The sequence below is a fragment of the Pelmatolapia mariae genome, linkage group LG20 (genome assembly GCF_036321145.2).
Source record: "Pelmatolapia mariae isolate MD_Pm_ZW linkage group LG20, Pm_UMD_F_2, whole genome shotgun sequence".
NCBI lineage: Eukaryota > Metazoa > Chordata > Actinopteri > Cichliformes > Cichlidae > Pelmatolapia > Pelmatolapia mariae.
Window position 1 is genome coordinate 2,464,031 of NC_086244.1, and position 122,456 is coordinate 2,586,486.

The following is a 122,456-nucleotide window of genomic DNA, read 5'->3' on the forward strand; positions in this document are numbered from 1 at the left end:
GCCACATCCTTCGGATGCTGCATTTGAAGGCCGATTACATCACAGCGACACAACAAAAGCTGTCCCAATTTGAAGACTCCGGCAAATGTGGCCTTCATGTCCCCGGATTTGAAGGATGGGTCGGGTGTATCCTTCGTGTCCCAACCTATAACAGAATTCATCGCGCGACCCAGCCAATTCCAGTTTCCAACGATGGCGGCAGCTACTTAGCTTTAATATTACTCCTATTACTCTTTCTGGGTCACAAAATAAACTTTTAACATATTTTCAGGCGAGAATGTAGCTGTGTAAGCTTCAAATGTCTGCTCGGTTTATCAAGACATCACATATTGGCAAAAGTGCCCCGACGTTTTCGGAGACATCTGTTACCCACCAGCTCGATAGCTAGCCGGGAGGTCAAGACTCACCAGAGCCGACGAGAACAGCGAACTCCCGCTACATCGTTTTCAAACCCCCCGCCGTCTTTCGCTACTCAGGTTAAACATGATTCAGTGATGATAAGTCACTTAGATAACTTAAAAATGTTATTGTTTGGCTTTTTTCAGTGTTTTATTTGTTCCTGAGTAAATCGGTTTGGCTGAGATTAAAGTTATAGTTTTTACACAGCTGAATAAATGTCAAACAGAAAACTGATTAAACAGAAGTGTGAGATGCTCGAGAATTTTCGCCAGTGTCCTGTTATATTTTAGCAAGAAAGGAGCAGATGGCTGCATTTATTAAACTCTACCGAGACAGCTGGTGATGCAAATCTGAAGGCTAGACTGTCCCATTTCACAGCCTCGCACTTCTGGCCTTCTCGATCTTCGGAGGACCTGGCCCAAGTAGACCACGAAGGCCGGGTCTTCTGAAGGATGCTGCCCAGGAATTGCGACATGCCTTTTGTCTGTTAGCTCTGTTGGCTCTCTCTGGTGTAGAGTATCACTTCCTGTTCCTGTTCCAACATACAGTGGTGTTTCTGTGTAGCTTACTTGTGTAGCCAATTTAACGGAAAACTTATAGATAGCATCTTATTTCATGATGTAATCTTCATGTCCTTTATCCAAAGACCACTCTGTGTTGATTCACCCGCTAATTATATTCACAGTATTCACTCACTGTGTCTTTAGGGATTCACTAGCGTAGCTTAGCTCGTAGCCAACTCGCTAGCAGCGTGGCCTCCTTACCTGTCCCTCCTGAACTTTCCCGCTCATGGTGTCAGATGCTCTAGTTATTCCTCGGCCTCCTTTATCCTTTGATACTTTTAAAAGTGTAGTCTGTTTGCAGCTCTGGAGGCCAGGATCACTGAATTGGAGACCCAGCTTCGACACTTTGAAAACCCCGTAACTAGCTGGGCCCCAATAGCCGGTGAAGCCGAAGATAGCGTAGGCCCTGCTAACTCTCCCCTTGGTCTTGTTAGGAGAGACGGCATCCATCCCACTTTGGATGGAGCAGCTCGCATTTCTAGAAATATGGACAAATTTATTAAACCTCCCAAAATATCAGAATCAGAATCAGAAATACTTTATTAATCCTGAAGGAAATTATAGGTTACAGCAGGCAGCATTTGAATGGCACATACGCACTTACAAAGGAACCCTCTGACCAAACTTTACACAAACATCACATTGGGGAGATATGTCAGAGAGGTAGGCTGATAGGAAAAAAACCAACGAAAATACATAACATGAGGTGAGAGGAGGAGAAAAAAAAACTCCACTCAGACTGAGCTCCTAATGGGAGAACAGTTTGAGAACAGAAAAAAACACCCCAGCACAAAAAGCACATGACTGTCATAGAAACACAAGACAAGCAACAGGGGTGGGTAAAGGTGAGAGCGAGCCGGTGTAGACAGCGCATCCGGCATGCAGCATGTCTGCGCTGGTCCAGTCGACCCGCCATCTGACCCGGGAGGGGACAAGCATCGAAGGCGTTTGGAGAGGGAGGGGGGATGAGTGTGTATCAGTGTATATGTATGTGTATGCGTGTGTGCGTCCTGAGTTTAGCTGAGACAGTGTCCTTCGCCCTGCCAGGCTAAGTAAACAGTCTTCCAGCTGACCTGGGTGGCCTTACGTAGGATAGGGAGGAACAGTCTAAACACTGTCTGTTATCAGGGTGATGTTCAGCTCCAGCCTTGAGACCACAGCTGGTGCCGATATGGTAGCCGCATGAAGTGATGGTGGTATTCCTTTAGTGCGAACAACTGCATGTCAATTTCACAGCCGATCTAGCAGTCCGACACTGGTCTCTCAATCTCCTGTTGGAGAGCCGTGAGCTTCTCCGAGATGTTATCCAATTTTCGCTCAGAGATCTTAGTCTGAGTGCTCACGGCAGCCTCAAGCTTCTCCAAGATCTTGTCTGTGCTGCGTTCAACCCTGACTATCCAGAGTTGGGACCAGGAAGCAGAGTTACAGTCTTACACGCCTCTCTGCAGCTTCTCTCCTCCTGTTACCCCCCCAAAACCCCATCTCCATAGAGACTGTGTCAGCTCCCAAACAGACAAAAAACAAACTAAAAACCAGCAATAAACTGCTTAAACATAAAAAATCACAAAGAAAGAACAATACAGTATCCACATCTGAACCAAAGAGTAAAACAGTGAAAAGTGGATTATTAAATATTAGGTCTCTCTCCTCCAAGTCTCTGTTAGTACATGACTTAATAATTGATCAACAAATCGATTTACTCTGCCTTACAGAAACCTGGTTGCAGCAGGATGAGTATGTTAGTTTAAATGAATCAACACCCCCGAGTCATTCTAACTACCAGAAACCTCGAAGCACAGGCCGAGGGGGCGGTGTGGCAGCAATTTTTCACACCAGCCTATTAATCAACCAAAGACCCAGACAGACTTTTAATTCATTTGAAAGCCTGATGCTTAGCCTTGTCCACCCCAGCTGTAAAACTCAGAAACCAGTCTTACTTGTTATTATCTATCGTCCACCTGGGCCTTACACAGAGTTTCTCTCTGATTTCTCAGACTTTTTATCTGATTTAGTGCTCAGCTCAGATAAAATAATTGTTGTGGGTGATTTTAACATTCATGTAGATGCTAAAAATGACAGCCTCAACATGGCATTTAATCTGTTATTAGACTCAATTGGATTCTCATCACAGCACAGAAACAGCTTTAGTGAAGGTTACAAATGATCTTCTTATGGCCTCTGACAGTGGACTCATCTCTGTGCTTGTCCTGCTAGACCTCAGTGCAGCGTTCGATACTGTCGACCATAATATCCTATTAGAGCGATTAGAGCACGCTGTAGGTATTACAGGTACTGCACTGCAGTGGTTTGTTTCATATCTATCTAATAGACTCCAGTTTGTTCATGTAAATGGAGAGTCCTCTTCACACACTGAGGTCAATTATGGAGTTCCACAGGGTTCAGTGCTAGGACCAATTCTGTTTACATTATACATGCTTCCCTTAGGCAGCATCATTAGAAGACATAGCATACATTTACACTGCTATGCAGATGACACCCAGCTCTATCTGTCCATGAAGCCAGATAACACACACCAATTAGTTAAACTGCAGGAATGTCTTAAAGACATAAAGACCTGGATGGCCGCTAACTTTCTGCTTCTTAATTCAGATCAAACTGAGGTTATTGTACTCGGCCCTGAAAATCTTAGAAATATGGTATCTAACCAGATTCTTCCTCTGGATGGCATTACTTTGGCCTCCAGTAACACTGTGAGGAACCTTGGAGTCATTTTTGACCAGGACATGTCCTTCAATGCACATATTAAACAAATATGTAAGACTGCTTTCTTCCATTTGCGCAACATCTCTAAAATTAGAAATATCCTGTCTCAGAGTGATGCTGAAAAACTAGTTCATGCATTTATTACTTCCAGGCTGGACTACTGTAATTCATTATTATCAGGAAGTCCTAAAAACTCCCTGAAAAGCCTTCAGTTAATCCAAAATGCTGCAGCAAGAGTCCTGACAGGGACTAGAAAGAGAGAGCAGATTTCTCCTGTATTGGCTTCCCTTCATTGGCTTCCTGTTAAATCCAGAATTCAAAATCCTGCTCCTCACATACAAGGTCTTAAATAATCAGGCCCCATCTTATCTTAATGACCTTGTAGTACCATATCACCCTATTAGAGCACTTCGCTCTCACACTGCAGGCTTACTTGTTGTTCCTAGAGTATTTAAAAGCCCTTAGTTATGCTGCAATAGGCGTAGGCTGCCGGGGGATTCCCATGATGCATTAAGTATTTGTACTTTAGTCACCTTCTTCACTCACTATGTGCTAATAGACCTCTCTGCATTTTTTATTGTTATTATTAATCTCTGGCTCTCTTCCACAGCATGTCTTTGTCATGTCTTCACCCACTGACCCTCATCCCAAGCTGATGGCCCCGCCCCTCTCTGAGCCTGGTTCTGCTGGAGGTTTCTTCCTGTTAAAAGGGAGTTTTTCCTTCCCACTGTCGCCAAAGTGCTTGCTCATAGGGGGTCATATGATTGTTGGGGGTTTTGTCTGTATTATGGTTGGGTCTTTACCTTACAATATAGCCTTGAGACTGTTGTGATTTGGCGCAATATAAATGAAAATGAATTGAATAGCTCTCAGCTTGTTGAGCTCTCCTGACTAAGTTGTTTGCTTTTCATGCTTCAGCTGTTATTAGTTACAGCTGATCTGGTCCAAAGTACAAATAATAAAGGTGATAATTGTGAGACTGCTGTATGTGGCAGCCTGTTAAAACTGATAAAGATGATTTTAACCATATTCTTCTCAAAACTTAACCAAGAAGCAGCGATGCCTAAACTTGAGTAATTTTACATAGTAAATAATTACAAAACCTGTTATTAATTTTTTTTATAAAACCAATGCAATAATTTTAGAGCCTTTATTATGAATCTGTATTTTTGTCGTTGTTGAACAACACAGCAGGTTTAACATTAATGTGGCGTGCATGCGCAGTAGGCTTCGGTATCTCGCTTTGCCGTGTCGTTGTTTAAATGCAGCTCTACAGGCTAACAGAAGCTGTCCATGAGTTTGTTAAAAACTGCGTTTAGTTTGAATTTGTCAAGTTTCAGTAGCTCAAAGCTGAGGCTCAGTTGAAATGGCCATTAGCTACAAGCAACCCCTTTTCTGCTTGGACTTTTTTTCATGCAGGTTGTTTGCAAAATATTGCTTCATACACTTTTTTAAAATCTGCTTGAGCCCTACAGGTTGATATTAACTTCTTTAGGAGCTGTAATTCTTTGTAGATTCATCCCAGCTCTCCAGTGATTCGTTGTTTTCTATTCATTTACACACCGGTGCGAAAACACACACACCAGCGTCCTACACTAATAAGCACGGCCCATGCAGGGATCTGTTTATATTGAACAAAGCCGGACATTAGCAATTAAACTGCTACGAAAAAATCTTTTAACCACTAATAACAGCTCAGCCAGGAGATCATCATACAGCCCAGTCTGACTGATTGACTGGCTGGGATCAATATCTCAGTATCACATATCTTTATTAAAATGTTAATGTCTCCAAATCTAACATGCACCAGTACCTTTCCACTGCTCTCCATTACACTCGTCCCATCACTTTACACAGCCATGTGTACCATATCAGAGACTTAGTGGATGCTGAGTAACATTTTTTTGTTTTAAATATCTCTAAGTGTATCTGCATACCATCATTCATATCTTAATCTTTTGCGTGGTGCTGATGTCGTGATCGGTCCTCGCTCGTTGCTCGTTTCATTTCTGCTGAGTTGTCTGGACGCGACCTCGTCAGCGGCTCTCGTCTGTTTCCACTGCAGCTCGTTACCACACGTCACCTTGCATCTGCAGACAGACAGCCTGGCTCTGCTGGTCTCCGTGGTGATTATATAAGTACTTTCCTGCATACAGGACGGCAGATGAGTCATGTTGTAAAGTCAGAGGTGTATGCATAGGGAAGCGGAGCCGCAGTCATCAACATTGCGTGGTAATCTAGTTTGGCATGGAGTCATTTAATCGTTAAATTTCTGTTTGTCACTGCTGCTGTCGCCCACTTTCAGTTTGTTTAATCTTACATAAACAGGTTAAACGCAGAGAGAAGAGAAATAACCGAAAGGGAACGCACACTGTGGCCTACTTACATACTCAACAAAACTTAGATGCAATACGCAAACATGTTGAACTGCCTTGCATCAGATTTGGCAGTGACTCATGTTAATGCTTCTATTAATGCTCTAATATACAGTTTTAATCAATCTGGATACGAAATTATAGAAATTATTCTAGAAATATTTCCAACACATACATATAGGGCCTTGAGGGTGGGCACGTTGGATGGCCTGTGTATTCAAACCCACCTCTGGCGCTGGTGCCCTACCCTCAATTTTAAATGCATATAGACACTGAGGGTTTTCGGGAGGAGCCGTGCTGCTCTCTGGCAGGAAGCTCCATGCCCTCCTGTGTTTTAAATCCACTTTAGAACAGCACGCAGCAACACGACATATGAGTGGGCGGAGGGAGGTTTGGGGTCTTCACTCACCCCCGTTCTGTTAACGGGGTCTGCTTTCCTCCACCCCAGAGAGAAGGGTTACATCTCCTGGGTCCGGGTACGGTTTGCCCCTCTGGGGGCGGGGGTACCTGGACCTGGGATATAGAGTATGTTTGGGGAGTGTGAATGTGTGTACAGTGTCTATTTGTGTCTGTCTCCATGTCGGGTGAGTGCTGAGTATTTGTTTGTGTATATGGGGGTGGGAATGCACGTTTGTGTCTGCGTGCGCCTGTTCGTCTGTGTCTATATGTCAGGTCGGGTCTTAGGCTCCACCTCTCTGGGAACATCTCAGGCTCTCCAAAGTACGGAGGCCTATCTCCCCTCACCACACTCCCTGCCGGTGGCTGATGCCCTCAGACGTTGGTGTGTTGGTGGTTCTTGGTGTCTGGGGCTGGGTGCTCATGTATGTACCGACTCACTCCTGGTTGCCGATTGGCGGGGCCTGGCGCCTGTGGCCTGGCTGGGCCCCTTCTGGGGGCTAGGGTGCCTCTGGCCTCTGGGCCTGAGGCTCGGTCCTCTCTGGCACAGCTGGCTGTCGGCAGAGCCTGCGGGCACGTCGCCGCAACCCCCTCTGGCCTCTGCTCCGTGGCTGCTGGGTGACCTCTCATTTGGGGCTCTTCCCAGGAGGGTGGCACGGTTGCCCGTTGGTGGTCCTCCTTGGGTCCTCGTACTCTGGGGCCTCTGGATGTCTGGGGCCTGGATCTCCTCCATACCTGCTTCATGCCCTGGGGGACGGAGCTATGGCTCCCCACACTCCCTAGCAGATCGTCACATGGAGAAACCTTTTGAATTCAAGCGAGCTGATCCACACGGGTGTACACACAGGTGTACACACAGGTGTACACACGGGTGTTCACAGACACAAACTACACCTTTCTTGGCTGCTACCTCAAAGCACATTGTGCGCTGTCGATCTTGCGTGCTGCACAATAACATGTAATATTTAGTATCTACTGTTATCTACTGTTAGCTAGTTTATTGTGATGGTGCTGTATTTATTATGTTGCTCTTTTTTTGTTTGTTTTCTTTTCTGTTTTTTTTTTTTATCTCCATACAGGTGATCCAGGTGTTTTGTTTGTTTTTCTTTTTTTTCTTCCCCTCTTTCTCACCATCTCTTCTCCCCTCTATTTTTCTTTCTCTCCCTCTCTTTCTTTCATTCTTTCTCCCTGTCCTATCCCCCAGTCATGTCCAAATCCACTTGGCACCTTTCTTGGCCTTCAGACAACAATTCTGACAGCTATAGATCCAAACGGGACAGGCAAAAAAAAAAAAAAGAAATATTTCCATCCATAAAGCCCATGATCTTTCAGTTTAGTGTTTTAGCTGTGGATCCCGGCTTTCTCACCAAGAATAAGCATAAAAAGTAGGATCACCGTGCAGCCCGCGCTAACTCGCTAACAGAGATTTGCCGCGTTAATGCTGTTATGGTGTTAACGTCATTTTAACGAGATTAACGCTGACAGCACTAATAAAAAGTAAAACAAACTCTGATGTCCTGACAAACTGACAACTTACTGTAATTCACAAATTCAGCTTCTAACAGCGACTTTATCGCCCTTTAAACAAGTCTAACACTGAAGCAGCCATTATGTCGAGGTACGTGCACCCACGATACCAAAGATGTTTCTTTGACATCACAGGACTCGTCAGCAGCACCTGTTGGTGAGTCCTGGAAACGACAAAACCCGTCCAGACCTGTTGTACCGGCCCTCATCTGTAAGAACATTAATTCATTAAAAAGAGAGAACATCAATGTGAAATCATAAAGTCTTAAATGGGACAAAGTTAAAATCTGTTATTTTAAAACAAAATCAAATATGAAACATTATATATCTTAATACAAGATAATACACAGTGTATCAAAAAGAGTCATCCAATTTCAAAAAGCTGTATTTGTCTAAGTATTGGACATAGAAGCTTGAGGGAAATTTTAAAACATGTGACTGAATATAAAGTTTTACATAGAAAACGTGCTCAGTGTTCCCCTCTGATGAACGGCATATGTTCAAACAATAGTCACACTCGTTCCGTACTTTATCTGGAGTCGCCGCTGTTGTTGTTACGCTGCCGACCGGCAACCGCGTGAAACTCACGAATCCCGTTTACGTAACAGCCTGTGTTAGAAGGAGGAGACCTCTGCGACCCGCGGACGGCTGTGGAATTTAGACACAGTGGCAAAGAATGAATCTTTGTGGTACAGAGTAGTTTTGTGATACCTGACATAAATGTTCACATAATAATTAATGTGAAAACCTTACTGAACCCTGAGTAAGCAGCCTGCGGTATGAAGACGGGGCCGACCGTCAGCAGCTGCTCCTCGCCTCTGCTTCTTTACTTATCTTTACTCAGTGAAGTGTTGGCTCTAAATTCATCTGCATGATGAAGCATCATTGGAAATGAAACTGGGGTCATTTATTCTTTTTTCTTTTATCATGTAGTTTGTGACAGTTTGCTGGCAGCTTTAGTGTCCTTCATATTTGTTTCTCTTTATGTTTATCTTAAATCTGTAGATATGATCCGTTTTAGCAGGTAGGAGTCACTCAGTGTAACCCTCCGACATCAGCTGTGCAGTTAGCCTTAGATCTACATTTACCAGACACTTTATTAGGTACACTGATTAACTGATGTTACTGCAGATATCAAATCAACCAATCAGACGACTTGCTGAAGTTTAAACTGAGTAAATGTAAATAGACGAATTCTTATCTGCTTTTAAACAACTCGCCTCGTTCACACACTTTTTAATGCTTTTCCTACGCAACATTTACACACGGTTTGCTGCGTTGGGTTTAGTTTCTTGCCTGCAGACTGGAGCAGACAGGGATCGAACCACGAACCCTGCTCTACTTCCTGAGCCGCAGACACCAAACCCAAACAGAATGAGGAAGAAGAAAAGTGACTGGAGTGACTCTGAATGTATTTTAGAAACTGATGATCTGCTGGGAGTCTTTACAGAAACATCTACGTGGTCCGAAAGATCGAAATAAAAAATGAAAGTGAAAGATTAAGACAGCTTTGGTTGAATCTATCTGGTGATTGTAGTCTTTACATATAGAAAGATTTGTAGTATTGTTACCATCAGAATTTCATGTTTTGCATAAAGCAACAAGTTTGTCCCAGAAATCGGTCAGTCGCTGTGACACCAGCTTTGTTTTGACCTTTTCTTGTTACTTCAGCATTCACTGGCTTGTGAACCATCTCATTTATACACATCCTATAAAATCAGTCTGCTAATCAGTCCTCTAGCAGGGTTTTTGTTTGTTTGTTCTGTCTGATTTAATTAGTGCACTTCTTAATTAGGCTGAATAAGGCGGGTTTACAAGGCCCAGAGAAGAGTTCAGATCAGAAATCACCTTAAATGTGTTCCCCTGCACCTGCTGAGTGCTGCACATAATTACAGTAGAGCTACAGTGCAATGATACACGACATGAACACAAATGGACTTTTTTTATTATTACAACAACAACAGATGTGAGAGAGAAATAAAATCAGCAATAAAAATCAATAGCCTAAATATTTAGTGAGTCCACAGACAGACTGTAACGTTAGCTGTGAGTGTTGCTCTGCAGGTAGAGTGGGAAATGTAGAGGAGGAGGACGGAAAAGCCTACACACAGACTTCCTCACACATTTACATGGGGGATGCTGCTGGCACCGTCTGTTTCAGTTCATTCTGCAAACTAAATTTTTTAAAACGTCTCAATTGAAGGCTCCTTTTTGGATTGGAGCATCAGTATGATTGTGGAGGGAGAACAGTCTCTGGGACTCAAATAGCGAGGATGGAAGGAAGTGTAATTTAGCAGAATGTAAAGCTGGAAAGCTTCCCATCTCTCCCACGTCTCCTAATGTTTTGGTTTGATTTCCTCACCAGTGTTTTCCTCCGTAACGTTGTCTCAGACTCGAGCTACTCAGCTTCTCCGCTGCTAACATTACTTTGCTTCACTGCTCAGGTCGTCGCTCCTCGTCCCTCTGTTGGTTGAGAACCTTTCATCAGTGGTCGTCGGCGCTTATAGAAATAATCTTGCTTTAATGCAAAACTTTACTCACAGCTTCTAATCAACATCAGAATTTCTGAAGCTATGGTAGTCACAGTTCCTTCATAGTTGTCCTGTAGGAATGATCACCTGGAGTGAGATTTGGAGTAAAACTAATGAATGAAGCGATTTGTGGTGACGTGACATTTTCATGTAAAATTGGTTGTAACTTGTTGTCTAATTTAATACAGTTGAAAAAACACATTACTTGTTCTTTTTCAGAATTCCACTCCTGAGTAATCAACTCGAGGAGGTCAAATCAAAACTTTCCAAAACTCTGAAGAAGTTTGTTTAGATTAAAAGTTTTTTCCTTTAAAAAAAAAATCCAGCCCATTTTTGCTTTGTAGTAAGAATTTCTCATCCTTCACATCCCAAACAAGCTGCTGTGTTAATGTCAGCTCATTCTCTCAGAGGAGATTCTTTATCTCTCAGGTTTGACTTTCTGGTTAAGTAAAGGCTAAAACGCATATAACAGTTTCAGTCCTTCAGATACACATTTTATAGCATCAAAGAGCAATCAGACCAATAATCAGCAGAGGAAACATCGAGACAAAACCCATATTAGAGAAAATTGTATTTATTTTGTTGAACATTAATTTTAATCACAAGCCAGCTTTGCTACAACCAGGTGGTATAAACGATGGATGAAGCTACTCTGAAGTCCTGTTTTGATGCTTTGAGTCATGAGTCGATCAAACGCAGGACGTGACTGTGAAAGCACGACTCACTGGCCAACATTTGTAGATTGGACTCAGTGTTTTATTCATCATGAACCAGTAACTGAGACCATAAACTCAGCAAGTGAGACAGAAGTCAAGTCTGGGGCTGTTTCCCTGTAGCCGTCGTTCCACAGGTTTCGCCCCCTGGTGGCTATTAACAGTATCACTAGTTTAGGAGCTTTTCAGCTCCAGCAGCTGCGTCCGTCTTTTATACTCTCCGTGGTCGTCTTCACATCAGCTCGGATTTGTTTGCTGCTGTTAATTCAGTTAATGTTGAAGTTCCACAAGCGGCTGGTCTCGTGATGCTAATCAGTTTATCTGTCGATTGTTTTAGCACTTAAAAGGATGAAAAGGTGATTAAAGTTGTTGTTTTTCAGACGAAAAAACTAAAGATAGTTATGGATCATAAATCCCTCGTTTTTTTTCTTCCTACACTTAGATTTGCTTTCAGAAACTCGCACATCAGCTTTATGGCAGGTAATGAGTGCTACAGGCTACCATACAAGAGTCAGTGTAACCTGCTGCCATGGAGACGAACCAGACGTTTGGCTGGCAGGTCCTCATCGTGAGACGACGTCATTAGCTTCATTCAGGGTCGTTCTGGTGCTCGACAAGCGGTTACACGAACAGACACACACAGGGGCTTCCCTGTCGATCGCCCTCACTCCCCGCCTCTCTCTCCTTGTGCTGCTGCTTCTTGCCCTTCCTCCTCCTCCTCCTCCTCCTCCTATTTCTCACTGTTTTGTTTGGTTTCCAGTCATTTTCTTCTCGATGATCTCTCTTTCTGCGTGTCTCATGATGTAAATATACAGATAGTCATCCTTCAGTCTGTTGACTTTATTCTTATGTAAATTATTTAAAAAAGAGATCGACCTTGGATGATAAACAATATATTAAAAAAGTATGAAATAAAAAAGAACTGAAAACTGGAAACGATGAGAATGTAAGTGATGATGATGATGATGTCGAAGGTGGTGATGATTGTTTCTGTGCAGTTATTAACAACTGTGATGATGTCTCGACAACGACTATTGCAATGGTCGGTGATGATGAGGATGACGGTGATGAATGATGAAGATTAAGATTAAAAACCCTTATGATTCTAAAGACATGCTCCATGAATCTGTCTTATTCTTGTGGGGTTTTTGTGTGATGTTCAAACAGGAGGTGCACGCGACACATTAATCACGTTAATCGACACCTTGGTCATCTTATCACGTGCAGATCTACACAAACACAGTCAAATCAAAGTGCTTTGTTATTTATTTATTTATTAATCACAGTGTCTTATTAACCATTTTCCAGGTAATTTCTTGGACATTTATGATTTTCTTTAAAGCAATGCTTTTATATGTTTAATTTTTAGTTGTCAGTTTTAGACGTAAATGAATCCAAAAAGAACGTAAAATTTGCAGAAGGTGCACAAAGTGGCGCCCATCTCATATCAACACAACCCTGATATAATCTGAGTTTACTAAACTGTCTGTTGGCATCTTTCTTCTTCTCTACTATGAACTTATTAAATTGCTGCTTTACTTAATTCTATCGAATCACAAACTAAATGAACACAGATTATTTAGTTGGTTATTTTAGGATATCTGGGCTCTGCCTGATGGGGTCATTTAGCTCCTTCAGGGGGCGCCTAAGAGCCACTACACCTCCACATCAAAAGGAGCCCACTCAGGTGGTGCAGGTATGACCGGGATGTCTTCTATGTGAGTTGTTTTGGGAATGTCTGACCAGGAGGATGCCCCAGTGATGATCCATGACATGCTGCAGAGATCTGTGAACTGGGCTGGGAACAGCTCAGAGTGTGACTAAACATCTTTAGACTGTTTCCATTTGCAGTGATCTATATTTGGGGGGTAACACTCTGTTCTCGGATCTCGTGGCTCCTCTACAGTCATGCTGTGAAAGCATCAGGCAGCAGAAAAACCACAGAACAGAACACACTAGTCATCAATGACAACAGATATGATATCGATTCAGCCATGAAAAGAGCAGCGGTGCAGGGTTGCAGAGTGGCTTGCAGAGGCACCATAACTGTCAGTGGCGTGTCCAGCGGGGTGGCCTGGGGGGGCACAAGCCACCCCCCCCCGACCAGACTGGCCACCCCAGGTGCCACCCCGAAGCTAAAACAATAAAATTCAATCAAATATCAAATGTACAATTACGTTTTCACAGTGAAGCTGAGATATCCGAGTGTAAGTGAATGCAGCATCGGCTTCTGCAATATGAGCATCACGTTAGCAAAGGAAGGAGAGCCAAGCACGAAAGAGGTACCGCAGAAAACAATTTTTGGGCGAAAAAAAATGAGGAGAGAATAAATGTCCCGGTAAGTAATATTAAGTTTGTTGAGTTTAGTAAACTGCGGTGAAATTAGAATACCAAGGAAAAAATAACACTTAAAGAATTATTGCAACCGTCAAATATTTCAGACAGTAGGCTACTGGGGGGAGCTAGCATAAGAGTTATGAGTTATAAGATATAATCTAAGTTGTAACATTGCTGTATAGAGCTGCAGATCGGGCATACCGGACATTTGCCCAGTGGGCTGATGACTTTTTTATTTATTTATTTTTTTTGTAACGGCATGAACAATGAGAAGAGACGCAGTTTGTCCCGTACTTTCGCTATAATGAAAAAAAGACACAAAGCTGGATTTATTCTGTCTTTACGCTGCAGCTGCCTCTTCTTCTCTCATTCTCTCCCCTCCCTCTCCTGTTCCTACTTCAATCATGAAACTGATCAATGATCAGCTGATCGTCTCTCTTGTTTGTTTATCGCCCACTTTGCGCCAGAAAGAGGAAACCAGCGGATGTCGCGCTAAACAACAGCAGCACGTTTAAGCTTGATCAGCTGTTGTTAGAATTGATTTAATATTAATTTCTAGTATCAGCTGATGTTTGCTGGAGCCACAGCTGTAAAGCTGCTGGTCATGATGTCGGTTTGGATATGTGGTGAGAGGGAAACATGAAGATGAAACCAGGAGATGTCCTTACTGAATCATCAGAGCTGAACAGGTGATGGAGAAACAGGTTTACCTTTTAGGTGACATGAATGAGTTGAAGTTATGAACTGTTTCTGAGAGACAAATAACACCAGGATCCTTTTCTAAGTAGCTGACAGCTGGTAACTGTGCAGGGGCGGGTCTAGCAAAGTGTTGCCAGGGGGGCCAGGTAGGGCAGTAACAGGGAAAGGGGGGCACAAAGAAATACTCTTCTTTGTTATTGTCATTTAAAATATCTAGCTTTTATTAAATAATTATCTGAATCTCGCGAACAAAGTTTTTATCTGATGTAAAATGTATAGAAATCATACATATACCAAAAAGACTGTACATCACTGTCACAACAGCGTTTGTTTTCATTCAAAGGCTTTATGGCTTTAATACCTATTGGGTCGGTCTCTGGTCAAAATGCCCAATCTTTTGTCCCAGTCCAGCCCTGCAGGTTAATACTGGCAGTGTCACCATACCAGCTGACTGTATTTCATCATCAGCCAGTGTTGTTCTTTATACATCAATATTACCAAAGTTTACCATAAGGCAGCATAGAAAGTATTTACATGCTTTCAGGTTTCATTCAAATGTTAGTCTTTTCATTTGTTTCCCCACTTTTTTCCTGTTTCAAAATCAAACACCAGTTTGTAAGAAGATTATCTTCTTTTTTTAATAGGCAGATAAAGTTTTGCATTGGCATTGGCTAATTTGCCAATTGTATGTTAAAAATGTTCGTATTTTAATATTCAAAAATGTTTTTGCCCAAAACATATGTGCACTATATGTCAGTAAAAATACAAATATTGTCCTTGAATGCTGAATAAACACTGACAAAGCACTGATTGTATCTCTTGTACTTTATCAACGCAGTATCTAAAAACTTTGCACCGTAGTGGTTAAAATCTCATTCTAATAAGAGTTAAAAGCGCATTCGGTTATTAGGTTTATAGGGTTATTGAATTATGGTTAACGGTTGGTAGAATTTTTTTTAACATTATCTGCCAGTTACATCTGCCACCCTTCTCCAAATCTGTGCCCCTACCTGGCCCCCCCAACAAAAATTTTCTAGACACGCCACTGATAACTGCGGGCATGTTACTGCACTCCTCTTATATAAAGTAAGTTATCCTGATTAGTTTCTGTTGTAGAGCGACTTTATGGCTATCTTTGGCAGAGGAGACATGGATGCATCACAATGACTTCTTGGTAGGATAAATTCAGTCTGTAAAGTTCTTAATCGATTTTGCAAAAAACAATATCAACACTACTGGAATGTCTATAATAGAAAAAAGTGATAATAGCATTGAAGCGTTAAATCATGATCATTATCTCGTATGAGAAAAGAGCTCCGAGTGCCAGTCATGGCTCTGAGGGTCAAGGGGAGGTGAACTGAGCCTGCAAGTGAGAGCTAATTCAATTAAAGTCTTAGTGAGTGAGAAAAGGAGGAGGTAGCAGGAGGTGAATCAGGAGGGTGAGCAGACAGAAGCAGATCGAACTCGTTCACACTTTAGGAGGAGCACATCAGCACTTTTTTCTCTCAATCTCTGGATCAAATTGGATTTTCAACAACCTCACTGGAGTTTGTTCCTGTCGAGTCGTTAAAACCTGCTGAGGGGAGAAGCAGCAAGTCCTGAATTCAGAAAGTACGACGAAGGGAAGGCGGTCACCTTCAGACCGCAGCTGGCCCTGCACTTACTGCTCGAGCTCTTTATGTGACTAAAATTGACATCTTTTGTGACCGTTTCTACTTCCCGACTGATCCTGCTGACTCACCCCGCCAACGCACACTCATTCCTAATGAGCTGATCAGTGACTCAGAAGTGTGACAGTGCAGACAGAGGACTGAACGTGAATTTAAAGGAGATGAACGAGTGATATTGGTACGTTTTTGGACACACTCCTTGTGGCCTCACGTATCTTTCAGTCACTTTAAACTGAACAAGTTTTAATAGATGGTTCCACCCGCTAACGATGCAGCTAATCTGTAGCCCACAGCTAATCATGATGGACAGACGAGTGGGAGATGGGTAATAAATAGTCTGATTTGGTGCTTTGTGTACTCGGGTTTTTGCCTTTCGGGGACTTTGACTCAATTTCAACAGCCAAACAAGGTTCGTGTGAAATATCTGCTAGCAAAGAAGCTAATCTGTAGCCACAAGCTGCAGCTTCCCACAAGGATTAAATCTTCCTGCCTGTTAGCTTACAGCGACTTGCCAGGCCTCTGCAGTGAGAGCTGTCTGCAGAGACTGTGGCTGATTCTTCTTGTTTTCTTGTCCCAGAATCAGTGAACTACATGCCAGCTGGGGCAGTTAGCAATGCAGGTCAATAGTTCCTGCCTGCCTTCGTGTTAAGCGACATGCTTTTGTCAGCTGAAGCCTCTCTGAACCCTTATTGACTGAGCAGATACACAGCACATGTGCAAATGTTTGAAATTAGACAGCACTGAGTTTGAAGCCTGATGACAACCTACTGGATCCCCGTCAATGCTGAGTTTGCAGGCCAGCTTTAGCCACAGAAGTTAATATTACTGACTGGGCAGCTAATGTAACTCGCTGTATATTATTTCCATTTCACAATAATTCTGCAAGTTTCTTTATTAATCGTGAAGCTGGTTCTTTTATCTCACCAGCAGCTAAAATCCCACAAGTGTTAATGACACCATCATATATGACAGCAAAAAGCTCTACCCAGCTCTGCTTTAAAGGAGTCCAATGATTAACCGATTATCAGGTGTTTCTCTAGATACAAGTTCAAGTTCAGCTCTTTGATACTGATCTAAATAAATAGGTCACACTACAAACATAGAGACTCACTGGTGGAGTCCTGAGTGATGAAGTCAAGCAACAGAAAAAATAAAATTTGAGAAACCCAGGCTGATTGTAATTCTGATTAAAAATGAAGCATGTAGAAATGTATGTAAAAGGTAATTCTACATGTTAAATATAACTCTAATTATAGTTTGTTTGTTCCAGCGGGGAGGAAGTCCTTCCTTCTGTAAATATTTCAGCCTTTTTTTAAGATTATAGGAATTTGACTTAAGAATAATTAAAATTCAAAGCTCGACTAGTGTTCATCATGATGGTGTGCTTTAATCAGATTCAGTATATGTGTCCTAAAATTCTGTGTTTTCCACACAGACAATCATTCTAGCAGTGCTGCAGGAGAACTAACTTAACTTCACAGCCTTTTTTTCCAATGGAAACTTTGTCACATTTGTTCGGAACACTCAAAAAATACACCTCAGCTTCACTTTCTGAGTCACCGCCTTCATTAGAGTCTCGCTGACTTACTGTCTGCCGATCTGACTGACAAACTGACTCTCACAGCGTGCTTTTGGCAGATAAGACGGCATTCATCAACAGAAAGACGTGACACCGGCTGACTTCCTAACAGAGAAACAGATTCGCTGGAAAAACACCCGGCACCCTTGCCTGCGCCTCCCTCTCCAAGGGCACGCAGCAGGGAAACAGATCCGTGTGCACCGCCAATCAGCACCTCCAGGGAAACCATGGAAACCGCTGGATGTAAACTCATTTCCTCTGTGCACAGCCTCCAGGAAAACCATTCCTTATAGGAGCGTTGTCCCCTGACCTGCAGCTTTTTTAGGAAGTGGAACTTATGTTTTGAAAGGAAATAATCCACAATCACTGTTTTAGAGAAAATCAGTTTAACAGGTAAATATCTGCCTTTTTCTCCAAAGGTGTGTTGATTCAGAAACAGCTGGTTGATTCCTCAGATGATTGTTGATGAGTGACAGATGCGATGAGACTGCAGCCGCCATGCTGGAGTGAAACAGGAGGATTTGAGAGGAAGCTCACAGTGGGAAAGATGAAAGTTCTCCAACATGGAGAGAGAGTTGACAGGCAGGTGTGTGTGTGCGTGTGTGGCACTAACACCTGACATGGAGATGACAGGTTAGTGATGTCATCACAAGGATTTTGGGGAAACAGAAGGCAGGTGAATCAACAGCTCACTGGGATGTTCAGCGTGCCGGCCGTCTGCGACCTTTGCCCTCTGTTCTGCCTGCGCTCCTCCGGGACTTGGACACCTCTCCGCAGGTAGGAGGACCATCTGGCTGACCTTTGAACCCTGAGTTCATTATTTATAACCTGAGACCCTCCTGTGACCTTGCATCTTTTCCCTGCCCCCACCTTCTCTGCCTCTTCCTCCTTGCTGCTGTTTTCTTCAGTTCCCACCTCAGATCCAGACGGACGCTGCGGCCTTCGCTGATTTTTGGGGGGTGAATTAAATTTCTGTGAAAAGTTGACCTCTCTTTAACTTTTCTGGTGAAAAAGATTTAAAACACATTGAAGTTAAAAAGTAATCTATTACATAGAAACATGATCTGGGTATTTGTAGTCTTCATATGACATCATATCATAGTCAAAGTGGCAAAACGAGCTTCCTTCCTCTGCCCTGGTTCACTAAAATATCCCAGGATGTGTTTTAATAAATAAACTGTGCAGGTGTTTGGATCAAACAACAAAAGTCTGTAAAATCCGACTAACACAGAATATCTTGTTTCTCTTTGAACACATCTTCTAATTTCATTACTTGATGCGTCTTCTGCTGCTGTTTCCTCCTCACGTCTGCAGTGCGAGACACTGAGCTAGAAGCATAATGCATGAATAAAGGAATTGCTTGTGCAGCTTAGGGATGGGGATTGGGTTGTAGCGTAAAGAAGTATGAGGCGGAGAAAGTAGAAATGAGAGACAAGGGCATGAGCAGACAGAAAATGAACAAAGGCAAAGGTGTGTAACAGATGGAAAGGAAAAAATTGAAGAGACGATCAGATATGAAGGAGCAGGAGGACTTCAGAAGGTAAAGGTGGAAAGACAGGACAAAGAGGAGGGAAGTACGGAGCTGCATACGGCTGGAGGAGAGACACACCCCCGTGACCCCCGAATTGATAAACAATCAAGAAACTGAACTGATGGATGCTTCAACTGATCATTTGAGGTGGTTTTAAAAGGTCAGGAAAAAATTGTATTTTAATTAACCAGACTTTGTATTTTATTCTAAGCTTACATTAGTGAGTAAGGTGTTAATCATATATTGTGCAGACGCTGCCTGTGGCGGATGCTGCACAAGACTGGCTGGAAAGAAAAGAGGAGGTGCAGAAAATACAGGACAGAAGGGAAAAAGAGTGAGGACACGGGAAAGAAAGGGAAGGTGACACAGATTTAGCAAGGACAGGAGGAGCAAACAGGATGAAGGTCTACAGCGGAGGAGGGGAGGAGATGTGTGAGAAACAGGTGAAAATAAAGCAAAGGAGCAGGTAGAAGAAGACAAGCGATTTGTTTTTTAGGGTTTTTTTCTCAGCTGTCTGCGCTGCAGATGGAGCCGAGCAGTTTCCTGGTGAACAGGCCGCAGCATTTCCAGTCTGCAGTCACATCACTGAGGCTTACAGCCCCAAACTCAGCCACACCTGTCACCCAGGCGCTCTGCACGAGTCTGTTCAGAAGCATGCATGCTAATTCTGCCTGCCGCACACATCTTCAGTGATCACGTGACCATGATGCACGCATCAATTTGGAGCCCTTACCCACTCGCATCCCTGAGTGTGTGTGTGTGTGTGTGTGTGTGTGTGTGTGTGTGTGTGTGTGTGGAGCAGGGAGCAATCAGACGAGTGCACACACGCTGCTGGGACCGGAGGAATATTGCTTTGTGTGTCTGCGAGAATGGCTGAGTACACATGAATGTGACTGACAGGCTGAGTGTGTGCAGCAGAGAGTGAAAACACACACACATTCACATGCAAGCAGACACGTGGAGGAGAGGCTGTCAAGAAAGCAACCATGCATCTCCATGGAGGATACACCCAGAGCGAGGGGCGAGAGAGGCAGGCAGAGAGCGGGCAGAGAAGGAGAGCGAGATGGAAAGGAAAGGAGGACAGAGGTTAAATTGAAAGAAAAGGCGGAGAGAGAGAAGGGAGGAAAGGAGGGAGGGCTAGGCAGGCACAGGAGGAGGAGGAGTTGGGGGAGTGGCTGGGCGAGAGAGGTAGACAAAGCAAAGAGGGGAGGTGAGAGAGGAGAGAGAGGGAAAAGGGGTGAGGGAAGAAAGGAGTAAAGGCAGGGCAGGCTCAGGAAATAAAGCAGAAGAAGAAGGAGGAGGAGGAGACAGTGCACGCAAGTGATAGAGAGAGGTGTATGTCTGGAGGTGTGTGTGTGTCTGTGTGTATGTGTGTGTTATTCTCTCCAGTGTAAATGAATGGAAGGCGTCTCCATTGTCTTCACAACGGTAAGAAGCTCTGCTGCTGCTGCTGCATCTGGCTGCTAATAATAGGAGTGTGTGTGTGTGTGTGTGTGTGTGTGTGTGTGTGTGTGTGTGTGTGTGTGTGTGTGTGTGTGTGTGTGTGTGTGTGTGTGTGTGTGTTCATTAGTGGTTTTATTGTTTGGGATAAAAAAAGCAAGTCATCATAGAAATCATTCACATGACCGATTTATTGGTTTGAGGCTGGTTTAAGATCAGGATCAGGTGAGTTTGGTGTGTGTGAGGATCACTAAATTTTGGGAATGAGGACGTTTTGTGGAACGTGAGGACAGTCGTCACTTTGGAAAGACCTTCAGATGTGCTGTTTGGGGGTAACTTGTACTGTGCTCGCACTGGTTTGCTTTTTGATTAATTTCAGGTTTAATCGGGAAAACCACACTGACTGTAGTGAGAGAAGCAAAGATGAGTACAGGCACACAAGATGGAAAAAAAATCTGATTTCTCACGAAAAACTGAAACTTCACTAACTTGATGAAGGACGTAGGAGAAGGTGAAGGATGTCTGTGTGAAGCAAAGAGGAAACCTTATGTTTGAGGCAAACAGCTTCAGCTTTGACTGAAGCTTCGTCTCACTGAGCTCTGCGCTTGCTTGATGGCAGCCAACCACAGCGAACCATCCTCTGATATTTGTGGGTGGAAAACAGGCATTAATTAGCATTTTCTTTGAACCCGTTTTCTATCTGCACCATAATTACCGAGCTGACGATAACACACAAATATAAGCCTCAAGGCTGCAGAGCTGTATGCAATACTAACATCCTGAGAAAGACCAGTCTCAGAAATTAAGCTGGCTAACTTTTAATCCTCCATCCAGACTAAAGCCACATGTTGTCCTTGAAATCAGCACTTTAAGGCTGCTTGAAGCTGGAAGTGCTGCTTTGTGTCAGTGACCAGTCAGGCAGTAGATGGTGGCAGTGTTATTTTCACGATTTTCTCCATCGGGGACAAGTTGGTTGCTACTACATTAAAATGCTTAATATAGAGCTAGCAGGTTAGCCATTTAAGAGCTTTGACAAAGTGATGAGCGACCAGTAAGGAACCACATTAGTCCAGATCATCATGTGTCACAGCGGGCACGAACCCCTCGCAGTGTCCAGTTCAATGAGACGACGTGGCGATGTTCACTCATGTAAGCGTTATCATAATATGAGCTTACAGAGTGAAGTAAGGGAAAGATTTGGGTGAGAAGGATCGTTTTTGATGGAGGTTAAGATTACGATAAGATTTCAACTGAATCTAAGGTTAAAAACTTGTTTGGGGTCAGACAAATTTTACTTTATTGTTAGGCTGTGTAACAGTCATGTTAGAAAAAGGTGGAGGTTGAACTTAGGTTTAGGTTTGGTTGAGCTTAGGTTTACGTTTGGTTGTGAAAAGCTGAAGGAAACTCTAAGTTTCACGTGAGATAGTTGTTTAGAGAGTGTGACTTAGTTCTTTTGCTGTGAAAGTTAGATGGGCAGTCCTAGGAGGTCCACTGGATCTTCCTGATTCTCCTCTGGTCCTCACTGGTCCCTTTGTGACTCCTCTGCTCCTCCTCTCTCTCGTTTCTTGTGGTTGCTTTATCTCTCCATTAAAAGTGATACCCACCCGACTAACTCAGCTGTGTTGCAACTGGCTGTGCACCCCTTTAACTTAAACTCAAGGAAACAAAGAGGACAAATATTAGGGTTAGAGTAACCTTAGATGAGTTAAGGTAACCCTAACACTTATATGAGACATTCTATAAAACAGTTAAATTTCAGTCTCCAACAAAGGAAAACGTGCTTTTTTGATTTAACATTTTTGAAGTTTCAGAACTTTTTAGATGAGATTTTTTTGTTCTCTGATTGCTGAGAGCTGAGACAACAATTCAAAGAAATGTTCTGATTACCTGGGGTTAGAGGTACTGTTGGGGTTATGATTACGGGTGGTGCTGGTGTTGTCACAGAGGACAGCTTAGACTCATTCTCGTGTCCATTCTGAACATTTGCCAATGATTAAAGGTTACATGTGCGTCAGACTTCTCGTGTTTTGTTTTCATCTCATTTCTAAATCATATACAGTGGCTTGCAAAAGTATTCGGCCCCCTTGAACTTTTCCACATTTTGTCACATTACAGCCACAAACATGAATCAATTTTATTGGAATTCCACGTGAAAGACCAATACAAAGTGGTGTACACGTGAGAAGTGGAACGAAAATCATACATGATTCCAAACATTTTTTACAAATAAATAACTGAAAAGTGGGGTGTGCGTAATTATTCAGCCCCCTGAGTCAATACTTTGTAGAACCACCTTTTGCTGCAATTCCAGCTGCCAGTCTTTTAGGGTATGTCTCTACCAGCTTTGCACATCTAGAGACTGAAATTCTTGCCCATTCTTCTTTGTAAAACAGCTCCGGCTCAGTCAGATTAGATGGACAGCGTTTGTGAACAGCAGTTTTCAGATCTTGCCACAGATTCTCGATTGGATTTAGATCTGGACTTTGACTGGGCCATTCTAACACATGGATATGTTTTGTTTTAAACCATTCCATTGTTGGCCTGGCTTTATGTTTAGGGTCGTCCTGCTGGAAGGTGAACATCCGCCCCAGTCTCAAGTCTTTTGGAGACTCCAAGAGGTTTTCTTCCAAGATTGCCCTGTATTTGGCTCCATCCATCTTCCCATCAACTCTGACCAGCTTCCCTGTCCCTGCTGAAGAGAAGCACCCCCAGAGCATGATGCTGCCACCACCATATTTGACAGTGGGGATGGTGTGTTCAGAGTGATGTGCAGTGTTAGTTTTCCGCCACACATAGCATTTTGCATTTTGGCCAAAAAGTTCCATTTTGGTCTCATCTGACCAGAGCACCTTCTTCCACATGTTTGCTGTGTCCCCCACATGGCTTGTGGCAAACTGCAAACGGGACTTCTTATGGTTTTCTGTTAACAATGGCTTTCTTCTTGCCACTCTTCCATAAAGGCCAACTTTGTGCAGTGCACGACTAATAGTTGTCCTATGGACAGATTCCCCCACCTGAGCTGTAGATCTCTGCAGCTCGTCTAGAGTCACCATGGGCCTCTTGGCTGCATTTCTGATCACTGCTCTCCTTGTTCGGCCTGTGAGTTTAGGTGGACGGCCTTGTCTTGGTAGGTTTACAGTTGTGCCATACTCCTTCCATTTCTGAATGATCACTTGAACAGTGCTCCGTGGGATGTTCAAGGCTTGGGAAATCTTTTTGTAGCCCAAGCCTGCTTTAAATTTCTCAATAACTTTATCCCTGACCTGTCTGGTGTGTTCTTTGGACTTCATGGTGTTGTTGCTCCCAATATTCTCTTAGACAACCTCTGAGGCCGTCACAGGGCAGCTGTGGAGCTGTTTTGCAAAGAAGACTGGGCAAGGATTTCAGTCTCTAGATGTGCAACGCTTGTAGAGACATACCCTAAAAGACTGGCAGCTGTAATTGCAGCAAAAGGTGGTTCTACAAAGTATTGACTCAGGGGGCTGAATAATTACGCACACCCCACTTTTCAGTTATTTATTTGTAAAAAATGTTTGGAATCATGTATGATTTTCGTTCCACTTCTCACGTGTACACCACTTTGTATTGGTCTTTCACGTGGAATTCCAATAAAATTGATTCATGTTTGTGGCTGTAATGTGACAAAATGTGGAAAAGTTCAAGGGGGCCGAATACTTTTGCAAGCCACTGTAAGCCTTATATGATTCACTATATGAAGCAAGCCACATCTGATGCAAGTCTTTTATAAGTTTTTTCTATTTATTTTCCATATTGGTATTGGAAGTAAAAATAACTTGAACTCCAATTTTGAAAACAAAAATTTTTTTCTTTTCTTTTTTTTTCTTTTATAAAGCTCTGACTTGTATTCTGACTCTGAGTCTGTGGTCTGGGAGAGAGTCTGTAACTCTCTGTCTGCAAAATACAGTATATAATGACCAATGTTGGGCAATGAATTATATAGTTACTTCTTCAAAAAAGTAACTGAGTTATGCAAACAACAAAGTTTTTTGCAGCTGTTTACCTAAAAATGCAGCCAAGGTGTTTTTTTTAAATAAACATTTCAAACTATTTACAGAACAATCAGCTGTTCTGCATCAAATCTGATGCCACACAAATTATTTGTGCCACTCCAAAAAGTAATTTGTGTCCACTATGAGATAAAGGAGAACAACAGCCTGATACCTGCAGGCCTGACAACAGGAGATGTATCACTGCTGTAACACCTGTAACATTCAGCAGTCGCCTCATTGTTCTGACACACACAACAAAACTATTGACTACACTACACACTAACTACACACTAACTACACAAGATTTGTGCTAAACGTTGCAAATCTCTCACATCTCAAAACACGCCGTCACTCCTAAAACTTCCCCCTTTCCTAAACAACTAAATGCCATGTTGCCATATCAGTTTTTGATTGGTCGACATGGTACATTTTTCCACCAATAGGAAAGGGTGGAGTTTTTTTGGTTTTGTTTTTGCTCACAGGCGGAGAGTGCTTTCCTTATAAAACGCCGTTTTTACCGTTTCTTCCCGCAGTAAATATAAACAACGATAGTATTCAGGAAGAAAACCAAACATTGCATATTTTTATCATAACTCTGGTTTTACGTGGCCTATCAACACAATTTAAAAACTGGTATAAAGTCCACACTTTTTCCATCAGTTGTTCCGTCTGTCCTGCTCACATCTCCAATGGTTGTACACGTTGTCGTTAACGTGGCTTCACTCCACATCAGCCACGCCGCTTTGCTAGCTAAAACACCGGTGTCGGCACATAAGGACGCTGTCATAGCCTGTCAACCACGTTGATTAGCTGCGTATATACGAATGTGAATCGCATCATTGGCTGGACTATGGGATAAGGTGGCATCGTTCTAATCCCATACGGGAGCAGCCAGTCACTCACTGACTAACACTGCAAAACAGAATTGTTAAAGTTTTAATTTTAATTTCAATTCAGGTTAGATTTTTTTTTTGTGCGCAGAGACCGTGCCAGCAGTGCGCAATTGCGCACGCGCGCAGCTTAGAGGGAACATTGCCGACTGGGTGGAACGATTGTGGTTTTGATCCAGATTCTTACAATTTCACGGAGTATTCTGAGCAGTTTCTATGAAATGGCCCATATCTCTCATTAAGATGATTACTGTCATTGATCTGTGGGATAGAAATCACACTGTGTTGCTGTTCTGGAGATTATAAGTGTAGACGTGATCAGAAGAGTGTTTAGACTGAGGTTGGAGTGTCGCTATGACAGGCGGCTGCTGAGGAGTGCATTTTTATCTATCGCGGTCCTTAGAAGTAGAGTGACCCCCCCCCCCCCCCCCCCCCCCCTCAAGCAGACTCGTGTGAAGCAGCTGAATAAATTTGCAACTCGTTTTGAATCAAACATGAATTCGTGTTAAATACTGCAAACGCAGGAGCGCAGCAGCTCTGCTCCCTCGTCCTCTTCAGCTGAGGAAGATTGTACTGAGCTGCAGCTGCTGGGAGGTGACCAGTAACACCAGCACACTGAAGCAACTGGGGCATAAAAGAGCCATTTGCCTGTTCCAGCATCCTGCATCTTTTATGCTTTCTCAAGATGTTTTCAATGGCGCTCAGACAAAGAGGGACAAATGACGAGGCTGGAGTTAGCTTGGGCTGAGGCTGGATTGCTAACCAGACAGAGCAGTGACTGCCCAGAGGCCCAGGACCCCGAGGAGCCGCTAAAGACTCACAGCAGTTATTTGAAATTGGAACCACCGAGGAACAATTTAACAGTGACAGGTCCCGTTTCCATTTTGTCTCCTTTGTGTCAAATAACAAACACAGAGAAAACATCACGATAGCTGTGAATCCATCTGGAAATATTTTCAAAGCAAGACATGAAAAAGTCGTCCTCGGTTAAAGAATGAGTGACGTGATTTCCCAAATTAGTCTGTGACTTCATGAAAAGATTCCTTTTAAGCAGCGTAGGCAGGACGCTCCAACAGTTCGTCTGACCTACTTCAGGTGTGTTGGAGTCGAATCATCGCACGGCTCAAATAACTGAAGCAAAGCAGGCAGCGGGCCTGGTGTCCCCACATGGCTGATGTGAGTCTGCATCATCCAGGGGTTGGAATCACATTTCATTCTCGTCAGAGAATCGTCATGCTGTCAGAAAAAGCATCAAGATGAAAATAGACAGATGAGTTAAGGCAGACTCCACACTGGGTTTTCTTAATTCACTAAAAATAGTCCACAGACATATTCCACCCAACAGCAGCTTCAGGAGATTCGCGTGAGGTCAGCGAACGCATCATGATCTTGTTATTCTCATTGTTTTCACATCTTCTGAAAGCCCACAGATGTATCGTGCTAGCTGTTCTGGGATAAGTGTTTTTGTTTTTATAACCCTCCCTACAGCGCCCCCCAGTGTGAACGCTGGTATCATTATTCTTTTCATATATTATGAAACCACATTTATGGCATCATAAACAAAATGCTCTGAAAAACAGGGGCGACTCCCAGCCCGAATCACTGTGAGTCAAATTAAGTGTGTCTGCATGATCGGTCTGTTAGCATCCACAGACTAAAGGCCAGGATCCCTAAATGTGGCAAACAGAGCTCACATGTCTGGTTCCTGTTACAGGTAAACACAGGGACACTCGTTTCATTTCAGTGTCAGTTGCAAAAAATAATACATGCATTTGTGCGTCATTAGACAGGCACAATTAGCAGAAAATTGTGTGTCACAAATGTTACTACGTTTGTGCATTTGATTGAAATAAGAACTCCAAGAAACAGAGTCGCAAAAGTCAGAGTGCCCACCTCTCACGCCTCTCATCTTCCAACCGCGCTCTTTTTCTAATGACTGACTGTAACTTTATTGTAACATCAGAAGGTTGTGAATAACTCGGGTCAAACCCTTTTACAGCTGTTTGACAAGTTCGACGAAGTTTTCTCGACTTCCTGGATTCCGTTGTTGGGTACGCTGGTTTTCGTTAGCTTGGAAGTGCTCCCGCTGTTTTTCTGTTTAGCTTTCATTGCAGGAGGGCCTTTGCAGTAAACCACTGGAAAGTCAATCAGTTTGCCTTTTGCAGCTATGGAAGTCATTATTAGCATTCAGTAGATTAATCAGTCATCACTGTAACCAATAGTTTTTGCAGCAGTGGAAAGCACAGGTAGTTTGAGTTGATTTCAGGCAAGTTTCACAAGTGCTTATTATTCAGAATTCCATCAACAGCATCATTATAGCAAGAGATACTTCATTATCTCAGAAGTGACTAAAACTATCACAGTTTGGCCGCTTCAGGAACTGCAGTGGGTTAGAGTCTGAAACAGCCACAGCTTCAGATAACAGGATGAGGAAAATATGTGATTTTCATACAAGGCCTAAAACCATTTTGAGTGATATGTGAACTGATTTAGCTAAACAAGCGCCTTCAAATAAAGTTTCATCCACGCGTTTTGTTCCTGCAGTTCTTCTCTGTAGGTTTTCCATTTGAGTTTTGAAGGAGAAAGTTCAATGAAAAATAATTGCATGGAAACAACTTGAAGAAATAACTGTACAGAAATGAAAGCAATCGTTGTTTTCAGCCCTGCATTTGTTATACAGGCAGGGAAAAAAGCTTATGCAGTATATTTTCATGCTTTGGTTCTTGAAAAAATGTCGTGTTTTTTGAGAAAGTCAAATATAGCTGCCACAGATGGACAGCAGATAACTGTGATTTCATTTTAAGCTCCAGTGTGGCTTCCAGAGATTTGTATTTTTAACTTATTGACAAATGTTACGCCAGCATCTGAGTACAGATCCAGTCAAAGATCTGTGTCTGTGCTGATTTGCAGTGTAACATTCATTGCTGAGCAGACGTGGCTCACATGGGAGATGTAGTTCGGTACAGGTTTGAATTCATGGAAAACTGCACTGAAAACCAGCAGAAGTCAATATAGAAAGTCAATTTCATCAGTGTTTGCTCCCCATTTATTTTTCTGCTGCACAGTATACCCTCAGCACATCTGAAGAAAAATTGTAAATAGAATGAAAAATTCATAACTTGACCTATTTACCCAGCAGCTCACCTAAAAAACAATAAAAACACAACCGTGTCTCAGCTCAGATGTCCACATATCACAACTTAAACTACAGGGGAGAGTTCACAGCACAAACACCAAACTGTCGTCTCCATTTCCACCACATGCTTTGTTTTATTTCCTTATTCCTTTCTTCTCGAGGCTGAATTGATGGGCTGGTGTTGGTGTTGTTTCCTGCCTCGCAGCCCAAAGTATAGTTGATATTGGCCGTTTAGCATTTCATTTCTTTTAATTTAGAAGTGGAGGCTGCAGAACAAACATAAGTTGTTCCCATCAGGGCTATGGTGAAGTGAATTCAAGTGTTATGGCACTCGAGTGCACAGCCGCTCAATTATTTAGTGAGCAGGCTGAGATCTTTGCTAGCCTCTTTAGCAGCTAGCAGTGCAGCCAGGAGGGGGTTTGGTGGCGAAAGCAGAGACAGAGAGGAGCTTTAATTAAAAAAAAACGGTATGTGGCGTTGACGACGTTTCTTTTCAGTGTTCAGTGCAATTCTTGATTATGTGTTTTGTTTTAAAAGTTTCTCTCTAAAGCTGCACTAGCAGTAAATAATGTCCTTAACCATGTGTCCTGTGTTCAGCGTTTCATAGTTTATGCTGGGGGAGAATTGTCAACATGCTAACGTCTGCCACTTCTGCTGTTAAACTGCAGCACATATTGTTTGTCACTGCTGGGTTCTGCCTTTGGCTGGATAGCCGTGCTGCTAACCTTTGCTGCTGCCAAGGCCAAATGAGGAGGACTGCAGGAACTTCATGTTGCTGGTTGTGCTCAGCTGATTGGGCAAATAAGACAAAGCTCTGATCTCTTTGTTGTGTTCCTCAAACTGTTCCCAAGCAGTTTCTATGATGCGTGAGGGGAACTGGGAGCGACGTTGGCATTGGTGGGGTGTATTCCTGTTCTGTTTTGGTTTGTGGTGCATGACTGGCGGGACTCAAGGTTCCCCAGTGGACTGTTAAATTATAAAAAGATGAGGGTTTTTTTTTTGTTGTGCCCGTTTAATAGCATTGAGTTCTGTTCACTGATCACAAAACGCGCATTAAGAGGCTCTAATGCCTGTGTCTCAATCTCGCATCTCATAATGACGTGAAGAAGTATTTAAAAAAATTATTATTCAAAAAATTATTTAACATGAAGGCAATAGGCAGAGTGTTACAGGCATCGCCCTAAAGAATGTAGCATCATGGGCAGTGTAGTCCGTGCTGCAGGGAGAATGGACTGCCATACACGTTATGTGTCTGTGAGCGAGGGAGGGAGAGAAAGGAAAAGTACGAGTTATCATGGAGCAGAAACGGGAGCTGGAAGCATGTAAATATAATAATAACCACTGCAGCCAAGAAGAGTGCCTGACGAGCCCATTTGTAAGTAAGCTATTAAGACTCAACTGTACACTGTGTTCGTGTTTTCCTCTGAAACAATAAGTTCTGTTGGAGCAGCCTTTCAACGCCTCTCTCTGTCTCTCGCTAGCAAAGTTGACCCAGACAACAAAGTAAAGCTAGTTTTCAGCTACGAGCCCGACACGAACCCGACGTATTAGCCAGAGGTCCCTTTACTACGGTTCGGAGCCGCGGACCTGTTTTATATACGCGCGGAATAGTTTTCTATACGAGATCGCTGCTAAAAGTGCAGCCTTACCTAATGTCCACCTACTGTTACTCATTTATATTAAGATTTAAAAATCTAGTAACCTTCAGTAATAGTAATAAATCACACAGCAGTAGTAGATTCATGTAGTTGTAAAAAGCTTGATAATATATTAAGTATTCAGAATACGTTAGTCTGAGTAACATAACGGAATACGTTACAAAATACATTTTGGGGCATGTAATCTGTAATCTGTAGTGGAATACGTTTGAAAAGTAACCTTCCCAACACTGATTACATAGGACCGCTGCTTTGAGTGGAGCCATTATGTCAGTTTTTATTTCCGAAGGAATGACGTGAATGTTTCTTAACGAACCATAACCAAGCCTCTCCTCAGCGAGGAGGAAGGCGGGACTGTTAACAGGGTTAGTGAAAACTGCTGAGCTTCATAGGCCTGGATCTACAACCACACACACCCCGCATGCACACAGCATCAAACCTAAACTATAAATGTAAAGCCTGACGCTGCACAACTGTCTGCTGTCAGAGAAATGATGGGCCGAAGAGAGACTGGATCTCAGAAAGGAAGTGAGAGAATGACTGCAGCAGGAGGGAACAGACAGACTGATGAACTGAAGAATCTGCTTCATCACGTGGAAGCATTATTTTCCATTTTAAACGCCGGGATCTCATTCCCAAATAAAATTACCCTATTTGCATAATGTCAGGCTTTTAAATAGCTGCCATCAGTTATTATGAATCTCATACATACGGCCTGTAGACTCACTTCTCCAGCACCCTCAAGAGGCTGTTATCGTCCATTGTAATCAGTAGTAAACAGAGATTATGTAGTCATCGTTCATCCTGTGAACGAGTGCACCTCAAAGCTCTTTTGCCAAAACTTAAACGAGTAACTGTGGACTCTAAACGTAAAGTCTCAAAGTCTCATCTCCCATTATTGTGTCCATTCAGCGGATCAAACAAGGGGTCCCAATCTCCAGTTTAACATTTGATATATTCTCTTTATATTCTCTTCTGAAATATGCAGTACCGTGCAGCAGTCTTGAGTCATTTCTTCATATTTTGCTTAGAATAATTAGAAATAAATCCAGTGATTTATTGAAACATGCAAACAGATGTGGAAATACAGTATGTAAAACAGAGACAGTTTGTACGACTGCATTGGCGTCATAGTGTGTTTGGGATCATTGTTATACTGAAAAATGAATCATTTCCTGCCAAACAGATGCTTTACAGACTCTGTTGCATGGTGGATCAAATCTGATGGTCCTTTTCAGCATTCATAATTTCATTAGTTTTAATGATGGATCAAAGATCTCAAACACCACTGGCTGTCATGTAGAACCAAACCATGACAGAGCCTCCCCCAGGTGTTACAGACACTCACTGCTGTACCTTTGACCATGATTGGGAACAAACATTTCAAATTTGCTTCCTCACTCAATAAAAACTGCTGACGCTCATTTTCAGTCGAGTTCTTACGTAATTTTTAAACCTCAGCCTTGCCTTCCTGACAGCCGTCCTTCCGCTCAGACCGTTTCTGATGAGGCTTCAGTGAACAGTAGATCGATCAGCTGAAGGTCCAGATGCATCTGTCAGGTCCTCTGTCAGGTCATTTCCTGTTTCTTAAGGACACGACTTTAAGATACGGATCATCTTAAAGAGGTTTTTTAGGCCTCACACTTTGTCTTTTGTCCCCCACTTGTCCAGTTTCCTCAAATTTTTTCAAGACAACACTGCACTCCATACTGAGATAAGTTTTTGACTAATAGATCTTTGGGAATCACCTTGTGGCACAAAAATAAAAAATGTATTAATTTTTCAGTGCTTCAGCTATGTAGCACCAAATCATGACACCAACCTTGAGATGATTTATATTGTAAAATACAGAGAAAACCCCAGCAATCATATGACCTCCTATGAGCAAGCACTTTGGCGACAGTGGGAAGGAAAAACTCCCTTTTAACAGGAAGAAACCTCCAGCAGAACCAGGCTCAGGGAGGGGCGGGGCCATCTGCTTGGGGTGAGGGTCAGTGGGTGAAGACAGGACAAAGAGATTAATAATAACTAATTTACATACAAAGTGCTGTATTAACACATATTCAGGGTCACCTGATCCATCTCTGACTAAAAAGGAAAGTTTGAAGCTTAATCTTAAAAGTAGAGATAGTGTCTGTCTCCTGAATCCAAACTGGAAGCTGGTTCCACAGAAGAGGGGTCTGAAAACTGAAGGCTCTGCCTCCCATTCTACTTTTAAATTCTCTAGGAACAACAAGTAAGCCACCAAACCAGCGTACAGAGAAATGAGTGGAGCTCAGGACTTTTGCACAGTTCTTTGGCTTTCATGGTGTTTTTTATTTATATTTCACACGGCATTCCAAATTTTGGAAGCAGCATTATGGATAAGTAAAAACAATTATAGCACAGGCTCGTTTGGACGTTACAGCACATATAACAGAACTCAGTGGCTTTAAAAGAAGACCCTACGTGACCTGATTAGAGTAAGTGGAATTTTGGACCTGGTCACTAAAGTTCTTGGACCCTCAGGTCTGAACTTGGCATAAAATCCTTTGCACACTGCCAGATTCACAGCAGGATATACTGCTGCTTGGAATAGTGACGTCTAAGATCTCGTGTAAGTGGGCATTAGCAGGAGAACTCTGAATGCTGACAGAAACTAAACCTTTCCTTTGAGGATTATTGCAAAGATAAAGCCGGCAGCATTACATTCCCGTGCATAAGGATGAATCAGCCAGTGTGCTGGTTCCAGCATAAAAAGTCTACATGATAGCTGTGAAATATCTGGTAAAATGCTGCTTCTTGTTTAAGAGACTGAACTGTTTTTACAGTGAAGCACATTCTTACAAAACCTTCAGCAAACCTTTAAATTCTCTCAGATTCTGTTTGTGTCTCGTCTTCTCCTCAGAAAAGATTCTGAGATAAGACCGAGAGAGGCGCAAACAAGAGCAGAAGCAACCGCAGACATGAGTCAGGAATAAACAAGGTTACATGTGAATAAAGTTGTAAGTGAGGCAGAGTGTGTTTGGGGAGGAACGGGGAAACAAGAAGAAGGGGATGGAAAGAAAAGGAGCTGAAAAATAGGAAGATAAAAGAGCAGCAAAGGGGGGCGAGACGAGTTTCCCGTCGCTTCAGATCCTCTCAGGTTTACACGAAGGAGGTAATTACAGAAGATGATGGAGAAAGAAAGGGAGAAAGACAGAGGGATACAGCTGGAGAGGAGGGAAGCAGTGGATGTAAACTGGTTGGTGTGGGGAGAGAAGGTAGGAAGGACGAGGGGAAGAAGAAACAGGAAAGAGGTATGTAGGAAAAAAGAGGTCGGCGGTCACAAACGATGCTAAATCTAAAATATCCTGCAGCAGGACAGAAGAATGGGAGCTGTGAGCAAAGCTGGATCCAAAGCAACAACTGCGACTCAATCAGTAATCAGCAAACGCCAAATAAAAAGAGCGGACGCTGCAACTTAGCAGAGGGGAGACAGAAGATCGAGCGGCGGATAAAAAGTGTGAATCAGGTGTAACAGCATGTCTTCTCCCACGCTGATGGACGGCTCAGCCACACACAGCTACAGAGAGACAGACGCTGTGGAGCTGCTCCATGTTTGTGCCGCCATCCTACAGAAGGTGGCGCTGTTTCTCATCAATGTTTGAGGCACCTGCTGCACGTCAGGAGGGAGTTTGGGTTTTTGCTTTTATGTGTTTATTTTTACTCAACATTTCTTCATATTCTTCATCTTAAACATTTTACATAAACGGCTGTCCTCTGACGTTTTACATGTTTGTATTTTATATTCTTTTATCAGATGCATTCACACAGATCTCAGCTTCAACATTTACCATTTAAAGAAGCAGCAGGAGGTTTAGTGCGCGTGCTGTCGGAAGACTCTGCAGTGCAAATAGCTTTGCAAAAAAGAATTGTTGAAAGTACAAGTGTTTACTTTTTTTCACATGTAGATGAAAATTCTCGTGTAAAATGTGAAGCAATTGAAGAAATCTCCCGTTTTTAACAGATGACGTCCTCAGCTCTGAGTTAGAGATATTTTATTTTGAAAGTTGTAGGAAGCTGAAGGCTTCATTGGCTCTGGGAGGGAATGATGCTGGTGGGGTTTGTCCAGTGGTTCCACCTTCACCTGATGATGGTGGTTCTTTGACTTGGAGTTGTACAAATACACCATATTTACAGATTTCTTTTATTATTATTACTTTTGTTTTCAGCCTGGTGTGATGGACGACCAGCAAGCCCTGATCACATGATAGAGAGAAGGGAAGAATGATTAAAACCTGTTAAAAATAACGGAATGTGACAAAATAAACGATGAGTAAATTTGGCATAATGTGAGAAATAAAAGAGAAAATTAAGACAAATTCATAAAAACGTGTATGAATCTATTTTCTCCTGTTTCTAAATACACAAATCAATTTTTTAGTCAGAGTCAGAATCTGTAAATACTGGACAAACTCGTTTTTAGGACGTATCAGCAGCAGCTTGAACGTCTCTTTTTGAAATATATATCATATTTGATATAGGCTGATACAGGCAGCACGGTGGCACAGTGGTACTCCGGGTACTCCGGCTTCCTCCCACCGTCCAAAGACATGCAGTTTGTGGGGATAGGGTTAAGTGATTAATCCAAATTGCCCGTAGGTGTGAATGTGAGCGCGAATGGTTGTCTGTCTCTGTGTGTTGGCCCTGCGACAGACTTGCGACCTGTCCAGGGTGTACCCCGCCTCTCGCCCTATGACAGCTGGGATAGGCTCCAGCGCCCCCTGTGACACCCTGAAAAGGAGAAGCGGGAATGGATGGATATCATATTTAAGTATTTTGCAATCATTAATGAATTACCTCATTGTGTGTTATGTGTATCCTGCAGGCTGATCGAAGGTAGATAAATATTTCGGTGCTGTCGCAGAGACTCGAGGTCTTTATGCAAACATGATGTGATGAGAAGAGGCAGACCTGCTGTCCTCAGACCACGCACGCACTCACATGCACACACACACACGCGCGCATGCACATGCATGCACACACACGCGCGCGCACACATGCACACACACACTCACACACGCCTACACACGCACACACACTGACACACACACACACACAGCTCTGACCTTGAAGGAAAGACCAAAGCTTTTAGTCTTCCTGTGTCTTTGTCTCCCTCCTGCTGTGTTTAAGGCTGTTGGATCGCTGAGTGTTTCTAAAGACAAACAGCTCCTCGGCCTGCAGCAGGACGTCACTGAGCCCTCAGATCAGGGTGTTAGACTCTTAGCCTCCGTTCTTTAAATGAGCTGAAAGTGATAGCTGCCGTGTTTCCACTGGGACGCTGCAGGATGCAAGCTGCCCTACAGGAGAGGCTTGAGGACACAGATACAGGCCTCATGCTGCTGTTTCAGCACATGGATGTTTTTCATGAAGTGGACTTGTGAGTGGTTCTGTCCCTTGACTAGCAGGATAAATGTGCTTTTCAGCGCCTCTCATTCCTTTTAATTTGGTGGGCTACACAACAACGTGTTCACAGTGCATGTAAATGTTTTACTGGCTAATAAAATGAAATGTATATCCAGGCCAGGCACCACGCAAACATCTGCAGATCCCACTCTGCCAAAAATCTTGATTCTTTGATTGATGATTAGTTTGACACAACCAACAGCTTCAGTGCTTTTATATAGAGTTTGTCTAACAGCTGCTCTCTGAACACATACTCCAGATGTTAGGCTCTACTTTCAGAGGATTCCTCCACATTGGCCACTCTGCACTCTGTTTCTAACAGCAGGATGGTTCATGTGGAACGGAGTGGAAATAAACTCCTTGTTATTGTTAAAAAGATGCGTTTAGTGTTGTTTCAAGTGGTTTTTGATGACTTTGTTTTAAGGAGGGAATATTTCATGGGCCTTTCAAATATCACAGGCAGCGGTTTTAAAGAAACTGAAGCAAAGCATTAATTTGAATGTGTTACATATATGGAGGTAACCTGCAGGCTGTGCTGATGTTCTTCTCTGCAGTCTTTGTTCCAGACCGCCACTTCCTTCCCTGCTTTGTTTTTATTTTCATTCCTAAAATGCACATTTCCTCTTTAATATTCATTCTGTTTAATAACAATTTCCACACTTGAATTAAACACTTTTTTTTGCCATCTGCTTGTGCTGCTCCCCCAGCTCCTTCTATTTTTAAAGTCCACATCATTTCCTGTAGTTAGAACTAAAACAACAGAGGCTCGCACTTTGCCGAAGGCGTGGAGGTGCAGGAAACGGACGGGATCCCCACAGATAACAGAGATGATGGATCGCTGCAGAAATGTCAGAGGTTTACCTCCTTCTCGGAGCTTAAGTGCCCTTGAGCAACATGCCGAGCCTCCGTCAGGGAGCAGTTAGCTGAAATGATTTGGTGCAGAAATGAGCTCCATCCTCAGAGTCAGCTGGGACGCTTTAAATGGTTTTTAATGGGTTTTGGCTTCAGGATAGCAGCGACTTACTGGCAAATGGGACCAAGTTAAAGGAAGAAATCCACCATAAAATACAGTTTCCATGCGTGTTGTTTCATTCATCAAAGGCCTCAGTTTGAGTCCTGAACCTGAGCTTCGGTGTAACTGAACACCGCACGGTCATATTAAACATGTTCAGGCATCAGCGTGAGGCACAGAGGTGCATGCTGGGTGTTTTTGATATCCATGCACTGCTCACAATGTAAAAACTGCAACCAGCAGTAGCTTCATTGGAATAAAGAGCAATTACAAGATGTACTGGCTGATAGATGCAATCAGCGAAAACAGCAGCGTCTGCTGTGACATTTACAGTTTTTAATGCACTCGTTACCTAAAGGAAAAATCTGCTGTCGTTCAGTCGTATCGAGGCTTTTGTGTTTCTGAGAGTTGTAATAATGAAGCCTTCTGAAGTTTAAAGTGACTCATGATTTTTACATGAGTCACTTTAAAAGTTTGTGTTTTTCAGCTGTGATATGCTCTCTTTGAAACTTCTGTGTGGAAACCTAACAGGCTCTCTTAATCATATTCATTCTCCTTTAAAAAATACAAATTAAACAGGAAAAGTTGGAAATGTATTAAAAAATACCGGAGATGAAAAGACTTTGGGCTCAATCAGTCCTGCCGTCGGTTTTATAGACAAGGTATGAAAAACTAAGACGGGTCAGCAGCGTGCAGACATCACACAGAAGCAGCGCGGCGCTCCCTGTGAAGCATTTCTGCTCCAATCAGCAGCTGTCCGTCACGGCGAGCTCTCCAAACCATCAAAATGAAAGAAGTGCAGATTTGTTTTTACAAAAATTAGCTTCCTGAATTTTTTTGCGCTCCTTGACCTGATGTCCACCATTTTTTACCCCTACAGTCTCTTCCCCATCAGGATGGCACCACTTCCGGCTCTGCCTCAGTAGGACTAAAATCATCCTTTGCAGGGAGGTTGCAGCATATTTTTAACCCTTTTAAGCCCATCTTTGCGTAACTATTTTTAAATCCTGGTACAATTACAACCACATAAGCTAGTGCAATCTTCTTCTTTTTTTCTTTTTTTTTGCATATGAAACTGGAGGAGTTGTACTTACACATCACGCATTCAACTTGTCCCCGGTCGTGGTTTCCTTTCACAAATGGCTTTTTGCAAAAATCACGTAAAAAGTGGTGGCAACAACAAAAACATTACAATCCAGAAACACGATCTGATCAGCTGCTCATAGCACTTCCTACGTTGGACTGTCCGCCATTACCATTACCAAACTGGAAGTGGGAAACGTAGTTTTTTTTCCCTACAGGGCCTTTCAAAGGCTTCTTGGTGTTTTTGAAAGTCATGTTTGACTTTATTACTTTCTCTATCGTTTCTGGGAGGCTTAGGACTTAAACTGCACCGTTGGAAATATTTTGATGCTGTTTTTTGCAAATTGTGCACAATGATATTTATTTTCGTTTTTCCTGCAGTTCAATTCAATTCAGTTTTATTTATACAGCGCCAAATCACAACCACAGTCGCCTCAAGGCGCTTTATATTGTAAGGTAGACCCTACAATAATACATACAGAGAAAAACCCAACAATCATATGACCCCCTATGAGCAAGCACTTTGGAGACAGTGGGAAGGAAAAACTCCCTTTTAACAGGAAGAAACCTCCGACAGAACCAGGCTCAGGGAGGGGCGGGGCCATCTGCTGCGACTGGTTGAAGTGAGAGAAGGAAGACAGGATAATTCAGGGTCACCTGATCCAGCCCTAACTATATGCTTTAGCAAAAAGGAAAGTTTTAAGCATAATTTTAAGCCTAAAAGTAGAGATAGTATCTGTCTCCAAGTTTAGAAAAACTGAGTGTGTTTCAAAAACGAAACTATGAAGACACTCAAAATAAAGTTCCTGTGCTTGGAAACGTTTTTGTGCAGCTTTTTTGCATTTACAGCTTTGAGGGATAAACCTCTGAAATTTCTGTAACTACAAATATGTGTAAAAAAACAAAAACGACTTTCAACTTTTTTTGTAGTTTATTGCACTTATTTTCAATGTATGTAGTTACTATGGACTTAATGCATACATGTTATTAATATTTGTGATATAACGGTTGTATTGATGTATAGCAACTTGAAATGCTCCCACAAATGTCCCTTCAGGAGGTAAAAATGTAAAGATAAGCTCTGGCAGACTTGGATCTATGTTGGGTTTTAAACGGGGTGGCACAGCGGAGGAACACGCTGAGGAAGGCAGGTGAAATCCGAATATTTGTTCCACAATAAATTTGATTTCCGGGTTCATGTGAAGCCCAGATATAGTTGGTACTTTATGAGAAGTTTCATATTTGTGTGGAGTGAATATTTGATTGGTCAGTCAGTCGTATTTCAGGGAGCAGGTGGTTTGTTGAGCTCAGTCTTTTACAGTTTTATGAGGTTGTTTTCTTGTTACTGTGAAGTTTTTTTCATCTAATTCTTTGTAGCATAAATCCAGTTTTTCTGTGCATAATTAAATGTGATGTCTTCTGTATGATGCCCGAGTCTCTGTTCACTAATTCTGATGTTTGAACAGGTGTTAGCATACGCAGGTGCAACTTTTGGAAACAAACTGATTTGTTGTTGTGTCTTCAAGATGTTTTTGAAATGCTCTCTGTACAGTTCAGCAGGCAGCATATTTACTGCATCAAACTACTTCCTGTTACTGTTTCTGGTCGCGTCTCCTGCTGCGTCTGCTCTAATCTCCTCCTGCAGGGAGGCGCAGATCGTACTCTGCTCCTCAGCTCAGCAGCTTGAATTTTAAAAACAGCTCCACTGAGAAAATGTAATAAAACTTCACTGTTGAGAGGAGCCGACCGTCCTGAGGCATGATTCCAGCTGCTGCTCACAAACACACACACGAGGCATCAGGTGTGTGTGTCTGCACCAGTGACACACACACACACCTGCAGATTCACACACATACATGCAGCAGCCTCGTATACACACAAACTGGCGCTCTGCTTCTTGCTGCAGGTGTTTTGGGGTTCAGACTTTGTTTTAGGCTTTAAGCTTGTGATAGTTGACTAATGTCAAACATTTGTTCTTTTGTGTGTTTGCGTTACTCGTGGGGTATTCCCTCAGTCCAGTTTTGGGCAGTAGAAAATCACGCCAACAAGGCCTCTACATGTTCCCCAAATAACTGAACCCCCATGACCCCAAGTATCCTGGAGTCTCGGGGGAAGAGTGCAGCAGGAGACTGATAGCAGTGTTTGCAGCAATGTGTTCAAAGTGAGGAGAGAAATGAAGATGAAGCTTTTCACTGGTGGACCTACGTTCCTGCCGTCACTTATGGCCGTAAGATAATAGTTACAGAAATGGACTTCCTCCAAAGGATTCCTGGATTCTCAGAGATCAGGTGACAAACTTAGAGAGAGTGCTAAATCTCTAAGCTCAGTTACATCTGATTAGGATGCCTCCAGGACTCATCCTGGGGCAGGTGTTGCAGACACGTTCGTCAATGTGGAGATGCTGAAGCCAAAGTGTCATTATTCCCAGAAGAAGAGCTGGAGGAGGAGATCAGAGGGAGGGACATCAGAGCATCTATGCTTAGACTCCTGCCACACACCCAGACACACAGTAGAACATGGGTGGATGTTTCAGGGACATGAAGCTGCTTGAACAGTGCCACGGCCTCTCCTTTAGTCAAAGACCAAGTTCCTGTAAGGAAGTGGGTCTGACCATCACACCCCACAGTTATCACTGATCATGAACTGGGAAGAAGAATCCAAGTTCATTTAAGTGAAATGAAGAGCAGCACATCAGCAACACGTCGTTGTTTCAGCTCTGGTTCCTCCGTGTTTTACCCCTGATGCCCACGCCCCGCCCGCCGTAAGGTAACTCGTTAAGTTCATGATTTAAAATGAGCTTGAAGTAACGCGCTAAGTGCGCAAACATGTCAGGGTTAGTGTGTGTGTGTGTGTGTGTTGCAGCACTGCAGTACTGCGGTGAATCTCCAGCTGATCACATTTCATGCAGGTCAGATTGTTCTCAGCAGAAAAGCGATATCGTTTCTTGTTTGCTCGGTGGGATTTGGCTGATGACCTGGCTGAGACCCGCTCGTCTCAGATTGCTGTGGCCATGTTTGTTCTGCTGAGAAACAAGTAAGCACTCTCGTCTCGTTTTTTATATTCTTCTGTGAAAGCTGCTTGAGGACATGAAGTCAGGGGCCATTCCAGGATTTTTTTTAAATCAGGTAAACCAAAGAGCATTCAGACAAGAAATCAAAAAACCTCCATCAGACATAAAGACAGTGTTGAAAATTGGCTTAGAAAACACTGGGCATGGTTTCAGTGTTGTGCATGGATATTTTAATATTTTAATGTTAAGATAAGATAAGATAAGATAAGATAACCTTTATTAGTCCCACACGTGGGAAACCATAAACAGAAAACCATAAACAGAAAAATTCCCAAGAGCAAAGGTGAGACATCAGGCATGAGAAAGTCATGTTTGTTTCTCAAGTTGCATATTTACATATTTAAATGAAAAAAATCAAATTAAATTTGAGTTCATAAGGCTACTGTGCAGAAATCTTGAGCTAACCCTCATTTCTGTATGTTTTGATTGAAACGTGGTAAATAGACGCAGTTATTTTCTGAAAAAAGTCAAAACCAAGTTTCTCCAGTTCCTTTTATATTTGGTATGATCACTTTTTTTCTTTTGCATCTCTGAGGCAGCTTCCTGTAATTTCTTTAAGGAGGCTTCAGGAAAAGTTCTTCAGGCATCTTGAAGGTCATTCAAAGCTCTTCTCTGGATGTTGGCTGCTTTTCCATCACGATGACCCCACACTGCTTTAATGACGGCCTCCAAGGAGGTCGATCCATGACTGATGGTGTTCCATTGTTGTGGTTTGTTTCTATCCAGGAGCACTTTTACTGCATTGCCAGTGTGTTTGGGGTCACTGATATGTTGAAAAGTAAAGCTGCTGAGAATCTGGAAAGGATCTCTTTTTTTCTCTGTTAATTTTTCCATCAGTTTGAGCAAAATCTCCAAACCACTGGCTGCAGATCAGCCCCAAACCACACTGAAGCCTCCGCTGTGTTTGTCAGATGGCTGTAGACGCTCTCCTGAGCACCTCCCTACATACTGACAACCTGTTGAACCAGAAAGTTGCACAAATGATGTGCTTTTGCAAAAGGCTCCTAATAACAAAGTGCCTAAAGATACAAATACAAGATCTAAAATTGGTTCTTTGCTAAGCTGTCTGTTATGTGTAGACAAAACACTGATTCGTGGAGTCAGGAGTCTTTCCTATGCTTGAATGATTCACAGGTCAGTTTTAAGTGGCTAATAAAAAAGTTATTCCTCTTTAAATGGTCAGGTACCAGGACTGGTCTGGAAGCATCCAGAAAACACTTTGAAAGACCTTCAGAAAGGCTGCAGAACTATTACTCAAGACTCATGTAAAATATTGCATGAAAGTGTGGCTCCTTGGAAATATAAAGAAATGAGGGGCTGTTCTTGACCTTTGCACAGCATGGTATGTGCATTAAGTTATAAAGTATGACTATGAAGTCTCCAACAAGGACCCTGCACTCTGTGGCCACCGGCTGGGCTACACAGCAGATAGTGGCAAATTTGGGCTAATAGCAATAATGATGCTAACGCAAACAGCTAGCTAGGAGCAGCTGATTTTTCAGAGTTTCTGGGTAAAATGTGACATTACATGTGCTGTGACGTCTTCTAGCCTAGCATGCATGACAGTGCAGTAACAAAAGTACAAGAATGACTAACTTCTGTTATGCCTGTGCAAGTGATGACAGTAGCTTGTAACAAACAGCCAATAAACAGCAGTGTGGCAACAGGCAGTGAGCCTCACCTGGTGTCACACAGGTCAGCATTCATGCTTTTTTTAGTTCAGCGACCGAAGATTGGTTTTGAAGTTGCCACTAAAGTCGTGCTTTCTTGGTCCCAGCAGGTGGCGCTGTGCTTCAAATGGCACAGATGACCTTTCAGCGCTGAGCACATTCGGAATTTCATTTCAATCTTTCTCGCTCTGCTCTGCCAGAATATGTTAGCTATGCTGCATTTTGTGTGTGTGTGTGTGTGTGTGTCTGTGTGTGTGTGTGTGTGTGTGTGTGTGTGTGTGTGTTGCATCTCCCCCATATGCTTGTGATCCTCCCAACACACACACACACATACACACACGCACGTGCTAAAATCAGCAACACACAGCAGCAGAGTGACAGCATGAAACCCTGGTTGTCATAGCAACACCTCACTTGACTCCCGCAACCACCCTCCTTCCCTATGCCCCTCCCCTCCTGTTACACAGCAACCGTCTCCCAGCAACATCCTCCTCCCACCCATCTCGTTCTCTCTCTCTGTAATTGTCTCAGCGAAGTTGATTATTAGAAACATGAACAAGGGAAGGAAACAGGATGGAGGAGAGAAGGAGAGGAAAGGAGAAGAGGAATGATAAAGAGGAAAAGGAAAGCTGCTGAGACCAGAACCATCCCATCTGGAGGTGATTCTGAGCAGAGCTGTCATGCTTGACATTAAAACACACGATTACCACTCACAACTTAACCGTGATGTCATTAAAGATGCACGTCGGGGCCTGGTATAGATTACATGTTGTAGTCACCTCAGAGTGTTGCATGTGGGACAGACATGTAGGTTTGAAGCCATGAGTGTGAGAGGTTATGCCTGGGCGCCTGCGTCAGCTGTTAGAGGAGGACAAACCTCGATCCAGCTGCAGTGTGTGAGGCAGGAAACATTGAGGCTTTCAAGCATCTCCTGCTAACGTCTTGCTCCCGCTTACCTTGGGTGACCTTCAGAGTTCTCGTAGAAGTTAATTTGCTACCTGATCAATTTCAAGTATGTTCCCACACAGTGACGTTACACATCCTTCTTAATATTACAGGAAAACATTGTTTAAAACGATTTATGTAAATATGTCTTCCTCATGTCTGTCACTCTGTTCCTTTCCTGTTTTTTTATGGTGGCCTCACATGTGCAAACATGGAGAGCATAAGGCACAAAGAGCAGCAGTCAGGCCCCATACAGAGCAGGACAGGCATCAGTGACAGCACACACTGACTTAGACTCAGGAGGAAATTCGATGTTCAGCAACTGCTAAAAGCAGCTTAAAGAGAAATTTAAACTGGCAGGCTTCAGAGGAGCTTGGATGACCTGCAGGGTTGTACCTGATGGTGTCTGTAGACACTATTCTTGCTTTTTGAATGCATGTTTGCACAAAACCAGAAACCTGGTGAGGAGGTTGGCCTGGATGATGGGTGCTCGCCTGACTGAGACAGCAGCAGAGTCCCGTCTGTACTTTAGGAAATAAGAGTCAGAATGTTTTTGTCCTTTATGTGGGGTTTGGTTTGTGCGGGGGGGCTTTATTGGGGGCTATTTCTAAGCTGACAGTATCTAGTGTTGCACATTGTTGGTGTCTTGAGGAAGCAGAGAGGAAGGATTAAGGAAAGGAACTTAAATCTAAGCATCTAAGACATCTTTTCATGGATTTTCATGGAAAAAGTCTCAATAATCATTCCACAGGAAACTGAAATGTGGGGACGTCTCATATTTTTAGTTCTGTTACTATGCTAACTATTCTATATACGGCACTTTTAACCTCATATATCCCCAACAAACTACAAGAATCAGTGTCGAAACAGATTTCTTTACTTGTACTTCTTTTTCTGAAGAACATGAGGAAAGAAAAAGAGAGAAAAGGAAAATAATGACGAAGAGGAGGAGGGGAAGAGGGCAGCTTATGAGAAGTAATGATGAATTATAGAAGCTTGTCCCCAGGCTGAAGAGTCACTGTGCAGGGAGGGATGGAAGGGGTGGGGGGTGAGTCAATGATGGATGAAGAAAAAGACAGAGATAGGAAAAAGGGGATGGAAAAGGCTAATAAAAAGAAGTAGCCCAAAGCAAATGTTGAAAAAGGGAAGAGTTGGGAAAGAGGATAAAAGGAGGAGAGGGACGAGTGGTCAGAGAAAAGATACTGACGGGTGACAGGAGGAGGGAGAACCATGTGTGGGTCAGTGCATCCTGTCACAGAGCACAAAACTATGTAAAGCCCCAGTTCCTGTTGCCATGGAAACCAGGAAAGCTCTTTCATGTTTCACAGTGTTGCCCACGGTAACTGTCATGAGATTGAATGAACGATGGGGGGGATGCTGAGGCCATAATTTCAGAGGAATACGCAGAACCTGGGTCCTGGTCCAGCTGCTTCCGGATGTTGCCTGAAACGTGCACATCTGGGCTACATCTGCAGCGAAAATATTCAGCTCGTGGAACGCTGAGGCTGTGAGAAACATCCTGCCTGCATCGTGTCTAAAACATATCAGCTGAATAACACCGAGAAATATTCTTACATGCTCTGAAGCATGACCCGGGAACCTGAAACAGCCGTCTCACTGAAAAAAAGGTGACAGTCGACAGTGGGAGGAGCCACTGGGTTTCCCGCTGACATTTCCGTTTTATAAAGTTTGACCTCCGACACAGGAAGCTCTCCGGGATAATGGACTGGGACATATGGACCAAAACCCATATTTCTATATTAATCAGATAAACAGAAATACACATTCTGTGTTTGCTACTGATGAATGTAAAGTGCGGATCATCTGTGATGTCACAGGTCATATTTAAAATCTGTTGGTGTCTCAGTCAGGAGCTGCTGCAGTTTTCAGGACACGGGAAAACTATTTTACATCTTTCTATCTGATATTTAAAATAACAATGCTCTCTTTACTAATAGGATAGCACATTGTGTGCAGTGTTTTTTAAGTGCTTTTGTATAACGTTCAGCTCAGAATCTGTGTGTTACCTGTAGTAGACGTCGTAGGCCACACCCACTGCAGACACACAAGCTAAAGCGGTGATCGCCTGTGGACGCTCAGCAGATTTTACACTGCTGGAAGAATCGATAGTGGACGCTTTTAACCACTTCACCTGCAGCCGGACAGATCTTTCTGAAGAGGAGGTGAAAGTATTGCATTACACTAGACTCCATTCACAAATACGAGGGGAGGTTTTCATCTACTGCTGCAGCTGCTTAGTTTGTGCGACTAACAGAGTCTGTTAGGCATTAAAACATCACTGCTTTCATTGGTGTTTTATGTTTCTGAGTTGTTTCCACAAATCAGTGAACAAACTTCAGACTTTGAGTATTTGACCAACCCTGTGTGTCCCTCTGTGCTACAAATAACAAAATATTTCATGCAACATATCAGACTTTAGTGATGCAAAATCAGAAAATGTTGCTATATTTTCTAATTTTGCATCTCTTTTTTTTTAAAAATCTCTCATACCAGCCAGCCTTAATTAAGTACCAACCCTGCAGATTTATGCTGTACCGGTGACTCTCTGATATATCAGCCATTACTGGCTTTGTAGGATGATGTCTTACCCCTTTCTACCAGTGCCAGAGGCAGATGTTTTTCTGCCCTTGTGTTTTATCATTTCACAGTGAGTGTGTCTCACAGCAGGCAGGAACTCAAAAACTTGGTTGCTTCGTACATGAGAGGTTTTCAGCCTGGAAGCCCAAAACAGCCTCACAGCAGTTCTGAATTCAACACAAAGAATCAAGAATCAATTGATTATTTTTATTGATTATTATTGTTCTCTCAGATCTCTCATGCACTGATCAGCTTCTTCCTCTTCTGGCTGCTCTTCTTAGATGTTCCCTCAGTCACCTTACCCCTTTGATTCCCTTCTATCACATCAACCCTCGACATGTCCTCCTTCACTACATCCTTGGATCTTCTCTGTGTTCTTCCTCTTTTCTTCCTGCCTGGCAGCTCCATCTTCATCATCCTCCTCTGCACATGTCCAAACCACCTCAGCCCTCTGACTTCCCGTCCGTCACCACTGCAAACAAGAAGGGACTGAGAGCCGACCCTCCGATGTAATCTGTCTGTCCTTCATATTTACTGATCACTACATGAAATTAATATTTTCATAACTCATCTGGACTATTTTACACTTTAACAGTGGAAAAGTGCTGATTTGGACATGGAATTAATTTGTTGCTGTTCGAGCCTCGCACATGACAGATTTTTACACTTCATCTGCATCATTCATCATCTACAAACTGCAACAAAAGCTCAAAAGAAGTTGTTTGTTAGCTTTATAAGAAGATGATAGTTAAAACAGCTCTGTCTTCTTGGTTGCCATGGTGAAATGTACTTTGAAGTCTGCACATACATGCCTCAGACAGAAATGTGCTTCCTATTGAAATTCGTCAGTTTCAAAGTCAAGCTGACAAAACGTCACATTTGAGTCCGTGCACTGCTTCCAGTTTAACCTTCGAGCCTTCACCTTTTATCGCTCACTCAGATATTTTCCAACAAAGAGGTTCCCCAAAGCAGCTCCTCACACTTCAGCGAGCCGCATCGTGACGGCGCGTCACAACACTTCTGGCTTTCTTATCAATCGATCAGACATAAAGCTTCTTTTACATCATCAACAGCAACTCTGGGAGCACAAGCAGAGTTGTTTTTAAATAAGGAAACAACCATAATGCTGTTGGACAGAAGATATCTTTATTAAATCCAGACGTTCTTCTGTGTCTGAGCTTCCTGTCTGCACAGCCCAAACTGTGCTAATGTAGGCAGTAAGTTAGAACTCGTTGAAGCCTGGAATGAAAGAAGACACTGACTTAGGTAACGTTACCTGTATTTATTGATCACACAATCCCCTGAATACAGTGAAGCGATGCAGCCGTTCCACAGGAGGCTTCTGTGCACCTTCAGCTGCGTATGTCAGGTCTTCTGTAAAACGACATCACGTGGTGTTAACACACAGAAGTTCATGCAAGAGAAAGCTGCCTGCACTTTTTAACTACATGGATATGTTTTCCTTGATGTCAGTGGATGAGCACATGCACGGAGAGGAAGCTTTGTTGGAATATTTGGGCCGTTTTGCCGCTGGCGTCTCGCCCACTTTGGCTGCAGTCAGCTGCCACTCATCGCGCTGCTTCTGTCAGAAAGCTGATGCTGCTCCCTGCAGCCGGTCAGCATCTCCTCACCAAAACCAGGCTGGGTTATCTGCTACGATCGATGAGATTCTCAGTTCATGGTCATGAGACACCAGCAGACTCTGTAAATTCTCACAAGTCTCACGTCTGTTGCTGCTTTCTTTAATTACTTGAAATAAATGTGTGACTTCTTTTTTCTGGTCCTCAGCTAAAAATGAAGCTTCGGCTTCGCTGCTAATGAGTCAGTGTGAAAAAAACACATCCTCATACTCAAAACTATAGGCTGTTCATCCACACTCAGAAATGCAGAGCGATGGTCTCGTTTAGTTTCTCTTGTTTTTCCAAGAATGTTTTTTTTTACATTCTTAAATAGAAACAATATCTGTAACATATAAATCAATTACTTAAAAATGAATGTGTGTTTTGTTTTAGAGTGAGGATAATGATGATGATTTAAGCAAACACGCTGCTCGTCTAAACCCTGGAGGGTGCGGTCATTTTAACCACTTCACAGATACAAAACAAACCAAGACGTTTGTGGATTTTTCTTCTCTGACAGAGTTTAGTAATCATATCATGATGCAGTGGGAAGTCTCACACAGGAAACAACAAAAAGAGGTTTGCAGGACAGGACAGCACAGTGATGCCGTGGCTCGCTGCAGAAGGTTCGCTGGGACCTTTGAAGTTTGATGGTCAGACTTTTGTCTGATTGTTTCTTAATAACATTTAAATTTACAACAATGGATTACATTGGTGAGTAATACATTTCATTACAGTAGATGTCTTTCTGAAAGTGCTGTAGCTCATTCTGAGAATATAACGCTTCCACTGTTATCTTCTTTGATGTCACGTTCCAACATGCAGCTGACTGCCTGTATCCGGCTACCAAACAGCCCCGCCCCTCCCTGAGCCTGGTTCTGCCGGAGGTTTCTTCCTGTTAAAAGGGAGTTTTTCCTTCCCACTGTCACCAAGTGCTTGCTCATAGGGGGTCGTCTGCTTTTCTCAGTATTATAGTAGGGTCTTTACCTTACAGTATAAAGTCCCTTGAGGTAACTGTTTTTGGGATTTGGCTCTATATAAATAGAACTGAATTGAGTTTGCATGTTTTTTGTGTCTATGAGGCATCAAACAGCTCTCATGTTGTCATGTAAAGACTTTGCTCAGTAAAAGTGACCTTGAGCATTTTCTCCATCTTCAGTGACTAAGGCGACATTACCTAACAAACAGTCCCTTTTTGTGTTCTTTGAAGTGTAGATGAAGCTGGTTTCAGAAGCAAAGAGGATGAACCTCATTACTGTTTTTATAATGATGGCTAGCAGGAGGCTCTGATTTAAATGGCATTGTGAGAAATGATGGGCCTGCAGATGACTGTATAATCATTTTAAATGATTTTCTGATGCGTGTGACAATGACCCGATCGATGGTCTCTCTTCTGCTGTCGTATACTTTGGTTTCTGGCTCCATGAGAGAGAGAGAGAGAGAGAGAGCTCATCAGGCTTTGTTGATGATGGTAGTTTAGATACTTTAACCAATAAATGGCATCAAACTGGGCAACAGTGATTAAAAAGAGTTTAGATTTAGCTCTTAAGACTTTATGTTTATTCATTTACAGTTTATTAGCTGATGTAAAACTGCAGCAGAGAAGCAAAGCATCTTTGACACAGGAGCTGAAGTCTGTCATAGGAACACTCATGCAGGTTGCATGCAAAGATGATAATGGTCAAAGGTTTACCTGTAAAACAAGGTGGGTTTGTTTGTTTTTTGTTCTGAATTATTCAAAGCATACAAGCTGCAAATATGTGAAATTTAAATGAATAGAAATATAAAGAAACCTTTTTTCCTCCCTTTTGTTCTAATTACCAAATTATCCTTGGAGCTGTGAACAATTTACAGCTCTGGTCAACATGAATTCACATTTTTATCCCAATTACAAAAGATAGCTTCTCGCTTTTTATGTTTTGCACCACATACGCACTTCTGGTGTTTCAATTCAATTCAGTTTTATTTATATAGCGCCAAATCACAACAACAGTCGCCTCAAGGTGCTTTATATTGTAAGGTAGACCCTACAATAATACATACAGAGAAAAAAACCCAACAATCATATGACCTCCTATGAGCAAGCACTTTGGCGACAGTGGGAAGGAAAAACTCCCTTTTAACAGGAAGAAACCTCCGACAGAACCAGGCTCAGAGAGGGGCGGGGCCATCTGCTGTGATTGGTTGGGGTGAGAGAAGGAAGACAGGATAAAGACATGCTGTGGAAGAGAGACAGAGATTAATAACAAGTATGATTCAATGCAGAGAGGTCTATTAACACTGAGTGAGTGAAGAAGAAACACCCAATGCATCATGGGAATCCCCCAGCAGCCTACGCCTATTGCAGCATAACTAAGGGAGGATTCAGGGTCACCTGATCCAGCCCTATATATTCATACCTGTATCTCTATATTTATCTATTTATCCTAATATTAGCTGCTGATTGAGCCAGGACGATCATTACAGTGAGCTAAGACGCCTCAGTAAGGTCGTCTCTGGATGTGACCCTCCCCATCGGGCTGCACCATCTTTCCTGCCTGCTGGCCACCCCTCAGCCCCTGACTAATAAATGTAGCGCAGTAAGTAGAGCTTAATAAGCAGCACGTGTGGACATGCCCTCTGAGATGTGCTTGAGTAGAGTTTTCACGTGTTTTCTTCACATCTGTGGAGACCTTTAACACCTGCTGCTCTCTCAAAGTGTTTCTGACACTTTTACACAAAACTTTTCGGATGTTTTCACATATTTGGATGATCAGAATCATCACTGAGCTCGCAGACACGTTAATGCTTCACTTTGGGGTCCAGCGGGGAGATTAAAGAAAGCGACGAAGGAGGAGGAAGTCCAGAGCTGTAAAAGTACAGAGGGAGAGAGAGAGAGAGAAGGCGATGAAGGAGGGCTGATGATGATGATGATGCGTCTCTGACGAGGCGCGAGGGTAGCAGAGAGCGGTGGAGGGAGGAGGACACAGAGCAGGAGAGAGAGGCTGAGGCAGCACTGGATCTCCGCTCGGCTCTCCCTCCCTCCCTCTCTCCCTCTCTCCGGTCTCCTCCCGGTGGTTGTTGTTGTTGCCGCTGCGTTGATCAACAGCAGCAACAATGTGGTGCATCAACTGCGCCTCGGACAAAACGCCCGCGATCCTGCACAACAAGCTGCTGTACTGGTAAGAAACAAGCCGACGCGCACACACGGGCGCGCGCACAGCGGCGGACCCTCTGCGTGTTTTCCGCCCGCGGTGCCGCACTGCCGAGCAGCTGATGCTCGTGGCTGTTAATGAAACGCGACGTTATTCAGACTAACGGCATCGTTAGAGGTGATGTCACTGCCGTCACCGCTAATCACCTGTCATTTTGTGCGTGTGCGAGCGTGCGTGTGCGCCTCCTCCTGCCTACCTGTCTCTCTCTCTCTCTCTCTCTCTCTCTCTCTCTCTCTCTCTCCTGTCTCCCTTGGTGCACGTCTCTCTACCTTTCTGATGTAGGTGTGTCGTTGCCGCAGCTCGTAACGTGTCAAACTTTTCACGTGAAGGAGGCGCAGACACGGCGGAGCGCGCTGAGTGGGCACAAACGGAACTCGAAGGTTTGAAGATTTTCAGTCTCTTTAAAAGAGACTTTGGACCTGTTTGGTCTCAGACTCGAAGCACCGAGGTCTGCGGTGCTCCTGATCTGCTCGTGTGGCAGCTCCATGTAATGTGCGTGGAAATCTAGACTCAGATGTGCTTTAATGACTCTCCCTCCCTCTCTCGCGCGATGAGAGGTCATTAGGAGATGAGCTCAGTTATGGGCCTCTTGTTCATCAGCTGATTGTATCCACAGAGAGCTGGGATCACCATTAGATGCAGGATCGATCCCACTGCCAGCACTTTCACGGGCGGATTATGATACAGTGGCCCTCCGGGATCGCAGTAACAAAGACACCAACATTCAGCCCTGCTGTTTCTGGTCATTCTTTAACTGTAGACACTCGCTGTTCTACCTTTTTGTGGTCCTTTTCTCCTGTTGGAGTCGTTTTTGTTGACATCACTTTGTTCTTGGTTAGTTTCTCTTTTATTTTTGTCTATGTGGATGTTTTTTGTTGTTTTCTTCACTTTATGGTCACATTTCTTTCATCATGTTGTTGGTTTTGGTTCTCAGGTGTTTTCGCTGAAGCCTGTTTTTGTATTTTTTTTGCAGATTTTCATAATTTTTTGGTCATTTTGAGGGTTTTTTAATCAGTTCTCAGGTTTTGTCAGTGATAGTGTGAAAGCACTTATTTGACATTTCCGAGCTGATTAGCTGTCGTTTGTTTTCCATTTGTGGTTGTTTTACAGTCGGTGGATTTTGTAATAGTCTCTAGTTTTGTTTCACATCATTTTGCAGATGTTCTTCATTTCTCGCAGTTGGTTTTTTGTCAGTGGTTGTCATTTTGCTGTCGCTGTTGTTTTTTGTGGTATTGTTGCAAGTCATATTGGTTGCTGAATATCTCACTGGTTGTTTCATATCACTTTGTTGTGGCTTTCTGGTTATTTTGTGGTAAATGTGCATGTTTGTGGTTGCTTTGTGCTCAAACTGAAAGTGTTTGCGGTGGTTTTGTGGGTCTGTTCTTCATTCCTCACGGTCACTTTAACTGTGCTGGTATCTGGTATCCGTCATGCACACTGTGTATGTTTGTTTGCAGCCAACGGCACCCAAGTGGTTTGTTTTGATTTTATTTTCACATGAAGATGTAAAAACAGGAAGGATTAAATCAATAAATTCAGTTCTCTTGAAGCATGCAGGTCTCCTGTGCATAGAAGGTTTAATGTGATATTATTTTGAGAGACGTCTTAGGGGACCAGTTATTGGATGTTCGTGTTGATAATGTCAGAAAATAATCTAAATGAAGGAGGGCTAATTTCACAGTTACCACCAATCACTGCAAACAGCACATTTAGCAGCATCTTTGTGTTGCTCAGAGGGTTTTGTGCTGTAGAGAATTTAGAATGACAGCCATAGTTATGAGGATGAACAATAAACGTGTGCGATAAAAACACTACAGAGAACAAACGAGCACTGAAACACAATCTGCCCTCAACTCTCTGAAACGCCTTAACGACTGAGGCTGAACGCATTATGTGAACCTTTAAAAACATCTTCGTGTCTGTTGGTTGTGGTGACTCCTGCAACAGCTGGCCTGGTGTCACACTGAAGGCAATGATGGATTGTGGGATATTCTGGGCTCTGAAGCGTGCGAGTAGGGAAGTCTGTGCTGTTGTTTTTCAGTTGTGAGTCGGTCTGGCGGGCCGTATAGTTGTGCACTACAGAGGGTTTCTGTGCGCACGTTCTCTCCATCTCCGTGTGGGTTTGCTCCAGGTGCTCCAGCTTCCCCCCACAGTCATGCATGCTTGTTAGGTTCATTGGTGATTTTAAATTGGCGGTAGGTGAGGATGCGAGCGTCTGTCTCGACGTCGGACCAGGGAGCTGTCCGTGGTGCTCCCGCCTCTCGCTCAGTGCCAGCTGGGATCGGCTCCAGCTACTTGTGACACAGGACGGATGAGTGGCTGTGGACGTGTTTGTGGTGTTTGCTCCCAGTTTTTCCTTCCGCCTGTTGGTCCTTTGACATTGTAGACGCGATATCTTTTCCACTGCTGTGCCTCTACTTAAGCTGACAGAGATATGCTGTACAGGGAAGAGTCGGAGGAAAAATATTGTACCTGTGGGAGAAATCCCGATATCATTTATTCTTCAAAGAAACACCTGAAAAATTGCAAAGCTATGATTTATTGCCAGGTTCAAACTCTGGAGGCAGCGGACTGTTTTTTGAGTCTTCCGGTGTAGCCAGGATATCAGCCTTTGAGCTAATATCCACTTCTTATTTCAGTGTTTCACTTATTGGCCCCCAGGCAATCATTAATGTTAGTCATGACCTTCATTATACCACTGGGAAGCAAGCAAATGAGGCTGACTTACAGAAACCAGTGGGCCCTCCTATACAGCTCTAAGTCTGACTGTACTGAGTTTGAAAAAGTCTAAAAGAGGCAAGAAAATAAGACAGTGGACACATTAGTGGGACAGGATTGTCTGTCCTTCAACAATTTCTCTTTTCTCCTAAAAACATTGTTTATGCACTTTCTCTGTTTAAAGTGGTTCAGAAATATTGCTTCCATGACTTTTATGTAAAAGTGAGAAAGGTCACACATTTTTATTATTCCCGTCTTTGGGCTGTATACATACGTTGAGAGTCCGGTGCTCGTCCTTCCTCTCCCTCTCTTGTCATACAAGGTTGTGGGTTAATCTGCTTCAGTGATGAGTTTGCTGTCGGCACGTTCAGAATCAGACGACCGTTGTTTTGACATTTTCCTCTCTGACCTCACACTCTCGCTGCGATCCTGCTAACAGACGGTCTGTCTGTCGAACACCTTTCTCCCACAGACAGACGTTAAGATCCACAGTTTGAATCATGTGACAGTCACAGTGAGTGTAATCACAGACATCAGCTGTTTATAGCCCTCCACTGTCAGAGCGACAGCGTACAGAGCAGCTTTTTTTATTTAGCGCCTCTCTTTAACAGTTGTTATGATCCATACACTAAAGTTACACAGGAAAAATAATACAAAGAAACCAACTGAACAAATCATTCTTAGTTTACATGAACAGTCTTAAAACATTGCAGCACCAGACCAGCGACCTCTAATGATGAGATTTGAGAAATAAAGTTCCCCTCTCATCCCTGCGGGCGGTCTATCCTCCAAGCTCGGGTCCTCTACCCGAGGCCTGGGAGCTTGAGGGTCCTGCAGTATCTTAGCTGTTCCTAGGACTGCGCTCTTCTGGACAGAGATCTCCGATGTTGTTCCTGGGATCTGCTGGAGCCACTCGCCTAGTTTGGGAGTCACCGCACCGAGTGCTCTGATTACCACTGGGACCACTGTTACCTTCACCCTCCACATCTTCTCGAGCTCTTCTCTGAGCCCTTGGTATTTCTCAAGCTTTACGCGTTCCTTCTTCCTGATGTTGCTGTCATTCAGTATCACTACAGCCGTCTTCTTCTGCTTGTCCACCACTACTCTGTCCAGTTGTTTAGTCATCACCAGTTTGTCCATCTGTATCTGGAAGTCTCACAGGGACTTAGAGCTGTTGGAGGTTTCTAGAAAGAAAAATCTTTTTGCAACACTGACACCAGCTGGAAACACTGTGAAGCAAAACGATGTCACTAAAGTGAACTCATACCTTCCTTTTTTGTCATTTACCAAAACCTTTACTTGTTAATGCAGTGTTATGTTGTTTTTAGCTGTGTTTCTGCACAACATGAAATAAAGTAAAGCATGGATTGTTTTTCCACAGTCGGGTGAAGTCAGAGGACACTTGCGGTGTTGTTTTTGTCAGAACAGATGTGCACTGTTCTCGGAGTAGGACTGTGTTTAATCGCTGCGTCGTTCGTGTATTTTTGCTCCTTTCAGGAACTCTTAGCGAGACATTAGAGCTGCGGTTTTGTGTTGTTGCTGATCTAAGAATCCACGACGTAGCTTCGTTCCAGTACCGTAGAGGAGTCGTGTTCGTCCTGGCAGCACAGGTGGGAATCCGGCCCTCAGCCCCAGCAGTGCTGCGCTTCATTAGCTCTCTGCTCTGCCAGTGGGAGTGTTGAGGAAGAAAAGACATAAACTGAGTCATGCAGGCTGTTGGAGGAGTGTTGCTGAAGGAGTTGACTCAGCGGCATTGTTGCTTTAATCCCATGAGGAGCGAGGCTGTTGCCTGGAAACCTCCGAGCTGATTTTGACCCGACTCCTCGCTCAGGCTTTCTGGGACACGCTCGGGCTGTAAGGCCTGTGAGAAACGCCGAGCGGGACGGACGCTGCAGGGCGAAGGATCCTACAGGCTGCTGCGCTCGTTACAGACATTATTATCCTGTGTAAGAGGGAACATACTGAGGACTTGGCTCCTGTTTGAGCCTTACATGCAGCAGAGCAGAGGATGCAAAGCTTAAAGACAAGCTATTAGTCCATTTAAATATGAATGGTGCATCCTCTGGGGAGCAGGAAGGTGATGTGGTAATATGTATGATGATATTTTAGGCTCTGATTTTTGATGCTACGGGTAACAATCAATCCTTCAGGGACCCTGAATATCAACAGTGAATTCATTATGGTCTGGACGGGTTTTGTGTTCTGCTTTGACTCCATGCCTGTGGGAAACCATCCTCATGTATACTTGCTGTGTTATGTTTGTTCTTTATTTAGCTGCTATTTAACCAGAAAATGAAAACTCTCTTTGGAGACAGTGAAAGACCGATTTTAGAAAAACAAAACAACAAACAAAAAACCCAACTATTACTACTATGATCGAAACCTTCCTCAGATATTTTGGTCCACACCGACCTGTGAGCGTCACACAGCCGCAGCACATGCCTGACATCCATCTCCCGCTCCACCACGTCCCAAAGGTGCTCTGCTGGATGGAAATCTGATGACCCTGAAGGCCGTTTGAGTGCAGAGAACTGATTTTCATTTTCAAGAAAGCAGTTTGAGATAATGTGAGATTTGTGACATCCGGCATCATCCTGCTGTAATGAGGCATCGCTGGGAGGACAGAAAACAGTACAGTGTGCTAAAAAGTTACCGCCCACACGATTAGACCAACATGAGCCTGAACCGTTGATACAAAGCTGGATGGTTTCATGTTGCTTCGGTCAAACCCTAATTTGAATGTCGTAGCAGAAATCGAGCTCCCAGTGTGGTCTCCTGCTGCTGGAGCCCATCTGCCTCAAGGTTTGACATGTTTTGCATCCAAAGATGCTCTTCTGCACATCTTGTGTTCAATAAGTGGTCACATGACTTACTGTGTCCTTCCTATCAGCTTCAAGCAGTCTGCCCTTTCTCCTCTGACCTCTGACATCAACAAAGATCTGCTGTGCATCGATGTTTTCTCTTTTCCAGACCGTTGCCTGTAACCTTAGAGATAACTGTGTGGGACGATTCTGAAATCAGAGCAGCTCGTCTGGCATCGACGACCACACCAGTGTTCAGAGTCACTTAAATCAAGTTTCTGCCTCGTTCTGATGCTCGATTTGAACTTCAGCAGGTCGTCTTTACCACGTCTACGTGCCTAAATGCACTGATTTGCTGCCGTACGGTTGTCTGTTCCTGAGCAGCTGAGCAGGTGTAACTAGCACACAGAGAATATGTTGTTTAAGAAGAGGAGGACATCAGTGAGACTCTGTGGTGCAGTGGAACAGTTGGTGTGTTGCTTTTGTCAGTTAGGGCACATCACCAGTTTAGAGAAACATCCTGCCATACTACAGGAGAGAAGAATGACAGTTTTATAACCTGGAGGGAATAAAAACCAAATTTCTCTTTTACTTTCACGTTGATTTTCTGTTTATGATGCAGCTTTTGTTTTTAACCTTGATCTCAGTAGATCTGAGATGAAAACAGGAAGAAGGAAATAAAGTTTGTTGTAATTAGATTTTTCAAAGCTTCTTTTGATTTCGACTCACGTGTTGACGTCATGTCCAGAGCAGCGAGGTTTACACGTTGGCTGGTTTGTTAGAGTCGTAAATAAAGCTTTGAAGAAGCGTCAGCAGCTCTTACAAGATGGCTTCTAGTTTAACAACATGGGAGCGAGTGGTCAGGATATTCATTCCACTGGAACGAGTTTAATTTCACTGTCATTCATAGCAGGAATCAAAAGATCAATAGGTAGAAGAAGCCCTCTGTGTTCAGGCTTTTGGGTTACAGCGGGTTGGGTTCAGTATAAACCGTTTCTCTCTCTGCTGATGGAACATTTAAGTTTGGATTTCTGAACTCGTCAGACTCTCAGATCACGTGTCAGGTTTCTGAGGATTTGTCTCACCTTCTCACAGCTGTCTGAACATCAGTCACAGAGCGTGATTCTACACTGTTCGTCCAACAGGAACCTCCAACTCTCAGGTTCTCTTCATGGCACTGACTCCATCAAAAGAGCCTCTCTCTCTTCACATCAGTCATCACTCTGTCGACGTGTTTCTGTAGTGATAATCAGTCACAGTGGAAATCTTTTTTTAAGAGTATGGAAAGGGTACAGCTTGGATTTGGGGTCACGAGGGTGATCTCACTGCCAACACCTCAAATACTGCTGATTGGTCGAGACCCCCTGAGGTCCCATTTTAGCTGCGTACCCCTTGAGTCGTGTTAAAATGGACATGCAGAGCAATGCTGAGCTCGAGGAGCCGGTTGCAAATGGGAGCAAGTTTTCTTTCTAAGATGGCATTAAAGTGAAAAAGTGTACTGTTTGTCAGTTCAATGCAAAAAATCCCAAAATTATCAGCTTACTCAGGACATGAGCTCCATGTGCACAGGCCTAACAGGCAAAACACCCCAACTGGACATCCCTGCGTGCTCCACCACCTCCACCTTTGGTTCTTTTAGGTTTTCGTCTTCATTGTATATGAAGTTCCCTGAAAGTTGGTTCACCGTGTTACTTAATCAAGATTATGTATTGCTGCTATAATCAAACCTGCCTGACTTGACATCTCTGCTGACAGACCCAAAATACTGGAAAATGTCCTAATGATGGAAACAGTGGAAATAATGGACAGCAGAGGCCTGAGGTCATCACAGTCTCGTTGTGTTGGATAGGAAAGTGTTTTTGGCAGCTTCAGTGTTGAGTCTTTCTCTCTGCTTCTCCTGTTTCCTCAGACAGACTGAGACATGATGCAGCAAAATGCTAACTACCCTGCACTATACAGTGTGTGTGTGTGTGTGTGTGTGTGTGTGTGTGTGTGTGTGTGTGTGTGTGTGTGTGTGTGTGTGTGTGTGCGCAGAGCTGTGGGTGGATGATCAGGGCTTATTATGTCTGCTCAGCTCAGATCCTATGCACACACACACCGACCAGCTTTACTGCAGCAGAAGAGGAAAGATGGGCTCACATAAACAGCCCGCACTGCTACAACTGTGGCTTGTAAAATGTGTGTGTGAGAGCGAGAGAGGGAGATTAATCAGTGTTTTGTGCTCTGCAGTGTTTTGTGGGCTTCAAACACCCCCAGAACAGCCAGAAGGTGCTCAGATGTGTGTTTGTGTGTTTAAATATAGTGAGAAAATAATTGGCTAAGCATGACGACAGCAGTTAGCCTGAAATTAACACCCGCCAACCCTCCAAGTGCAGGTAAAACTGAACTAACGTTGCAGGAAAACATGACTGAATCAGAGTCTAAATATTCCTACAATCTGTCGCTGCAATTCCCATAAACACGATGCTGCACCTCTCTGCTTCTGAGAGCCACGTATAAGGTTTCAGTTTAAGCTTCTAGCTGGCCGTCAGCATCGCGCGTCACACAGACTCGTGGATGGATTATTGCAAGGGCGTAGAGCCCTGAAGAAGGAGGGCCAGTAGGTTTCTGAGCTAGTTAAACAGTTCTTGTTGTAAAGAAACGACGCAAGGAAACAAAGTAACCGAATTGGCTTCAAAACGCTACAAAAACACTTTGTCGCATAGACTTTCTAACTCATTTACTGCTATTGATCCAGATGCTGCTGGCGTCTTCAGTCCCTGGTTTGGTGCTAAAAGCTACATGGTTACTTTTAAGAAAACTTGGTGGCAAAGGGTCATTTAAAAGCATTTGTTTCAGGCATGTGGCTGAACCTGGGATCTCCATTTCACTTAGTCCTCCATTGCTGAAATGTTTTCACACATGAGTACAGTGTTGACAGGGTTGAGAGACTCGGGTCATCGTGTGTAACATTGTGTGCAGGTGTGGGTGGACGGGGAAGGTCAAATTTAAAGTTGTGCGTAATTCTTTTTGTTCTGCTACTGTAACACTAACGGCTCATTATGTGGTGGTTTGAAAGAATAACAGAGGAGGGGACAGGAGGACACTGTGGGGTTAATTATTTCCCACGTGTATCACCAAAATAACGTTCACATAGTTATAAGTAGGAGAGCAGTAAGTCATAACTCGTTTACAATGATTTAACCTACCTACACATATCTGCTAATGTGGTTACCATCTGTGTTTGTAATGACTAAAATGGTTAATGAGTACATTGGCAAACTTAACAGTTTTAGCTTTTGTCTTAAAGTCTCCTTTGTTTGCGTCCACTGGGTCTCATGTAGCACTCAACAGGAGTGTGTCTGCGTCAGATGCTTTCACACTGCTTAAATATCCCGTTTGGTTCAGACGTCCTTGCTGCCTGCGTGGAACAGGAAGCTTGTTCTCTGTAGACTGTTACCTGATACTGAGTTTCATTTAACAGCTGAGTCTGCGGTTGATTGAAGCTGCCACTGTGACCCAAGCAGGTCATCAATGAGTGGTCCAAACACTTAAGGGTTAACTCTGTGGATAGTGAACGCTCATATCAAACATGGTTTCAAATAAGAGAGTTGATGCTCTTCTCATCCCTGTCAGGCAAACGCTCAGGCTGCAGACGGCTCCAAACGGCTCCAAACATGTTTCCTGCAGGGTTTTTTTTTCTACTGTTGGATTTGTGTGACATCATAGAAAGGGGATATCCTTATATGGTCATCTCAGGTAACTAGCCCAGAAGCCTCGCCCACCTGATGCTAAAAGCTGGGCTAAAGGGGGAGGAGCTTGTTTCAGACAGAGGATACACTGAGGGCTGAGTACAAGATGAACTTAATTCAATAACTGTGGCTAATACGAGGCTGCTCTCGAAGAGCACAAGTATTAAAAATGTGGCTGGAAATGAGAAGCATAGCTCTGCTTTGCTTCCTTATTGTTTCCTCATAAACAGACTGTGTGTCAGCCGTGTGCACATTTAAATGCAGATGGGCACCGAAGGCTCATTTCCCCGATGACCAGCACTGACCATTAGCTGTTAGAGCTGATAGCTCTTCATTTATTTATTCTTCTTGGATGCTTGTGATGAAACGATAGCTGTTGTCCCCAGAGTTGCATCAAAAGGAGGAAAGCTGCTTTTATCATTAAAAATAAACTATTACAGAACCCAACGCCACCACAGTTTGGTAATATTGGGTTTTAAAGTCATCAATTACCTTTCAAATTAGGGATGTGAATTGATAAGCATTTAGTGATTCCATTATCGATCTCACTTATCGATTCTCACTTCCTTCATTTGGAGAGTCACCACCATTTCTAAGCAGTATATCAAAGACATTCAGTTGTACAGAACAGTTCCCGATTCCTGTTCCACATACACACAGATCTAAACTCAAGGATGTCATTCAGGTGCGTGGGACTCCCAGCATGGCCGCTGGAGGCTGCTCCACCACCTGGAAGCCATTTAAAGACATTACAAAGTATGATGAGCTGCATGGGTCTCTGCGATCCAAATGTTTCCACTCCCCCACATTTTATACATAACAAACAGGTGTTAGTGATGAGTGGGTGTGGTGTGTGTCTCTGTTTGTTGGTCAGTCACACACTGGATGGTTTTAGTGAAATTAGAAAGTACGTCTGTGTCATCACATCTGAAACAGGAGCTTTCAGGTTTTGAAACATTTTTACTTTGAAAGGAGTCACTCTAACATCACACGCATTACACTGAATTAGTTTAGCTCAGGTAATCATTATGTGACCTACTTTTCAGTGTGGAGTAGCTGTCCAGGAACTGTACCAGGATCAGTTGGGCAAACCTTCAAACGCTGACAGAGAACACTTCGAAAACTCAAAAAGGAAAATTAGGCCACGTTTGGAAACAGGAGAGAATCCACTAACTGCTGTTTTTGTCTTAGATCCACAATATTTCTTGATCTGTTTGCATCGACTTTTATTCTTACTTGATACCAAAAGCTATTTCAGTTTTCTTTAGTTGGACCAAATGTTTCCAGTGACTGATGTCATAAGAACGTGTTATTATGGAACCGCTTGGTGATATTTTTATAGCCTTTCATGGTCTCAGCTGGAATGTTCTCATTGTTTGTTTGCTGTGATTTAGCCCCATAGGAATTGAATTGAACTGGTTTCTGACCTACATATAAAAACATAAAATAATTAAAATAATTGACTGTAACGTGACAGCCTCAGTCATTACCAATCAGAACATTTCTCCATCGTTTAAAATTCATTGTGTCAGGATCATCCTCTCTACTTTCTCATATGCTATAACTATAGAACTATTGGCCATCAGTACTGGACAATGAAAACTCCACAATTTCTCCCATTAACTTGCATGATGATGAGCATCATCTATCATCTATGCTGATGATATTCTTTTAAACATTTCTCCACAAATATCAGCCCCCCCAGTCTGAGCTGAGCTGGAGACAGCGCGTTGGAGCTGAACAGAAGAAGTCTAAGAACGGAGCCTTGTGGAGCTCCACATGTTTATCACTGGAAGTTAACAGGAAATGCTGATATGAATGAGAGAAATTTGGGCAGAAAACTGTAAAATTTAAAAGCTTCACTGATCAGCTTTACCGGTTCAGCGTAAAATTAAGTAATAAAATGCATTTTGTTATAGTAACAACTTCAGAATCAGGCGACAACCTAAAGTGGAAACTGACACCAGTGTCCAAATATAAGAATGCTAATTGTTCAGTTGCTACAAATAACAAATCGCTCATAATGCACACGAGCTGTGACACAGCAAATAAGCTCCAGTAAATCATTCATGCACAATGCAGCAGATGCTATTTTCCGGTTTTTTAAACAGTTTTTTGTTTCTTTGACGTTTGAGTGAACTTTCATCGTGTGTTTACCACCTCGAGTCTCTATTGTTGTGACTCGGTGCCATTTAAATAAACCTGAATGAACTGAACCCGAGAATAAGCACCATCATCTGTTTTATGTCCATGAAATTATTGATATTATTTATTTAACAGCAACATTGGTTTGCTAATTCAATCTGCAGAATTTTACATACAAAGTTACAGACTTGAGGCTTTATCCTAAAATCACGGGTCATTTTTAATATTTGTCTTACCTTTTACATTTTAATCAAAAATATCAGAACAAGTGGTCAGATTTTTATGATTCATCTGATCTGAGCTGATGTTTAGTGGTTTATATGGTGACTGATCAGCGGGCTTGCTAGTCCTGGGCTTTAGTTCATATCACTGGTTTGACTGGTTGCAGACAAAAATCTGTAAGCCTGCCTTCAGTTTACATGCTGGACGTGATATAAGTGCTAGATTTTCCATCCTACCAGATACACGGCATACCTGACAAAAAATCCCAGAAACTCTGCAGGACATATGTAATTACAGGAAGTGAAAACCATGGGTTCAAAAGGGTTAATGAATGAATTGGTGCGTGCTTTGACGAGTGCTGGTTTCCTCTGTAATTAGTGGCACTTTCCTCTACGGGAACTGTGGAAATTGGACTTGCATATCAGTTTTCAGATTCTTTGGAAATAAAAAGGAGACTATGACCCATAAAATACAGCGATAATAACGTATCCGAAAGGTTGAGTGCAACATTATAGATTTGACATTATTTTGTCAAACGCATAATTAAATAATGACTCTGAGATGTCCTGTTATTGAGCGGAACGTTTACCTTTTACTGCTGGTAATGATTCACCGAGCGTTTTACAGAATAGGAGCGCTTATAGCGACAATTACACGAGAGATTTGTGGTAATCGATCTGAATCTGTTTCTTTTCTTCTATGACTCATCACCGTTAAAAACACGCTCACTTTCTCACCTGAAATTCATCTGACTGTCAGCTCAGAAATAGACCCGAGAATCACGCCCATGACTTTTGTGTTGTGCTTAACTTAAGTCAGTGGAGGATTTTGCAGAGACCCTCTCCTGATAGAAACTGAACTATGAGCTTCCAGGTGAAATATTTCATGACATCAAATGTTTTCTGGACCACAGCAACCTATTTTGTGCTGTTTTTTTTTGTGAGCTTCAGCCATTTAGAGCTGTGAAGGCAGGATTAGTGCAGGCAGCGAGCAGTTTTCATCATCTAGCAGCTCAGCATCACCTGCATCCAACCAGTCACCTGCAGCACCGAGTAAATTCATTTACATTTAGAATGAATCACTAATGACACACAGTACTTTTAGTTCTTGGACAACTTTCCAAGAAAATAATGAAGACTACTAAACCTGTACAAAGCAAACCAAAACAGCTTCACCCTGGCTGGGGAGTACTCTTTTTTCCTCAGCAACCACAAGCAGCCGGGGTCACTGACCGGTCTCTGTGTATGTGAGTCTTTACGTATTAAAAAACTGCTACACTACGAAGCAATGACCGGGGTTAGTTAAAGTGTTTTATGACATCATTTCCTCTATATCAGAGTAGAGACCTGATTCCTTTGGATTCAAGAGACAAGACATCCTCTCTACTTTTAAGATTAAGTTTCAAACTGTTATGCTCATCTTGCCGTCTTTCCCCTCAACTGCCAGCCAGTGATTGGCTGCTTCTGCTCCAGGTTAAAAGGGAGTTCTTTCTTCCTACTGTTGTGTGTTGTTCAGGAGGCGTAGTATGATTGTTGAGGTTCTCTCTTTCGATGTTGGGTTTTTACCTTGCCATATATAAGGTGAATTGGTGGTATATAATTAAGGTTTTTGTGTCACGGATCAATACGCTAAATAAAAATGAATTTAGTGATGTAAAAAGTTCCCGAACCTTCACAAAAGATCACCTCCAAGCAGGAACCTTTCAGAGAGTGAAACGTCTCCCTGGAGTTTTATTTCGATGCTGCTGTGAAACATCTCCACGTCATTCGTATCCACAGAAGTCACCACGGCAACGTGCGTGGCTGAAACGTGAAGCCGACGCCTGATTGAACCTGATACAGCTGTGTAGGTTGTTTTGGGGGAATTCACAGCAATAAAAATCATTTCAAAGGTATGAAAACAGCTCCTAGCAACTGTAAGCCATCTCTCGAGCAGATATCATTTTTATCACAAAATAAATAAACAAACACAGAGTTGGAAGTGGAATGAAACACTTCCAGGGTAGATCATAGTTAAATCAAAGCACGGGCCAGTCCATCATCTCAACCTTCTCTAAGCGTGTCCACTTTTTCGTCTCCTCATCCCTCATTATCTGTCCTCCATTGTCCCTCCAGCATCTTGCCAAGAAGCCCCCGTCTTTATGTTGCCTCCTCCTCCTTTCTCTCTGCCTTTCCTTTACAATCCTCTCACCACATCCTGCTTGTTAACGTCCTCTTTGTTTTTCCTTCTAATCATCTAAACAACCTCTTCCTCATGCCCCTCCTCCTTATTTGTCCTGTCCTGCCTCCATCCTGCCTTTTCTTTGCCCCTCCTTCATCATCATCATCATGCTTCTTTAACCTCCTGCCATAATACTCCCTTTCTCCTCCTCTTATTTTTTTCTTCTCATGCCTGTCCTTGTAAAATCCAGCCCCTGAGTCTCTTTCCTCTCCCTGTTTTTTTCCCTTGTTGGTGCTTTTGAATCTCTGGCCACCCCCTTCCTCTTTCCTACCCATCCTCTTCTTCATTCTGGCCAACGCCCTTCATCGGCACAAACAGAGGGTTGTTTTGAGGCTCAGCCATCAGTCGGTGGCGTCTGGTCGCTTCCTGCAGCAGGCAGCGGCAGCAGCGTGTGCAGCCGGTGACCCGCAGTGACTCTGCTGAATAGATGCAGGTAGTGTTTTGGCAACAGTGCCACTTGTGAACAGAAGACAGAGAGAGTAGTTATTTTTAGCAGCACCGAGGATCAGTCGACAAAGTGGCCAACACACGTCAACAACACCGAGCGATGCCAAAAAAAAAAAAAGACATGACAACCTGTCATCCTGTGGAGCGTTTCCATTTTAAGTCTAGCATATTCACCGTCAGGCTGAACAGAGAAAAGCAGGAGGGAACGTGAGGAGACGAACACAATAGGTATGAAAGTAGATGTGAGTCATGTGACGTGGCCTTCTGTCACCTGATCTCCACCCAGCTGAACAAAAACAGTTCACAGCAACGTGTCGAGGGCTTTTTGAACCCGCCCCTGTCATTAGAAGCACTGGGGCAGATGCATTGAAAACACTCTGAATCAAATTCAGACGACGTTTGGAGTGGCTGCTGTGGAAAATAAACTAAAATAATGCTGTTACCTTTGGTTGTTTTGAGGATGAATTCTTATTATTATTCTGCTTTGTTTTTTTGTTTCTCTGCCGTATAAATGCCGTTCCCATGCTGGATATTCATAGTAAAAATGGCAAAAGTTCCAAATTATACCTGTATGACGAAGCTCAGACAATCCTCCTCAAAGATCAGAAAAAGTGCACATTATGGCTGTGTTATTTTTAATAGCCAGCAGGGGGCAGCTTCTCTGGTTGTAAAAAGCAGCTAGGTTGTTTCTGATAGGATGAACCGACTTCTCGTCTGAAGTCACCGCAGCCAAATCTTTGGGTTTGTTGCCTCAGTCGCAGGTTTCAGCTCTTGTGGTGTTGATTTTGTTAAAGACGGCCCCATTGGAGTCCAGAAGGATGACCAAGCAGGGTGTGCTACTGTTTCAGCTTCACAGTCTGATCTGCATCATGCTGAGGCTCCAAGAATAGGACTCCCCAAAACAGCGGACGGTCTCATAGTGACTAAGTCCATGTTTGCGGCAGTCTGTGTGATGTCACTGAGACCACGTGTCCCTGACATGGTCATCAGCAGCTTGTGCTGGGAGCTGACTGAGTGTTTGCTGTACACACACATTGGCCTCGTTATTAGCAACTTTGATCATGTTTAATGTGAACACCCTCCACTGGAACAGGAGATATACGACAGGAAGTAAGGAAAAGCCCACTTCACCTTCAGCCCCCGGTTTCGGTACCTTTTCCTGTTCTTCAGCTGCCGGTTGTTTAATTTTCATGCTGGTTGGATAGCAAACACTCATCTCTTCTGAGCTTATTTGAAAACCACAGGAAGTGCTGTGGTTGCCATGGCCGCACTCAGTGGTGAGCTGGATAAGTTAAACATCTGTCTACCAGAAGAAGAGAAACGTACGTTTCTTCCTGATCTCACTCGTACGTTTGTTTCTGTGAAGTCTCACCTTCTCTGACCTTTGTCCTCCGACCTGCTCGTCGTCTGTGGCGATGGTGACGTGTTGCCCTCGACTCTCTCAGCGCTCAGCTCGCAGTTTTGTTTTCTCTCCAGACAGCTCCTTTAACCAGCAGGAGGCCGTTCATCAATCTGTTCCCTCGTGATGTCACCAACCCTGTGTGTCAGATTGTTAATAAAACATGAAAAGAGCCTATTAGGGTTTCACAAATGATATCTGTTCCTGTTTGAAGGGCTGGCACATAACAGTAGGTGCATAGTGGTGAATAATTAGCTGGCTAAAACATGATAAATGCTCACCTGCCACAAATTTCCAAACAAAAAATGCAAACCGCAGCATCTGCTCAGAGGCTCATTGCACAGCTAAAAACACAGAGACTGCAGTTTGATACAGTTTCACACCCAGCAGGAACTTTTTACCCCAGCAGCCTCTGAGGTGGTTAACAATATGAATAAATAAAATAAATAAATGTTGCTTTCAGTGTTGATCAGATGAAGCTGAGGTTTTTCGTAGTGACGGCGGTCTGTGTGAAACATAACTGTGTGGAAGCTGGAGAGAGCAGATTATTAAATGATAAAATACGATCTCATGGATCGTTTTTTAAATGCTTTGATGTCTTAAATGTTCCATTTTTAAGTTGCAAAGCTATAAAAGTGTGCAAGAAAAACTTCAATGCTTTCAGTGTCCATTATATTTACAAGGCATTGCAAGTTCATTCCCCTTTCTGTTAATTCAGTTCAATTAAAGAGTGGCAGTTCCCATCAGCATGTATTGTAAAGTAAACTCTCTCCACCCCATGAGAAGCACTTATCGACTGTGGGGAGGAAGAAAGTCCCTTTTAACGGGAACGCTCTTCCAGCAGAACCAGCGCTCGCCCAGTTGGGAGGTGAGGAAAAAGAAAAGTGAGAGAATGACGTGAAGATGAAAACTAAAAAGGCAGAGGAGGAATGTATTGTGTGCTAATGTTTGAAATGCCTCTCAGATGGTGTAGTGACTCCTTCCTCGCCTCTGTGATCGTCTTCCTTTTGGAGTACAGGGTGAGTGATGTCCTGTTACAGTGAAAATTGTAGCAGACCTCTGCAGCAGGAGTAAAAAATCACTCTGAACTTTCTATGAACGCCAATTTTTTCTCAGCACTGGTCAGAAGAAGCATGCTTTTAAAGACTGCTTTACTAATCTGACATTTCTTCTTTTGTTATTTGAATTCATCCTCCTTCACACACACACACACACACACACACACACACACACAGAGCCGTGATTCATCCTGCTTCAGAGGGAGCAGAGGGCAACGATGCTGGACGAAAGCAAGCCAGCCAAATGATTTGGGCTGCCTCCCGAAATAGACCTCCAAACTGCTCCGCTGCACAGTCGCTCCTCGGGGCTGCCTCGTGGCTGTCGTTAAGATTAATGACGCTGGATATAATAGTGTTGTGATATTGATTTCTATTTTTCTGTCATACCACCTTCTAATGAATGAGTGGACATAAATGAGATCGCTGTCCTGCGATAAGACCAGATGAATCCCTGAGAGGAAATCAAATTATGGCTGTGAGCAAAGAACAAAGAGCAGGTAACCGAGTGGAGAACAGGCCACAGAAATATTAAAATAAAGAAGGTTTTTGTGATGATTTAAGTTGATTAAGTTAAATCAGCTTCTTGTGTTCAGCCACATTTGTTGTGATTTGTGGCACAGACCTGAGGATGCGCTCGTCTCTGTCAGATCTGTGATCGTTTCTGTTGGACTGAAGGCTCAGTAACGGGTCTCTCTGCTGCATGATTATTTTTAGCTACGCTAGCAGCATGGCTCTAGGGATGGCAACGCCAGACTGAAACTCACAACAACGATTGGATGGATTTCCATGAAATTCTGTACAAATGAGGCAGCAACTAACAGTTTATTTGAAGAAAGAAGAAGAAAGTGTACTTTATTGAGCCCCGTGGGGAAATTCCTCTCTGCATTTAACCCATTCACTCAGTGAAGCAGTGGGCAGCCATTGGGCACCCAGGGAGCAGTGTGTAGGGACGGTACCTTGCTCAGGGGTACCTCAGGGTAGCTGTTCAGGGGAATCGAACCCCCGACCTTCCGATCATGGGGCCACCACTCTACCTACTGAGCTATCCCTGCCATCAGTCAGCACAGATGAAGTTAGAAATGAGCGTCATAATTAATCGCAAAATAATGGAAAATATGCATCAAAGGCTCTTAAAACCGCAGTTTATTCATCAGGATAACAAGAACGAAAGAGCCCAGACAGCACAGAGACACAGAGAGAGCGAGCAGCTCAAACATGAAGCCGACATGGAAGCGCTAAAAACTGCAGTTCCTCTCATGGCCACTTGAGGCTCTAAAAGTGAGTAAACTCATTAAAATATCCGAACCACAGAAATAAACCCGTTCACAGCCTGCTGCAGAGATAACTGGGCTGAAGTCTTTTACTTTTACCTCCTAATATTTCAAACCTTCCAGAATCACAGATTTATTTGATCTTTCCTTCTTTCTTTTCTTTTCTTTTAGCTTAAACATGTTCTTTGAGTTACAGTGGTTCAACATTAATGCGAGTAAATAGCTACTAGTCATATATGATTAGACTTCTGATTACAATAAATCAAATCAGTCACAAACCACACAGCGTTGGCTCATCGCAGACCAGAGATGGAGGCCACATTTCATTGGATGACCGGGCAGGTCACGCCCCCACAGGTGTGTGGCTGTGCTGTGTGGAGGTTTTCCTCTCGAGGATTTGATGCACAATAGTGCGCTGTCTATTAGCAGTGTTCTCCTTTGCATAAAACTGATTTTTGAGACATAATTTAGAAAGATATTTTCTCTACAGTGAACTTGAGATAAACACAGGAAATACTGCAAAGTCTGGTTGTCCTTGATTGCGTCTCTGCTGGTGCTATTTGACCCCAGCTCCGGCAGCTGCTGTTTGCTGAGCTTGACTTCAGCTTCTTTAGGTCACTTCAGGAGAATCTTCCACGTTTATGCTGGAGTTAGAGGAGTGGATGCTTTGATTGGCCGATAGCTGACTGGAGTCACTGAACCGTGGACGTGTTTGTGCAGTTGGAGGTCTGGGTAGTTTCTGGATGCAGTTTGATAACCAAGCTTGCACAAACCTAGCGCTCTACCCTCTCATCCAATGCAGAGTCAGAGGGATTATGTCCATCTTTGCTATACAGACTCTGAGATTCATTATTGCTGTAAGGTCACTTTGCCGCTTTCACCGTTAGTGTGAAGGTCTTTATGGTCCCCGGAGGATAAACCCTAGTGTTCACCAGAGATTCATTCCAGTTCCACACAGAGGTTTGTCGTCCTGGTTTTCTGTGAATATCTGAACAAAAATGGCAGAAAATCAGCGCTAAACCCAGATTTACTCAATATTTTGAACCATCACATGACAATTCAGTTTGTTTTAGAAGTCACTGCAGCACCTTTCATTTATTTGCCCCTGGTAGTAGAAAACCTCCTTCATCATGTTGTGATTTTCCCATTAATCTCTCTTGGAAAGATGCTTTGTCGACATATATTTAAGTGGAGGCCTTTTCTCTCCTGCTCTGCCGATGAAAGGCGACTCATTGAAAAGCAGAGATTCTATTCTTATTAAGAATGTAGTTTTGTCTGCAGTGTAAATAGAGCCGCAGATCTTGGAGGGCTTCATTGTTCATTAAGCCAACAGGCAGTAATGGTTTATTTGGTGTGTATGTTTTCAGAGCAGCTCTGCTTCAGTCTGCAAGAATAAAATGTTAATGCTTTGTTTGCTGATAAGTAAATCTGCAGAGGGAGAGATAACAGCCTATTACAGGGGAATTAAAAAACGAGACTGTGAGTTTTTATTTGTGCCTTGCTTGAGAAGTACTTTTCATTCCTAATCATGGACACAGCGGTTCACAAAGCAAAGGTCCAGGTTGATTATTCACCTCTCCACTCCCTGATTAGGACACTCGTGAAACAGCTGGAAGCCTAGGGCCTTAACTGGACCTAGTCAAAATTCACTCAGAACCAAAGACTGTATATCAAAGAAGGGGGTTGTTTTAAATCTGCATTTGTACAAATGGCCAGCAGGGGGTGAAATGTGTGGTTGCCAGAAAAATGACCTCACTGCTTACAGGAACTGTTAACACAGTTAAAACAGCAACACAGAAACAAATAAGAACTACACAAACCTGATCAAACAGTGGATATTACGACAGGTAGAACACACTAATAAATCCATGAATAATGAATCAATAGTAGGAATATCAGCAGCCGTGCTGTTTTGATTGCTAACCTCAGTTCCACAGCTGTCTGGCTCTAACAGAAAACTTCTTATTTTCTTTTGCAATAAACAAATCTGTCATGTAAGACGCAGCAAACCCATGTAAGGTTTAAAAGTGGTTGATAAGAGCTTTAAATGAAGTGTACACCCAGCAGGTTGCCCTTGTGGTGAATCTGAATGTTCAGTGTCTAACAGTTGAGTTCTGGGTGTGACTGGTCACATGTCCAGTCTCAGAACTGCAGGATGGTGGGTGTGACGTCAGGGTGGCTACAGCTATCTTTTATTTACAGGCTTTGATCCAGATGACAGTAGATCTGGAAAATTAAAACTGTTCATTTAAATATTGAGTTTTGCTTCTTTATTATTTGCTGCATGTTTTCCATCCCAGCCTTGTTCTGCCTGGAGCCTCGTCTTATACTAAGCTGCTTATATTCTGCAATTGTTGTTTTGTAATGGCCTATTCAGATGTCAGTGCATAAACCCCACATTCTACCTCAGGCCCCGTCACCATCTTCAGTCAGCTCAAGCAGTTATATAACCGAGGCTGACAGTGCAACCACATGCTGAGCGGGATCCTTTTATTTTTACAGTTTTTCTACAACTACTTCCTTTTTTTTCTTTTTTTTTTAAAGAGTTGATCTAAGTGTTTTCACTGGGATAACGTGATCTCTTTGACTTTGATTCCTCCTGCGTCAGCCGACGCCCAGGGGAGCAGCAGTGCTGTAGGATGGAGATGTTTACAAGATGTCAAACTTCATCCCGCTGTAGAAGGCATCGTGTGTAACAACATCTGGATACAAAAACAGCATACAAATATACAATCAAAGGAAGGTGCTGTCATTTCATTCATTAAAACAATACAAGTCTTTTTCTTAATGACAGCATCTTGGCTCAAGCTGCCTGGAAGATATCAGTGTGAGCGATACGTCCTTCTTCTCCATTTCCATCTGGCACCATCCTCTGTCACTTTGGCAGGTTTACAGATGTGCACAGCTGGGCAGCAGAAAGAGCTCCCTGCTTCTATCGATCAGCTCTCGACGTCTGCAACACCTGATATCATTTCCTCCACGACTTTCTAGCATAAAAGATAAAAAATCTAAAATGTTCTTCAGTGTTTCCTGTAGTTTAGGCCTGATGAGTGAAGGGACAGTGTGCTATGGTCAGCACTCTGTGGGCTTCAAATTTAACTGGGATTCATGAGTAAAGGTGACATTTTCCAGAATCATTTATTGTTGGTATGTCTAAGCCGGGACTGATGCTTTGACCTTGCTTCCCCTCCTGAGAAATGCTCTGGAGATGCTTTGTGTCCTCTGAGGCCATGGCTAGACAGCCTTCTTCTGACAGAGCTTATGCTCTATATTTAGTAACTTCTGTGTCAGTGATGAAGTTCACTTTTGCTCTGCCTGATCCTGCTTTGGATCTAACTGATCTGGTGTCCAGAGGCCGTTCGAGTGTTAGAACCTCTCAGCCTGACATAGAGATGGCTCGTTCTAGCTGAGGATAATAATCCGACTGCAGACTCTTTCACTTAGTTCTGACTCTCAGTCTTCTGCCATCAAAATAATGTTTAGTCTGCAATGTTCTGCTGCAAACTTGAGGCACAAGTGTATTTCTAATCGGTAACAATCCTGCAGGTCTGTCGAGAAGAACGAGCTGCAACGGAAGCAAATCTGGCCTGAACGAAGGATGTGAGCCTATTAACATCCACCATGCCATCAGCTAAATAACAAATCGAATCCATCAAATCCTTTGATAGGAAGCAGAATGAGATGTGAAAACTTTGACCTCACAGGGGTCACGGGATTTATGCCTTTCATGTCTCTATAAGTGTTCGAAATAGGGTGAAAGTTCTGTTATATTCTCAAGATAACGATCATCTTCTGTCCAGAGCATTTGGATTTCAGGGGACGTACCCACGGGGCATGAGTCGCAGTTACTTCAGCTCTGTGTTCAGTCACACACCACAAGTACTGATCAATATTTCTATTGATTCCTCTCAGTTTCAATAAAAGATAAAGGCGGCAGAGTGAAATTCGCAGCTGCTTATGCATCCATCATCTTCGGGCTGAAGTCGATGATGAGAGACTATTTTTTTAGGACTGGTTTGGCCAAATGTCCAGGAGCCATTACTCATCATGACACAGTGGAGAGGCTGAAGCTCTGACAGCCTGATGGATGGATGGTTAAAGGTCAGCTGAAGGACGGAGACCTTCATATACTGAATGAAAAACATGTCACCACTCATCCTGCTGCTGATTCTGGACACTGAAGCTGTTTTAATTCATAAAAATTAACAACACATCCATCCATCTGTTTTTCCCATCATGCTTGGCAGGGTCACTACAGCAGCCTGAGGAGAATAGTCCAGATAAGTATTCCCTACATTCAGTTTCACAGGCCGAGTTCCAGAAATGTTTTCAAGCAGCATCCTAACCTGGAACCACGAAGTCCAGACTCCTCACACTATACGACAGAATACAGCTAGTTTCCTCAGAGGGCTTCCTACCACCCGAAGGACAGAACTATGAAAGACTCCTGGGTTAAACTGACCGTTTGCTTCCAGTATAACTTTTGATAAATCTGCTCAGATATTCTTTGTAAACTGCATATTTGTCTGTCAGGAAAAGAGCAGCTGTGAGGAGGTTATTTGTTTGTAGCTGTCATACATTTACACTAACCTGAGGCTGATTCATCAACTAGCTGTCATCTCTGTTCATCCAGTCCCATCTCTGCCATCTCTCATCTGACCAACCACAGCTTTCTGTCCAAACTCATTAAGTCCACCAGCCAACCGTGCGCACGGGGAGAAGGGCGAGTCTGAAAGGTGGCCAGTCAGATTACTCGTCTTAACTTGATCCTCCTCAGTCATATTAATATTCAGACTCGAGTTTCATGGTTCATTATTCTGCTGCTCAGCTTTATTTGCCCAAACACAAAGATGAAAACTAGAGACAACAGGCTAGAAAAAGAGGGGAATATGACAAACAACAAGTAAGATTAAAAACAGGCAAGAAAAAAATGCTCTGAGCTGTTCTTTGATTGGTGGATAGTGAAGGTGGCTGACAGCTGTTAGGCGAGGTGTTGGGTGCAGCTCAGGTGGAAACGGGACGAGGACAGGAAACAGAAGGAACTCAGTCAGGACCGTTAAACTCACAACATGTAATCTCTTCATGGCTGCGGCGGGTCTCTCTTGTATGCTTGAAATGATTGCAGTGGTTGGCATTTCTGCTGTTAACATTTGTCATCCTAATCGACTTGTAACAACCAGCGACAGCCTGTTAATAAAGGGCACACATGCAGCACCTCCACAGCCATAAAGCTTAACTCACTAAGTAAATTATTACATTATATTTTTAGAATTATTGTTCTATATATAAAAGATTAAATATGAAATTATACCACATTAAATAAACTGTAAAATGAGTCTTTTTGTATTTTCTTTAAAAGCCGGTGAGTTCTGGTTCCATATATGGAAAATGTGAGGGTACGCTCACTTTATGGATCTCCGGTACAAAAGCCAACAGAATTTATTTAGTTATAGAATTTTTCACGCCATCGTGTATTTCCTGTTTCACCAGCCAGAGTTGTGGATGGGTGTAAACCTGTCCCAGCCTGTACTCGGTGCCGGTGGCACGAGGAGACCATGCAGCAACAGGGCAAAGGAAATAACTAACACCAAAGTGCCAAAAAGAGGCTCAGACGTCTAAGTAATTCCCCCATAGACTCGTATGTTAAAATGTTCATTGTGTTTACAGTCCAGTTCAGGAAGTGTGTTTGGTCTCAGTCACATATATTTATAACAGCTGTACGCTATACGCGCTTTGTTTGGCACTTGTGCCAGCGTAAGGAGCTGACTCACCTCTGTCTTGTGTTGCTGGTGCTTTTTGAAACGTTTGATCGTTTGGTGAGACGGGTTTTGGCCTGGTGCTTAGCACTAATTAGCAGATGCCAGTAGTCCAGAACCAGTGGGATGGCATCATGATGGCTGCATCCATCTTTTTTATATGCTGGTAGAAACCCTGCAAGCCGTCAGATAGACAGAAAGCGTTTTTCACTACTGAACATCATATTTTTTGTTGTTTGTAGAGACAGATTTAGGCTTTTTTGCAGTATGTAGCTATAAAGTCCAGGTTTTATGTATCCGAGCTGAACTGTTGGATGGAAACTGGTTGGAGCTTTAGTGGCCATTTTGCCAAATGTAGCCAAAGAGCTAAGAACATATGCACACACACGAGAGAGTGGTAGTAAGAAGGAAAGGCATAAGACCATCTGTAGGGGAGAACGAGGCAGAATACAAGAGCAGAGAGAGGTGGGGATGACACACATGTAGCTGTTGTGAGTAGCAGCTCGATGCCTCGGGGTTTGGTGCCATTTGGTGCCTGTTTGGACCAACAACAGAAACCACACACGCACAAACACACAATCACAGAAGTCCACGAACTAACTCGTCCATCCAGAAACACAAACCAATTACACACTCGGGCCTGGGTGAGCCATGTCTTACTAACACACATTTTCCCGGAGACTCGCTCAGTGTGCTAATGTAGAGCGCCGCGAGCCTACGGGCAGACGAGCAGGGAGGTTGCTGGTTCCCGTCCCTCACGCAATATGGCCTCAGACATCCCCTCCCATCACCCCATCGCTGTGAATCAGGTTTTTAATGAAGTGTTAAGAATGTGCACACACTTTTGGCCATCTGCACAGTGTCCACGTGCAAAGCGGTGCAAGTAGAAATCATTTCACTGTCTTTCTCTAGATGCCATTAGCCCCTTTATTATTATTCTGCTTTGAGTTTCTCATTATCACATTGCTTTCACTGCCTTCCCTTTTCTCTTAGACACAGTCATTATGTTGGAACAAATGTTGACATAGCAACAGGGATGTTATACAGTGATATTTTAAGTTCTGGAGTCGCTGCGGTGTTTTAATGGCTGTTAGATGAAAATGTTGGTCAGGGGTAGGATTCGTCGAGTCCTTCAGTTCAAACACCTGCACAGATGTTGGTCTCTGCCTGTTGATATGACACAGAGGAGGAAAAACTCCACGTTATGGCTCAGTCGCGCTAAAATAAAAATACCACAGAAAACCTTCTTCCCACTAAGATTTCTCAGTGGTTGCCTGATGATTGCATGGAGTTTTTCCACATTTGTTGACTGAATGCAAGTAGTTGTGGCAACCATGCCTGAGTGTGCAAGACCCTCAACCTCTGGGCAACCACCGACGATTGCAAGGCGATTTCAAAGCCTGCCTGGTGGGAGGCAACCTCTCTGTCACAGATGGATTGTTAGATATCTGTTTATCTTTTTATATCTATTCATGAACACAGTCAGTTTGGACCAATTCCTGCATAACAACAAGATTGTGGAGTGTCATGCTGCAGTGAAATCGCTGCCCTGCAGACTCTAAAAAGAGTAGTTAGTGTAAGTTTCTCTGGATGCTGTCAGCAACAGATTTGTGATTTTTGCACATTTATCACAGTTAATTGCCGTGTTATAACGAACAGACTGCACACATTTGTCAACTTCACCGTATTGAATCCCAAACTGACGCAGGTGAACTCCAACAGCCTTTTATCGGCTTGATGCACAAAAGTCCCTTTAAAAACTTGTTTCGTGTTTCCATGGAAACCAATGAGAAGCACGTTCATTGTGCACAGTAGCAATAATACCGGTCATGCTGCAGTCTCCAACCAGTGTTTTCCTACTGTGACTGTAGCATAACGATAGTTAGAGCAAGTCAGACACTCTGTTCTGGTGGTTTCAGCACTGGTCTCTGACGGAGACTGAAGAAGTCACTTGGATGAATGACGAAACTTTTGTCCCACTGAAAACATTTTGAGATTTCCTGACCTGGATGATTGAGCATGCATCAAGACATTACTTAATAAGTACTTTCTAAATGCTCACTATGTTTGCATGGGAACAACACAGAACCACTGTGAAGGAGACACATATGTGTTACCCAGTGTCTTGTGCACACACACTTGCACTTGAATGGATGCATCCGGGCAACTCGGGTTTCTAACTTGACCGATGGATACATCCGCATCTGGACTCGAGGAGTCAGGGATCGATCCACCGACCTTCTAATATATAGACTGTCTGAGCTGCCGGAGGCGGTCCGGCTCAAAATCCTCGTCTTCCTTTTTCATCTGTTTTGTCTCTAATGGACCATGATTTAATGTCATGTTTCATTCAATAAGACATTTAAAAAACGAGTGTCTGAGATCACAAACTCAACAGGAAAGTGTTCCTGAGGTCACACATTAAGTGAGCAGAGTGCTCGTTTTCCTATTGATTTGTTTATAGCCGGTCAGCAGGGGGCGCCGAGGAGTCACCCATGTTGGTCATACAAAGAATCTATGTTAGCTGTTTACATGTGGTCACATATGTAAGTGTGAAGAAGTGAAGTTCGCACGCATCTTAACATGATAAAGAGGTCGTTCTGTTCTTAGTTCGTGTCACATCAGCAAGTTTAAGCGACGCTGCGCTGACAACAGTTTGTCACGTGTTTCTAACCGTAACCTTAATCTGAACTCAACCTCGGCTCAACCTTAGGTTTAGATTACGAGCACAGGTAGGCGGGTTCCCACAGTGTGAGTGTGTACACAGATTTATGTCCCTACAACATGGCTGATAGTTACACACCGACACACACACAATGAGCAGGTGTTGCCCTGATGTGTGCGTGTGTGTAATTACTGAGCTCAACAGTTAATCACAGAACATTATTAATTACAGCAGAGTGATACACTGACCTCCTCCTGTGTGAGGAGGTTTGACAAAGCTGCACGTGTGTGTGTGTGTGTGTGTGTGTGTGTGTGTGTGTGTGTGTGTGTGTGTGTGTGTGTGTGTGTGTGTGTGTGTGTGTGTTCCCCTGTGGCTCCATGTTCTGAGCTTTATAAATCAGTTACTTCCACTTGCTCAGCCTGTTATGAACCACAGCATCTGCAGCGCTGTAGCTGGAGGCTACAGAAGCCCACAGGGGACACTTACAGCGGAGTAAAGAGTAGCCAAATAAAATGCCCCTCTCATGCAAAGACATTGTTACACAACTGTTAATTTACTTTACATTAATTTGGCTCCAACGCCCTTGGTGGTGCCACCTGAAGGCTGCAGTGTTCATTACAGGAAGGATTATTTCACTTTTTTGGTAAATAAAGGGCGCAAGAGGAAAAGTAAGGATTTTGAGACACAAGGAGGGACCCACCGTCACCTTAATATACCCAGTGATTTTCATCATTCAAAAACTTAAATATGAAATGTTTCTTGTATTCGTTTGTTTTTCTTCCTTTGGTCTCTGTGATATTTCACGCCGCTCTGGAGCAGGAAAGCATTTGTTGGTCTGTCGGTTTGAAAGCAGTCAGTGAGTCAGTGAGACAGTCAGGTCAGTGAATCATGTGGTCATTCTTCACCCTGCTTCTCTTCCTGCTCTTTCATGTGCGGGTGTCAGACCGTGACACCGACCTCGTCTCACTGGGAGTCGCTGCCTGTTGTGTCACCCTGCTGCACCCTCACTTCCTGTTTGTCGTAGCTGTTGTTTACACCGCAGCCTGCCGGGTTCGTGTGGTCACTCGGCCTACGATTCAAAATCTCAGCTCCTCTTACTTTTATATTTTAAAAAGCTGAGATGTGAAGGAACGAGTGTTGCAACAAGAAAAAAATATTGTTGTGAATTAAAAATTGTAGTTATTAGTGCAAAAACCACGTGTTTGTGCGTGTGTGACAGTGACAAAGAGAGCAGCCAATAACAATGACAGCTGTCATATTTGTCATCATTATCATTGTCCTGACCTCCACCTCATCATAACACCCAGCAGCAGTGGGGGGGTGGGGTGTCTGACATGAGATGGGGTATTTTGGTGTGTAGTGTGATTTAATCCTTGTGTGTGTGTGTGTGTGTGTGTGTGTGTGTGTGTGTGTGTGTGTGTGTGTGTGTGTGTGTGTGTGTGTGTGTGTGTCAAAGCTAAATCTGCTTAGCTGAGCGACAAAACTCACTGTAAACGTTTGAGTCTACCTTATTGTACCATCAGCTTGTCAACTGCACTGCACTCTTGGCACTCAGTTGGTGTGACATAAGAGGATGCTGGTGATTGGGTGAGATGGAGGCAGATCATTGGCTGTGGGGACCGCTAAAGGAAGCTCTTGAAAGAAAAAGAAGGCGGCTCTAATTTAGCAAAAACTGAACTTTGAACAGATGCAAAGTTGTGTACGGGTTATTTATCTTCCAGACTGAACCCGTAGGGACTGAAATCTTTAGGGAGTCTTTACCGCACCCTTCCTCTGAGATTTTATGTCAACAGATAAAGAAAAAGAAGCTGTTCTCCAATAAAAACCAAGTTCTGGATCAGACGAGGACAGCTGACGGGTACCTGCAGCCGGGTGGAGAGGGGTTCTGGGAGTAGCTTAAGAAAAACTTGGGCGTGGGAGGAGTTTAGTGCGACCATGAAACAAAGCTTTCGGTCTGTCTCGAAGTGATTCTGGCGAACCCTAAGGAGGGGGAAGTAGTGCTGTACTCACGAGTGGCAGAAATAAGCTTTATCGAAGAGTAACTGGGCTCTCCCTTAGAGCTAAGGTGAGGATCTCAGTCATTCAGGAGGGACTTGGAGCCGAACTGCTCCTCCTCCACTCCGAAAGGATCCAGAGGTAGTTAAGGCATCTGACTAGGATGCCTCCTGGACACCTCCTGGGTGAGGTGTTTCAAGCATGTCCTGCTGGAAGGAGGCCCAGAGGCAGACCCAGGACACACTGGAGAAGTTATATCTTTGAGCTGGCTTGGGAATGCGTCAGTGCCCCCTCAGATGAGCTGGAAGAGGTGGACAGGGAGTGGAAGGTTCTCTGTTTAGACTGCTGCCACTGCAACCAAACCCAAATAAGCAGCAGAAAATGGATGGATGGATGGATGGATGGATGGAGTCTTCTTCAGTGTTAGAGTAAGCTAACTGTGATGTCTGCATGCAAGTAATTAAGCATTAAATTGAAGTTCATAAAATGAGGGTATTAAATTGTCTTTGATTGGAGGTGCAGCCCAGGATCAACTTTGTGACGTGAATATTTCAGGACTCCTGCTCCTGTGGGAAGCTGCCTGCCTAACTGACTGATTGTCTTTATATTCTGCGTCTGTTTGGCTCGTTGGTGGAGGCGACTGTTAGTCGTGGGAGGACAGCAGTTGAGAGAGACGCAGTGTGTGTTATTAATTACAAGCGAGTGTGCCCAAGCTCGGGTGTATCAGTGTGGGCTTGTGCAGGAAGTGCAGTCATTGCTTTGACACTGTAACCTGCATAAATCAGATTTCTAATCATCATCTATGTGTGTGTGCAGGCACAGGAGTTTGCTTCCAGTCAACTTAGTTTTTGCGTGTGTGTGTGTGTGTGTGTGTGTGTGTGTGTGTGTGTGTGTGTGTGTGTGTGTGTGTGTGTTGGTGTGCGTGTGTGTTGTTAGTTACTGCCCCTGGCTATGAATGCAGGATACCAAACAGAAACAGCGTGTGAGGTCTTCTGTGTGTGGATGAAAAATTCGAAAGGAATACCAGATATTTATCAGAAACTATGGTAAATATGAGCAGCTGTACTGCGTAGCGTGTGTGTGTGTGTGTGTGTGTGTGTGTGTGTGTGTGTGTGTGTGTGTGTCCTCTCCCCCGGACTCATGTGGTTTCTCAGGAAAAACAAGCTGCTGCGCAGAGCCAAGGTTTACATGTGAGTGTTGCTGTGTTTATGTGCTGCAGCAGGTTTATATGTGCTGTGCTGCTCTCAGTCTGATATAATTCTACAGTGTGACGTGTTGTTGTGGTTGTACAGGCAGGTTTTTGCAGGATCATTCTACAGTGCAGACTGCTGGGTTGTTTTTATAAAGGAGTCCAGTCATGTTTGTGGTATTTTATGCATTTAAAACAGAAAGTAGAGAGCTCTAAGCTGTGTGTCAGAGATCGATGTTCCCCATTGGTTCATAAAGTCCCACTGTGACGCCTCGGCTTCAGTGTTTTGGCCGTTACCATGTTGGTTTTTAGAGGCGGCGTGCTCAGTGAGCAGCATCCATAAACAGCATCCACAGACTGGGTGCATCCCACATGCACACCGATCTGTTAATTAGTGCTAAGAAACACACGAATGTGATGCTAGAAATTCACCCACACCTTGGACAGTCTTTATCAAGGAAGTCATATTACTTGTCAGATAATTCAAAATGCACCAACATCACAAACACAGCTGAAAGTTTATCAAAGGTGAAGTTCATCAGACACTTTTAGCCAATAGGCCAGCAGGATGCCTCACTCTGCTGTCTTTTACATTATGCATATGTAACTTCACGGTCCTGAATCTCATACTCGGAAAAATCTATGAAATTCTCTGCGATAGCTTTTTTCTGCAAGTCAAGCTTAACAACACTGGAGAAAAAACGCTGCAGTATTTTTATTTATTCATTTTTTAGTGTCTTAATACTGAACGGCTCACATCCACCAGTATCAGGTCCATCTTATACTTTAACAGGACAAAGTATGCAGAAATACAGCTCAGACCCCCCCCACCACCCACCTCCTCGTCTGTACAGCGGGATTTACCACAAGCCTGCAAACAGCCTCCGTGCACGACTCGCAGAGCCAGGCTGCAGTCAATTATGTTGGAGTCTTTCATGTAATCTGTGCTGTTTGCTGCGCAGGAGGAGACGATGCAAAGACATAATGTTAGATAACAACATTATCTGGGGAGTCCCTGGAGGGAGGGGTGGGAGGAAGAAGTTCTAGGAAGTATTCATAATCACAATATAGGCAAAATCTTAAATGCTCCATAACGAACAAAGTTCCAGCTCACCCCTAAATTCAGATGTATGTATTTTATGTCCGGCCTGTAGTGCTTTTATTCATTTTGATGTCCAACCTTGCTCTGAGCAGTTTCATGCAGGAAATGTTTGTTTTCCAGCGGCGACTTCCCCCGACCAGAAGGAGCGTGCTGCTAATAAACCCTCCAGCTCTGAAGCGTGGGAGAATCATCGGGATTTACATCCTGTCACTGTCGCAGGCGTCAGCCGCTGGTTGTGCATGGAGGCATCCTTCTGTAGTGGCACAGCTGGTGGCGTAGTTCGATAGAAGGAAAATTGTGTAATCGGGTCGTGTTGCTAAGCAAATGCATTTTGGGGAGGCGGCTTTGAACACACGCACAAGATGAGAGCCGTTAACTTCATTATTTTTAAGAGAATGCAGACAAACACACCAGAACAACGCAGATGGATAAATGCAGGAAAATCCTACCAACACATGAATGTTGAAAACTATTTAAAGCAGATGGTTTCCTTCTGATTTCTGCAGTTGTCATTAAAGATGTTAAATGCAAAAACATCCAGTTCAAATATTTCATTTCTTCACTCGCTCAGACACATGTTCCAGTAGAGCTGTGAATTACAAACCAGTTTTTCCCACTTAAGAGTTGGAAGGAGAAATTTCCAGAGGTAGAAGTTTGCAAAGTAGAATCTGGTGCAGATGTGATGGTTTATAATGTCAGGGTCACCGGAAGTTTACTGTCTGACCTCAGTAAAGTGTAGCAGCCTGCCAAAGGAGGCGCGGGGCTCAGCGCACAGCTGGGATATAAATCAAACACACCTCTCCTCACCTACATCTGGCTCATCCTCAGCTGGCTGAGGAGAGCAGAGGAACACCTGTACACCTGCTTATTGGTTGGAGAGCTAACGGGTCAACTTCAGATCTCCTTCGATATGTTAAAGTTTAACATGTTTAATTACAAAGATGCAGAAGAGCAGAAGTATTTTTCTGGCCTTATCTCTAATAAACTTATCAGCAGTTATAGGTGATAACGTTGCAGGTATAAGGTCTCACATCACTCCCCCTGCCTGTGATCTCTCTGTTCCCCAAATATTTCTGCTGATTTTGACCACTTTGAGACGTTTTCTGAAGTAATCGGTCATTTGAAGCCTGCTATGTGCTCCCTAGATGTCCCATCTGTAAAACGAGGTCTTGGACACTGTCGGGCTGGTGTGTTGTCCATTACTAACACCTGTCTCCTGACAGGAACTGCTGAGTTTTAAACATGCCATCATTCTGCCGTCTGTCAAAGAAGCTTTAGGCCGATCCCTAAACTGCCCTTTCTGTCTACGATACTGGAGAAAGTTGTTTTCCACCATCTCCAGGCCCCGATGGAAATAAATACCTGAAACGAATATCAGACAGAAATATTTCAGTCTGGTTTCACAGCACAGAATCAGCACTTTGAAAGGCTTTTGATGATCTTTTAGTAATTGGAGATTCAACCATTTTCATGGTTTCAGCTGCTGCATTCGATACAGTGGATCGTGTTTCCTGGTCGGTACACTGCAGAGATGTGTGTTAGAGGTGTGTGTGTTTCACAGGCAGAGGTTTTTCTGTCACGTTGGGTGGATTTCCATCATCACCTGCTCCACTCTCATGACCTCTTTTCTCTTTCTATGCTCCTGATTTCAATTTTCCAAAAATATGGAATTTAATTTCCTTGTTATGCATCTGACTCACAAATCTGTCACGTAAACGAGAATGAACAGCTTGTAGATGAGAACCGGAAAGAGCGTGTTTGGCGGCGTGGTCCCGCTCCTGAAATTCGATACTTTATCTCCAATTGTTGGTTTTTAAGTCTTTAAATGTGTTAGCGCCTTCTTACCTTTCTGACCTTTTAAAAATGCACATTCCCCAAAGTTCACTGAGGTCAGCTGAGCAGACACTTCTAGTTTCACAGATGAAAACATGGAGGAGATCAGATCTTTGCTGCAGCTTCCCTTAAACTTCAGAACAGTCTGCCCAATTAACACTCGCATCTTTAAATCTTGACATTTCATTTTTCTTTCATTTCTTTTGTTCTGTTCTGCAGCACTTTGGTCAACACTTGTTCTTAAATGTGCTCATAAATAAACTGTCTTGAGTTATTCGGTCATATCCAAACTAGAGATGGACCGATCCGATATTACGTATCGGTATCGGTCCGATACTGACGTAAATTACTGGATCGGATATCGGAGAGAAATAAAAAATGTAATCCGATCCATTAAATATCATAAAGCATCTCACAAAACCTGCGACACGGCGTAACTCGGCTCATAACCGTAGCACGTCGGAGCAGTATGCCTCACCTGATAGAGGGCTGTGTTTATTTGTAGCCTCGCTACCGAACCAGCATTTCATCTCCGATGAAGTTATCCCAGAGAGAAGTAAAGGAAGTGTGTAAGTTCATCTCTGAATGTTTGTGAAGCATTCCCGCGTTAAGCTTAACAACCGATATATGGAGCAAGTACCTCTTCTTGCTGCTACTTCAATTGTGAAACTGCTTAATGATCAGCTGATCGGCTTTTCTGTCGCGAGTCCGTCTCTCTTCTTTGTTTTTGGCCCACTTTGCACCAGAAAGAGGAAACCAGCGGCTGAACAACAGCAGCACGTTTAAGCTTCATAAGCTGTTGTTAGAATTTATTTAATATTACTTTCTAGACCAGGATCCTTTTCTACGTAGCTGACGGCTGGTAACTGTGCAGGGGCGGATCTAGCAAAGTTTAGCCAGGGGGGCCAATAGGGCATGAACAGGGAAAAGGGGGCACAAAGACATACTTTTCTTTCTTATTCTCATTTAAAGTGTCTAGTTTTTAATAAATAATTATCTGAATCTTACACCCCAAGTTTTAATCTTATGTAAAATATATAGAAGTCCATTACTGTATATAGTAACTGTTAAGTCTAATATACCCTATTAAGCTATACTACTTTTTCCTTTGGGAAGATACCATCTGTGCAGTCTGCAATTCTGTTGAAGAAAGATGTTGAATCTATTTAATTATTCTTGAAAAATAATTGATTTCTGTGCATTTTTTTCCCCACACTGCATCAAATTAAAGTTGATTACATCGATTAAGCATCATGAGGTGGAGGGTGGGGGGTGTTTTCCTATTTTTTTTTGCTGGGAGTTTGCAACCCTATTAGTTAGGTTGCTTAATATTTCTGCTAAGTACTCTTTAAAATACCAGAGTAGGAAGGATGGAGTGGGTTTAAGTTTATTAGATTGATCAGTGTTGCTGAACTATGAAATATTTTGGGTGCAGTGTATTTTTTACATACAGGTATAACAGAATAGCTTTAGTGTTGTTGTTTATTGAAACTTGAATATTAACTTATACAAAATGCAGCAATATATTAAAAAAACAGTTTTATTGATTAAAAAACACACTATATCGGATTCATATCGGTATCGGCAGATATCCAAATTTATGATATCGGTATCGGTATCGGACATAAAAAAGTGGTATCGTGCCATCTCTAATCCAAACATGTGGCTTTGTGCATGAAGTGATGCAGATACATGCCAGGAGCTTCGGTGAATGTCCACAAACGTCAGAATGGGGAAAAAATAAGACGTCAGGATCTCTGAGTACTGGCTGATCGTCACTCTTTATAAGAGTGCAGAGCAGAAAAGCATCTCTGCCCATCTCTTAGCGTGCCCTGCACAGGTGGAAGCAGATATATGATGCATAGGCTCACCTGAGCTAAACAAAGCAGTGTGGTCTGATGAGGCTGCACGCCTGTTGTTGACTGTGGCGTACATCAGTGGACCCACCTGCCTTGCGCGTATAGTCAGGACTAGTAGTGGTGTGATGCTTGGTGTTTTTTCTTGCTGCACTTTTGGCTTGTTAATACGAATCAGACACGTTTTCCTTGCCACACACTGGCCTCAGTATTTCAGCTGCAGACATAGTTTAATAACTATGGACGCTACTTTGAGTCAGATGCACAAAGTGAAAGCTGTCTCAAGTTGCTTCGGTGGACTTCAGTGGCAGGCTAGTCGCCGTTTGCGTGGGGACCATCGCTCACATAATCCCAATGTCAAAAATTGCAGTTCCTCTAACGTCCGCTTGAATCTGGCTTCAAACATGAGACTCGGACGTTAAAAAACAGCAGAAATAAACACGTTTACAGCCTGATACACTGCAACATGTTGTGGTGTCTATAGCTAATTTCCGTCTTTATAACAACTTTCAGCTCCGCTAATTTGAGCCACTTAATTAGACTCTGTTCTGACAAATAATATGGCTTCAAAATGACTTGTTGTGAGGGTAATTGCATGCTTATCTAGATGTTATTTAGCAGGTGTCTGTGTCTTTGCAATGCATCGATGCAGTTTGCTAACCAGGCTTGCTGGTGTTCTCCCTTTTCTCCACTCTACCCTCCATCCAAAGACTGTCGCCTCTGTTTTCAGTAAAATCAGGATGAAAACAGCCAACAAGCTAAAGTGGAGTTTGCAAAATGAGATTTCAGAAATCAGTGGGTGACTCCGCTGTGACCACACGTTTCACACAGTCTGTGATCTGAACCGTCAAACTGTCCTGAAGGGAGGACTGATTTGAACGTCCTCACTTTGAAAGAAATGTCCTTTTTCCCAAGGTCTTAAACTCACTTCGGTCCTCATAAAGCTAGCTGTGCAAACACACAGACACACACATTGTCTCCCACACACTCACGCTGTGCTTCTCGCAAACACGCACTGCACACCCACATTCACATATACTGTACACCCACACACACACACATATACACACACACTCACACTGCTGTTGCCATGAGTCACCCTCATGTGACTCTGTGTGTGTGTGTGTGTGTGTGTGTGTGTGTGTGTGTGTGTGTGTGTGTGTGTGTGTGTGTGTGTGCTAGCTTGGCACTGCCCACGTTAGCTTCTGTGCCAGCTTCACGGGTGTCTTAGATTAACACTGAAGAGCCTCTTTGATGATGAAACACACGCCCGTCGCACAGATTGCTCCTCTTTTCTCCTCTCTCTTCGTCTCCTTTATTTATCAATAAGTTGATTGATCTTCTGTGTGTCGCAGCGTTTCTCTTAGCAGTAATCTGCATCAGTCCGTCCGAGACGTCTCTCTGTTGAGCCAGTAAACACTGTGAGCTGCTAGGTGACCACAGTATGATGGTGTAATACATTTTGTCCAGTTTCATCTGGATTAATCCAGTTCATGACAGTTCAGGAAAAGTGGTTTTGTTTTGTCCATTTTTCTGTTTATTCTGCTTTGGTCCAATTGTTCCACGTTGTTTTGATTTGGCCAATTAAAAGTGATTTCAATGTGAGTGTGCAGCTAAATCCATAAAACATGAAAGAGAATCCCAATCAGTCAACACCCAATCATTTGGTGTCAGTGGGGAGAAAGAACTCCCTCTGAATGGGGAGTGGGCCTCTGGCAGAACCAGGCTGAGGAAGAGTAGCGTCTCCTTCAACCAGTTACATGATTACAAAGATGAGACAGAAAAGAAGAGCGTTTTATTTGGTTTTACTCTGGATTAAGTCTTTTTTTTTTTTTCTAGCTTTCCATATGTTGGTCTGAACATCCCATTTGGTTTGATTTGGTCCACTTTATCTGAATCTGTGATTTGTTTAGATTGGGTTGTTCCACTTAGGCCAGATTAGCACCAGCTGCTCTTTTATTCCACTTTTCCGGTTTTAGTCCGTTTTATTCTGGGTTAAGCCAAATTCCTATTGGCTTTGTTTAACTGGTCCGATTCATTCCTTTTGTTTGATTTAGTTCTGTTTAGTCTGGAGCCTGTCAGCTGGATAAGTGGAAGAAGACAGATGGATGGATGGACGGATGGACGGATGGATGGATGGACGGATGGACGGATGGATGGATGGACGGATGGATGGATGGATGGATGGACGGATGGACGGATGGATGGATGGACGGATGGACGGATGGACGGATGGACGGATGGACGGATGGATGGATGGATGGATGGACGGATGGACGGATGGATGGATGGACGGATGGATGGATGGATGGATGGATGGATGGATGGATGGATGGACGGATGGATGGATGGATGGATGGATGGTTTTGTTGGGTTTCTTCAAGCTTAGACCCAGTTAGGTGCAGTTGAACTTTTGTTCCACTGTGTTTGGTTTGTAGTTGTGATTAGGCCATTTAATAAATGTCAGTAACATTCTTTTGTGGTTTGTTTTATTGGAGTTTGCTACAGTTTTGGTCTTTTTCATTCAGTTTGTATTTATCTGACTTAGTCTTGCTGATCCAGCTGATTTACTCTGTTCAAAGGGTTTAATTTGACCCTTTTGATGTGTTTAGTTTGTTTTTATGTAAGGTCCAGTTTTGTGGTTTGATTTTTGGAGGTTGGAGCTGCCGGGCAGGAGGAAAACAGGAAGATCTGAGAGAAGATTCATGGATATAGTGAAAAAGGACCTGCAGAGTGTTGGTGTGATGGAGTGAGATGGAGGCAGAGATTTATCTGATTATGGTCGATTTGAACAAATTCGTTGCAGTCAGGATTAGGCCAGTTTACTCTGGTTTGGTCCAGTTAGTCAGGTTTGACACTCTGGTAAAGTGTGGTTTGTTCTGTTAGTTTGTCCGGTTTAGTCAGTGTGCAGCTATTTTATCTGAATCTATTCATCTTTCTCTTTTCCCTTTCTTCCAGTTTGCTCTTTAACCTCCTTTCCTTAATAATCCTTCCTTTCCCTTCTCTTCCTCCCCACCTCACCATCTGTCCCACAGATTTCCTTTCTTCTTTTCCTTTTCTTTAAGTCCATTCTTCCGCCTTCTTGCCGTCCTGATTCTGTTCTCAGTTGTTTGGATCAAGTTTCCTCCTCCTTCTCTGCATCCCACAGCTTCTCTCCCACCTTCTGTTTCGTTATTTCAGCGTGATTTCACCTGAAATCAGCAGCATCTGCAGATGGATAACCCATCCTCTCGTTCTCCTCATGTTTTTGTCTCTTTCCTCGCAGTGTGGAGGGCGACTCTCAGTGTCCAGAGGCACTCACCTTTTCTGATTCATCCTTTGGCCATCCACCTCCCTTCCATCGCTATAGCAACAGCCCCCTCTCCAGCCCCTGTGACCCCTACGGCTCTCCCTCCTCCAGTGGGCCCCTGGGAGCCTCCCACACACATACACAGGTACCGACCCTAAAACACATGCACCGTCTATCTGCAGCTACTAAAGGTGTCTGAAGTTTATTCTGAAGTTTATGAAAGGAAGTGTCGCCTTCAGCCACATTTTTAAAAATCCTAATCCCCTCTGTGAAGAGCTTGGTGGCCCCGTTCTGCTGTAGTGGGACATTTAAGGTGGAAGGGATCGCTTCAAATGAACACAAAGTTGATCTAAACCAGCAAACATGGTTGAAACAGCAGCGTTATCTCGTGGGTCACCAGGGCAGGGGAACAGATGTTGCTGTATAACAGAGGTCCAGAGACTCAGAGCTCAAACCGTGGATCAAATTATGCCAACGAATAAATGACACACATTGATCTCTTTTTTAATCCAACGTTCGGCTGAGAGCTAATTAAACTAAACTATTTACTTTTTTTTTTGACCAAATTAACAGTCTGACAGTAAAACCTGTATCAGTGGATTATGTGTACTGTCTCCAGCAGGAACACTAAGTCACCCTGAATAAATAAAAGCAGAAGTAAATCAAATCTGATTACATGTCTTCTCATCATGTCCTCTTCCAGGGAAGCTCACCCATCTCGCCCCCCAGCCCAGCGAGTCTCGCCTGGGCTCAGCGCAGCCGACACCAGCCGGCCAGCCTGGCGCTCCGCAAGCAAGAGGAGGAGGAGAGCAAACGCTGCAAGGCTCTATCTGACAGCTATGAGCTCTCTACAGACCTCCAGGACAAGAAGGTACAATGCCACAACAAGTCGGCCTCATAAGTAACACCTCTAAAAACACCACTGGAGCGGTTCCTGTGAGAGGCTTTCCATGTAATCGCCTCCATTACAAAGCAGCCTTTTCAATCACCCGCAGGGTAGAGGACACATCAGGACACCTTTATTTTCTGCATCAGGAAATGCCCTTCCTTTTATCCATGATGCACACAGAGGCAGAGGTACACAGCAACATGGAGCATGGACCAATAAGGAGGTTTACATAGGGAAGAGAAAAATTAGTGAAAGAATATGTATTTACTTTAAAATGAAGCAAAAGTAAAGGTATAGAGTTAAAAATGTTAGCAGCTAAGAAGCAGAGTTGCCTTTGGAGGCACGAGGCGTCATTTAAAAAACCTCCTTATTGGTCCGTGCTCCTTTTGTTTCCACTGCAGTTTAGGAACCGTCAGATGTGCCGAGCGGTGTAATAATTTTCGGTTTACTCACTAAAAACACAAAACTACACACATCGTAATGCGCAACATCACAAAGGTTCGCTGAAAGTTTCTACTGTTTTGTTTTCTGTTTCCTGTAAATGCAAAGATCGTTTCTGCTCTTCCCTCTCTGATTGGTTGCGTGATCGTACGGCCTGATAGGTGGAGATGCTGGAGAGGAAGTACGGGGGCCCGTTTGTGTCCCGGCGGGCAGCGAAGACGATCCAGACGGCGTTCAGGCAGTATCGCATGAACAAGAACTTTGAGAGGCTTCGCAGCTCCGCCTCAGAGAGCAGGATGACCCGCCGCATCATCCTGTCCAACATGAGGATGCAGGTACACACACTCTCACACACACTTGTAAAAAAGCACATAATGAAACACACCAGCTTCTGCTCGCTTTGTTCTAATGATGCGTTGTTTCTTCGGTGGCTGCAGTACTCATTTGATGAGCGTCAACCACAGGGTCAGGGACCACCAGGTCAGCAAGGTTCAGAGGACGCAGGAGATGTGGACGACTCCTTCTCTAAGCAGGTAGAGATGTTTGAGCATCTTCAACAGTCGTCAAAAATATTTAAGGAACACGGTCTGAAGTACACATGTGCAAAACGTGGCCTGGTGGCCAGAACCAGTCTGTGAACGTCTCAACCTGTCCTCCAAAAATCAGTGAAGGCAGCATCGTGTTTCTGGACAAATGAAGTTAGTAAGTGTGTACCCCTGTTTAGTTTGATTCTAGCTCTGCGTGTATGCACAAACTGCCCTTTGGCTAAATGTCCTTGGTGCTGCGTTAGGTCCTGTAATTTGAATGCACAGCATTATTACAATAAATGAATATAATTATAATTAATTCATAAAAGAGTTTGTTAATACATAGTAATTATTATTCCTCAGGCAAAAAAGGATGTGGGGGTATTGTTGTTACCCCACCAAGCTGCAAGGATGGGCGGATGGACGGGCGGGAGCTGCGTGGACAGAGCGTGGGGGCTGCGTGGACAGAGCGTGGGGACATCTAAGATTGTGCGATAACTTGAAAACGAGGCAACGTAGAATCTTCAAATTGATGCCATAGGTGTAGCTACTAAAACTCTTAGACGAGTTCAAATCTTAGTAACCTTGACCTAAAGGTCAGAGTTCAGAGGTCAAATCTTCTGAAAATCTTGTGAATGAAATAACTTGAAAACGAGGTGACGTAGGATTTTGAAATTGATGCCATAGGTGTGTCTGCTTGGAGAAGTTTTAGAGTAAAACACCTTCATGAACCTAAAGAAGTCCAGTTGCTTCTTTTTAAGTCCTCAAAAGGTCTGAGTTATAGCTCAGGACCATCTGACCTTTTAAAAGTAATATGTAAAGTTTCAAAAGTAATCTCAGACTTGCTGCTGATCAATGAAAATAAACTCATTTTGTCATAGTCTGTACATTTTTTAGTTCACACATAATACTATCCAGATTATTAACAATTTGGAAAGTCTTTGAGTCTTTGAGATTCTCCAAAGCTGAAACAAAACTGCTCAGTTTGGTTTATAAAGCTACTAAATCAGAGGTTGCCAGTAAATACAATAGGAATCTGGGGGAAGCTTTATTTTAAGCAGTTAACCTCTAGAAGTGTTTGAATATTCTGAGTTTAAAAGGGAGAAAATCTCTGCTAAATGTTGGAGGGTCTTAAAAGAGTCGCGATTATTGGAAAATTAATTGGCCCAGACAATGATCCCTGTGGAACCCCACAAACAAGCTTTCAACTAGAGGACTGTTAGCAGCTGCTGTCCCAGCTGTCAGGGCAGCAATTAACACTTTAAATGACATTTCAGAGAAACAGTCACTGAAGTGCAGGTTTGAAGTAAATGTTCATTGATTGGGACCAATGGATGCTGAGGAATCTCCATCCTCTGAGACAGGAGATGTGTTTCAAAGTTTTAGAAAATGCTAATAGGCAGACCTTAACATATTTGTATGCGTAGCTGTTTCAAATTAAAAGCCCACTGGATTGTGCAGGAACTGTTACCTTGAGCCTAAAACCGAACAAATAAATATCCGAGTAGGCGAGGCACTCAGTGTGAGGATTGGTGGAGTCATTCTTTTCCTGATAAGCAGAAAAGTAATCATTTTAATCCTTTCCTAACCAGAAATATCTACAATTTTCTGTTTTTGCCCCTTTCCTGTCTCATCTTCCATTTTCTATTTTTGTGCCTCCGAGTACTCATGTCATTTGCAAACATGATTTTATCCTTTTTTATGCAAATGACACACACACAGATGTATATTATATTAAAAACTAACAAAGAAATCAGTCTAACTCAGCTGATATCTTGTTTATCTGTTATAAAGTGCTGGATGTCCCAGAGTTTCCTGAAGCTAAATGAAAATGAATCAGAAGTGATTAGAGCGGATCCCCGGGAGTCTCTTCCCGTCCTGCGGCAGATTCTTGGCCGTCTCTCAGCAAAGGTCAAAAAAACAGAAAGAAACATGAGTGCAGATTTCCACAGCCGTCTTTCTCCTGACAGGAGTTGTGCAGCGATTTTCTTCTTCTGACCTTCTCATCATCAGCTCGGGATATTTTTTCTCTTTATATTTTCTCTGTATTTTTCTGTGTCGTGACGTTACATTCGTGCACTGCAGGTTAAGTCCTTGGCAGACTCCATGGACGACTCCCTCACCTGCCAGTCCGGCCGTGAAGACTCGCAGGAAGCGGGAGGAGATGGAGAGGAGGACGATGATGAGGACGAGGAGGAGGGCGATGAGGAGGAAGAAGAGGAGGAGGAAGAAGGGGAAGAGGACGAGGAGGAAGACGAGGAGGAAGACTACAGACAGTGTGCGTGGCGCAACAGCACGACATCTTCCCGACGTGCTGCGGGCCGGACGGGGGGAGGAGGGGGGAGGGCGGGGGCAGGAGGAGGTGCCTCCATGCACGAGGACAGCACCGCTACCTCCTTCAGTGATGTCACCCTGTACATGGATGAAGGCTGCCTCCCCTCCTCGCCGCTGTCCCGTCCCGCCTCCAGCTCCGATACAGAGTACTGGGGAGGAGGGGGAGGAGGAAGTGCAGGGGGGAGAGAAGACAGCAGGGAGACAGAGGGAGGCAGCAACACCAGCCGGAGGAGCAGCACCCCCTGCACAGAGTGTCGGGGCGAGTACAGAGGCAGGGGTGGAGGAGGAGGACATCTCCCCGTCCTGACCATCGAACCGCCCAGCGACAGCTCAGTGGACATGAGCGACAGGTCAGCAGCACTTAAACGTCTCGTTTCACTTTCTGGATGAACTCGTTGAGAATCTGCATGAAAACAGACTGCAGACGCGAGCATCCTCACCAGGGGGCGCTGTAGAACAAGGTCACATGCACGGTCAAAACACAAAATTCCTGCAGGACGTTTGAAATTAGTCAATACTTCACATGAACACATGAAGTCCATATTTAAAAGATGAGCTTCCAGCTCGTCACTGCTGACCATTAGAAACACTGCAGGAACTTTAATGTATGATTCACCGTCAAGCCTGGAAGCTGCGTTCACCTTTTAAAGGAGGTCTAAATGAAAGTGAGACTTTATTAAAGTGCCTGAACCCTGCTGTGTTTCTAATGAAGTGATTTTACTAATATGTTTATAGTCTCAACCTCTAGTTTTACTTTATATAACAGCACAATGTTCATTTTGTATATCATGGTCCCATTTAGAGACAGATGATAGAGCGGGCCGTCGTTTAGGGCGTGGCTCGCTTGGGACTGACAGGTTTCTATCATATAACCATGCAGTGTCCACAGATTCTCAGGCAAATGCTCATCTGAAAGTTGTGCCTGTATTTTTCCATTAATCCTCCGTCAGTATGATTACCGCTTTGCTCCATTAGAATCAGGTGACTTGAAGATGTGCAGTCGTAATTCATTGTATCGTTCCCATCTTCAGGTCAGAGCGAGGGTCTATCGGACGCCTGGTGTACGAACAGGAGCCGTCAGGAGTCGAGCGGGGAGGAAGTGGGGAGAGGGATAGGAGGGGGGGAGGAGTGGAAGGTGAAAGCGGAGAAGATGAGCGAGGAGGAGGAGGTGGAGGAAGCAGCGAAGCCGAATCTCCGCAGGGAACCATCAAACACAAACCCAACGGTCGCTCGGTCGCCACGGCGCAGGGACAGACTCGCAGCCCCTCCAACGTCCCCCTGCCGATGCCTTCGGCCCGCACCCTGCCCTCGCACCCGCTCCCTCACCCACTCCAGCACCCCCACCCTCACCCCCACCCTCACCCTTCACCCATCCCCCACCTCCCCACCATCCTCGACCACCACCCTCAGTACACCCAGCATCACATGATGCACATGCACCACGGACACGGTGGCAGTCCTTACATGCAGCACGCTCACCACTTCGCCCAGCACCACTACCACCACCTGCACCATCAACACCACCACCTCCCTCACGCTTACCCCGAACCTCCTTCTTCCCCGCTGCCATCTCCCGTACCGCCCCTCACACCTCTCTCCCCCCTGCCGCCGCCGCTGACGCCCTCACCGCTGTCCTCGTCCTCCTCTGCGCTCCAAAGCATGGAGGCGCAGCAGCACCACGCTCACCACCCCCACCTCCACCACCACCACCTGCTCTGCTCTGACGGAGACAACGAGAGCGTCAACTCCACCACCACCAACTCCAACGATGACACAACGGTCAACAACTGCAGCTCCGGCTCCTCGTCCCGCGACAGCCTCCGGGAGCCAATCGGAGGAGCTGCGCTGGGAAAGCAGACCTATCAGAGGGAGAGCCGTCACAGCTGGGACTCGCCTGCGTTCAACAATGATGTGGTGCAGCGGCGGCAGTACCGCATTGGACTCAACTTATTCAACAAGTAAGAACGTCTGCAAACATAATCCAGAAGACTCAGACTCAGAGCAATAATCTGCCTCCTGTGAGTTCAACGAATCCAGACATAAGTCCAGGATCAGTAACACCTGATGTCAGACACAAAAATACAACATGGAGGAAACTGTCTGCTCATACTGCAGCAAACAGAATACCATATGTAACCCAGCCCGAGTGTGCAATCGGGGCTGCTTAGTGTCTTCGTCTGACAACAGTTCAGAGCCTTCTTGGTTGTGTCCTTATTTCTGAGCAGGGGGGTGGAGAGATAAGCACCCACACTGTTAGCAGCAGTGTCATTCAATTCAATTTTATTTCTACAGCGCCAAATCACAACAACAGTCGCCTCAAGGCGCTTTATATTGTACAGTAGGTCCTACAATAATAGATACAGAGAAAAACCCAACAATCATATGACCCCCTATGAGCAAGCACTTTGGTGACAGTGGGAAGGAAAAACTCCCTTTTAACAGGAAGAAACCTCCAACAGAACCAGGCTCAGGGAGGGGCGGGGCCATCTGCTGCGACCGTTTGGGGTGAGAGAAGGAAGACAGGATAAAGACATGCTGTGGAAGAGAGACAGAGTTTAATAACAAGCATGATTCAATGCAGAGAGGTCCATTAACACATAGTGAGCTTGGAACTTCCTCAGAGTGTCTTGAGGAAGTTCTGAGGAAGTTCTGAGGAAGTTAGTGAGTCATGTTGTTAGAATGTTTCATTCAGCATTAATGATGCCTTCGTAGACGTACTGTTGTTGATAACAAGTCAGATGTTAGCTTTAGATGTTAGATCATGTGGCCTCCATGATCCCAAAAACTAACGTAGTTTATTTGATGGCTCTCTTCCACAGAGCGTTGTGCTGTCTCCCTCCCCTGACCCCAGCCGGTCCCTCCCTGAGCCTGGTTCTATCAGAGGTTTCTTCCTGTTAAAAGGGAGTTTTTCCTCCACCAAGTGCTTGCTAAGAGGGGGTCATCTGATTGTTGGGGAGTTGACATTCGGGTAGCTGTAGCTCATCTACTAATCTGAAGGTTGATGGTTCTGCATGCCAAAGTATCCTTGGTCATACTGAACCTGATGCTCTCTGATGTGGTCATCGGATGTCAGATAGATAGAAAGAAAGTGCTTGTATAAATGTGTGTGAATGAGGCATGTTTTATAAAGTGCTCAAATGGAGAATATAAGAACCGGTCCATTTTACCATTTACTTAAAATAGTAAAAGAAAACTCAGGTGTTACATATACTCTATCCACTCACAGATTACTGTGATTATTACCACTGGTGTTTCCCGACTGTGTTATGTCAAAATGGCTACTAAGAAACATCTTAAAGGAGAAAGTGGTAACATTTCTGTTTGTTTTTTCTTTGCATGGTGGATTCTGAACATCTGTGAATGACCGATGGTGGTTTTCAGAAGTGTTCTTGAGCCCAAGCTCTAATTTCCACTACATCATTTTGTCTTTGTAATGCAGTGCTCCCTTAGGGGCTGAAGAGAGCACTGCCATCCAGTGTTGGTTTTTAACCTGGTTCCATGTGTACAGAGAATTCTCTGGACTCTCTGAATGTTTTACTGAAATTAAGTTTCCAAGTTTAGAGTTTTTTTTATGTATCAGAATTTTTAAAAAGCCAAAATATTAGACTTCTCAGCAGCATAGAACAGAGCAGAAATGATAACAGAACAAACCTAAAACAAGACAACCAATAAAAAGAATTTCAGTCCCAGAGCAAACAACTTAAGAGGCCGTGTTTCCTCTGGTCTACAGGAAGCCGGAGAAGGGGATCCAGTACCTGATCGAGAGGGGGTTTGTGTCAGACACGCCAGTGGGCATTGCCCGGTTCATCCTGGAGAGGAAAGGCCTGAGCAGGCAGATGATCGGAGAGTTTCTGGGAAGCCGGCAGCAGTTCAACAAAGACGTCCTTGAGTGAGTGCAAATATTAAAGTCCTTTCAGTGAATGTTTTACTGTGGACAGGTGTCTGCGTTTATGTGGTTACAAGGTAGGCTTATCCTACCTGAGCGATAATTATTGAAAACAGTGAAAGTTTAGCTTTGACTGGGGTGAAAGACATACCTTCACAGGGTGGTGAAGCAGAAAGAAAGCTGCAGTCTATCTAAAGCCAGGGAGGAAAGCTGGCAGTGAATGTGTTTATCATTAACAGCACTCAATCATCAAGACACAGAAAGATCTGACTGTAATTAAAGTTCTGTATCCAGTGACTTAAATCTGTTTTTACAGATCGTTTCAGCTGCAGCTCTCACAGTCTGAGAGAAATGACAGACTGAGAACATGAACAAAGCCTGTAATGCATCACTGTGTTGAATCATATCACAGCGTTTCCTCAGACTCACACCCATCCAATAAATTCATCCATGCGAGGATTTGTATTTTTTATTGATATTTACCGAGACTTTAGATAACCTCTAACTCTTCAGGACCTCCTGCTACCTCGGGGGGATCTTCTGGAAATGCTCACACTGTTTTCCAGAGAACTGGTGGGCACTGGTGGCAGTGGTTTCATATCTTATCTTAAACATACCATGCTCTGGACCGGGTAAGGCCAGCAGTATGAGCGGTGATGTACCTCAGTGAATCATTAACTACCTTCATAGTATTGAAACACAGCCTTAAACCTGAAGGGACCACATTAAACCCCGACTCCTGCTTCACAGTGCAGGCCTCTGAGCTGTCAGGAGTGAAGACCAGGCTTAAGGAATGTGTTTGTGGGTAATGATCAGCGTTTTCTGTCTCTTTCTTTAGCTGTGTCCTGGATGAGATGGATTTCTCAGGGATGGATCTGGACGACGCTCTGAGGAAGTTCCAAGCTCAGATTAAAGTTCAGGGTGAAGCCCAGCGGGTGGAGCGGCTGGTGGAGGCCTTCAGGTATTAAACTGCATCGCGGAGGGTTTGATCAAATATCAAAGAGCTGAGTCGTCTGTGCAGTTTATGATGCTCCCCTTTCTCTCGCTCTGCAGTCAGCGATACTGCGTTTGTAACCCGGTGCTGATCCGGCAGTTCCAGAATCCAGACACCATCTTTATCCTGGCCTTTGCCATCATCCTCCTCAACACAGACATGTACAGCCCCAACGTGAAGCCGGAGAGGAAGATGAAGCTCGAGGACTTCATTAAGAACCTGCGTGGTCCGTATAGCAGCATAATCAGTCTGAAACGATGCAGGGCTGTAAAATGTTAAAATCAGTGTTTGAGTCTGAGAGCAGCAGAAATGCTGCAGGCTGTCGTCATTACTGTAAACACTCATAAACCTGCAACAAAAAAATGGTAAAACTACAGTTTAGAAAAGAGGCTGAAACCTCTTGACCTCCTGGTGTGGACAATGTCCGCTCCGTGTTAAAGGATTTTTTACCCATTTGAAGCATTATTTAACCGTTAGCATGTGGCTAAAACAACTCAGGTGGAGAGAATGTGCAGCTTGCTGTTCATTTTCATCTCATTTAATTGATGAGATCCAGAGTGAAACACTCGGCGCAGCACTGCAGTGTGCTCTGAAGCTAAGAGTGAAACTTTGCTGGTGTTTGTGCTGTTTCTGTCTGTGACTCAGCAATTTAGCCAGAATATTTAACGTTAGATTTCTAGAGAATGACACATTTTTGTCTGACGACAGCTGGAACAAATCTGACTAAGCATGGCACAGACAGTCACTGAGATCACAGTCCCAGACAGCAGCCAGCGATGTGGATGAACTGAGGAAAGGAAAGCACTGGATGATAAAACAGGAGTAAACATTGTGCCTGCACAAAAGATACATGTCAGAATTTGACCTGTGATCCCAACAGGTGTCGATAATGGTCAAGACATTCCCCGGGACCTGCTGGTGGCGATCTATGGAAGAATCCAGAAGTGGGAGCTTAGGACAAACGATGACCACGTGTCCCAGGTCCAGGCGGTGGAGAGGATGGTGGTCGGCAAGAAACCTGTAAGACTCTCGTACACCCCGAGATGAAAATATCTGTTACACTCCACAAAGGTTTCAGGTGCTAAAAGTAAAGTGAGGATGCTTTTAAAAATAGCACCATGATGGGTTTTTATTTATAACTTAACTTTATAGCAACAGCAAAGCTTTTGATTTAGCAGGTGATCCGCCCGCTAAATCCATATCCACGCATTTATCACATCCAGACTGGACTACTGTAACTCCCTCTACTTGGGCCTCCAACACTCTTCTCTTTACCGGCTTCAGTTAGTTCAGAATGCAGCTGCGCGTCTCTTAACAGGTACTAGAATTTATGAACACATCACTCCAATTTTAGCCAACTTACATTGGCTCCCTGTTAAATATCGTATAGATTTTAAAATTCTTTTGTTCACTTTTAAAATTCTAAATAATTTAGCGCCCAGCTATCTTTCCGAACTCCTCCACTTGTACAATCCCAATAGAGCACTTAGAGGTGACCGGGCCTTTGCAACTGTAGCACCTAGACTCTGGAATAACCTCCCTGTTCATATTCGTACCGCGGAGTCTGTCCAGTCTTTTAAATCACGTGGATGGATGGATGGATGGATGGATGGATGGATGGATGGATGGATGGACTGGTGGGTGGGTGGTTGGATGGATGGATAGACAGATTCAAATTCAAAATTCAAAATTTATGTGTGTAGCACATTTGAAAACAACAGAATTGACCAAAGTGCTTCACAATCGGTACAGATGGATAGATGGACGGGTGGGTGGGTGGTTGGATGGATGGATGGATGGACGGATGGACGGATGGATGGACGGATGGATGGATGGCTGGACAGGTGGGTGGGTGGTTGGATGGATGGATGGATGGACGGATGGACGGATGGATGGACGGATGGATGGATGGCTGGACAGGTGGGTGGGTGGTTGGATGGATGGATAGACAGGACGATGGATGAATGGATCCTTTGCATGTGTTCCAACAGGTTTCATGAATTTCATCGCTGTAGGATTTCAGTATCAGTTTCAGCTTGATGTAATGTAATTACATGTAATTACTGTTATTACAACACCATAGCTATAAATAACTAAAGTGGCATCAATAATGACTTTTTAAGTGACAGGATAAAACTGTGTATGTTCCACCATCCGTAGTCTTGAGTTATCACTCAGTCCACTGACAATGTGACTCTGCAGGTCCCACATCAGTGTCAGGAAGTGTTATCTGTGTTATGCATGAGAATATAGTTGCATTTTATGTTGCAGGGACATAAATCTGCTCACACAGTCATTCAGTCACATTTCAGAGATCAAAAATCCGACATGCTTTAACATAAATCATTGCATTTAACTACAATTATACTCTTTTTTATCCCTGTCTCTTTTTTAGTACATAATAACCTTTGGCATAATAACCTTTTGATACAGGGCAGGTCACAGAAGTGTGTGTCTGTCTGTGTGTGTTGCAGGTGTTGTCGCTGCCTCATCGCAGGTTGGTATGCTGCTGTCAGCTGTTCGAGGTTCCCGATCCAAACAGAGCTCAGAGGAGCGGCGTCCACCAGAGAGAAGTCTTCCTGTTCAACGACCTGCTTATGGTAAACGATTCACTCTGTGTGCGTCACATGTGCTTTTGCTTCTCACAGGGATATAAAGTCACCAGAACAACTCACTTAAATCTAAACCAAGGTTAGGTTTAAGTTTGCATCGCGCTTCTGGTTCGTCAGCTGTGGATTTAGTGGAAAACAGAGTCATTTAGTGTGACTTTGCAGAGTGTGTGTTTGGTTATTGCACCATTTAAGGACCAGTGCGTCCACCGATTCTTGCACAACCTTAAGATTCACTCACATGTGAGATAAAAGGGTTTTTGCATCACTGGAGCACCATTTTATCCCATAATGCCCTGCTCATGTTTAAGCAGTGCTCCAGAAATGTCAGGAAGTCTGACAGCGTGACTTTACGAGAAAAGACCAAAAACAACAGGATTTGTCAGCGAGTTTTACCCATCGGGTCTCGTGTTTCTCCACTGAGACTTTAAGTTTCTGGTTTTCTCCACTGTTTTCGTCATGCATGCTTCAACAACCTGCTCAGCAGCAAACTGCAGAGTTTAGAGTCGAGTGAGCGAGTGCAGCTGAACTGGAGTGAGTGGAGACCAAACCGCAGCTAAAGGAGACGCTCAGTATTTGGCTATTTGCTAACCAACTCAAATTCTCAGTTTTCTGGTCAGATGCTGCTTGATTTTTGCTGTTATGTTTTTAGGCACTGGTGCTAAGATTCAGTAGCTGAAGCAAAATCAGTAAGAAGTCCAGGGCCCTTTCTCAATTCTCAAGTACGCCAGTCCGGACTCGCAATTTGTACAATTGGAACACCAGCGTACTTGATGATGTCACAGGTCCAGAGTTTTTCCTGCCGTCCCCTCTTAATTTAACTGTGAGTAACATGTTATGAAGCTTAACTTTAATTACAGCCAAACCGATTTAATCGTGACTTATATATCATGTTTAACCTCAGTAGCGAAATCTCAATTAATAAAAATAGTGTAGATGTATGTCTTAATAAAAACAAGCAGGTGAGATGTTAGAACGCTTTTATTTTTATTTTAGTGGACACTCAATACAATAGACAGCTGCTGGGGTTTGTTTAACCTGAGTAGCGAAAAGACCGCGGGGGGGTTGAAAACGATGTGCCGAGAGTCCGCTGTTCTCGCCGGCTCTAGTGATCCTCGACCTCGCGGTCTGCTATGGAGCTGGTGGGTCACAGACGTCTCCGAAAACATTGGAGCATGTTTGGAAATATATGATATCTTGATAAATCGAGCAGATATTTGAAGCTTACACAGCTACATTCTCGCTTGAAAATAACTTAAAAGTTTATTTTGTGACCCAGAAAGAGTAATATTTAAAAGTTTTTAGCCCCGCTTGTCCGCCATTGCCGCGTTTGAGTTTTGGACGAAATGCATTCTGGGATATTTAGCTGTACCAAGTCCACACAAGTCACCACCGATGCATGCTGGATAAAACGGGCGGAGCGAGAACACATCTGGGACTTTTTCGCGTTCTCGGCTTGATGCGAACATTACTTGGTCTCCGACTGATGACGTATCACGAGTACACGAGAGTGTACGCACAAGTACGCACATTGAGACAGGCCCCAGGTTTATCAGCTGGGAGAGCTTGGTTCAGATTTCGACCTTTGACCTTCGTATACCCAATTTCACATTTTTCTCCACTCGTTGATTCGTTTAGTCTTCACTCGCTGGTCATGGTTTAAACTCTCTGACAGTGTTTTGTGTCTGCAGTAACCAGGAGCTTCCCACAGAGAGATTTTAATTATATTTTCTTTTCACTTGTTTCTTTTTTAAAGTTTTTTACAGATGCACATCTGCTTGTTTTCGACACAGTACCTGTCGGTGTTTTGGTGTTTGTGTGTATTTTCATGCAGCAAATCTTCTTTACCTTCTTTTCCCTCATTTTCATTCCTCCTCCTCCTCAGGTGACAAAGATCTTCCAAAAGAAGAAGACTTCTGTGACGTACAGTTTCAGACAATCGTTTCCTCTGGTCGACATGCAGGTCCACACTTTCCAAAACACCTGTAAGTACAGCTCTCTGCCTCTGCTGCCTCCTCTCATCCATCTTCCTCCGCCTCTCTCGTTTTAGTCTCTATGTCTCCTTTTCTTTTTTGTACTTGCTTGACTCTATTTTTACCCAGCAGTCAGCAGGCCCACTGAAAACACTCACACATGCAGATATGCATGAAACACATGGTGCTGTAAATATATGAATACCCTGATCGCTGCACACGTGTTGTCTGTGTGGATTTGCCAGCTCATTTCTCAGTGCCTTGCTCGATTTAAGGATATTTCCAAGCATGTTTTTGACATCCTACTGAAAAAGTTGCTGCTGTTGTCGAGCTACTCAAATATTTTGTTCTTTATGAGAAACTCTGAATCTGAGCATGCTGATATTATCTTCACAGTGAATCTCTGTAGAATTACAACAGTTTAATTGACAAGTCCTGCAACTTCCTGCTAATTTTGTGGCAGCTTTTCACATAATTGCAGGTCTCTTTCCAAGAACGTCCTACGTAATTTGGTATCGCTGATTGCAGGGGAAATGGAGAAAGTGTTAGTTGCTTCAGTAAGCAAATACCTGCTTGTTAACTTCATGTTTTAAGAAATAAAAATAAAAGTTATGATTATGGGAACTGAAAAACATTTAAAAAAATGTGGAAAGTCTAAACTAATGTGTCTGCATTTCCTTATATTATTTCCACATGAACAAAGAGCTTGGAGTCTGTGAAGGTTCTCAGTCATCCAGGTCATCGTAGTCTAAGGAGCTTGGAAAGAAAAGCGTCTGGACTTCTTTAAGTTGCTTGAAGACGTTTCACCTCTCATCCGAGAAGCTTCTTCAGTTCTAAGGTCAAATGGCCGAGAGTCCCAGATTTAAACCCAGTGGGAGTATCCCCCCAAAGAGGGACAAAGGACCCCCTGGTGATCCTCTAATCACATGAGCCAAGGTGTGAAAGCGGGTGTGGGACCTAATCAGCCAGGGTTTCGGGTGAGCTCATTGTTAAACCTGGCCCCACCCTGTCATGTGAATTCCTGAGGTCAGATGGCCCAGGATGTGAGTGGGCATTAAGGCGTCTGGGGAGGGAACTCAAAACTGGATTATAGATGGCAGACAGTTGGTGTCGTAAACCACCGCCTCTGTTCAAAGATGGTCGCTCACAGTGGACATAAATGGCCTCTTTCACTTTCTTTTCTGTGCCTCTTAGCTGACTTTATAAACGCCCAGTTAGGATCAGACACCAGCGAGGGAGGATAAGAAAGACAGACGCAACAACGTTGTCATCCCCTATGTAGCCGGTGTATCAGAGAAACTCAGGAGAGTTTTCTCCAAGCACGACATCCCAGTGTACTTCAGACCCAGCAACACACTCAGACAGAAACTGGTTCACCCGAAAGACAAAACTCCAAAACACAGACTTAACAACGTGGTGTATGCGGTACAGTGCAGCAAGGAATGCCCAGACCTCTACATTGGAGAGACCAAACAGCCACTTCACAAGCGCATGGCACAACATAGAAGAGCCACCTCCACAGGACAAAACTCAGCAGTCCATCTGCATCTTAAGGATAAAGGTCACTCTTTTGAGGATGCCAATGTTCACATTTTGGACAGAGAGGACAGATGGTTTGAAAGAGGAGTGAAAGAGGCCATCTATGTCCACTGTGAGCGACCATCTTTGAACAGAGGCGGTGGTTTACGACACCAACTGTCTGCCATCTATAATCCAGTTTTGAGTTCCCTCCCCAGACGCCTTAATGCCCACTCACATCCTGGACCATCTGACCTCAGGAATTCACATGACAAGGTGGGGCCAGGTTTCACAATGGGCACACCCGAAACCCTGGCTGATTAGGTCCCACACCCGCTTTCACACCTTGGCTCATGTGATTAGAGGATCACCAGGGGGTCCTTTGTCCCTCTTTGGGGGGATACTCCCACTGGGTTTAAATCTGGGACTCTCGGCCATTTGACCTTAGAACTGAAGAAGCTTCTCGGATGAGAGGTGAAACGTCTTCAAGCAACTTAAAGAAGTCCAGACGCTTTTCTTTCCAAGCTCCTTAGACAAAGAGCTTGGAGGTATCAGCTAAAGTAAAATACCAGCTAAGTTCAAAATTAAGCTTTCTTGATTTCTTTGATCATAATGTCAGACTCTCCGTCCATGCTAACGGACGAGGCTACACGGCTGCAGGTTGTCATTGTGTTATCGCTGTACTCATGGCAGAATGTAAAAGAGGTTCACAGAGGTTTAAAAGATGCAGAGTTAGTACTCAAGGGCTGTTGTACAGCTGCTGTGTGTACAGTCTGAGGGGACGGAAAGCTGCAGCGTAGCTAAGTGTAGTGATCTGGTAACAGCATATCCACAAGGAGGGTTTAAGGAGACGAGACGTCACCCTGCGAGGTGCCTGTATCACTCAGCATGTCTGCGATGCTTCAAATAAAAACCGTCCCAAATGTCGGAGTCACGGGAATTCATCAGGATCCGTCTTTAACATTATCACAATACATCTAGTATCTGTTGGGGCATTTCATAAGTGTTGAACCAACCAGCCACAAATGCCATCTTTAGGTTACATCTCTCTCATCCTTTGGACTTGTGAAGGTGAGTTTTTGCAGTTTGGTGCCATAAAACATCCAGACACAGCCGTCAGGTGGGTAATACATATTATACATGCCAGCCAGTCGAAAAAAGGGGAAACAATAACTACATCAACTTACCTAAAAGTTAATAATGGCTTAGATATGGCAGTCAAAACACAAAAAACAAAAGAACATATTCTTATTTCTTATGCATTCAGTGGGTTAATAATTAAAACTGCTGCTCATTTGTAAAAGCTTGACCAACATTTACACGACAGGGTTTTGAAGTTGGGCTAAAGGCAGCAATGGCTGTGTTTTTAACGTCACGGGCCTTCGTTTGGTACGGGCAGGACACTTTCTCTTGGATTTCATATAAAAAACAAAAATTGGAGATTCTGTCCTAGTTGGAAACATTCTCAACAATCTGTTAATAATCACTTGGCAAAACATTATTTTACTTCCTTTTCCAATTACAATTATCTGCCAGCCGTTTCTTTAAAAGACAGACACCGTCAGTCAGCACCAACAACACAAGCCGTGTTTGAAAGGAACGGTGGAAGCACATCACAGGATTTCCTAAATATACGTCTGTCAACCTGAAAACGAGGCTGCTTGACAACGTTTCTCAAAACGTGACTCATTCAACCAACACATTTTTCAATAACGACGTTAACACAGTCCTATAGAGTTATGTTTGTTTGTGTGTGTGTGTGTGTGGGCGTGTGTGGTTTCCAAGCCTCTGCTTCTTCAGCAGAGATGAATTGGCTCTCAGCTCCACGCAGCAGATTGGAGTTGGAGGTGTTTCAAATCTGCCTGAGCGCCTGTTAACAGGATCCCTCACTCAGAGAGAGAGTTCGGCTCTGAAATTACATACCCACCCCTTTCTTTCAAAGAGCCTGTATGTATAAATATATACGTGAAACGATGCAGAACCTCCCACAAAATCTCAGCTGACACAAAACTAAAGTCTCATTTGAAGTGATTAAATAGAACTTAACAGCTAAGTGATGTAGAAGCACCTAGAAGTGCCTACACCACCACCACTGCTAGGTGCAGTTAAAAGGGCACAAATTCACACCGTGTCTCACACGCGTGCACTGGGGTTTCCTGATGTCCTCAGATTATGGGAATCAACCATGGGTCTCACACTTTTTGAACATTTTGAATCCCCAGTGCTAGCATTTTGCTACCTGTCGTGCTGTTTATTTATTTATTTATTTATTGTTGGAGCCAGCAGTCATCATCTTCAAATTAAAAGTGTGCAAACAGTAAACGAGCTAACAGGTGACACTGTAAGCCGTATTATTTGTAAGAAAACTACATTAAACTATTTTCCAGAGGAGACCAACTGCACGAAGATGGACGGAAAGGTTCATGACAGTGAGAAAGCAATCCTGGGTACAGATCCTTGTGTTAGGAAGTCTGTCAGTGTAAGCTACTACACCCATAACTCCAGGAACCAGTTATAACCGAGTTATAAAACGTAACCCACCTCACAGCTTTTTGTGTCAGGCTTTAAATGTCTTTATTTCTTTATTTGTATAAGGTTGGACATTTCACAGTGTTTGGATTTATTTAGCCCCAGAGGTGTCCAGCTGCACACCGAGCATCCTTTGGTGACTCTCTCTGTCGTACAGGCTGCTACAGTATTGGTCTGAGGGACAGTAGTCCTGTTTTACAGAGAACATTGTAACATAAATCACAGCCATAACAGCTAAAACACTGTGGTCAGTCTCTTATTTCTGCTTTCAGGCAGTAGTTATGATTAGACAGTAAAAACCACTTGATTTGGTCAAGAAAAGATTGTTTGGATTAAAATGTGCCACTTTACGACATTAACCCTAAGTTTGACAGAGGTGGCCAAAATAAACACTCATAGAAAAGTGCAGGTACTTGTCCTGACAAATATTCTGATGAAGGTTGAAGTACTGATTCAACTTTTTTACTGAACTACATGTGAAAAAGTACAGATGCTGAACTGTAATCAGAGTACAAAAGGTAAAGAGTAAAGTACTCTTCAAAGGGCATCTAACCAACTGATTTCAGCAACATACAAACAGATATTACACAGACTCTCAGGGCTGATATTCCACTCTGTTTTGTCCCGTTTTCCTCCATCACCCCCAACTGTCACAGATGGCTGCCAAAGGTTTCTTCCTGTTAAAAGGGAGTTTTTCCTTTCTATTGTCGTCAAGTGCTTACTCATAGGGGTTCATCTGATTGCTGGGGTTTTCTCTGTGCTAATGTTGGGTCTTTGCCTTACAATATGAAGCACCTTGAGGTGACTATTTGTTTTGATTAGGTCATCTAGTAAGCATCAACATCTTAAATTTAATTGAACTTTGTGCTGTCAGTATAGCCTTACACTGACCATGAACACCACAGCTGCTCTGCACCAGTCTCACAGAGTGCATTACTAAACATTACCACAGTACCACCAACCAGTATAGTTAACCTGCCTAGCAATTTCATGCAACATCTAAATAAACAAAATATTAGTGTACTTTAATTTCATACCCCGGCATCACATTTGCTCAAAGACGCTAAAATAAATGAGGGCCATAACATGTAAGCTTTAACTATCCAGTCTGTCAAATGTCACTGAGCAGTCCTTCCTCAGCAGCATTAGTTACAAGATAACTAATGCTAATGCATGCCGATTGGTCCATTAAGGATTTACAGAAGGAGACAGCTGTTGTACCTTGTTAAAAAAAAAAAAAATCTAACGAGACAGTGTGAGTGTCTGTGAAACCACAGCAGAAACATAAGAAGCAGCTGCTGGTGGTGGTTGAAGGTGATGCTCTTAGGAGTCTGTATGCCTCACATCATGGAGGCTTTATGGTGGCTGTTGCCATGACGTCATCAGAAAAAAAAGATTACCCCCTCAAAATGACATTTTGTATCCCACAGCTCCACAGAGCTTCATTCACTCTCGGGAGCATTCCCGATATAATAGAAATTCTCCTGTGTTGCTTGGGTAAAATCAGACTGCGCCTCTGCACAGCTCACGATTATGCAATCTCCTGTCATTCCTGACACAAGTGTGTGTGCATGTTTTCCAAGACTCTACTTCTTCAGAGATGAATTGGCTCTCAGTTGCACGCAGCAGATTGGAGCTGTTGGCGTTTCAGATCTGCCTGAGCACCTGTTAACAGGAAGTCTCGCTCAGAGAGAGAGTTCAGCTCCCAAATTCAGAAAGAGGTTGTTTATTATGTAGCAGAGCCGCCCACAAACTCATGGCTTACCTAACAGGGACATTACATACCTGTAGGGAGCCATAAGATTATCTCTGAGACTCTGCCGGCACACATGAATAAAGTCTGCTCCACACACTCACATTAACTCTGAAACAACCTCTGCAGAGTTACAGGTTTAGCTGCATTCTCAATGCTCGGCTTTCTCATCTCTTCTGCTCTCACCTGGCAGTGATGTGGGTCTTTGCAGTGTGTTTCTTGTGGCAGACCACTGTGATGTGTTAGGCAGTGCTACTAATCATGGCACAAACAGCCAGTAAAGAGACTACGGCTCATTTGTATGGTTCACAGAGTTAAAGGAGCTCTTTACACAGACAAATATTTGTGATCATGTGAGAAATTTGCTTTCAAACCTGTGGTCAGCATTATGTTAGGGTCTATTTGAATCTTTTCCTAAACTTAACCAACTATTCCATACCAGAGATGTGAAGAATAGAGTTATAGGGTTTTCATTTTCTTTAGCTTCTGTTTTTATTTTGTTTTAATTCAGTTTAGGTTTCAGAGTGAAAGGTTCTTTAACAACAACAAGCTATCAGTTTAAAGCCGTACTAGACAAGAAGAATATCCAGGGGGAGTAATCAAACCAAAGCTGTAAGAAAGCTGATGATTCTTGGTTTGCTCTCACATAATCCGGATATTTCCAGCCATAAAGCAGGACTGGACAGTCTCATGAGCTGCTGTGATGAACATTAAGGTAACTGATTCACAGCCATGACATGCTAGTCTCAGTAAACACATGATATAAAGATTTCCTATTTTTATTTCTCAGCATCATCATGGTTAACTAAAACTAAACTTTGGCAGCCTCCTGAAAAAGAAAGAAGACTGACACTGTTGGCTGTAGGTTTCATGAGACAGAGATGATAATATTTTGAGCTGTCTTCTGTTCCTTACGCTGTATTTGACTGGATTGCATCACATTACATTGTGTCACGTATAAGTCGGTCGTTCCAGTGTCGCCTCGGAGCTCGTTCAGTTGGTGCTTTTTGTTGCTGACAGTTCTGGTTCTCCAGTTGGAGCTAAATGGGTCTTGGGCGCTGATGACTGCGACCAGGACAGATTGTCCCATGTGATTCATCAGCACAGTCATGCATCTGCCGCGTGGGTGCGTGTGTTTGTGTGTGCGCACGTCGCATGGGAGGCAGGTAGGAAGGTTTGTGTGTGCGTGTACACAAATCTTATTTTCTCAATCAGATTAATGCCGCCCGTGAGGAGGGGTGAGGCGCAGAGATCAGCACACTGTTTTCTGATGAAATTAAAATAACACAGACTGCTCCAAATACCAATTAATTATTTTCAAAGTACAGGCTGTTAAATTACTTCAGTTTCATTACTGAACAAAGTTTAGAGTCTGTACAACTGTCAATCAAAGCAGATAAAAAAATACAACATAAAATGCGCTTTAATGCATACAGTTGCTGCACATCTGCAAGCCACTTTGGAACCCACCTCCACCCCAGCTCCTCCTTTTAATGCATGTCTGCCTCCGGCTTTCCATCCATACATGTTGAGGCGTACATTACATCTGTTTGATTTGCAGAGCTTGGAGATGTGAGGAAGGATTTGAGGGAAGGGAACCAGTGCAAAAAGAGCCCTTTAAAAAAATTGAATGGATCCATCCTTCTGGATGAAATGTCCCTTAGATTAGACTCCTACTATGAATTCTACTTTCAGGGAGCGTTACTGTGCTCTTCATCAGAGTTATATTCCTGTTCTCAGCTCTGCAGGGAAACCTTATTTATGTTATACTGCAGCCACTGAGTTCTGTTCACAGCAGGCCATTTTACCTGCGTCTCCACTGTGTCTCCAAAAAATATCCACATCCAAAAAAAGAAGAAAAGACACCCTGCTCCCCCTGAAGCACGCGGGCGTGCAGCGGCGTCTTTCTTGCCTCCACGATCATCACTTCAGATTTGAGTTGCAGGTATTTTCTTTTTCATTTGAATTACTCTCTCTTTTACATTTTTGACCATTTATCAACACCAGAAAAAAATATCACAAAAAAACGTGACAAAGAGGCAGTCTGAACCCCAAACAGGTTACTGACAGTTTATTAGACACGGCAAGGAAGCTGACAAAGAGCCTGTGAGGAGCTGGGCTGGTGTTAGCTAAGCAGAGAAAATACCAAGGAGCTAGAAATGGAGGATGGAAAACTGGGAGTTAGGCTTGGATTTGTAAGTGAGAGCCTGATACTGAGACCAAAGCTGGGGCTCGGGTTAGAATGAAGCAGGGAAGAGCATCGAAAGGACAAAGCAGGTCTGGAAACTGGAGGTGGGTGAACCAAAAGAAGTGCAGACAAAGGGAAACATGAGCGATTAAACAGAATTCTGATGAGCAGAGATAACAACAGATGGCCGAACCAAGACTGACTGCTGATGCAGAGATGACATTGTGCTGGTGAGCTGGGCCTTCAAAGGGAACTGGATTGCTGAAACAGCTGCAGCTGGTGGCACTCCGTCCCTGCTCCAGGGTACGCGCCACCAATCATGTAATCAAACATAAAGGAGGAGAGCGAAAATAGTGTAAAATAATAATCTAGTGGCTGGTGTTTGCAAAATTTGGGGGTCCTTTTACTTTTTAGGAAACTATTACAGTTCAAGTTAATCAACAATCATCTGGTGGCACTTTCTAACCATCCAGAGATCAGAGGACTAATGAGGTTAAATGTCTTTGTGTTGTGTTTCACTCAGATTATCCTCACGGTATCCGGCTGACGTCCGCGAACCCCGGAGGAGAGAGGAAGGTTCTGATTGTCTTCAACGCTCCGAGCCAGCAGGACCGGGCACGCTTTACCTCTGACCTCCGAGAGAGCATTGCAGAGGTCCAGGAAATGGAGAAGTACAGGGTGGAGTGTAAGTGTTCCTGTCACAGCAGTGGGAGGCTCAGTGGGACCTTAAATAAAGGATAATTACACAAAGCAGTACTGAAACCAGCAGTGGACACAAAGGTTGTGGTGGACGTGGTTGTAGCTTTAAAAGCTGTTGGCGGTGATCGTTACAGGACTTTACTTTGAGCATGTCTGCTGCACAGGTACAAATAACTATTTAATCAAAGTCGCTTCATTGGACAAAATTTTTTTTTTAAAAATCCAACCATTTTTCTGCACCTCGTCTGGGCTCTGCTCACAGGCTTTAGACAAACCTTGGCCAATCACAGGTGTTTTCATACACAGCAGAGGAGTTCCAGTAGAGCTTTGAGTCTGGAGAGCGGGGTTTGAATTCCACATGAGCTGATTTGCACTGTGGGAGGGGTGGGCGGGGCTTAGGACAGGGTGCGCCGTTGGAAGAAGACTATTTTCAGAATCTGTTTTCTCATTTCTTTTCTCTTCTGGATTTGTGCTCACTGCAGCTAATAATAAATCAAATGTTATACCATTAGAGTTCAGGCCGGTTGCCAGCAGTCACGGTATATGAAGAACTTCCCACACACAGACTTTACTTTGGCAGGCTGCTCACATATATTAACAGCCAAACAATTATATCTGTCAACTCATCTTAGCATTTTAGCATCCATATGTCTGCGATTACAACACCTCCCAGTATCAGCGTGGACCGTCCTTGGGGTTTCTGAAGTTCTTTTGCTGCTGGTTTCAGCAACCGAGGAATGAGTTGCTCCCCCAGGATGAGGAAGAGCTCAAGTATCTCAATCTTGTTCACTACTGAGAGAGGAAGGGAGCAGGAAATTGACAAATTGATTGGTGTGGTGTCTGCAGCGATGCTGTACCTGCCTGTTGTGGTGAAGAGGTAGCTGAGCTATCGGTTTACCGATCGATCTACATTCAGACGTTCGTCTGTGGACTCAAGCTGCGGCTAGTGAGCAGAAGAATATGAGTGGCGTACTTCTGGGTTCTTCATTAGAGGCAGTGTGAGGAGCTCGGCTATTTAGGAAAGAGCTGCTCCTTCTACACATCGAATTCCTCCTCCACGCGTCCTAGGTGAGGGGTGTCAGGCATGTCCAGGTGAGAACACTCTGGTGTCTGACAAGGAGAGCATCTCTGCTTAGGACTGCCCACACCCCAAGATAAGGGGCAGAAAATAGATGGGTCAAATTTACTGCTGACACTGTGGCTCCAGCCTTATAATTCAGTTATTTATGTGCAAATTCAAATATTTCAATATTATAAATGCATTGTTTAGCCTGCATGTGTTGCCTTTCAAGCCTCCACGCCTGACTTCACCAGCAGTAGATTCCAAATCTGCAGTGAACAGCAATCCAGCGAGTTGTTGTTAATGACAGCTTTCCTGATTTTTCTTTTTCCTTTCAGCTGAGCTCGAGAAGCAGAAAGGCGTCATGCGTCCTGGCGTGTTGACAGGGGGAGGACCGGGAGGCATGGGCACTCAAGGAGGCGGGGCAAACAGCGGTGGAGGAACCTTAAAGAGTGAGGTGGTGAACGGTACCCTGGGAAGGCCGAGCCTCGACGACACGTACGCAACAGTGGACGGACTCAAGCGCACGGCACTCAGCTCGTCGCTCAGAGACCTCTCAGAGACAGGTGAGGACAGGTGTACGATGCAAGGCTCACCTTGTTCACATGTTACAGATGTGTGTGGTTTTCGCTCTGCCTGTTCTGCGACAGAAGTTCTGCAGCTCCAGGTTTTTAGTATGATGTATCGAGTCAGAGCAAACCTGTGCTCTTATGCAACTGATGAAATCTAAAATGGTAAAATGCCGCTGTAAGATGGAAGTTTGATGTGATGCTGTGGTGCTCTGTCTCCACCTGCTGGATAACTGTGGGAACTACAGCATGAAAATGCAAAAAGTTACTGTGGAAACTGTGTGGATTACTGCTGTGATTTAACCAGCCAATACAAGTAATACACCCTTCTGTTAATTAGCACTGATGCACAAATATTTAAGTATGTAAATATCAGGTTGGTCAGCCTCATTAATAAAAAGTTTGAACAGCAGGAAGAAGGTGTAGGTGATGACCATATAAGGGTATTCCCTTTTCATGACATCATACAGATCAAAGAGTGGAAAAAACTGTGTTTACACTGAGTGAAGAATGCATGTGAAACCACGTTTTAACCTGCCTCGTTCTGATTGGGTGACAGGGAAGCGGGGTCGTAGGAACAGTGTGGGGTCACTGGACAGTACCATCGAAGTAAGTTGGGCGGGACACGACTTCCCAGCATGCCGTCTGTCACACACCCTGCTGATGCATGTTTGTCTGATTCATAACTTGTGTTTGTGAAAATATTTGTGCACGTATGACGTGAGCGCTGAAACATGGCTTCATTTGTATTCATGTCCCTTTTTCATTTCAGAGTTTAGCCACCGTGTTAGCTTCAAAATAGGATGGGTCAGCCTTTCTCTAAAGTTCTCTTGAGTACTGAGGCCTTTTCTGTGAAATAAGTAAAACATGAAGTGAAGAATAAAATGTAAAGTAACGTAAGTGTAAAGTTGCTCCTATAAGGCATATTTGAAAATGTTATCCTTGGGATTACAAGACTGAAGAGAAGCCGCAAAACTGCTGTTCCTCTAGTGGCCACTTGAGGCTCTTTAGACGCTCGTCCCTTTGGATTTTGTTACGTCTTAACACTTCAATTATCTGGTGCATGGCTGCTTTGATTGACAGGCCTTCGTGATCTATCTTTCAGTCATCAATAATTACTTTCCTCTGTGGCAGAAAAGCACGTTACAGACACGTTACCTTCAGGAGCTCAGTGTGTGCATTTCTATTGTCTGTCTTTTAACCTCTTCGGTGATTCTTCTGCACGTTTGTCCTAAAATCTGCATGATTCATGTCAAGGTTTTTTTTTCCATCAGAAAGATGAGATGGTCTGTGAGAATCTGAGGTAAATGCTGACCCAGTATGTTAAACTCTTCTCCTTCTTTTCTTCTCAGGGTTCCATTATTAGCAGCCCCCGGCCTCACCAGCAGCGCCCTCTGCCTGATGGAGGTCTTTCCTACAGCCCTATGATGGTTCCTACATCTCCAGCAGCCTACCGGCCACACCGCCCTACTCAGAGCCCCGGTACGGGGGTGGGGGGTGGGCCGGGGCTCTGTCACAACCAGGGAGGGGTCACCACCTCCCCACTCGCGAGCGGGGGAGGGGTTGGGGGCGGCGGAGGGATGCCGGCAGGGGGCGGACCGACTGGCGGAGGCCGACTAGGGAATTTCTTCGGCAGCCGCAGAGGCAAAGTTCCTGGTCCCCTGACGATGACCTCACCCCCTCCACAGGGTCCCCCGAGTCCCCTGATGATATCATCACCCCCCCACTACCCCGCCCCCGCGCCTCCCATCCCCCACCCATCCTCCCCTTCCCCATGCCCCTCCCCATCGCCCAACCTCGGGCTGTCGGACTCGGGAGGAGTTGGAGGGGGAGGCGGTACGGCAGGGGCACAATCCAAGCTCCAAGCGTTGCACGCCCAGTATTGCCACGCCAACAGTGGAGGAGGCGGAGTCAGTGTTACTGGGCACCAGCAGCAGCAGACACCACCCCCACCTTACCATCACCATCACCGCTACCACATGCAGAGCGTCCCGCAGCATCACGTCCTCTCGCACAGGTTCTCCGCACCCCGACGGCAAGGCCCGTCCGGCTGCGCTCCCTCTCATACCCAGCAGCATCAGAGGATGCAACATGTCGTCATTCCGCACCCGCGCTACAACATGGCGTCAGGCTTCACCACGCCGCCACCGCTGTCCCCGCACTCCCCTGTCACCCCCATTACCCCACACGGACTCTTCCACTCGCACCCCGCGGCGGGGAGGCCAGGTGGAGGGGCCAAGCTCCCGCTGACCATCTCGCACTCGCAGCCCCACCCCCACGCTCACACACACTCTCACAACCACGCCGTGCACACACACTCCCCGCTCAGCCCGTCCCCGTCCGCCTCCCCCTCCACCCACTTCATCTTCTCCACCCCGCCGCCCCAGACTCCCTCAGCACGCCTCGTCACCCAGACGCCTCCGAAGCCATATACCCCCCAGTACCCACCGCTTTCGTCCATCCCGCCTCCCCCGCCGCACTCACCATTGCCTCCCCCGTCAACCGCCCCGCTCTCCCCGCACCCCCCGGGGGTGGGGGGAGGCCAAGGGGGCGGCCCCAAATCCAAGCCCGTCAGCCGGATCAGCACGGTCGTGTGAGGAGGCAGAAGTCTAGGACAGTGGCGCGTCACCCTGCAGTGAGCCGCCGGGGGGTGGTAGTGAGCAGGAGAGGGAGGAGGAGAGGTGGAGGAGGGGGAGGACAAATGCAGCCGTATGAAAGCGGACGCCTGGTGAGGAGGAGAACGGTGAGAGCGGGGAAGAGGAAACTTCTCAGCCTGTGTTATTTCCACATCCACTTCCCCCGCAGGTAGAAAGACGCACACACACTGACGGATGCTTCTTACAGGGAGCAGATCCTCCCAGAAAAAGCTGCTCGCGGAGCGAAAAGCATCCAGAACGTGAATCATGCCGTTTTCAGTCACGTGAAGATGAAGAAAAAACACCCACATTGTCCCGATGTCTTGGTGAAAACGTCCTCATCTTCCCCCCGTAGTGCCCTTCAGAGGTGAGCTGGGAGGACATATTTGTAGTTCTTCATCGACAGGGGAAGTGTTCGTGCCACATCGTAGGAATTTGTGTGCTGTTGTGGAAAAAAACGGTTCAGGGACCAGACGTGAAGGGAACAGTGCCTGAGAATATATATCCCAAGGATTACGCCTGACATAATGTACAGAGAGCGGAGAACGAAACGAGTCCGGGTCGCGTTTTCCAAAAAACACAGTCGTCTTACACCACCTTGTTTTCCGCACAAAAGCACTCTTGTTTTGGTTGTTGACATATTTACAAGCCATGAGGCGTTACGGACAAGCAGAGGTGGTTAGCGTTAATATGGTGCAGTTTCTGTGTCTTAGACAGGCATGCATGACCTGTGCAATAGCTAATAAGTGTCAGTGTGACTGTGGTTAAACTTCTATATGCAGGGGGAGGGAGTTGTTGTGATTTAAAGCCCCAATCCAGCATTTATTTGGCCATAAGAAGTGAAGAATACGGAAGACTTGACCGTCTAGGTGGACAATAAACTTTCTAAAACCTTTAAATAAGCCATCATAACAAACACTCCAGGTGTCTTTTTACCTTTGCAAAAATAACTAAAAGCCTTTAGCGTCTGTGGATTACAGGGTTTCAGCAGGGACTGCTACGCTGTTGTTTTGGATTGGGACTTTAAAAAAATTCCCAATTATTTCCTCATGTAACGGGGATTTATTTGATCATTTGTGCTAAACCTGTGAATGCTCTCCCTTGTTATTAAGTATATATGAAAGCATAAGCCTGAATTTGTCACAAATTATAATATACTCTGATAATATAATACTCCAGCTTTCAGCTGTACTTCATGCTCCATGTTGTATGTGACCCTCTACGTTGCCACAGACGGAGATTGGGCCCAAAGCTGCCGGACAGGGAAATGAGAGCTGCGGTACCTAAACGAAGTGATGTAACTGTTCAGGTTAAGTTAAATAAGGTGTAACTCTCTCTCTAACTTATCGATGGTCATCTTAACAGAACTGGGTGGGAAATTAAAGGCTTGAATTTACTTTACGAAACCAACATTTTGACGCAAGACTCGTTTAATAATTCTGATAATCAATCTTTATCACAACGTATCAAAAGTTTAAAATGTTTCATTTTTGTTGGTTCCTTTTTGTTTTGGTTCACAGCAGAACGGTGTGAACTAATGAGGCTTCACTAAATTATGTTAAACATCTTCAGATAAAGATCCTTGAAATCAGGATTAGGAGACAGAGCCGTAAAGAAAATAAATACAAGTGATTGTCTTTAGATGCACAGACAGATATTATTTAGATTATTTCAGGAGAGTACTTTTTTTTATTTTAAATTACTGACATCCCCTAAACTCATCACATGCAGGTGATCATAAAGTTATTGATTTGAAAAGCTGGCAGCTATAAACAGACTCATGATGTGTGGTTGTGTGTTTAACTGCATGAGTGAGTGACTGAAGTCATTTGTCACAACAAACCAAAGACGACAGTGAAACGAAATTCAATAAAACACGCCAGGTTTCATTTGTAATAAACAAGATTTAGACAATCAGACTGGATTTTTTTAACTATCAGAACTTCTTCTTGTCCCGCTCTCTTTATTACAACTCTTTAAAGGCACGTTTAAGGGTTAAGACTTTGCTTTAGATTTGGCACTTAGCAGAAGAGGAGGCTTGGAAGAATGCTTCAGTCACACTAGGGCAAAGACACTGTGGCACCACCACTTGTGACCTTGTTGCCTTTGAAGTGGTTGTTTCAAAGATGGGGGCCAGGTCTCAGACAACTCACGGCTAACTGCCATCGTCAGAGCAACTTTGGTGCATCGAGATATCGATAAAAATGCAATATGACGAGTCGGTCTGCTATCGATCTGCTGCCAGTCTGTGACTGAATGAGGCATTTACATGCAATCTGTTTGTGATCAGTGCAAATCTGCTGCCATCGACAGACACAGACGTTCACATGAAATCCTTACATCCACAGTCGAACCTCATTGATTTGAAACAGAAATTCAGAAATTCCTTCACAAGTAGTGACGTAGTGCTGCAGGGTGACGATTTCACTCCAGAATGACACGGGTGTAGGAGCTTAACCAGAATGCAACCGCCACCAGAGATGCAGAATATGTACGCCTATCAGCACAGACTGACTCGGACTGATTAACATGTCTTTGTACAAGCCTTCACCAGTCAGTCTGAGCCGGACTGCAATTGTTTGGAGACAGGTGGCCTCCCATAAGGAGGTTGCGGTCCCAGTTTTAGTCCAGTGTGACAGAGTCATAGAATTAAATATAGCAACTGAGACTATAAAGTCCTCAGGTTAGTCTTTACTGAGGTTTCAGACAAGTGGGTCAAAGGGTGTTTTTCCAATAAACTTGATACAGCCGGCCTTTGTTTTGTAACCAGACTAGTTGCCCTCTGACTGACTGCCGTCAGAAATAAATCGGATTTAAGGCGCTTCAGCACCTACGCCTGTCTTTCATATGTAATGAGTAGAAAACACTGGTAACAAGGAGCAAGCTTTATTCAAATAAATAAGAACCTACTCATCCAGATGATCTCAGATTCATCTCTGCACTTTCTTGGGTTCTCAGCAGTAGTTAGAAACTCTCCATTATTTTTACTAAGATATAAAACAATTGAAAAAATATGATAAATTGAAAATAAGAGTTAATTTCCCACCCAGTCCAAACTGCGTTAGCGTGTGAAAAACTTGGAGGGTGAATCAACTTTAATCCCATTTGATGTGTGGCAAAATAGAGAATAAGGTGCCTTCAGACATAGTGATGGTACAATATAAATAATAATGTTCACAAAAGACCTCCATGGAATACAAAGACAGTTCAGCGTCTAAATCAATAATATAATGATTTGTGTCCATTCAAAACAGCAAATCGAAGCCATTTACTGCATTTTTTAAAAGTCTGGCTGAAGGACTGAGCCGCTCGTCGCCTTGTTCATCCAACAAAGACACAAAGGAGCCTGAAACCTGGACCGAATTTCATTCGAAAGACTCGCTAACATCTCACAGGACTGAAGTGCAGAACATGTTTCACTGTCACACCGCACCGAGTGAAATCTTCTTGAACAAACTCATTTTTACACATTTTTGCACTTTGAGTTCAAATCTACCATGCCAGTATTGAAGTGTATTTCCTTTCCTTTCTTCCTTTAATCAGTCTCACCGGATGTCAGGGCAGGAGGCCCGTGATGGCTGGTAGAAAGTTCTTCCACCACTTGAACGATTTTACCAGCCATTTGCATTTTTTGACTAGAAATGAAACTTTCAGTGTTGGTTGCTAGTCAGCCTCATATAAATATTTGCCAGAGTTTAACTGGTGGATGATGGGAAATTCCTCTGAATGCAAACATTAACGACATATTTTTAGTCTCCCTGTGATGACGTGAATGCACCAACTGTAGATATTAACTGTACAGTGTGTTCTATTTTCAGTGGGGCCAACAGCATCAATCTGTAACTGAGGTTCAGAATTGCTTGACTTAACAAAACGTGTGCTCTAAAAACCAAAGTTCATCTGGGTTCTTCAGGCTATTCGGGCTTCTTAGTGAGAACAGTAAAGTCCTTAGTGTGCGAGGTTTGTGGGAATACCGTCACATATTGGAATCGTTTGACGGCGTTCCTCAGGGAACCATCTTGGGTTCACTGTTGTTTTCAATCTGAAGAACCCCTTTGACTTTTTAGAGTGTGCTACTGATATTATTATCAATATTGTTGTGTGGCAAGCTTCTACTAACATACTGTACTCCTTGGGCTGTTTTGTATTTTTAGCATTTTTAATTTTGTTATGTGCTTATAATGTGAGATTTTTTTTCTTTTCTGATTTGGGCATCTTATGGAAGTATTCAATCCTTTTTCATTTTAATATATTTTAAAAAAAAAAAAAACAATAATGATTTTCTGTAACTGACATACAAGTTCTTCTAATATTTTGATTATAGACTGTGATAATTACTTTGACTCAACCCACAGCATGCTCAAGCAAACACACGCCTGCACACCTCTGAATCATCACAAAGCCTCTCTTCACCCTTTTAATGGAAACAAGCAACACCTCTGCTATCAAACAACATTGAAATTAACACTTCATGTTGAGCTGCTAAGAATTTTTGGACCGTAGGGCCATAGCATGCATCTACAATCACCTGCAGAAAGACTTTGTCTCTTTCTAAAGGCCTTACAGTAACCACGTCGACTCCAGACTAAAGCGGCAAACACCACAGAAACATCAAAACAAAGTTCTCGAGGAGCACTGGATCAAACCTACCTCGTAAGGGAATACACAGCATTTCACTCAGTCTCAGTGCATGCCCAAGCACATCCTCAGTAAACATCCCATCTTAAAGTTCCATACCCCTCATTTGCATGGTTATGAACTTCAAACCGTATTTACTTTGTGTTACGGCGCTACCATGTTGAGATTTGTTACCTTCCTATGTCCACTGTTCAGTTTAAGTTTCACTTGCAGAGAACTTGACACTTGCTGCAGATAAATCATCCATCACTGGTAACATCTAATAAGGATCTAAGTCAGAGGTGTTAAATGTAAGGCCCAGGGGCCAGACCATTCACACTATACCAGAGTAATTACATAAAAGAAACAGAGAAATGATTGTAAAGTTCCTGTTTTTTCACTTTCTGCTATAGAAATTTCAGTTGTTTGTTTGGGTTTGTTTTACAACAGGTCCACAGTAAAAAATAAATAAATTTTAAAAAGTATATATATATATATATATATATGCTACAGGCTGATTACTGTCTATTCGCCCCATGGCAGGCATGACTGGAAACAGCCTATAATAGTTACACTGCTGGACAGCTGTGTCAAACTTCACCTGCTAACATGCACGTGTCAGATTAGATTTCTCTCGTGTTTCTAGGAATGCTAGATTTTGCCTGTACTGCCTTAAACTGTGTGCTTTCTAAATTCTTTCTAAATTGCCACTTGGTCATCAAAACTGTGAGAACCCCTGATTTAGTCTTTGTAGACCAAAACAGTAACCGGTGACATATAAACGTCCTGGCTTCCTGGCGAGCTGTTGCCCACCATGTGCCAAGTGTCTGTGGGTTAGGGTTAGGCCAAAATCTGCTTCTTCGTGTTTCAAGGCCACTTTTTTTTTAGTTCTTGGATTGCTTTGCTACCATTGGAGGTCGGTGCAACACTTTTGTGAGGTCGCTGTCAATTCTTACACGCAAGAGATAAGAACAAAAATCACTGTGGTTGATTAGTTATCTGCAGCAGGAGTCAAGTGTCTGTGAAGACATGAACTTGCAGTCTGGGAGGACACAAATCTGCTTAAATTGTGTCGGGACTCTTGTGAAAGTAATTTACAGTATATCCAGTTTAAGAACATGCAGAAAAAAAGCAGGTATGGTCCTTTAAACGCTTAAATTAGGTCTTTTTCTCCTGCCCGGGTCTGCTCTCCACTATCGGTTTGCATGTGGTATTTATTACAGTATCTGCACTGAATGAAACTGTATTATAACATGAATGTACATAGCAGCCGTTAAATGAAAATAACATTGCGAGTACTCACTTTGCTCAGTTTGTCTGTGGCTGGGTTTACATCGGGAATGGAAGGTCTGATGTTTTTTAAACACCTGGAGAAACAGATCTGGTCTGACTGCAGCAGGCAAAACAGGGAACATTTTTCAAGATTCAAAGCACATCAGATCTGCTTCAAGTACAGTTAAAAAATGTTGGATGATTCTGTTCCTGTGTAAAGACAGTCTGTGTTGTGTGCATCTATACAATGGCATTGGACGGGGGGCGTGTCCAAGCTGCTGGACCGCTTTCTGGAGAGGACATATTTCTTGTTTATAATGTAGAGCAAAGAGAGACTGGAATAGTCCTTGTAAAATTGTACGAGTAAAGTGTCAAATATGTGTCAACAGAGACGACATTATTTTAAAAATTACGTATGGAAAATTTTAGCTGTGTATATAAATATATATTACTTGTACTTTGTTTTTGAAATTGCAGAGAAATGGAAGAAGTGGAAATATTTATTGCTCTAAAGATATAAAAATCTGTTCATGTGGATGGAAACACGTGTCCTCTTTGTTTCACTGATTTCTCATTCAAGTGCTGTTTCAGTGCAGCATTACAGCGGGTGGAAATCACAATCTTCATCAAACTTCATCATAAAACTGTAAATCTGTTGCTGCCTATATACACAAGAAGTCACATCACATTAAGAGTCCAATCAGAAGCTGGCAAAAATAATAAAATACAGAAATTCCTACATGAATAGTGACGTAGGTGCTGTGGGACGGTGCAGAATAAAATAAGTGCTCGCCAACCTTCTATATCGGAAAATAACGAGAATGAAATTTCCTCATTGAGGGTTGTTTAGTGTCCTGGTTTTTACTCCATAAAAGAAGCATTTTAGCTCCTGCCTCCTTAAGACCAGGTGGTTGATTATACTTTTAATATTTCATAGGAGCAGAGAGAAAAAGATGCATTTCAGTTTGTGGCTTTCGTCAGTGTTTCTGAGCATAATTCTTATTTATAGCTTGTAATTCTTCTTATCAAGCCAGTGACAGGAGGACCCAACCTGCGACAGTCTCCCAGGTATGGAGAGAAACTGAAGACACTAAATGTGTGGATCTACATAAGGATCTATCCCCGACATCTGCCTGCATATGGATTTGAAAACTGGTTTCCTCTCATGGTTTTACAGTTCACACATGGACCGTGTCCAGTTAAAAAAAGGGAAACTCTTTTTTTCTTTTTCTTGTAACAACCTAACCTCCAGTCCACCCAGCATTGTGTGTATTATCATCAATATTCTCATCAGCACAGCGTATATATGCTTTTAATGGGAAAACATAACAGCTGGTTCTCACACAGAAATTTACCAAAAAACGTGAACTGTGTGAAGCTTTTTTCAGATAACTAAATTACATAGTCTAAATAATCTTAGCACAAAAACTGAGGAAATTTGTGTTTGGTCAAACATTTCTTGGTAATAA

General features: G+C 43.7%; 1 protein-coding gene across 1 annotated transcript; it reads left to right on the top strand.

The window, feature by feature from the left end:
• Nucleotides 1-15,711: 15,711 nt before the first annotated feature.
• Nucleotides 15,712-121,518, top strand: LOC134618307 (IQ motif and SEC7 domain-containing protein 1-like). Its single transcript, XM_063463656.1, has 17 exons — nt 15,712-18,290; nt 88,470-88,638; nt 89,197-89,364; nt 89,985-90,158; nt 90,261-90,356; nt 92,436-93,034; nt 93,716-94,642; nt 96,415-96,573; nt 97,409-97,531; nt 97,624-97,790; nt 98,445-98,584; nt 100,039-100,164; nt 102,059-102,158; nt 110,658-110,819; nt 112,232-112,459; nt 113,022-113,071; nt 113,815-121,518. The coding sequence occupies exons 1-17, from the start codon at nt 18,154-18,156 to the stop codon at nt 115,057-115,059; spliced, it is 4,770 nt and encodes a 1,589-aa protein (XP_063319726.1). The 5' UTR covers nt 15,712-18,153; the 3' UTR covers nt 115,060-121,518.
• Nucleotides 121,519-122,456: the final 938 nt, after the last annotated feature.

Bases quoted from the DNA above. Each gene is read 5' to 3' on its own strand.
- LOC134618307 (XM_063463656.1), top strand. From the start codon at position 18,154: ATGTCATCACAAGGATTTTGGGGAAACAGAAGGCAGGTGAATCAACAG. The intron at 97,532-97,623 runs GTATTAAACTGC...CTCGCTCTGCAG, and splicing joins CGGCTGGTGGAGGCCTTCAG to TCAGCGATACTGCGTTTGTA. The intron at 113,072-113,814 runs GTAAGTTGGGCG...TTTTCTTCTCAG, and splicing joins CACTGGACAGTACCATCGAA to GGTTCCATTATTAGCAGCCC.